This window comes from Amblyomma americanum, chromosome 2 (assembly GCF_052857255.1).
Source record: "Amblyomma americanum isolate KBUSLIRL-KWMA chromosome 2, ASM5285725v1, whole genome shotgun sequence".
Classification (NCBI taxonomy): Eukaryota; Metazoa; Arthropoda; class Arachnida; order Ixodida; family Ixodidae; genus Amblyomma; species Amblyomma americanum.
This window is the reverse complement of record NC_135498.1, coordinates 170,555,056-170,699,234: the sequence shown is the minus strand read 5'-3', so window position 1 is coordinate 170,699,234 and position 144,179 is coordinate 170,555,056. Positions and strand designations below refer to the sequence as shown.

General features: G+C 47.7%; 2 protein-coding genes across 4 annotated transcripts; one reads left to right on the top strand and one right to left on the bottom strand.

Moving 5' to 3' along the window:
* Positions 1-29,335: 29,335 nt before the first annotated feature.
* LOC144121990 (uncharacterized) lies at positions 29,336-59,244 on the bottom strand. The gene is made up of 2 exons (XM_077655471.1): positions 59,238-59,244; positions 29,336-30,089 (listed from the first exon to the last, which is right to left on the bottom strand). Exon 2 carries the CDS (start codon positions 29,984-29,986, stop codon positions 29,513-29,515), a length of 474 nt encoding a protein of 157 aa, XP_077511597.1. The 5' UTR covers positions 29,987-30,089; positions 59,238-59,244; the 3' UTR covers positions 29,336-29,512.
* LOC144121989 (meso-2,3-butanediol dehydrogenase-like) lies at positions 57,271-111,041 on the top strand. Of its 3 annotated transcripts, none has more exons than XM_077655468.1 (9): positions 57,284-57,525; positions 68,696-68,835; positions 69,459-69,551; positions 71,864-72,044; positions 82,599-82,639; positions 96,145-96,214; positions 101,642-101,678; positions 102,001-102,064; positions 110,790-111,041. In XM_077655468.1, the coding sequence occupies exons 1-9, from the start codon at positions 57,489-57,491 to the stop codon at positions 111,012-111,014; spliced, it is 888 nt and encodes a 295-aa protein (XP_077511594.1). In that variant the 5' UTR covers positions 57,284-57,488; the 3' UTR covers positions 111,015-111,041. The 3 variants fall into 3 exon arrangements, with proteins under 3 accessions (XP_077511595.1, XP_077511594.1, XP_077511596.1); XM_077655470.1 differs by having other exon boundaries at positions 57,303-57,525; positions 71,864-72,002; XM_077655469.1 differs by lacking the exon at positions 102,001-102,064 and having other exon boundaries at positions 57,271-57,525.
* Positions 111,042-144,179: the final 33,138 nt, after the last annotated feature.

Below are 144,179 nucleotides of genomic sequence, written 5' to 3'. Positions count from 1 at the left end.
GCGATTGTGGTAGTGGTGATGACGCAACAGTCAATAAAAAAATTGTCTGTGGTTTAGCTCTGGTTAACCCAAGTCGAATTGCGAAAGCTTCGTTTCCTCGGCACGTCGTCTACGCAGCGTCTCATTCCGACGCCCTCGAGAATTAAAAGCCGTCTCTTCCGCAGTTTAAGAGTCACTAAGGAAGGTGTCACTTCTTCTAGCCGCATGTGCGTTACGACGCTTCTCTAGTCTTGCGGCGCCTTCTTCTGGCGTCTCTTGAGCGCGTTGTCTCTTGCTCGCTTTGTTCTGTCGTTGCTGAGTCTCTTTCCCGCTCTCCACAACCACTACAATATGCACGCCGTTTAGCTAAACGTTGTTCCCGCTCTTCATCCGTTTCTTCCGCACGCCGCCGCTTCTTATCTGCAGCACATCGTTGCAGCTTCACCTTATACACATCATCCGACATACCGTGGAGGATTCGCTGGGACGACTGCGACGAGCCGAGTTGGGGGGGGGGGGCGCTTTTCCAAAGCTGGCATGACGTCCTCGCGAGAGCGGCGCGCAGCTGCAGCATGGAGGATTCGCTGGGACGATCGCGACGAGCCGAGTTGGGGGGGGGGGGGGGGGGGCTTTTCCAAAGCTGGCATGACGTCACGTACAGCGAGCGCCCCTCGCGACAGCGGCACGCAGCTGCAGCATGGAGGATTCGCTGGGACGATCGCGACGAGCTGAGTTGGGGGGGCCGCTTTTCCAAAGCTGGCATGATGTCACATGCAGCGAGCGCCCCTCGCGACAGCGGCGCGCAGCTGCAGCATGGAGGATTCGCTGGGACGATCGCGACGAGCCGAGTGGGGGGGGGGCGCTTTTCCAAAGCTGGCATGACGTCACGTACAGCGAGCGCCCCTCGCGACAGCGGCACGCCGCTGCAGCATGGCGGATTCGCTGGGACGATCGCGACGAGCCGAGTTGGGGGGGGGGGCGCTTTTCCAAAGCTGGCATGACGTCACGTACAGCGAGCGCCCCTCGCGACAGCGGCGCGCAGCTGCAGCATGGAGGATTCGCTGGGACGATCGCGACGAGTCGAGTTGGGGGGGCCGCTTTTCCAAAGCTGGCATGACGTCACGTACAGCGAGCGCCCCTCGCGACAGCGGCGCGCAGCTGCAGCATGGAGGATTCGTTGGGACGATCGCGACGACCCTAGTTGGGGCCCGGCTTTTCCACAGCTGGTATGACGTCACACATAGGTCACGTTAAAGGTCAATGGTGGATTCTCCGAGACGACGGCCAAGAGCGGAAACCTCGAGCAGTATTGCTTTCGCAATAAAAATAGGAGGGCGCTTAAGCTTCCCCTTTAAGATTGGAGCGCAAGAGCATGCTACAGCGCTGCCAGATAGTCCACGGAACGCCATCGCTTTGTCCGTTGGACAAATCGTCGCAGTCTCTACTGGGCCTCTGAAAACAACACAGACGCTGCTCCACACTAGCACTCCTTGATTGATGTGGTTCCATCACTCCTGTTCAGAACCGAACGACACTACACCGACGCAGAAAGGTCGCCTACGCGCGCGCCATCTGCCGAGCCAGCGGTGTGAATGGCGAAGAGGGGTCTCAGTGGGAGTTGAATTTCCCCCTTCAGGTGGCGATGAGAGGAAACACCTTGTTGTTGATGAAATCGGTGTTTCTTGATGACCCGGTGGTTCTAACTCGCAAACATTCACGTTACTGGAAGCAAGGAGAAGGTTAACTATTTATTTACAACATAAATAAAACGAGAAGAAACAAAGCAAGGAGCAAACTATTTGCATGACTAAACCGTTGATCAGACGAATTCAGCCCTCGTTCAACCCAGAGTGCTTGTTTTTAAACCCTCTGTCTCCGCCCTTAGCGGGGACAGCAACCAATAAGATTACAAGCGACTCACCTCACCAATCAGTGGTCAGGGAAAGGAAAGTAAGGTTTTCGCCAACTAATCGCAGATTGGGGAAAGAGTACTGCTTAAACATTTCGGAAAGGAGAGGTTGAAATCAAATACACAAACAGCACAAACACGACCGCCCTCTTCCACGGCACCCACGGCCCAGCCGTTACCACTTTCCTCTCTCTGTCGCACACGGGACGAACATATGCCGACGAAACGATCCCTGAAGTGTTTACAGAACACACCGCAAGAGACGAACACAGTAGTTAAGGGAATAGTGGGTTTCCGGTCACTCGGCTAATACTCAGCCGTATCTCGTGCGCCCCCGAAACCTCGTCAACCCCTTAAGAACGAACACATGTCGACAGCTGTACATCGTTAGGCTTCTTAAGGCGGGCTATGCCCGTGACGGCGTGGAGTAAACAAGGACGTCCGCCGCAAGCAGGAGAGGCCGAGACGTGGACGTTTCCCTTTATTGGCGACATCCGACCCCACTGGAGCGGCCTTCCTTGCGAACACAAGACCAACGAGTTCGCGGAAAGGTCAGCGTACTCCACAGTGGGTCACAGATGATAACGCTGCGACGGCACACCAAGCACAAAGGAAATTTACCGCAAACGTATCATACTCGCTTAATTCCGACATCTGTAATTTACATGCTCATAATTACTCATGTACGCCTCAGTACAGATCTCGAAGATAGGTTTCTAAGAAACCCGTGCATTCACTAGACGCGTCTTCACCCATGTTCAAACGTCTAGCCGTCGTCCCTAATAAAAATGGTCTACAGACAGTCTATAGACTTCCTATAGACTCTATTGGCTTGCAATAGATATTTCTTTTTGTCTATTCATAGTCTACAGGCTGTCTGTAGACAAAAGTGTGACAAAAATTAGCTGTGGTTTAGCTTTGGTTAGACCTGGTGTGAAGGGAAAGAAACCTCCGACTCTGCGTTGCTGGTTAGACGTACCGCCTGAAGTACTTCCTGCTGTTTCTTCGCACAGTACGATGCACTCTTCCGTCGTTTCTCGACGTTTGTCGCACGTTCTTCTTGTGTCTTTTTGGCATGGAGTTTTTTACAAGCCTCATTGTTTAATTTCCTAGCCTAGCTTGTTTACACTCATATTCCTTTCATATGACATCACCGCGGTAAAGCATCGCAAGTGTTCCCAGCTCACCAACCGTTGACCTTGACCTTGGAGAGATTTCGGGGTGGTACACCATCATGGTTTGACATATATGCGCCACAACGGCCTACGTGACTTTGCTCCGTGGCCTACGCGACTGCTGCACGGTTGGGCCTCTAAAGCTCTTCAAGGTCAAAAATGGAACTAGACTACCCTCTTCAAAACCTGGCATAGTGAAGCATTCGGTTCGATGACCTTGGCTTTGACTTTTACCTTCGAGAGATTTTGGGGGTGGCCCACCATATTGGTTTGGCAAATATGCGCAACCATGGCCTACGTGACTGCACCATGCCCTACGTGACTTTGCTCCACGGTTTGATCTCTAAAGCTTTTCAAGCTTTCTTGAAAACCTGCCGTAGTGAAGCTTTCGTTTCAAAATTGTATGACCATAAATATATAGATTCTCTAAAGAGTGTCTATAGGATTTGTATTGCCTATATACTGTTCTCTATTGTTTGTCTATAGACTGTTTCAAGAAGTTTTGTAAGGGGTGGGGGAGTGGAAGCATCCCCGTTTCGAACGCCAAACGCCCTGGTTGGATTCCCGGCCTAGACCCCGGTTTTTTGTTCATTGAGTGTGAGTGGATATTTGCGCAGTGAGCAAATATTTCCGACGCGCGGTGCTCGCACTAGGACGCCGACAGAATTTCGACCGAACGAGCAGTATTCGCTGTCGCGTAAAATACGCAACGTTGAAGCCGAGCTACTTGCACCGGCGCGTGGTCAGTAGTCGGGCGCCGGCTACACGGCAGTGTAGTAGAGTCCGAGTGCTATAGCAATGTCAAGGCCCGCCACCTTCGAAAATGTGCGCCACAAGAAGCGATCGCTGTCTTGAACGATGCCTACGTTGTCGGAAAGCAGCTGAAGGCCGCACAGCTGCCTCGAATTTATAACCTCAGTTGTCCTGTCGTCTTCTTTGCGCAAAAAAAACGAATGAGCAAGAGCGAGGAGGTACAGCCTTTGTGAAAAGTTTAGAGCCCAGGGTTTTTGCTTCTAAGCCATGTAGTGGGGCTCCTGTGCCTGAAACAAAATTCGCGCTGGTTGTGATATTCACCCACGATGGTTCTACCCGGCGACGGGGACTCCGTCCTAAACATCCCCCCTCCCCCCCCCCCCCTCCCCACACACACACACTATTTGCTTTCTGGTCTCCGACCGTGAAGCAGCGGTTGTCTGGCCAGAGACCTCTAGTACGCGGAATTTCGTCTCGGGCGTGAGCGGGGCCAGCCAAGGGCAGGGCGCGGGACGTTTTGGCGCGATAGTATATGTTTCGTCCCCGCCTCTGATTCGTCGGCCCGGGCCCCGGGCTGTCCGGGGACGGTGAGAGAGGGACGTTACGAGGGGAATGCGGCGGAGAGTTGTCGAGCTCGAGATCTTGGATGTGCCGATGTGCTGGCTAACCGCGCGTGTGTGTGAAGTGTCAGCCGAGGGGTGGTCGGTTCGTTGCAAAGTCTTTGGCCAGCAGGTAGCGACTCCGGGGACCCGACATCGACAGCCCGACGCCCATTTCGGACTGGACCTCGACCACCCGAAAACCTAAGCCCCCGCCAATCCCACCTTTACGAACTCTGCCCTGAATTCTGTCCTTAAAAAGTGCCTTGTATTTGTATCTTTAGAGCGTTAGCTCTTACTCGTCACGTTCCGAGATTTCGTGGGGTCTCCTACCACCCTGATATCGCAGCGCCACCTGTGACAGCAACTACACGTCACGTTTCGAGATTTCGTGGGGTCTCCTGCCAGATTGATGTATGGAAGATAGGAGCGTCCCCTTTGAAACGGGGCAGTGGTAGTGGCCACTATGCTCAGTTTTTTTCCTTATTTTTTTTTAACTCTGCTGTAAGTTAGTAATAAAATTCGCCATTTTCTTGAAAATACGGCTTCCTACACTTTAAAACTTATTTCACCTCTCTGCTTTTGTGCCACCAATCCTCCAATCGTTTTTTTCTGATTTCCACCGCAGATTTATTTACATGACTATTGTTGTCTCTAAACCCTAAGGCCTCAGGAAGAGTGACTGTGCGTGCATTGACAACGTGATGGATACAATCACATTTTAGAGAGATGTGTTCTATTTCTACAGATTTACCACACGCAACACATGTGTCATCTTCTTCGTTAAATTTCTTTTTGTAGCTGCGCGTTCTAAGACACCCTGACCTAGCTTCAAAGAGGAGGGCACTGCTTCTTGAGTTATCATAAAACGTTTCCTTCCTGATCTGCCTTTTCCAGCATCGATATAGTTCTACACTGTGCTTCTTTTTCATTGACTCTATTCAATTTTTACCTTCGACGTTTTTAACCGGTCGTTTAATGCTCTTTCTTTCTCCTTCCTCGTCTCTGGCAAATTTACTTTCCAGCTTTCTAGTTCGCTTCCTTCACTGTGTGTCAACGCTCTTTCTGTACAGGTATTTAAATACCTTAGCTGCCCACCTGTTATCGTCCAATTTCCTCAGCGTTCTTTGTGTAGTACTTTACTGACCCTGAGATCACAGCGCCCTCAGTGGCAGCATCTAGAAAACAGCACATCTCGAACTAAGACTTGTAGCGCCATCTACAATGGAATTGTCGAAGCAACCACCTGCCACTTGGCAATGATGACGTCACTGTCCATTATGGTGGATAGAGGTGGAGCTATGTGAGTATGATGTCAGGGGACGAAGTTACACACACACACACACACACACACACACACACACACACACACACACACACACACACACACACACACACATATATATATATATATATATATATATATATATATATATATATATATATATTCGCAGACAAGTTAAAGGAAATGAGGGGCCCGTTTGACAAATTTATGAAGGGAGCCAACAGTCACCGAAACCAAGGTGCATAGGGGAACGTAATTTTTTTTTTATGTGTTATGCTTATCAGTGGGATATTATAGTACTTAGATTAATAAATCGCTTAAAGAAAATTACTTATAAAGCAGCAGAAAAAACAACCATGCCACCGGTGGGATCCGAACCCACGACCTCCGAATATCGCGTCCGGTGCTCTTACCAACTGAGCTACGGCGACGGCTGTCCAATCTGCTGCTCTCGTGGGTATTTATGTTTACTGGGTGTAATCGAGCCTTGAGAGTGTTCACCAGCGCCACCCTCGACCATAGCGGCGGACGTAGCACGTCCTGTAATACCGCGAGCGTGACGTAGAACGTCATCTAACGGGGAGGGCGGAAACTGTGCGAGAGCCCTCTTATGCTACCTATGGCATCAAGACTGCCAGAACCGAGACCCTCGTTAAGCTATTCGCAGACAAGTTAAAGGAAATGAGGGGCCCGTTTGACAAATTTATGAAGGGAGCCAACAGTCACCGAAACCAAGGTGCATAGGGGAACGTAATTTTTTTTTATGTGTTATGCTTATCAGTGGGATATTATAGTACTTAGATTAATAAATCGCTTAAAGAAAATTACTTATAAAGCAGCAGAAAAAACAACCATGCCGCCGGTGGGATCCGAACCCACGACCTCCGAATATCGCGTCCGGTGCTCTTACCAACTGAGCTACGGCGACGGCTGTCCAATCTGCTGCTCTCGTGGGTATTTATGTTTACTGGGTGTAATCGAGCCTTGAGAGTGTTCACCAGCGCCACCCTCGACCATAGCGGCGGACGTAGCACGTCCTGAAATACCGCGAGCGTGACGTAGAACGTCATCTAACGGGGAGGGCGGAAACTGTGCGAGAGCCCTCTTATGCTACCTATGGCATCAAGACTGCCAGAACCGAGACCCTCGTTAAGCTATTCGCAGACAAGTTAAAGGAAATGAGGGGCCCGTTTGACAAATTTATGAAGGGAGCCAACAGTCACCGAAACCAAGGTGCATAGGGGAACGTAATTTTTTTTATGTGTTATGCTTATCAGTGGGATATTATAGTACTTAGATTAATAAATCGCTTAAAGAAAATTACTTATAAAGCGGCAGAAAAAACAACCATGCCGCCGGTGGGATCCGAACCCACGACCTCCGAATATCGCGTCCGGTGCTCTTACCAACTGAGCTACGGCGACGGCTGTCCAATCTGCTGCTCTCGTGGGTATTTATGTTTACTGGGTGTAATCGAGCCTTGAGAGTGTTCACCAGCGTTTTTTCTGCTGCTTTATAAGTAATTTTCTTTAAGCGATTTATTAATCTAAGTACTATAATATCCCACTGATAAGCATAACACATAAAAAAAAAATTACGTTCCCCTATGCACCTTGGTTTCGGTGACTGTTGGCTCCCTTCATAAATTTGTCAAACGGGCCCCTCATTTCCTTTAACTTAACTGCGAATAGCTTAACGAGGGTCTCGGTTCTGGCAGTCTTGATGCCATAGGTAGCATAAGACGGCTCTCGCACAGTTTCCGCCCTCCCCGTTAGATGACGTTCTACGTCACGCTCGCGGTATTACAGGACGTGCTACGTCCGCCGCTATGGTCGAGGGTGGCGCTGGTGAACACTCTCAAGGCTCGATTACACCCAGTAAACATAAATACCCACGAGAGCAGCAGATTGGACAGCCGTCGCCGTAGCTCAGTTGGTAAGAGCACCGGACGCGATATTCGGAGGTCGTGGGTTCGGATCCCACCGGCGGCATGGTTGTTTTTTCTGCTGCTTTATAAGTAATTTTCTTTAAGCGATTTGTTAATCTAAGTACTATAATATCCCACTGATAAGCATAACACATAAAAAAAATTACGTTCCCCTATGCACCTTGGTTTCGGTGACTGTTGGCTCCCTTCATAAATTTGTCAAACGGGCCCCTCATTTCCTTTAACTTGTCTGCGAATAGCTTAACGAGGGTCTCGGTTCTGGCAGTCTTGATGCCATAGGTAGCATAAGAGGGCTCTCGCACAGTTTCCGCCCTCCCCGTTAGATGACGTTCTACGTCACGCTCGCGGTATTACAGGACGTGCTACGTCCGCCGCTATGGTCGAGGGTGACGCTGGTGAACACTCTCAAGGCTCGATTACACCCAGTAAACATAAATACCCACGAGAGCAGCAGATTGGACAGCCGTCGCCGTAGCTCAGTTGGTAAGAGCACCGGACGCGATATTCGGAGGTCGTGGGTTCGGATCCCACCGGCGGCATGGTTGTTTTTTCTGCTGCTTTATAAGTAATTTTCTTTAAGCGATTTATTACTCTAAGTACTATGATATCCCACTGATAAGCATAACACATAAAAAAAAATTACGTTCCCCTATGCACCTTGGTTTCGGTGACTGTTGGCTCCCTTCATAAATATATATATATATATATATATATATATATATATATATATATATATATATATATATATATATATATATATATATATATATATATATATATATATAAAGTTGTATGCCGAATTTGGTAGGCAAGTAAAACCCTATGGGTTGTGGTATAAAAACAAAACCACAATTAAATAATAGGTAAACATTGTATACATGCAATTAGTACTTGAAGCGTTACCTTATCGCACCGCAAGCCGAATTCTAGGCCCACCTTGACCCCCCAAAAGAAGCAAATTTCGTTTGGGACGTATCTTGAGGGGGTGTAACTCGACAACGAGTAGACGTGCATCGTAATTTCTCTGATAGATGGCTCTAGACTTCGATTGCTCCGCTAGGCGGCGTGCGTGCACGCGTAGCCAAGCATGGTGGCAATCCACCCCTTTTGAAAGCGTATTACATTCCGTTGATGATGATAATGATGGCCTACATTCTGTTTCTCCAGACGAGCGGCGCGTTCTTCTTCGCTTTCTTTTCCAGTAAACCAAATAGCTGACGCCCACTACTTCAACGCCTTCCAGACGGTGGCGGCCGTTTTTTTCCTCATCTGTCGTATTCAACGCTGCATGTGAGAGCTAAAATTTGTTCCGTCTGTTCAGTGTCCATGCTCCGTTATTCTTGTTGACATGGTGAAAGTGCTGTTCCTGTTGGTTAATTAAATTCTTTTCACTCTTATTCCCGACTCCTGTGTCGTGCCTCCGGTCAGCGGCTGGTCAGCCGTGGACCTATCGCCGGTCAGCCACTCGGACCTGCTTAAGATCTGGCACCTGGGTGGAGTTGTTTGTCTCTTCTCCCCTAGAATTGGTAACAGACAGTGTGGAGGCCATTGGGGGCTGCTCGCGATCGCGTCCGTTCCATTCATGGAGGAGGTAGGGTCAGAAGGCTTCTTACCTGCAGGAGATTTTGTTCACTAAAAATGCATTATAAGCCACCCCGTGCGGCTCAGAAGCAAACCCGCAGAGCTCTGAACTTTTGGCACAGGGCGTACGTATAGCGACCATTGATCAGCTAAGCTATTAGGACTCCTATAGTAGGACCCCCAGGAAGGAATTCGGGAGTGCCGTAACCAGACCCCCTACCATGGATAAACTGGAACATATATTTGTAATTAAATTTTGTACGGTGGCCATGACCTGAGAGAGCAGGAGCAGAAAAAATAATTCCGCATAACTTAAATTCAAAAAGCTTAAATATTTGGGCAAGTTGATCCCACGTGATTTCACGACAACTGGCGCAGTGGAATACTACAGCGACCTAAGACGACGCACACGGACCACGAACATTTAATATTGCTACATGGCTGCCAGCTTCAATATATGTACCGAGCAGAACCCCCAACGGAAGGGCGTTACTAATTATGGTTTTCTTTAGGGCTTCTCCCTGGCCTATATTTCCTGAAGGGCGGAAGGATGGGCCAGTTGGTTGATGCTTAACTTTGTTGCACCAGCGCAGAAGACGTTTGACATCAGAAGCAGTTTTCTCTGCCTGTTGCCTTTTGCGCTGCTGCAACAATGTTAAGTACCTGGTTTAGTATACAGAGGCTGGAATTCATATTGTTGGGTTGAGAGGTGGCACTGTGTGTGCGTCGGCTTCATGTTCCTGTCGTTTTCCACGGTGCCAGTTGTTTTAACCTCGCATGCAGCAGTATTCGAGCAGATTACAAAAATTGCGACCCTGTCCCTAAGAGAAAAATGCATTGCAGAACCGGCGTGGCATATAATTCAAAAGGTCGCATATGCTGATAGCCACCCTCCTCGGCTCGCTCTGAGCCAAGGTGACCACACACGTGTTTGTGGCGACATGCGCCCGATTTTCTTCGAACTTTCCGACACGTTCGGTCGCTTTGCCGAGCATATCTTACCTTTGTATGGTGCCAGAGCAATCTGCCCTTGACGACACAGTCGGGGACATCTGACCTCCGTCGTCAAGCATGAGTATGGGTCTTGACCTTGAAGACGCTCGCTAGTGTTCAACCCTATTTACAGGGTGCAGCCGTATTGTCGCCAGGCACGTGTATGCACAGAATGAACGTGGCAAATAAGCATGAAAGGACGTTAATGACGACGATAATGATTTGTGTTCTCATATGTGGCACGACAGGCTTCGCTTCTGTGTTTCCAAGCAGTCATTACCTCCACTGGCGTAAATGTAGTTAACTGGCAGCAGCAGTTGCGGATGTTTGTACACCGACGAAGTCTAATAGGCTACATCGCCGCTGTTTCCGCCGACAGTGGCGGTAGACTGCTCTTGGCGTTTCTGTGCCTGTCGACAGTATGTGGCTCGGTCACAGAACTGCGCCACAATCTGTTGCCTTAAACTATTACTTAATGCTTCAACACGGGCAGCAGTTCCATGTCGAATTAACGCTATAGGCTAATCCCACCTGTAGCTAAAACAATCTCATCCTCTATCATGGCGTTCACGTCCAGCCATCGCATGTGATTACGGCACGTGTAAAATAGCTTTGACGTTACAGGCTTTAGCCTACCGGAGACGTATTACCGTAGACGTATACTTGTTTACCGAAGGCCAGCTGCGCTCGAGCAATCGCCCTGCCTGGCCCCGCCCATGTCACTGCGTGTGTGCAGGAGGCGCCCGGTAAAATGGTATCATCATCATCAGCCTGACTACGATCACTGCAGGACTAATGCCTCTCCCATATCTCTCCAATTAACTCTATCTTGTGCCAGCTGCGGCCACCGCGTCCCCGCAAACTTCTTAAACTCATCCGCCCACCTAACCTTCTGCCGCCCCCTGCTGCGCTTACTTTCCCTTGGAATCCACTCCGTTACCCTTAAGGACCATCGGTTATCTTGCCTTCGCAATACATGCCCTGCCCAAGCCCATTTCTTCGTCTTGATTTCGACTAGGACGTCATTAACCCATGTTTGATCCCTGACCCACTCTGTCCTCTTCCTGTCTCTTAACGTTACATCTTTTTTCTTTCCATAGCTCACTGCGTTGTCCTTACCTTGAGCTGAACCCTTTCCTTAGCCTCCACGTTTCTGCCCCAAAGGCGAGTGCCGGTAAGGTACAGATGTTTTATAGTTTCCTTTAAGGGATATTGGTAAACTGAGATTTATGATCTCAGAAAACCCGACAAATTCCCTCCACCCCATTATTATTCTTCCAGTTATTTCAATCTCATGATCCGGATCTGCGGTCACCACCTGCTGTATGTAGACAATTTTCCTAACAACTTCCAGCACCTCGCTAGTAAATTGTAAACCGGTATACGCTTACGCTAAAACGTCTCCGGCATGATAAAAACCTCTACTGACTGCGACTGCACCTGCGTAGCACCCGGCAAGCCGACACACCCATTGGCGCTCCAGACAGCTGGCAACAGCAGTTGCTGCTATTGGACATCATGCAGACTGGTGTCCAATGGCTGAGTGAATCTCAGTATTGAAGTGCTGTGCTAAGGCTGCTTCTGCCGCTCCCGCTGTGTAAGGTAGTTGCAGACTACTTAGATGGCTTCCTTGTCATTCAGCCGAAAGATAAAGATAAGCCAGCGCACATTTTCATATAATTCACGCGATGGGCGAAATGTGACTTTCCTACGAAATTAACCAGCGAAACGAATACGAATACGAATACGGTTTATTTTCATGTTTGTACAAAACATGGGGAGATGGAAGAAAAAGCTGCTGAACAGCAACTTGACAGGCTCCCACCACCCCTGTTTACATAGGCAACAGCAGCTCATACAATATACATAATACAGATCAGCACACACACACACACACACACACACCAAAAAAACACGTTTTGATGGATATTTTATACATCACTAAAATTGGTGAAAGACAATTTTGGTGAAAGTACGAAACGAAGTGTAAGTATGCATGATTGAAAATACTTCAAAGATTTGAAAGAACGGCAGTTAAACCCAAACAGAAGAATTAACAGGTACACAGAGCATACAGATCAAACCTGAGAAAAAAAAATTCCATAAAAGGTAGTGCATAGGTAGTACAATTGTAGCAATTGAGAAAGAACCCTTTCTTGTGCCAGCCGCGGCCACCTAATCCCCGCACACTTCCTAATCTATTCCGCCCACTGACCCTATCATGCCCTCTGCCACGGTTTCACTGTCGTAGAAAAATCTGTAACCTTAAGGGACCACGGGTTATCTTGCCTTCGAAATTAAATGGCCTGCAAGTGCCGATTTATTCTTAATATCGACCACGATATCATTAACTCGCGTTTGCAACTTGACCCTCTCGGCTTTCTTCCTGTCTCTTAACGTTACACCTATCATTTTCTGTTTGTAGCTCGCTGCGCTGTCAACTTGATTTCAAGCCTTTTCGTTAGCCCTTCAAGTTTCCGCTCCATAGGTGAGTCCTAGGAAGATACATTTGTTTATATTTGTTTATATCTGCCAAATGCACTCCATCCCGTTCCTATCCTCCGAGTAATTTCAGTGTAGTGGTCCGCATCTGCGGTCACTACCTGCCCCAAGTAGATGTATGGCAGAGAGTGGGTAGGTAGACGAATCATCACAATTTCCTAGTGAACAACGGAGGGGAAAGCATCAGGGTGCTTGCCGACGTTTCGACACGAGGACTTGTCTTCGGCTGGGCAAAGCGGTCATCATTGGCGGGGTTCAAGTATGGTCATCACTCCGAGGAGGAAAGCCCTGTGAGGGGAAGGAGGGCGTGAAGGGGGAAGAGTGAATCTTGTCCAAGTATGATGGCTGCAGAATCGGATTAACCGGTTGGCCTGCAATACTGCGAAAATAAAAAGTCCAGCTCAGCAGAAAGGAGTCTGGGGGTGTGGAGCGTTGAGAGCATACATGGGCTTGAAAGGCTCTGTCCAGCTGCGACAGGTGACTGTGTATGACTGGCGGCGTTGACCTGAAAATCTCACATAAAGAAATAAAGCAGTGCGGCGGAATGAAATACCGGGGTGGGGGGGGGGGGGGGGGGCAAAGTTTTTTTTTTTTGAGGGGGGGGGGGGGGGCAGCGGATTGAAGGAAATAGAGAAAATGGGGGAGACAGAGTTCAGAAAAAGCGCTAAAGGCAGGGGAATGGGGGGAGACACGCGGAAGCCGAGGATTCCCGAGGAATGATAGCAGGAGGTGCAGGTCATAAGGTAAAATTAGAAGGATAAATTGAAAGAGGAGAGAAATAAAAAGGGAGGGGGAAAAGGTTATTGAGAGGAAAAACAGTGGTCGGGTGGAGGGACAGGGTGAAATAAAGAATAAAGCGGCGTTGTGAGGTACTGGGAAATGCTGTGACCCCCTGCAAGACCTTTTTAAAGAATTACGCCAGTGCCGGAATGTATCCGAAAGATTCCAAGTTTACTCTGGGTAGGTTGATTCCTGCTTGTTGTAAGGTTTTAAATTTGCGGATTGCGAATGCCTCTCTGTATTCTCTATCCCTTGCAGATTTGAAACCTGACTGAAAAATGAACACTTTAAGCTCTTTGAAGTTGGGACCACATTGATTAAAATGTTCCGCCATTGCCTTCTGTAGGTTCCCTGCTTTGTCAGCTCGATTACCATTTAGTCTGGCGCTCATTGATTGTCTGGTTTCTCCGATATATTGTTTCTGACAAGATGAGCATTGAAGCATGTAGATAACATTAGACGACGCCCAGCTAAATCTTGTATTTATATCGAAGATGAAGTCATCAACTTCGAACGGTTATGCCAGCAACATAACCGTAGCGGTTTCAACAAGCAGGGTGCGATTTTGCGCTAGCGGCGCGGTAGTCTACGCTTAACTGTAGCAATGGGCCGCAAGTGCTCTGTTGAAAACTGCAGCAGTGGCTACGCAAGGTGAAAAGGCGATCTTATTTAATGGTCCATCCGACGAGAAGCGGTTAAAAGCCTGGGCCTAACCCATTCCTCGCAAAAGCCGCACGCTGACGCGGTTTGCAGCAAGCATTTTACGAAAAAATTCCGTCGAATTAAAAAACAAACAAACGAGCTCACAATCACTGGCATGCAAACGAGTGAGCGAACGAACGAGATAAGCAAGCGAACGAAATAAGGAAGGAGTGGTGTGTACGAAAATTTGAACAAATGCTACGATGATTTAAGGAATAAAGTAACGAGCGAACTCGGGAAAGAAAAAACAAATTGGTGTGGAAAGAGCGAACGAGTGAGCGGGCAAACTAACCAACGGGTGAACCAGCGAGCCAACGCCAAGAACAAACAAAACCAGTGATGCTTACACTAAAATTTTTCACGCTTAGCAAGCGTGAGTGTCGATGAGTTTTTGCACGCTTGTTCTAAGCGTAGTGTGTTTTCACGCTAGTAAGCGTGAGTGTCAATTGAGAAATCGCGCTTCCTAAGCATGACCCACAGGAGGAGTAACGCTAGCCAACCATGAGTGGAGGAAATGTTTTGCACGCTTGTTTTGGGCGTGGTGTGCTTTCAGCGCTCACGCTTGCCATGCCTGACTGGCGATCTCCCGAACGCTACACGCGAAATAAATGTTTTTTACTTACTCGATGAGGCACTCTCCTACTGTGTAGGCCATCAAAAAACATTTAAAAGGAAGCTGAAAGGAGGAAATTCTTGTTGTGCCGCATTTATGGGCTTGGCGGCTGCTTGTAAAATACTGATGATGACCATTAAATAGCTCGTTACAAAAAATAACTTTCTATTTTTATTTCGCGGCTATATGCAAACAAGAACACTGCGCTGGGAGAACGTAACAAAAGATAGCGAGCTTTTTAGGAAACCAGAATGTCATTTGTAGTACAAGTCGAAAGCAAAAATTAAGACATTACTTCATTAATTAGTTGGCTACTCTCCCCATTTGGCACTTAACAGCACATATCGCGTGCTTACGCACTACTCAAGACCGACAATTCGTCATTGTGTGCTATGCTGAGTGAAACGACTATGCCCTCACAACAACGCTTTTCTCGCGTATATACTGCGTGTTATTACAAGCGGGTTTCAAAACACTTAATAAGTGCCTATCTACGCTTATTCACAGCCGTCGCCTTAAAAATATTAGCATGAGTCTGAATGTTCTAAGAAAAAAGTTAACATTTTGTTTCTACTGAAACTCTAGTTTCATGACATATTCCTACATATGAACTGCGTAGCTAATGAAAGAAGTGCAAGAGAAGGTCACCTCATTTCAATATCGTTTAGAAGCTGCATTATGAAAACGCCCATTCCATAAAGTTGGCCGTTCAATAAAACATTTTGCTGGGCGAGTTGGTTCATTTTGCTCGAGGGGATGCTTGTAGCGCGACAAAGAACACAAGGGGCAGAGACGAACGGGACAAGCGCCTCCCGTTCGTCTTTGTCCCTTGTGTTCTTTGTCACGCTACAAGCATCCCCTCGAGCAAAGTTGGCCGTCTTTATGTCACGCCAGAAAATAAGCGTAGAGAGCGCTAAATTGTTTCGTTTTCTGACGAACCCAAGCTCCGTTGAAGGCAGTTCAAAAGAAATTTTCATAAATAATCTTGCGCAAGTGCGCCTAGCCAGTCCTACAACTAACCCTCTGATGTGCATTCTTACGGCGTCATCACCTATACGTTTATAAAGAAAATTAAGTAAGGAATGTGGTTAGGTTGTACATGTAAAAGCAAAGCTGAGGAGCACTATACGAACGCGAAGTAAAATGAATTTTAAATATGAGTGGAACTTTTTATTGATCATAAGTTATAACAATGCTTCCCTAGAATAACAGTCCGAGAAAAAAAATATATGACGTAGAAAATAGGCTCAAGATGCATCCTTGATGCCGTCTTAAAGGAGCCATGAAACCTGCTACGTAAGTCATGCTGAATGAAACGCGCGTACGCATATACCGTACTTTTCCACTTTGCTGGCAGATATTAATTTATAACTATTTTATGAATCTATACTTAGGTAGATCTTTTGCTCTCAATCTCAAACATGAATCAGACTTGTGCTCAAGTACACAGGTAAGATATTTCGTTTTGTTGGCACGCGCTGTTTGCTTTTCATTCCGGCCTGACTGTATTGGAGCTTCGACAACAAAATCCCGTTGATTTGTTCATCCTGCAACGAATTTACTCGCTACAAATAACGCCAGATTCTATGTCTATTTCTAAGGCACGGGGCTGAATCGTTTAAGGGCGCAATGCCTCGCAGGATTGCAACAATAAGTCGAGCCGCAAACTTCATGCTCAGCAGAAATTATGACATATACTACCACCGATTCCAAGCGAACGCTACCCAACCAACTGCAAGGAGCCGTTCCAGTTTTTCTTCACCTCTGCTCTGTTGCAGAGGTGAGGTGTTCGCTTCGTGCTCTTGTAGTCCGCTTTTACTATAGCTTATCATATGCCTTGCCGAGGACGGTACAAGCGAAGTTTAAAAACATATCGGTTCTGAATATTAAATTTCGTAGTACAGGAGAGTTCATGACATCCAAGAAAAACAAAAATATTGTCGCAAATCGTGTAAATGATTGTCCTAACAGTCGCTGTATTGAAATTCATAGTGACTGTGTTTACATCGAAATAATATGCGCTCATCGCAGGGTCTGAACAATGTTAGTCAATCAGAAAAAAAAATCGCTAATTTAGAGTTCGTTGTGACTACGTTTAGTTGTGTACCAATAAGCTTTCGTCGCGAATTTCAGGATTGGTCTTCCAGAGATAAGCTATAGTCGCAGGAGTCGGTACCAAACAAAGCACAGGCTCTTTGTTGTCACGGCATTTTTGTGGATCTGCAGTTAAATGTGCAAGTCCTAATTCACGGCTTTAACACGTCTGCTGCTCTTGAGCTGCTAAAAGAACAGCTTTTCTGCCCGTTCGTATGCTGTCATTACGAGAACTTAGCATGGCCGCCACTGTGCTGCACCTTTGCTGCCGCGACAGCTAACGCCACCGCCCGCAGCAGCACTGGCTCTACGTACCAGACCGCAAACCTATTTGTGCTGCCTCCCAACAATGTAAATATTAATGACACACGACTGCGACTTCACCCAGCAGAGTGAAATTCGTAAAGGTAACAGAATTGTATCATAAAATATAAGGTTAGGTTGTAGTGCCGCCCACAGTCACATGCGATTTCAATACAGTACTATTAGATCAATGCATCGCGCACTGTCATAAAACAAGGAAACTCCAGCCGCGTTGTGCAGCACAAACAGGCACGTTTTTAGTTTGGCCTTTACACGTCGGTTCTGTATAATGTGGCAAGTTTCAACGCGTCGTAATTTTCGCTTCAACTGTGAATTGCGGGATGCCTTATTTATCTCATTTTCGATGCTCTCCGCAGAGAACGGTGGGAGCAGGCGCCTTCTACCCCCACGCGCGAGCAGCCAGGAGGCTCAAAGAGCGCCGGTGGTACTACTTCTTTCCCGAAAATGGCGACCGACGCGAACTGCAACGCGGCCGCAAAACTTTGGCGCCAAAGAGCAAACGCTACAAACGAGCGCAAGACGCCGAGACAGGCGAAACCGGTTGGCGAACGAGACGACTCACAGCAACGGCAGCGAGAGCAACTCTCCTTTCTCTTGTCATCTCTCCCGGTCGACCACACGACCCGAGTCAAATGGCAGCTAAGAACTTGACCTGACCCTAAGGCGAAGTTCGGAGGTAAATAAGAAGATCTCCTACACGTTACTCTGGACACGGCGTTGCTCGGAAAATATTTCGAAAACATATACTGTTACCGTTGAAAAAATCTTGTGTATTTCGCCTATTTATTTTCTGTGCGCAAGCGAAGTCTGGTTTTATGTCATTTTTGTTGCTCCGCTGCGATCATGTTTCATGCATTGTACGAGACTTCTTCTCTTTGCTTTGTTCTGTAATACGTTGAATGTTTATGTGATTTGCAACATGTTCAATTTCTTTACCGCTGCACTGTACTGCACACTGTACAAGGAAGCTGAGGCCTCGTCAGGCGCTACAGGCCTTTTGCCTCCGCTTCCTCTTTTTCGTAAGGAAGAAATAACTCTTTGAGGTTTCAATATATATATATATAATATATATATATATATATATATATATATATATATATATGTGTGTGTGTGTGTGTGTGTGTGTGTGTGTGTGTTGTGTGTGTGTGTGTGTGTGTGTGTGTGTGTGTGTGTGTGTGTGTGTGTGTGTGTGTGTGTGTGTGTGTGTGTGTGTGTGGTGTGTGTGTGTGTGTGTGTGTGTGTGTGTGTGTGTGTGTGTGTGTGTGTGTGTGTGTGTGTGTGTGTGTGTGTGTGTGTGTGTGTGTGTGTGTGTGTGTGTGTGTGTGTGTGTGTGTGTGTGTGTGTGTGTGTGTGTGTGTGTGTGTGTGTGTGTGTGTGTGTGTGTGTGTGTGTGTGTGTGTGTGTGTGTGTGTGTGTGTGTGTGTGTGTGTGTGTGTTGTGTGTGTGTGTGTGTGTGTGTGTGTGTGTGTGTGTGTGTGTGTGATGAGGACACGGGAGATCGGGAGCACGGGTTTTTTCTTAGCGTGAGTTTTCCTGTCCTCGCGCATGGAATCTTGCATCACGCGTAAAATAAAGCGAGTGTGGGTTCCTGAACTCGCGTCACGCTTTTATGGACGAAAAAAAAACGCTTATTTTCAGTCACATGGAGCTCAAAACGAAGTCCATGTCGCCGAAGAGCACGTTTCACGCTTAAAACCGGTCCGTGGCAGGACTCTACGCGTGAAAATATTTAGAGTGTACTGCCTGGTTGTCAAGGCGCCATCGATAAATCTTGCAGCAGGTTCAAATAGCGCGCCTAAAGTTCATCGCCTTTACCGCCTTTAATTAAGCGCGTGCGAAGCCACTGCATCAAGTAAGTGCGGTTGATAATAAAACTATATAAAAATAATGCGGCAAAATAATGATCTTTCATAATCGGCGAGAGTTGCCGAAAAAATGGACTTCAAGAGGCGCATATTCCCCATTGAAGAGCATAGCGGACCACTACGTCTGCGCATGCGCGTCACAGTCTGAAACAACTAAAAAATCATCCACATAACGAAAAACCTTGGTAACTTGCAGTTCATGAGAGAAACTAGCAGTTTACGATCGAAATGAGCCAGCAAAAAGGTCACTGAGAACAGGGGTTATGCAGGGACCCGATGCATGTACCCTGCTTTTGCAGGTGTGGTGCCCTTCAAACTGTATGTAGGTTGATTTGACATGTAGCACCCTCTCTTGGGCGGCGCCGACAACCCGGCTAGCGCGCGCCACCCTGCGAAAAGAATAAAGACGGCACCTGGTCGTGGCTCGTGCAGCCACGGCTGGCAGTTCTGTTCTGGTGTCGGCTCGTAGCAGTGGTCTCGTTTCCTTCGCTCCTGAGGCGTTAAGCCTACATTGGTGACCAAGGACGAGTAATGACCGATCCCGCAAACATCCACGCAGCAGGATTCGCGTCCTCAGGACGTCTCGCCGCTGCAGGTTCGCCTTCCACCTTTCTGGCCCCAGATCCCGCAAGTTTGGTTCTACCAGGTTGAGGCGCAATTTTGCCTAGCCCGCATCACGTCGGAGACGACGCGCTACTACCATGTTGCCTCAAGCCTGCCTCCTGACGTTGCCGGTAAGCTCTCCGACGTTCTCTCCGCCCCCATGGGTGCTACACCATATCAGCACCTGAAAACCAAGGTGCTGGAGAGGTTTATGCCGTCGGACCGGACCCGCCTCCAGCAGCTCCTTACCGGGGAAGACCTTGGCGACCGGCGCCCCTCCCAGCTTCTGCGCCGCATGCAACAGCTTCTCGAGGAGCGCGACATCCCAACCACTCAGCGTTGCTTCGAGAGCTTTTCCTCCAACGCCTTCCCCAGATCATCCGCCTCGTCCTTGAGGCGGCCGGTGACGTCACCCTCGACCGCCTGGCTGAGCTCGCAGATAACGTTCATGAGGCCACCTCCCCGTCTGTAACTGCTGTTTTGCCGCCAAGAGACCCAGCGATTTCGCGCCTTGAGGCCGTCTCGAGGAGCTTGCCGCCTCAGTCGCCGCACTCCGCAGCCGACCTCTGGAGACCCGTCCGTCTCGTCTTGATCATCGCGCTCTTTCGGAGTCCCAGCCCTACATCTCTCTGCTGCTACCACAGGCGTTTTCGCCACCGGGCCACGAAGTGTACACCGCCCTGTTCGTGGCCGGGAAACGCCCGCCGGGATCACTAACGGCGGCGTGTGGTTCCCCCAGTCATTCAAGCCGCCTGTTCATGGTCACTGACAAGTTCTCCGGCACCCGGTTTCTTATCGACACGGGCGCGGAAATCAGCGTGGTTCCACCGACTAAGGCAGATCGTTCCAAGTCATCAGAACTGTCGCTCCGTGCTTCCAACGCCTCGTCTATACCCACGTATGGGCTACGATCTCTCACCCTCGACTTCGGCCTACGCCGCACTTTTCGATGGGTCTTCGTCATAGCAGACGTGGTTCGTCCGATCATCGGCCCAGGCTTCCTCTCCCACTTCGACTTAGACGTCAGCGTGCGGCATCGTCGTCTTACCGACGGTCTGACTCATCTCTCCATCTCGGGAGTCTCGTCCGACCTTGCCCCCATGGGCATTCGCACGCTGATACCTTCCTCTCAGTTCGAAAAAGTGTTGGCGGATTTCCCGGAGCTCACTAAGCCATGCAACCTCACTCAGGCGCCTAAACATACTGTGACACACCACATCGTCACCCGGGGTCCACCCGCAGCTGCTCGACCGCGCCGCTTGTTTGGAGACCGTCTAGCTATCGCCAAACGTGAGTTTGACCACATGCTGGAGCTCGGCATTATACGCCCGTCGTCCAGCTCGTAGGCGTCTCCACTGCATCTAGTGCCCAAGCATGATCCCGGTGACTGGCGTCCCTGCGGCGACTATCGCGGGTTGAATGCCAACACTGTCCACGACAACTATCCGCTGCCCCACATCCAGGACTTTACATCGCGCCTCGTCGGCTGCGCCATTTTTAGCAAAGTTGACCTGGTTAAGGCGTATCACCAAATTCCCATTGAACCCGCCGACATACCTAAGACCGCCATCACGACGCCCTTTGGTTTGTTTGAGTACGTCCGGATGCCTTTTGGACTACGCAATTCGGCTCAAACCTTCCAGCGGTTCATGGCTGAGGTCACGCGGGGCCTACCGAGTGTATTCGCGTACCTTGACGATGTCCTCATCGCCAGCCCTACACCTCATGATCATGAGCAAGACGTACGTGCTTTGTTCAAGCGTCTACAGCACTACGGCCTGGTTGTGAATGCCTCCAAGTGTGTTTTCGGTGATTCTGAGCTCGAGTTTTTGGGTCATCACATATCCTCAGTGGGTATCCGCCCTGCCGCTTTACCCCACACTGTGCAGAGCTACTTCGCCCGCTCACCGACCTCCCCCGGTCAACCGCTGGCCCGTCCTCCGCAATCTCTTGGTCATCAGAAGCCCAGGCCGCCTTTACTGCCGCGAAGCAAGCAGTCGCTAACGCCGTGCTTCTAGTCCATCCGCGCAACGACACCCCTACGAAATTGATGCTGGATGCCTCTAGCGTGGCCATCGGAGCCGTCTTACAGCAGTACATTAACTCTGAGTGGAGACCATTGTCTTTTTGCTCTCGGAAGCTACTTCCTGCTGAGACCCGCTACAGCGTCTTCGGTCGAGAGCTCCTAGCCATCTACTCCGCTATCCAGCACTTTCGGCATTTAGTAAAAGGATGCAAGTTTCACGTGCTAACCGATCATAAACCACTGGCATATGTGTTCCGGACCAACTCATCGAAGTACGTGTCACGTGAACTCCGTCAGCTCGCTTATATCTCGGAGTTTACTACCGACATCCGGCATGTGAAAGGTGCAGCCAACACCGCCGCTGACGCCCTCTCGTATAGTCGCGGTAGACGCTTCAATGGTCCACAGTCGACTGGGCCGCATTCTCTTCTGCCCAGCAGAATGACGATGAGCTCGCCGCTTTTCGAGCGAACCCTCTTCTCTCCGATTACGGCTTGTGCCCCATACTTGCTCGCCTGAGCCCTTGTGGTGCGATGTTTCAACGCACTTTCCTCGCCCTTTCGTTCCGGCTTCACTACGTCACCCTATCTTCCATTCTCTCCATGACATATGCCATCCAGGCATTCGGGCTACTCAGCGCCTTCTCACCCAGCGCTATTTTTGGCCCGTAATCAACGCTGATGTGCGTGCTTGGACGCGCCGGTGCCTACCCTGTCAGTCGACCAAGATCTGTCGACATACCAAGACACCTTCCCAAGCCTTTCTTACACCCTGGCCGTCGTTTCGACCATGTTCATCTCGACATCGTGGGCCCTCTACCCATCTCTCGAGGCTACCGCTATATCTTGACCATAGTCGACCGCTTCACTCGCTGGCCGGAGACAGTCCCCATTCCTGACATCAACGCAGAGACTGTTTCGCGCGCCTTCATTTCTGCGTGGGTATCTCGATTTGGTTGTCCTGGCACTGTGATAACCGACCGTGGACGCCAGTTTGAGTCCTCCCTGTTTGCTTCCCTTAATAATATTCTCGGCGCCCGGCATTGCCGTACCACTGCATATCACCCTTGTGCTAACGGCATGGTGGAACGCCTTCACCGCCAATTGAAGGCCACCCTCGCTGCCCGCCTCAATTGCGCCTCCTGGGTCGACTCCTTGCCCCTTGTGCTGCTTGGTCTAAGGGCCGTCATCCGAGAAGACTTAGAGTGCTCAGCTGCAGAGCTCGTGTATGGAAGTGCTTTGCGTCTTCCAGGCGACTTCTTTACATCCCAGCAGCTTCCAGCCCAGCCCCAGGAATTCCTCCAACGCCTGCTGGACTGCGTTAGACCTCCGGCCTACTCCCCCACGTCCGTCCCGCCACCATACCATTTTCGTACACGCCGACCTGGCCACTTCGACCCACGTTTTTGTGCGCCGCGACGCTATCCGAGCTCCACTCACACCGGCTTACGACGGACCTTTCCGCGTTCTCCGCCGCACCCCGAAAACCGCCACCATCCTCCAAAACGGCCGCGAAGAGACCGTCAGTCTAGACCGCCTTAAACCGGCTTACATGGAGACCGCCCTGGAACGACTCCCAGCGCCGCCTAGTGCTCGAGTGCCATCGCCGGCCCTCCGTCCGTTTCGACTTCCAGTCTAGGCGGGGGGCCCTGTAGCTCCCTCTCTTGGGCGGCGCCGACAACCCGGCTAGCGCGCGCTACCCTGCGAAGAGAATAAAGACTGCACCTGGTCGTGGCTCGTGCAGCCACGGCTGGCAGTTCTGTTCTGGTGTCGGCACGTAGCAGTGGTCTCGTTTCCTTCGCTCCTGAAGCGTTAAGCCTACAGACATAAAATTTTAAAAGTTCAAAAACACCCCGAACTGTAACCCCCGCAGTGTTTTGGAAAGCAATGGAGCCATATTTGTCAAAAGGATGCGCAACGCATTGAATTGAAGGTTGAGCGTATGAAGTAAAGAATAAAAGAGATATTTAATATCAATTGAGAAAGCCTGGTAGCATTTGTTAGTGTTAGTGCTAAGAAATTCTAAAACCTGGTTGGAATTGTTAACAATAAAAGGGTCGGCCACGGCTAAAAGCTTAAGCTGGCGCTGTAGAAAACGAGCAACAGAGTGCTGCCATGGTCAAGTTTAAGAGACTATGCATGGTTCTCAGTGGCACATGTACCTTATGGGTTTTTTCGCTAAAAAAGACATTTAAAAAATCTTTCTTGCTCTTATCGATCGCCTTGACAAGTTCAGATAGGTTCTACCGCTCGAAACGTTTCTTCGCTCTGGAGTTGGCATTGCTTAGAGATACCTCTGCATGTCCAGAGAGCGAAGCTTCCCTAGATTTGGATTTAAACACTGCGCTAAGCAATACAGCGAATCCGCCTTCTTTGTCACCTAGGAGAAGACGGAGCGAATGGCCGCGTTGGAAAGAAATCACGTGTCTCAGGGGTAGACCGGGTTCGGTAATCATCCAACGATTAAAAAGATCAACGCCTCCCGAGACACCGCTGGTGATCGCCTCGATCAAGTCGTGGCGCGATACCTGACGAACTAAAGAAAGTTGCTCGAGCCTTGGTTCCTTGGGCGGAACAGAAAACTTAGGGCCGAAAGAAAGGACACGGCTAACGTTGGCTGGCAAAGTTACATCATCTACTACGTTCACCTTGCATTGTAGTCCCTGCGAGTCTTGAGCAGGCCTGGACCTCAGTCTTCTCAGAACTTCTTGCCAGAGGAACTCCGTTGTTTGGTCGGCGAGGGCGTGCATGGAACGCCCGCAGCTCACGTTGATTCGAGGGAACTTAGCCCATGCTGCAGACCTGGACACTCAGGAGATCTCGGTACGGGCGTGCTGGGCGTCTCCATTCCGATCTGAGGATCTTAACGACCCGTATTCTATGACCGATGGAAGGCGGAAGCCCACCGAACAAGGCGATGACATCTTCGGGTAGCCTCTTGGCTCGAAGGGAGAAGAAAAATTGCCGATCTCGGCACATGCACTGGCACGGCATTGCGTGAAACGGTTGAGCACGGATCAGACAGAACACATCAGGAGAAAGAGCCCTTTGTACTAGAAATGAACTCGGTAAATTCGGCGACTTGGGCGCGTTGGTACATATTTTTCAGAGAAAGCAGCGCAAAAAAGACGAAGACAAAGACGAGACGACAAGGACGGGCGATGAACTTACAACAGCCTTTATTGTGAAAGAATTCCCTCTTATACATACTCTGTACAGCCGTCGCTATCGCTCACGAATGCGCAAATAGGTCAGTTTTTTTTGGGAAAGGGCGATAAAGTCGGTGCTGACACAGCCCTCCCCCACACTATATATGTGGTGATGAGCCCTCTCGATATGGTGATGAACACTTGACCACACCCACGAGCTCCCAGTCAATGGCCAAATTAGATTTCTAGATATTCGGTTCCACTTTAAAGATGATGGTGTTTTCTGGTTCCATGAACCGCGCGCCAACCACTTTTGCCGTTCAATTCCGCCCACTCAAAGCTCGTTAAAAGAACTACTGCCATGTCGTGCGTCAAGAACGCTCTCGGCAAAACATGCCCGCATCCTATATCAGAAGCGTTCAGCCGTCAAGCTCAAAGACTGCTAAGCGCTGGGTACCCTCACCACCTCCTGGTTTCAGTCACTGAAGGCCTCCTGAAAAAGATGCGCATTAAGGTACGAACGTGCGATGGCCGCGCACAGCGTAGAAAGAATTAGGGTAGCAGTGATACCTTACGTACACACACTGTCGCACAATCTGAAAAAGCTAGCCCAACGTTACGACGCGAAAGTCGTGTTCTCTGCTCCTCACAAGCTGTCCAAGCTTTGCGGGATGACTGATCCCTACGCAACCCAGCCGCGTGGCTGTGGCAAAAAACACAGGCTGCCTTTGTTGAATGTACAGAAGGCGTAGTTTACCGAATTCACTAAAGGTGTGGAAAAACGTATGTTGGGCAAACTGGGAGATGCGTGAACGAGCGGTTAAGAGAGCATGCCAGGAACGTCAAAAACGCGCGAGAGGGAAAATATTTTGAAGGTTTCCTCGCAAGGTCACTGTCTCACTTGCCAGGATTGTTGACTTGATCTTGATCACTCCTCCGTAACCAGAAAGAGCAAAGAACTCATCACAAGAGAAATCACTGAATATGAACAGATACGTATTCTGGGAGAGGCCTGTGTCAGCACCTCCTCTATCGCTCTTTCCCAAAAGAGCTGACCTATTTGCACATTCGTGAACGATAGCTACGGCTGTAAAGAATGTGTATAAGAGTGAATTCTTTCAGAATAAAAGCTGTTGTAAGTTCATTGCCCGTCCTTGTCGTCTCCTCTTTGTCGACGTCTTTTTTGCGCTGATTTTTCTGAAAAATATGCAGCAACATTGCCAACTCGCCGCATTAACCAGGGGACAAGACACAGGAGGGAAGCAAACAGGACAAGCTCTGTGAGAGAGACGTATTAACGAGGGAGACCTATTAGCAATATTAAACTTTGTTTTCTAGAAGCTGGAGGCGATACAGACCTCTGTAAATTAGGGCTCGCTATAAACTGTCCTCAAAAGGAAAGACTTCTTTACCAGTACCCGTTTTGGTTGGCTTCACCGCACAACTCATGAGCACGCGGTACCCGACAATGTGCCGCATTAGGACTCTACGACGAATGCGTGAGCCAGACCGAAGTTCATGTTGATGGCCACCTTCTCCATGGGTAATGAAAATTTCTTTGCGCTTTCGTTCTCTGCTGCTTGCTCGTGTGAAACCAGCCGGACTTCGACACCATTAAAGCACATAGCCAAACGATTTTAACCCATGAGACCATACTGCGAGATTGGAAAATAAACCAGCTAGCCTACATACACTCAGTGAACAACGGAGGAGGGGAGGGCTTGTCTTCGTCTGGGCAATGCGTTCATCATTGGCGGGGTTTAAATAGGGCCTTCCTCCGAGGAGGAAGGCCTGGCGAGAAGGATGAGGACATGAAGGGGGAAGGGTGGTAGGGCAGGGAACGCCCATGTTGGCCAAGTACGATGGTAAAAAAGGATTAACCGGTCGAATTGCAAAGCTCTGAAAATAAATACGCCAGCTCAGTAGAAAGGACAGTTGGCAGCGAGGCATTGAAAAGGGTAAAGAAATACGTCTGATTTGTGATTTGTGAGGGTTTAACGTCCCAAAGCGACTCAGGCTGTGAGGGATGCCGTAGTGGAGGGCTCCGGAAATTTCTACCACCTGGGGTTCTTTAAGGTGCACTGACATCGCACAGTACAAGAGCCTCTAGAATTTCGCCTCTATCGAAATTCGACCGCCGCGGCCGGGATCGAACCCGCGTCTTTCGGGACAACAGCCGAGTGCCATAACCACTGAGCCACCGCGGCGGCTAGAAATACATCTACTTAGCTCAAGTAGTGACCACAGATTCGGAAAACCAGAGGGAAATGACCAGAAGAATGAGGAAGAGGTGGAGCCCATCTGGCTGATTCTTTATGATCATTAGTGGCAGTTTATCCAGAGAAAGTGTATAACAGCTGTATTTCACCGGTACTCACAAATGTTGCAGAAACGTGGAGGCCAACGAAAAGGATTCAACTTAAATTAGAACAATTCAGCGAGCTATGGAAAGGGAAGTGTTAGGCGTAACGTTAAGGAACAGGAAGAGGGCACAGTGGGTCAGACAACAAAAGCGAGTTGATAAGATCGTAGTCGAAATCAAGAAAAAGTGGGCTTGGACAGGGCATCTACTGTGAAGTGATGTAAACGATGGTCGTTAAGGGTAACGGACTGGATACCAAGAGAAGACAAGCGTAGCAAAGGGCGGTAGAAAGTTACGTGGGCGCATGATAAGTAGCAAGGAATGCGGGGGATGGGGAGCTGGCTTATTTTCACACTTTCGCAGGTCGACTGGTTATTCCTCTTTAGCAGCCAGCATGCCTGGACAAGATTCAGGCTCCCTGTACTAGCACCCTTCCCTCTTCACACCCTTTTGCACCTGCTACAACCCTGCTGGCGATACGACGCTTGACCATCCGATGACCCCACAAAAAAAGAATGCCTGGCTGTGAAAGAACCAGTGGAGATTTTTTCGCGCTTGGCTCGGGGTGGGGGACTTCCTTTGACTGGTTCCCAACAAGAAGGACGCTTGGGGCGGCGACCGACGATGGACAGACGACAGGGGAATAGGGGAACGGTGTCTTCTAAGTAATTAACCGTCTCCGACAGGAGCCGGCCCCCTCAGGGCAGAGCTTGCCGCAGTTGTGGCCCGCGGCGCCGCACGAATCATATGTGTGCCCCTTGCAATACTGTTGCACCACAGTGAGAAATAGCAACGGACTTGCGATTCCTTCTCAGCAGTTCCCACGGGTGGACTCTGCAACCAGTTCCTCCGCTTGCTAAGTGCTGTGCAACTTTTCCCATCATGAAGAAATGTGGAACGTATTGTATTGGCCACCGCCTGGTGAAGGGGCGGACCTTAGGGGATTTAAGGAGTGCGCCGAGTGAGAACGAACACTGGGCCCTGGCGACAAGGATGATCCAGTCGCTCGACGCATGACTCTTGAATTTTGACTGTTTGCTTCTCGTCATATTGTAAATAAGTTTCTTCAAAGTGCCAGTAAACCAGTTTATTATCGTTTTCCCAAACTTCAAGTTCCATCTTTCCACAGCCCGAGGGCTCGGACACGCTCCCCAACGGAGCCCGGGTTCGAGGCAGCCCCTGCGTCCACAACACCTTTCACTGGGCCTTCCTACTCATCATGCAGGCCCTGTTTAAACACCGCCAGTGATGAACGCTTTGCACAGACGCAGACAGCCCTCTTGTCGAAACGCTGGTAAGCACCCCGAGGCTTTACATTCCCTTGTTCACTTTGTATGTGTGTTAAGAAACCATCAGCCTGCTCTCTCTCTACCTTGCACCCCTAGGTTACTAAAGGGCGAATATAAAGGGCGATTAGTGAATCGCGTTGTTCTCGGATAGTTGGTTCGATTCCGTCTGTGCAGGCCGCTTCAGCTGGTGACACGAATGGCGTAGAGAGGCGGAGAATGCTGCTATCCAGTCCGGCTTTCTACGAAGTTAGTGTCGCGTCGTTCAAGGCTGCCGAAACGGCTGCGACCAGGAATAAGTAGTGAAGATAACCACTGAACTAAAAGGAGTATGATTGAAACACATGAATCTGCTTGTAGACGCAACCTTCCAAGCACCATAGTCTTTGGAGTCAATGACTCGGAAGGCATCTGAACAAGCGACGCGATCTACCAGTCAAGTTAAGACAGGGCAACGAAACGGCAGTATATTTCCTGTCGACCGTATATCGCTAGTAAATTACCTTTACTTTTTTGCGGTGAAATTGAAACCATGAAATAACCCTGCATTTGTGCCAGAAAACTCGTCAAAAGTTGCGCCGTCTGCGCCAATCACTGCGCTGAATGGATGATGCTACGCGTTGGTGTTGTCAAAGCTGCACCTACAGCATCCCGAGATTCGTGTGGTGTGTGTTGCAATGGATCAAAAAGCGCAAAGTGGCGAATGTTTGTGGATAAATGAATGGTTTTAGACCTGAGCTGACTTGCGAAGCGCTCAGACGCAAATAAGCAAGGGGCCCGAGTTACGTTTTGTAAACATCGCCTTGCTGCTGTATTTATTGCTGTCGTATATTTTCCAGGTTAGTATCCTAGTAAATATCTCTGCGCTCACTGAACAGCGTTCCTGGCTACGAACCCGCTCGGCCGAAGAGAGCGCCCCCGACGCGTCGCAGAGGCAGGGCCGAGCGGAGCGGCTGCTGCGGCGTCGAGCTAGGAGCAGGTGGATCTACCAGGCGCCATCGCCAGGGATGTCTGTCCCCTGTGCTCCGTCGATGGGTAAGTCTGGCTCTAGGAACAAGAAGCGGCTCGAATTGCTGGCCTCAGCTGACGCGTTTGTTGTGGTGGTGACTTCCTTTCCTCCTGAGAAGATGACGAGAGCGATGATGAGGATGGACAGCCCGGTGATGGCCGAGGCGATGCCCATCAGGGCCAGAGCCCTGCGGCCACCGGCGGCGTCGGAGCCACTCGCCAGGGCCGCGTCGCTGCCCATCGCCGCGCCCGCCTCGGCGGCGCCGCCTTCCCCGCCACCCGCATCGGCCTGCTTGCCCTCCTCCTTGGCGCCGGCTTCCTGGTTCTCCTCGCTCGACTCCTTCTTGTCGTCGCCACCGGCGTTCTGGCCCCCGGATTCGCCCTCTTCGCCGGCGTTCTCGTCACCTTCCTCGTTGCTGCCGCCGCCCTCTTTGTTCTCCTCCTCGGACATGGCTGCGCTTCGCTCCGCGGTGGCTTCCTCTTCTTCGGTGCGAGCTGGCGCGAGTCGACGGCGGCACGTTCCTCGCGCCCAGAAACGAAAAGAGGAGGAGGTCCTTTAAGAATTTTTAATAATGGTTGTTGTTGTAGTTGTTGCCTTGGTGACATGGCACATACAACGGGGTATTGGCCAGGGTTCAGTTGGGAGACCCCATATGATAGGGTAAACTGGTGTCAAGCTAATGATTGTGCCTTGGGTGAAATTTCAGAAAAGGAAGAAACAAAATATCGGTAGAGAATATCTGATAATTAAATAATTAAATATATGAAAATATCCAAACGCTCTTTTAAATGCGGAAATTTTGGGAACAATTAGCAAGGGGATCTGTCGGTAGCTGTTATATAATTGTGGAGGTATTCGCAAACTTGATGCTATGCAAGACCCCTGGCGTTCGCGCCGAAACAGAGGAGGAGGCGAACCGACAAAGTGAGACCGAACTTTGTAATGGGAATTTCTAGGTGTGTTCTCCTCTGATGTGCACACCTCCGGCAAGAGAGTAGGAAATGCTCCAATGTCTCTACTTCACCGCAAGCCGCACAAAGTTTTGTGGGACTGAACCCGCATCTACATAAGTACAGTTTTAGACGGGAAATCCTGCAGCGCATGAGTGTCATCGCTACCTCACACTGCCGGGTTTTACACGCACGAGCCTTCCATGGGTACATGAGATGTTGGTAGTCAACAGTAGCGAGTAAGAGATCGTTGCATCTGGCGGTTATAAATTGAAAACGCTGAAATGGAATCATACGGAAAAGAACAATATTAGAGACGCTACAGTCAACAGGTGAATTTAAAGCTGATTTTGACAAAAAGTCTCCTGCTTCATTTTGTGAAATACCGCAGTGGCCTGGAATCCAAACGAAGGGCATCTCTTTCACCCATCCAGGAATAAAAAAAAAATGTAGTGAGCGTCTCAAAAAAGCGTTTCGTGTACACTCCAGCGCCAACAAAACAGAGATACAATCTGAGAGGAATAAGCATAGCATGCTTGTGTTCTTGAGTGAGCCCTCAGTCCAGGGCTCCATGTGCCGCCGCGATCAAGCACGCCCGCTAGAGCAGCGCTGCTGCTGGTCTCGCGTGTTCGAGCTGGTCGGAGCGGTCTCAAGAAGAAGGGCCTCGCTGGCCGCTGCTATCCTCTCGGCATGCTCCATAAGCCAGGCGCTGGTCGGCCGATTCCGTGCTTCACAGGACATCTTCCCAAGAGGAACCCGGGTTCGAACCCGACCGCGGCGGCGCGTTTTTATGGAGGAAAAACGCTAAGACGCCCGTGTGCACCTCTTTCTTTGTTGTTTCACTCCCTCCTTTATCCCTTCCCTTACGGCGTAGTTCAGGTGTCCAACGATATATGAGACAGATAATGCGCCATTTCCTTTCCCCCAAAAACCAATTCATATTATTATCCCAAGAGGAAGAGGTGGGGAAGGTTATGGGTGGGACGCCGCCGGTGGTGTTGTGCCGGCCCAAACGGAAATGTGCATTTAGGTCGGTGTATTTGCCAGCTCGGGCATGTGTCCGGGTAGAGGGTGCGGAGTGAGTGGGAAAACGTTTATTGAAGAGAGAGAGAGATAAAGCACTTTATTTGAACCCGTCAGCGAGTATGGGTGATCGGGTGAGACGCAGCTTCCCCTTTCACCGTCTGCCTTCCCCCTAGACGTCAGCCGGAATCAGTTGACTTCCGGCGGCGGCCTGGACTTGGCCGATTACTTGTTTCTGGACTTGTTCTTCCTGGCTATGGAGGGAGGATTTCCATGACTCTTTGTTTCCATGTAGACCATTTAGCGCTGGGCAAGCCCACAGCATGTGAGTCAGGGTCGCTATGTCTTCAGAATAGTGGCTGGAGAGCATGTGGATGGGCGCTCAATCCTTGGCTCCGGAGACTCCTGCCGACCTTCTGGCGATGGGTAAGAGCTTCCAGGTCGTCGAGGTGTGCACTGGTCTGCTTCACATCCCACACCTCCAGGGCCGCCTTACCCGGCATAGAGGGTGGGGATTTTTGGGGACATGCCCACGTGATATCTGTTAGGTTTGGGGTGTGTTAGGGATGGAAAGAACAAGTGTTTATGAGATAGGTTAGGAGACATGCGAGTCTGAAACTGACGCCATGCCACACCTTCGGCATTGGTCAGAAATATTCCGTGATGGTATTAGTGTAAACAGCCGCGCGGGTGCCCTCGGTTCCTGCTTCATCCTCCGTTTCTGTCGACTTCCACATTTGATCTCCCGCTGCCAACTCATCAACAATCATCGCAAGTAGGACTCCGACAGGACGGCCCCATGCACCCGGAGCATGTCCTTGCACCCTGGAAAGACGCGGCTTCGGGTGCGCGCGGGACAAAATCATTTTTAGTGCTTGTAAGAGACACGGGCTTGGTGGACATTCTTTGACAATCTTGTGTGTGTGTGTGTGTGTGTGTGTGTGTGTGTGTGTGTGTGTGTGTGTGTGTGTGTGTGTGTGTGTGTGGTGTGTGTGTGTGTGTGTGTGTGTGTGTGTGTGCGTGTGCGTGCGCGCGTGCGTGCGTGCGTGCGTGCGTGCGTGCGTGCGTGCGTGTGTGTGTGTGTGTGTGTGTGTGTGTGTGTGTGTGTGTGTGTGTGTGTGTGTGTGTGTGTGTGTGTGTGTGTGTGTGTGTGTGTGTGTGTGTGTGTGTGTGTGTGTGTGTGTGTGTGTGTGTGTGTGTGTGTGTGTTGTTAGTGCATGAGGGTGCTTGATTTCACCATTCACTCTTTCTTTTTCTCTTCCTCTTTTTTTCACCATCCTCATCTCTAATCTTCTCTTCTTTCACCCTCACCTGTAGTTGCATTCCAGGCCGACAACCAGGCAGACCTCTCCTGTTCCATTAAAGTCCGCCTCCTCCTCGACTGCGGCCGGAAAGCTGCTGCTCGGGCGAGCGCGTAGAAACGGTAGGCTGCCTCCACATTACTGGTATCTACTCCGATGAGGAACAAAAAAGTCTGAGACTAAAGACAGCAACCCGACGAAATAAAACTAGCCCCTAATTTCCATGAGTTCTGACTCTCATAGAAGGTGAATTATCGTTAGCTGGACGATCGCGGGGCATACAAGGTAGATGGAGAGAAGTAGCCTATATATGAGTTCATACGTATATTATATATACTCCTCTTATAGGGTCAAAATATGGCGGCTTATGGAGTGGAGCCAGCGCCTTCTTCGAAGCGTGCGGAGAACTAAATACTGACGTCAAATTAATTGATGACGTGACATCATAGCCACGTGATCTTTCGGGAGAAATAAGTCCTCGAACGTCTCGAGATTCAGTTTGACACACGAGACAGACGAATAAAGAAGACACAACAGTGCAGACTACCGGTGCTATTCTTAGTTGCCCGAGTTCGTCGTGTCTTTTTTCGTCTCTGCCTCGTGTGTCGAGCTCAACCATCAGGCCCAGCTCGCTGTCTTTATGGGAACAGTGAGCTTGCAGTCACAGGAAACGTTCAAGCAAGCACTTGCACCTAGAGATTACTCAGGAAAATATCACTAAAACAACTGAGCTTATTACAGACTGCCCTATGCACAAAACACAAATACGAAAAGCATATGACATACAGCACTCTATTCGCTTATCTGCGATAACAAGAGGGCGGTAGCACATCATCATAATTATCCTAACTAGACTCACTGCAGGGCAAAAGCCTCTCCCATGTATCTGCAATTAACCCTGTCCTTTGCCAGCTGCGGCCATCATATCCCCGAAAACTTCTTATTCTCATCCGCCCACCTAACTTTCTGCCGCCCTCTGCTACGATTGCCTTCTCTTGGAATCTGCTCCCTTACCCTTAAGGACCAGCGGTTATCATGTCTCCGCATTACATGCCCTGTCCAAGCCCATTTCTTCCTCTTGATTTCGACAAGGATGTCATTAACTCGCATTTGTTCCCTCACCAACTCTGCCCGCTTCCGGTCTCTTAACGTTACACCTATCATTTTTCTTGAAATGGCTCGCTGCGTTTCCCTTAAATTAAGCTGAACCCTTTGCGGTAGCCTTCATGTTCCTGCTCCATAGGTGAGTACCGGTAAGATTATGCTGTTGTACACTTTCCTCTTGAGGGAAATTGGTAAACTGCCACTCGTGGTCTCCGAGAACCTGCCATATGCGCTCCACCCCATCCTTATCCTTCTAGTTATCTCCCTGTCGTGATTTAGGAAGGTGAAAGCAAAGAGGAAATAATTATAATGCACTAAACGTGGACGAGAAATGGAAAGGTATCGATGTGCAAATCAAAAGCGGTAAATACTGATCGTTGCGTCACCCAGAAGAAAAGAGAAAAAGTTATCTCGTCTTAACCGGTCTCAAGTTTCGCGCAGCGGTGCCAACTCGCGGTAGATTTTGTTTTATGCTACGTTTGGGTAATGTACTTGGCTGATTCGGTCAAAATTAATCGAACGTCGGCAGCGCACGCGGTGACAGCGGAGCCAAAAATGACGGTGTCGCATGGATGGATGAACGATAGGAGCATGCCCTTTGAAACGGGGTGGTTGGAGTTGCCGCCATGCTCGTTTTTTAAAATGTTTTAATGATGTTAACGGTGTAATAAATCGGGCTATCTCAGATTCATTTACATAAAAATTGTTATTTCTGGACCATAGGTCATCAGGGAGAGTGCATGTGCATGCATCAACATCCGGATGGATACCGCCACACTCTACCATAAGATGTTCAATTGTTCCAACAGATTTACCGCGCTCTGCACATGTGCAGTCTTCTTGGTTAATTTTTTTTTGGTAGCTTCGCGTTCTAAGACACCTTAATCTATAGCTTCAAAGAGGAGCGCGCTTCCTCTTGAGTTATCATAGAACAGCTGCACTGGCAGCGCCATCTCTCGGCCCTGAAACGTTGGGGAGCGCTCTTGGTTTCCGATCTCGCGTGCTCGTCCGCTTTTGTCGTTCTGTCGTCAACAATAGCTGGAGACGAAGGCCAGCTGTTGCGAAGCCGTCCTTTTTTGGTCCGCCATCGTTGCATGCAATACGGCCTGTCAATAATTCTCACCTATTCGAAGCAAGTACCCAACCCAAGCGCGGCACAGAAAAAAAACCTACCACCAAATTTCACACCTATGAGACATTTGAGCCATAAAAAGCGAGCGGTTTGGCCGAGACAATTTTCTCTCATTTTTTCTCCTCAGCGGTGCAACACTACATATTGTAAATCGGGCTGTCGCTGTGGTATTTGCGAAATGCTACAGCTATACGTGGTACGATAGGCGCCGAAAATTCTGACCAAGGCCCACTTACACTTCCTATCGACAAAGCCAACCCCCTCCGTCCACGTTTGTGACGAAACATACCCCCGCGCCACTTAGCAGTCTTTTAAAAAAAAACACGGTGTCACAATGTTGACTGATGGGTGACGTGCTGCTCCGGTTCGTGGTCGCCTGCACACAGCGTCCCCTGCATTGCACTGCACACGGCGTTGCTCTTTTTTGCTCTGTTAACCAAGTGTTTCAGCTTAGTTTTCATGTACTTGCGTTTCTGCAACGTACACGTATATGTGTCTGTTATATGTATTCGTTATCTCGACTAGTTGGTTTGGCCTTTTCCGAGCCACTACATTTGTGCAGTGCTCGCTGGCTCACCCTCTTTACAGTGGGCGCAAGTATACAGAGCCAGGTCGAGTCCCCTGTACATGCGGCCTGTAGGGCCCTGCTGTTGTGATAGTCGTGCTGTAGAGCATAGTGAAACTCGCGCTTCGCTCAGTGACCCACATGTTTTAGACGCGAGTGCGTGGCCCTGAAGACCTGCACTACAAAAACACCTTCATCCTTCCACAACAAATATGACGCGTGCGGAGGCCAATAGCCCAAGTTTCTATTGAAACTGCCTTGTAGAAATCACGACTAAGAGGAACGTGATGAAATCGGTTGAGTGCGGCACTCTAATTATACGCCAATAAATGGACCGCGCAAAAATGATATGGAAGCGTTTCGCTTCAGTTAATGTTCAGATCTTAGATTATAAGATCATATCAAGTGTAGATTAGAATGGGATCGGGCTACCTTTGTGGGCAACACTGAAGAATACATTGCAATTCCGTATGACGTGAACGTCAGGTCAAATTGAGGCAGACGGCGGTAATTAACCGCTTGCCTCATGAATCTTTATTTTCAGTCTAATAAAAAAAGTTAATTTTATTTGGAACAAGAAGACCCATATTGGTCCTCAAGTTCTAAATAAAACTACGCGTTTGCGGCTTTTCAACACAAAATTTTCGCGGATCATATATGATGCACGATGCAGTTAGGGGTACTCTTTGCGATCATGTAGGCCTTTTCACAATTGAGCTTTTGGGCACTGCCATTGTTCCACTGGGCTTTGTCAGCAGCGTTCTGATTGGCGGATTTCACAGAGGCATCTAGTACGCATGCATGCGTGGCATAGTCCAGCGCGCACGCGCGCTCAATCAAGCTGCGAGCAATGAAAAGGTCTATAGAACTGCATTCAAATGGCCATGACCTAACTAGCATAACAATACTAAACGACAGAATGAAATTTTTTGACAGAAAAAACATCTACTTTTTATATTTCAGGTACCGTAGCCTCCAAAGATGCACGAGTATAACACTTGCGGTGCCTGTACCCCTCTTGTATTTGCTGCAATGCGCTCTCAAGGCAACACCATTATTTAAGCTGATGCAGTGTCTTGAAGCAGAGTATACCATTGCTCGTCCATGCGGAAAAGGTAATAATAGTGAGTATTGAAGGACACCGCACCGCTCGTTCGTTTCATTGGGGCAAAAGAGTAACTGGTATACACTTGTCTAAGGAGCCTTCAAACGCCGGAAGCGCCACCCACGTGGCCACGCTGTTTGTTGCCTTTACGAGTGCTCTTTCTGTAGACTTTAACAGCGCAAGTTGCTTTCTTTCATCTGGCATACCTGTCCCGCAAGATCTCGAAATAGGCTGACACAGATGGCATGCTCCCTTGCCGCACCCTGCTTTTCCTGCACGTATTTGACATTCTCTTTGTCTTCGACCGTCTCTGCCATTGTTATGCAACACCCATACACGTTGCGTCGGTGTTTTTCAGACAAATAAATTTCCGTTTAGATCCCTTTCAACACTTAATTTTACTCATGTTATCGCCTATTTTTGGCCTTTATCACCTGCTACTTTAGATGCGGCTTCATTAGTGCTCTCGCTGTTCTTTCATGCATCAACGACTAGTTTACCGTAACATGCGTACCAGTTTTTAGTGTTTCAGGAACGCATTTAGCCTCGGCGCGGCGGCTGAACAAATGTTAAGTACATTGCGCCAAAATACGTGTGCTTTCGAGAAGCTTGCAGGCAAAAGCAGCCCCTCGAGTGCACGTAACGAGTCGAAATAGACGAAACTTGTTGGGCCACAGCGCTGAGGGTAACAGGTTTTCGAAATTTAAAAAAATGACATTGATATTACTTACGGCGGCCTAGACGCCTATCAAGAGATAAGGAGACCAACAGTAATAGTTAAAGAGTTAAATGCACAGTTTTAGTTAACCAGCCTACTAGTTAACACGTTTTAGCTGAATTCTGATGCGCTCCGCCGGTGAGAATGCTAAGCCGGAAAAAAAACGCTGTTCTAAATTATAGAAGCCTATTAAAAAAAATACGGAGCACCTTAAGTAAACCATCCAGCGTAGAAAGAAGCAATGCGTTCCTAACGTTTGGATGCATACATACATGCATACATACCAAGGGTGACAAATGATCACAGTACTGGAAACGTATACAACGAACTTTAAGTGGGCGGAAGTACTCAAACTTTACGTAAAACAAGTGACGTGGATAAACCAACCAGGTCGGCCGAAAAAGAACCCTCACGTGGCCTTTCCGTACGGAGACGAAAGGGCAGAACCAATAGTTAGTTTTAGTACAGCGAGCTTTGTGTGATTCCGTGTTTAGCCGGGTAGCGGGCCCAGAGTGTGCATGCGCCGAGCGCTAACGGGGAAATTGCGTCAACGTCCGCACGCAATTTTCAGAAGTTAGCGTCGCGGCAGTTGCGGCTTTTGCGCACTAGCGTGGAAACCTGGCGGCGTCCTTCCAAGCGAGAGCTGCCTGGTTTAGCTGAATAAGTAGTCCTTGCTGTTCCCGTCGGCCCGTCTGCCGGTAACGACTGGTGTAGTTGCCTTTGGCTATGGCTTACGTTGTTTGGAAAACAAATATTAAGCTGCAATTCAGCCAAGTGTTTGTGGTAAGCTATGAATTCTGGCGCGCTCAAGCCTAACGGAGCCTCCCGCTGCGTTGCAACAGTGTGCGACTGCTGGGAGCGCAACATTAATAGGTTTCGATCTTTGTTGCAATGTTTTCGTATTCCAATAATTTAAAATATTATTAAATATGGATTAACATTTCGAGCATTTCATGCGATGAAATGAAAAATATTCTTGCACCAGCGGCGCGTCCTTGGATTTCCCTAACTAGACGGTGCCACAGTGTTTGCATTTCTTGTTTTAACAACTTTTTGGTCGTCGAGGCATTTCTGGCCGAAATAAGCGTTACTGCGTCCGTAGGCTAGCTGCAAAAACTCCGATTTGTGTTCTTTTGGAGAATTAGAGGCTGCGCCGAGAATTTTGAGAGCGCCTTCCACCTTCATGCAATGCAAATGACGTTTAACGTTATCGGAACGCTATAATAAAACTTTGAGTGTGGATAAGTGTCTTACGGCACGCGAACTTAATTTCCCTTAGGTCCGTTTACGCGCCAACGTTATACTAAAACGCTCTAATGGCAGAAACATTAGAGTGGGCACTTAAGCTCCGCCCTGATGGTATGATGCTATAGTGTTAATGAGTTAATTCCACATATGCGTTAATTCCCACATATGCGAAACAAGTCATTCTATAATCCACATTCATAGATCCCCTTGTGTCCTCATACTCCTCCTGGCGCAGTGGTGCAGTGGTTAAGCGATGCGCCACTGCCCTGCGATGGCAGTGTGACATTCCTTGTGTGCTACGAGGTACATTCCTTGTGTGTGCTACGAGGTACATTCCTTGTGTGTGCTACGAGGTTCCACGTTCGACGGCGCGGCGTAGACGGAGACCCAGATGACAGGCATCATCAATTACCCAGCAATGCTCGTTGAGAGTGACAACGAGAACGGAGGGGATTAAGCCCAACCGGACCCAACCGGACCCGCCGCCGCCGCCGCGGGGAAACAGGCTTTATCCTCCCCAATTGGCGTGGCGGTTCCAGGAGCGGCCCTCCCGGGCACATTCCAGGACAAGGGAACTGTCAGCGATCCAGAGCGCGCCTTACCTTGAGGAGCGAGTGTCAGTTGATGGATGAAGAATGGAGGCCGGTGACCCGCGGGAACTGTCAGCGGGCCAGAGCGCGCCGTACCACAGCCGACGCTATGCGCTACCGCGAAGACAACATTCTTTCCCTCGGACTCAACACGTGAGGGGGGCGAGACAATAAGTGCGGTGGTATGTTAGTGCGTCCAAGTGAAAGCCCTAGCCCCCCCTCCTTCCCCTCCGGCGTGGGCGTCCTCACCCTAGGGGGTGTGGAGAAGAGGATATAAAAATCGAGAAGCAGTACGGAAGAGGGGACGCTCAGGACGACATCGTTCGCCAAGAGGGCCTTCAGCGCCGAAGCCCGACGGCGTGCAGCTTCTGCCAGCAACCGCTCGAGCCCAACTCCGGAGCCACTCCATCGCCCCCATGAAGTCGTCGGCAAGTAAGCTCGGACGCCCCAGCCTCTGATGTATAATCTTAATCATGTGTAATTATTGAATATACCTGTTTGTTTAAACTGAGCCATACGGTGTCTCTTTGCCTCTCCGTCCCGTGTGGACCTGCGCATTATGGGGGTCATCACACTGGTGTCAGAAGTGGGGTTTCAAAAGCAAATGTCCTCTGAATGCTGTGACATTCATGACTTCAAAATTGTAATCAAAAGGGAATCACGGGACTGATTGTGGGACTTTTACCCCCATTTGAGAGGCTTGAGGCACTGGAGGGCTTGAAAAAAAAAATGTCTGTATCTGAGGGAGCTCCCACTCCACAGCCGTCGCTCGGAGCAAGCATGCTGGCATTAGGAAGCGTCATTCCGACGTTTACGGGAAATAAGACAGGGGTTCCAATCTGCGATTTCTTTTCCATGCTAGAAGAGATTGGGAAAATGGGGGGATGGTCCGATGCTCAAATGCTGGGAATGGCGAGGTGTAAGATGGCAGGAGCTGCTCATGATTTTGCATGGCGAGACGAAAAAGTAAAATCCACAAAATCATTTGCGGAATTTAAGAAGCTCGCGTTTGAGCATTTCGACACTGAACCACGTCACGTGCGGGTACAGAGGTTCCGTGACGCCGGACAGATGGTAGGGGAGGACGTGCGAACATTTGCGTCGCGGCTTCAGCGCCTAGCACGCGATACGTTAAGCAGGGAGGAGGAAGGAGACCAGCTAAGGAAGAAATACGCGGAGGATCTACTTAAAGAGGAAATGACCGCTTTGTTCGTGGCTGGTCTGCAAGACCCCGTGCGCCGGTTCGTGCTCTCGCGCAAGCCGAGCAATTTCGACCAAGCCGTGGCGGCCGCATTGGATGAGGAACGAAATGAGGCGCTAACGACAGCCGCAGCGAGAGTACGCGTCATAGAGAGAGCGGTGCTCAACCCTGAGGTTGCTCTCTTGACAGAGCGGTTAGATCGCTTAGAAAAGCTGCTATCTCAGCAGGTAGAACGCCAGGTTGAAGCGCGCGCTCAACAGCGCCCATTCGCTGGAAACCGGAGACCGCCACAAAGCTACAAGCGCGGTATGCGAGAGTTTGAAGAAATCGTATGCTTCGCTTGCCAGGGTCGCGGACACATCGCCAGGTTCTGCCAAAACGTGCGCCGTGGGGAACCACAAAGAGAAGCAGGCGAGACACGCCCTAAGCAAGCCTACAGCGGGGCTCCAGATACCGAGACAAAAAACTAGATAGTCCTCCCCAGCCTGAGGAGCGTGGGGAGGGAGCAGTGGATGATGAGGTGGTGGTAGTTTGTGTGGCCGACGAGGCATGCCCTGTTGTGCGTTGCAAGTTAAATGGTTGTTGCATGGAATTGTTGATAGATACGGGGTCAAAGGTGACATTGCTTAAGGAGAGCAGTTTTAACACGCTTCGAAGGAAGGGGGACCGCGAGGTGTTGGAAGCGTCTGGTGGTATGGCAACCAAATTTGTAGGCATAACGGGGGATCCTCTTGGCATAAGTGGACTCTACCGGTTACACTTTTCTCTCGGCGGAATTGCATTGGAGCACCCCTGCTACGTATGCTCGGACACGGTGTCTCTGCCAAACGGAGTGTCAGGTATATTAGGGCAGGATTTTTTGAGAAAAGGGAAGGTAGTAGTCTCATTCTCTGAGGAAGAGGTTAATGCGGGCGGATCAAAAGTTCCGTTTTTGAACAGGAGAGGGGCTGAGATTCGCGTTACCGATATTGACACCCGTCAAACAGTGGGATCATTGGAGAAGGTATATTCGCGGGTTGCCGTCAGGCTGATCGATGAGGCGGTCGTCCTTCCTTGGTCGGAGCACATTTTGTACGCGTTTGTGCCTTCAGATGTAGAGAGCGGCGCCGTGGGAGTGCTTGAGCCGGTCGACTCTCTCAGCAATGGCCTGAAGGCAGCCGCGTGCCTCGTGACAGTTAATGACGCCCACAGAGTGCCCCTACGGGTGGTTAACTGTAGCCAGCAGCCACTGAGCCTTCCCAAGAACAAAACATTGGCTTTCTTCACCTCTGCGATAGAGAAACGTGAGCCCACCGATACGGTACTCGCAACTGTAGAGCATGCTAGTCCTTCGGCTGCTCCAAAGGTGTCGTTCGATCTTTCTCACGTAAAATCCAGGGAGAGGGAGGCTCTGGCTGGTTTGCTGAACGACTACTCGGAGGTATTCGCCGCGTCCAACCTGGATTTGGGCTGCTGTGGCGTTATAAAGCACAGGATAGAAACCGGCACTTCATCGCCCGTTTACCAGCGTGCGTACAGGATTCCTTACTCCCAACGTGAGGAGATAGAGCGGCAGGTGCAGGACCTGATTGATCGCGGCATTGTCGAACACTCAAAGTCACCCTGGGGAGCACCAGCACTATTGGTGGAAAAGCCAGATGGCTCGTATCGATTGGTAGTGGACTACCGCAAACTAAATGCCGTAACTCGCATCGATCCATACCCCATCCCCAATATACAGGAGACGCTTTCTCAGCTGGGCTCTGCCAGGTACTTCACGGTAGTGGACATGGCGGCGGGATTCTGGCAGATAGCAATAGATCCGGCAGATGCCGAGAAAACGGCATTCAACACGCCCTCAGGGCACTATGAATGGAAAAGAATGCCGATGGGTCTGGCCAACAGCCCTGCTGTCTGGCAGAGAACCGCTGATGTTATCCTGGCAGGTCTTCTGGGGAGGCTGTGCTTCGTGTATATGGATGACATTATCATATACAGTGACAGTTTTGAGAACCATTTGCGCGATATTGAGTAGGTTTTGGTGCGACTAAGAGGAGCGGGTCTCAAGCTGAAGCCCTCTAAGTGCCAATTCCTCAAAAACGAGGTGAAATACCTCGGGCACGTCGTTTCAGCTGACGGCGTGCGACCGGACCCTGAGAAACTAAGGTGTGTCTCAGATTTTCCATCCCCGACTAGCGTCCGCCAGGTCCGGCAGTTTCTCGGCCTGATCGGTTACTACCGAAGGCACATAGAGGAGTTCGCCAAGCTCGCTAAGCCGCTCACCGCCTTAACAGCCAAAAATGTCGCCTTTCGCTGGGACGAAAACGCGGAGAATGCTTTTGGGGCCCTGAAAAGGAAGCTAATGAGTGCACCGCTGTTGCGCCACCCGGATTTTAATTTGCCCTTCGTTATGGCCACAGATGCGTCAAAGTTCGCAGTTGGTGCCGTGCTATCTCAGGTTATCGAGGGCAAAGAACATCCCGTTGCTTTTGCTAGCCGACAGCTGAGCCCCACAGAGCAAAAGTACGCAGCTACGGAAAGGGAGTGCCTCGCCGTTGTCTGGGCAGTAAAGCACTTCAGATGCTACCTTTACGGCCGCAAATTCAAGCTAGTCACAGACTGCCATCCTCTGAAATGGGTGATGAGTGTCAGGGGCCCTAGCTCGCGACTCGCTAGATGGAATCTACACCTGCAGGAATACTGCTTTGAAGTTGAGCACAAGTCAGGAAAGACACATCTGAATGCTGATGCACTCAGCCGCACAGCTGCCGTGGCAGCTATAGATGAGTTTGTCCCCGTAGTCGACCCCGCCGAATTACGCACAGAGCAGTGCAAAGATCCTGACCTGAAGCGAATAATCGAAAGCTTAGAGGGCGCACCGTCTCACCCCGAACAGCTAGGTTATTTCATTGACAAAGACGGCACCCTGTGTCGGCGCACGAGGCCAACCAGGAAAGGGAGATTAGAGAAAACCGCTTGGGAGAGAGTCGTCATACCTCGGTCGTGGACAGAAAGGGTTCTTCGCGCGTTTCACGATGCGCCATGCGCCGGTCATTTTGGCGTAGCGAAGACACGCAGGCGTGTGGAGCGTTTGTAGTTTTGGAGTGGCATGCGACAGGATGTTAGAGACTACTGTGCGAAGTGTCATTCCTGTCTCGAAAGAAAAACACCCAAGGGACGAAGACCAGCTCCAATTCAGCCGTTCTCTGAGGTTTCGGCTCCCTTCGAGTGGACAGGTATGGACATAATGGGCCCATTGCCCACGACCACTTCCGGAAACAAGTACATTTTAGTATTTGTCGATCACCTTTCAAAATACGCGGAAGCGGTAGCACTCCCAGATCAGAAGGCAGACACGGTTGCAAGAGCATTTGTCGAACAGATCGTGCTCCGACATGGACCCCCGAGGCAACTCTTGACAGATCGGGGAACGAACTTCGTGTCGCAGCTAATGAGGAGAGTTTGCGAGCTGCTTAAGATCGCTAAGAAGCAGACAACACCGTACCATCCGGCTTGCAACGGCGCGGTGGAGCGACTGAACCAAACCGTGGCCGGGTTCCTGTCGCATTTTGTTTCGCGCGACCAGCGGGACTGGGACTTGTGGCTCCCGTATGCAATGTTTGCCTACAATTCCGCAGCACAGGAGAGCACGGGCGAATCGCCATTCTTTCTTCTCTACGGCCGAGACCCGGACCAGCCTAGTGAAGTGCCAGAGGGCCCCCGTCGTGTCCCATACGCTTCACTGGACGACTATAAGGTGGAGCTAGAATCGCGCTTGCAAGTGGCGAGGGACATCGCAAAGGAGGCCTTAAAGAAAGCGGCGAAGCGCAGGAAGGAGGTGCACGATCGCAGTGCTAGAGACGCGCCGTTTAATGTGGGGGACAGCGTGTACATTGAAAACTGCCAAAGGCAGATTGGGCTAGCTCGTAAGTTCCAGACGAAGTGGAGAGGACCGTGCGAGGTTGTCGAGAAGCTTTCTCCGGTAAACTTCAGAGTCCGAGACGTGAACCGGCGCTTGATAAGGATACACGCAAATCGCCTCAAGTCGGCCCCGGTTCAGTATTCACGAAATGAGGAAAGGGAAAGCGCGGATTTTGATGGGGACAGAAGTGAAGCGGAGCGCGCAGATAGTTCGCAAGAAACGCCCTCTCCTGCATTTGTTCGGCAGGCGCCAGAGGTGACGGCCGGAATGCCACCGGATTTACTTCATGCATTGCTAGAAGAAGAAGCGCGCGAGGTTGCCGCGCAGATAACGCCAGGGGAGGCTTTTGCCACGAGCCCTCGCGAGTCCCAAAGCAGACAAAGGGTCACAGACTTACTTAGTATGACTCATGAAGGCCGATATCCGCTGCGAAATCGGAAAGCTAAGTCGGACTAATGGTGTAAACAGAGCGGAGTTGTGAACTGGTCAGAATTGTGTAATGCCGCAGCTCATAACATTGCTATATGCGTATGTGTTAAGTTATCGGAGTTAGTAGTTAAACCTTTCTGTCATTAAGTAACACCTTCACAGGAGAGCATGCGGAGCGCATGCAGAACCTGCCCTACTTCCTTTCGTTATCTATATTTTTGTCTGTGCCGTGATCGTGCTAGAAGTGGGAGCTCCTTTGTAACTGTGGTAAATTTATTTCGTCCAGTTTGGACTAGAAAGGAGAGGCTTGGGTGCTGAGTTTCATGTTTATCTGTAAAAGAAGATCAGTGCTGCCCCTGGAGACGCCAGTTATGACAGCGGAGGCATATGGTGTTGTGCAGTGGTGTTGAGTGCAGCGAAAAGTGTTTTGTCGGACGCACTGTGCGAGGCGATTCAGAAAGACAAGGGGAGCTGCAGGGACTGAAATGTTCGGAGAACATTCTTCTGAAGGGTGAGCGAGTGTGACATTCCTTGTGTGCTACGAGGTACATTCCTTGTGTGTGCTACGAGGTACATTCCTTGTGTGTGCTACGAGGTTCCACGTTCGACGGCGCGGCGTAGACGGAGACCCAGATGACAGGCATCATCAATTACCCAGCCATGCTCGTTGAGAGTGACAACCAGAACGGAGGGGTTTAAGCCCAACCGGACCCAACCGGACCCGCCGCCGCCGCCGCGGGGAAACAGGCTTTATCCTCCCCAATTGGCGTGGCGGTTCCAGGAGCGGCCCTTCCGGGCACATTCCAGGACAAGGGAACTGTCAGCGATCCAGAGCGCGCCTTACCTTGAGGAGCGAGTGTCAGTTGATGGATGAAGAATGGAGGCCGGTGACCCGCGGGAACTGTCAGCGGGCCAGAGCGCGCCGTACCACAGCCGACGCTATGCGCTACCGCGAAGACAACATTCTTTCCCTCGGACTCAACACGTGAGGGGGGCGAGACAATAAGTGCGGTGGTATGTTAGTGCGCCCAAGTGAAAGCCCTAGCCCCCCCTCCTTCCCCTCCGGCGTGGGCGTCCTCACCCTAGGGGGTGTGGAGAAGAGGATATAAAAATCGAGAAGCAGTACGGAAGAGGGGACGCTCAGGACGACATCGTTCGCCAAGAGGGCCTTCAGCGCCGAAGCCCGACGGCGTGCAGCTTCTGCCAGCAACCGCTCGAGCCCAACTCCGGAGCCACTCCATCGCCCCCATGAAGTCGTCGGCACGTAAGCTCGGACGCCCCAGCCTCTGATGTATAATCTTAATCATGTGTAATTATTGAATATACCTGTTTGTTTAAACTGAGCCATACGGTGTCTCTTTGCCTCTCCGTCCCGTGTGGACCTGCGCATTATGGGGGTCATCACAGCAGGGACTACAAGCGGTGGGCCTTGTGTAGCCCAGGTTGCTCTTCTCGAGTGACCAATCATTAATTTCACTGTCACGTACCACGATAGGCAGTTTTCTTCTCGCTATTCGCTGGGCAGGTTGTGATGACGCCTGAAGGTCACGTGACCTATGTGGCCCACCTGCCCCCTAGGTTGCTCGCTAGGCACAACCTGCCAGAGGCGTGCCCATGATTTTTTCTCACAACACTGACGCGGCGCCGACAGCGTCGATACCGCGTTTTCTGGAGAGCGGGGCCTTTAACGCTCATTAAAGATAAAGAGTTCCTGTGTAAGAAAGCTGGGAGCGCCGCACAAAGGCGCGCCATCATCCGAAAAAGCGCTCACTGGCGGCGACTCGATCTAGGCAATAGCCTCACTGCTATTGCGCCAGGCTATGAACGCATCCGCTACGGCCAAGCATTGCGGAATCGACCTCGAGGGCAGCTACCGTTTGCCACAAACCAGTGCACTCCGAGGCCTTGAAATCCGGCATGCACCGCTCTCCAATAAACATCGGCAACCACACATTCCTGTACTACCTGTCAGTTGTACAGTACAACGCCCCACAGTTGCAGACGTCTCCATCTGCCTTAGGCAGAACCCCCCCTCTCACCTCCAACTGCCACATGAAGTCACGCTGGCAAGAGGCAGACTCCGCCCGCTGCCTGCGCTCTAGAGGAATCAAAAGCGGGACATGATCACTGACTCCACTACTCTGTTCGATGTGGTATCTAACTATGCGCAGACGCGCTGGACGCGCCTGCGAAACGCCAACGCAGCTGCACAAAAAACATGCGTTCGCAAGGCCTGTAGCCCCGACTGACCGTTGCGTCAGGTAGAAATCCCCTGAGCCTTGTCCCCAAAAAATTGGAGGCGAATGCCCGCGCTTGGTAAGCATCACCCCCGCAACAAATTAAGAGGAAGCGCAGAGCCAGCAGCCGGCAGCAGATAGACACAGAAGGTAAAGCGAGCCCATCGCGCTAACGTGCCTGGAAAGCGTTGCACTCCACATCAGCTCCGTGCGAGCCCCCCGGAACAAGTAATTCAGAAGAGGCTGAAGAGGCCGGGGAACTCGAAGAGGCTGTTTCGTTATATCTCCGATGGGCGAAAACAAGCTGCAAGAAGCCGAGTGGACTTGGTAGCGTTGCTCTAGCAAGGGCACATTGAAGTTGCCGGTCATCGTAGCGCTGCTGTGCACCTCATTTGAGACCAAACTGCACATCCAAGATAACGCGACTCATAGTGCCAGACTCATACTGCACGTTTTGAAGAGCACTGCTGAGCCACGGATCAGGCTGGCAATTACGTATTCGAATGAGACAACTGCTGGTATAGGTAATATTCAGTATCAATTTAAGCCGAATATTTTTATTGGTTCATCACTATTCTATTCACAGTCGTCATAATCAGCTGCAGCAGCAGCAGCAGCCTAACTGCGTCCACGGCAGGACAAATATTTCTCCTATTGACCGCCGACCCACTCTGCTGTGCTGCTGCGGCTGCCTTATCCCCGCAAACTCCCTAATCTCCTCTGCCCACCTGACGGTGTGCCACCCCTTTGAATAATTAACGATAAAGAATGCTGGCTAGGTATTTCTTCAATTGGGCGTGTGGTTTGCGTAGTTAAGAGAATTCAAAGGATTCCACATCTATTTGCAGTGTTGATCGCTATGAGAGCACTCGTGTGCCATACAGCGTTACGAAAAATAGTTTGCAGACACATGACTGGACGGGTGTGTTGTGCAGTTTATAAACGTTCCATAAATACAGCACAGATTTCACTAGCGGAACTGCTGTTTAAAGTAGGCATCATATTTTCGTCATTTCCGCGTCGTCAGCACCCAACTGGGCAATAAAGCACTGTACAATATCGAGTTGTAAGCGAACGCGTTCGCCTGAGCTGGACATTTTAAAAGGGGGATAGTCCCACCATTACGAAAACGCAATAAAGGACTTACTAATAAAAAACTGCATTCAGCGATGCTTCCCAGAAAACGAATCTTATGCTGTGTGGTGAGACGTGAAAAGTTATCGGCCGTTATGCTTTACAGACGGTCTTTTTTAGGCATCAGCGGAGGTGTTAAATAAAACGTCCAAGAAAGAACAGAAGACCAAAAAAAGGCTAACGAGAGGGGGCACCGCCGAAATGTGAAGATTTCTCTGCACAGTGAACAGGCTGATAAAAAGTGCTCCGACAAGAATGGGGCTGTATGCCATTCCTTTCCTTCAGCCGCTCGTCATGTGCCGGGTCTCTCATTGGCCAGTAATACTCTTTAAAGGTATAAAAGTGTGAGACGCCGGACAAAGCCGCGTCGTCTAGTGAAATGGCATTACGTGTTCCATCGAATATTCATGACCAGACTTTTCGTGGAGGGTGTGCCGCATAGAGATAGAGATACCCCATGCAGACAGATATATCACCTTAATAAAGTCTGTGCAGTGTTTGCGCGCACAAAAAAGTACAAAACTCGTCTTTCGTTCTGGCCATAAACAAGGGGAATACTATGCCGTCCAGCATCGTGTCATCGCCGAACTTGCCGCATTTTCAGTCAGCGTACTTAACATTTCTATGCACCCATGTCACTTAATAATATATGTTCTGATTGTTCATTCTGCTTTTTGCTCTTAGTTGCTCAGTGCCTAATTTAATATCGTTTGGTCATGTATTATATACAAAATTTTAAAATGTATTGCCCGTCCAGATGTGTAGCACTGTTTACGTTTTTATTTTGCAACAAAAAGAAAACTGTTTCGCACCTTTGTTCTAATTTGTTGTTTCCTATCATCCTGCTTATTCTGCAACTGAATACCTCTTCGTTTCACGTGTGCACGTTCGTATTTCAACGTCATACGCTGTGTGTAACCCAAAAAGAAAAAGCAAAGAAGGGAAGAAATCCTGGATGTGACGCCGGTTTGTCACCGAGACAGGTAGATATGTCATCTTTTTTTTTAATCAGGACAAAGCGAGCAGCGCACGTTTCACCAAAGCCGTGCCCCCCCCCCCCCCCAATCTATTATCGCGATCCCTACGGCCTAACTCTACATTGAATAAGCTATAGGTGGATACAATTCACGAACGAAGCGGCTTTACACCGTCAAAGGGCTCCCTTCCAGCCAATGGTGTCGGCGGATTCTGATGACCCTGCTAGCGTGACAAAGCAGCGGAGCGGCGCGACAATGCAGGGAGAAGACTATCTCCGTTTTTTTTTTTGATACAGAAGTGTGGCCCTGTGGTAGAGCATCCGCCTCGCATTCGGGAGGTGCTGGGTTCGGTCCCCAGTGCAGCCCGGTACCCACCGGGTTTTTATTGGGTACAAGATTTCCCCCGGCCTGGTGCTCGGCTCATCTAGGGTGGGATGCTTAGTAGAAGGGTCCTGGACTGAACAGTTGCGTTGACGGATCAGACATAAGTTCCGCCCTCAGCAACCCTAAGTCCGCCTCGTGCGGTAGAAGCTCAACTTGTGGCCCTTCACGCTAGTAGGGTCATGTGAATCGGCCACCACCATTGGCTGGAAGAGGGTCCTCTGACGAAGAAAAGTCGATTCGTTCTTGAGTTGTATCCGACTATAGCACGTAGGAGCGAGAAAAAAATCTCACGACTACGAGCATTAAACGAAGTGCACGCGCAGTGCGATGTCTCGACACCAGAAGTGTTGCGTCAGATGGCGCGGCGATGCAGTTTGCTATGGTATCTGTCGGCTCCCGCGTTGCCCGACTTATTTTGCCGCCTGTTGTACGTGTTTGTGGAGGCGTTCGCCCACATTTCTTTTTCGGTCGTAGCGACACATTCGGTCCCATCGGTCGTCATCTCACCTTCGTCGTTGGCAGCAGAACGCTGTGTTACCGACACAGTCGAGCATGTGTGCTCCGTCGTCAAACCCGCGTAGGGTCGCTGATTTTGAAGACGCTTGCTGGGGTGCAGACGCCTGCGGATACAGCCCATTTGTCGCCGAGCACATGGAGGTGCAAAATGGACGTAGCAGAAGTGATGGGTGGCGGATGGCAATATCCTATGCCATTCTCTTTTCCAGCAGGAGTCGGTTCCTGCGCTTTCGCGTAATCAGGTCCCTTTACAGGCGAACTGCTGCGCCCAGGCGTGTTCCATTGCGCGCTTAAAAACTGCTGCTGTCAGCCGCTTTTGTGCCGTGCAACGTACGCGAGACCGAACTTTGACTGATTTTAAGTGCGCGTTTGGCTTAAAGCGTTCCTTACTCAAGTGAGCTGTCGATGTAGCTCCGCTCGCTGACGCGCGCCATATTTGGCTTCGACAGAACGCGAAGCTCAAGCCTATAAGCAAAGACAGATGGCGTGAAAGAATTAGCTGTGATTCAACCCGGCTGAACCCAGAAATACGAACAAAAGCCCTGCTAAGGTAAGCACCCGGCGCACGCTTTTATATAGTGAACGCCTCGTCACGTGATTTCCGGCAGTTGCGAGAGTGCCGTGGGCTCCGCAAACTCAGCTGTCGCGAGCCGCAGCGAGTCACGTGATTCGATATTTGCGAGGCGAGCGAGCACCGTCGGTAGCTGTGGCGAGGTGTGGCGAGTCACGTGGCATGACGTCAGAGCCAAGTCTCCGCCCCTCCCAGTTTGAAGGTCAAACTGGACAGCCGCATGAGCTTCAGCTTTGTATCGAAGGGGTAGAGCTTTCGCTCTAAAAACTACTATTGGACAAGTACCCAAGTGGTGGTTCGTCTAAAGAGTGCTTTCTCCTCCCGTTAGGCAGTAAATTTTGGGCGCAGAGATCAGCGCAGCCAGCTTCATCGCAGGTTATGTATATCCAGAAGGTAGCGACCTCTTTTTATTTTGCTGAAAAGGGAACAGAGCGAACGCAGGACGAAGAGAGGAACGTGCAACACACACAGCGCCTGCGTCGTGCGTTCCTCTCTTCGTGCTGTGTTCCCTTTTCAGCAATGTTATACCAACTGGCCCGCAACCACACCCTCGCAATCTTTTTATTTTGCCGCCCGCCGGCCATCTTCATTTTCACGCTTACTCTCTATTTTCGCCTTTATCTGCATTTGACATGCGTCACACGGATTGCGGTGGTTCGATATTATTTCGGAAAGAGGTAATAACTTTATCGCAAGCACAGGACACGAACTCGTTAGACATTTGGGCGAGCGATTGTGAGAACGACTAATCATAAGTGGAACAGTTTCGCGCCAAAACCTAATCGAAATCCCGGCGCAATAGATGGTGAACATTACCGTTTTCTTAATCCACTTACAAATGTGGAGACTTATTGGGGGCATTATGATAAACCCTGCTTTTTAACGCAGGCAAAGAATCTCGGCACACGACAGAGACGAGACGTAGCGTTAAAAATCAACTGAAAAAAATTGGCGATGGTTTAGCTCTGGTTAAATCTGGAGTGACGCGATAGCTGCAGCTGGCCGAGTGGAAATTGTTCACGTCATGAACCACGTGATCAGCAACGGCGCCGCGCCGCCGGCAGCTGTTCCGCACCACGTGACCAACCACGTGACAGCTTTGCGGCGCCACCACATTGAAGGCTCCAAATGCTACCGTAATGTAGCTAATCTACAAAACGTAGGTAAGCGATTTTCTCATGCTGGCATCAGATAACCGAGTGCAAAAAAAAACATATCAGAAGGAAACATGTTAATCAAATCTTCGCTTTCAACAATTCAGGGCCCTTTTATCCTGGGAGATATGGACGTTGCGCTGACGGTAATCCGCTACGTTGTGCTCAGCTATATTGAAAGCTTCGCCCGGATAGATATTCATTTGTCTTTTGCCCTTCATGTGCGTTATCACTTGCGTCTCAGTAAGCACAGACGCACACGGTGAGATAGGGCGTTTTGAACAATGAGCAGCAAGATTTGCAGGGTGAGGCGTGCTGGCGAGCTTATCTGTGCTCTCATATTGGAGTGTTCAAACACCGCCCAGTTTGGCGCGTATATCAGCAGCTGTTTCAACTCAAAGAAAGCGCATACACTGCATCCAGCAGTCATTCGACGAATTTTCCCGCCGATTTTGTGCTGCATCCTTTGACGTTCGGAGACTTAGCAGTGTACACTTTCGTCTCGCTTATACTTTTGAACTTCTTGGAAGCTCAAATTACTACCACGACTCCGAAATTATTTGTAACTTTCTTTTGCCTATGCGAGATATTGTGGACGTATCAAGCCTAGGCAGCGTTGCCAGCGCCCGAAAAGTTAAAAAAGTTTATGCAAGAAAGTTAACACTTGGAAGCCTCAGCGCATCAAAAGATGAAAAAGAAAATACGCGAAAGAAATCGTCCAATGCGCGTAAAATTATACCATTCATTTGTAACAGCTGCTACATGGGCCATAATGGCCGACGTTTGAACGTTTGATTACAAGAGTATAGATATGCTCGCCAGCACACAAGTCACCCTGCAAAACTTGCTGCTCATTGTTCAAAGTGCCCGACCTCACAGTGTGCGCTTCTGCTTAGCGACACGCAAGTGAAAGTGCACATGAAGGGCAAAAGACAAACGGATATCTTTGAAGCTTTGAAGACAGCTAAGGAGGACAGGAGCGTCAGCGCAACCGTCGATATCTCTCAGCATAAAAGAGATGTATTTCCTGAAAGCGAAACTTTGATCACCATCTTTATTCGCTATGCACTTCTTTTTGTTCATCTGTTGTTTTCTGCGTGTGTGCTGCTCCCGCATTGCTGCCCACGTATTTTGGCTGTCATATTTGACTGCCACAGAACTGCAAATAAAAACGAGCTACTAGTTAGCTCTTCTTCTGCTCGGTGTCGTGTAATAAGTCTTTGTGTCTGTGTTCAATCTGCGCCATTGTCCACCGTGAGCTAAAATGCACCACTTCGCACACTAACGTTTTTGGCTTATTGAGGGCGCTCGCAAGCACCACTGGGCAAGAGGACGCAAGGAAGAAACCAGCAGGAAAGGGGGAATGCCCCAGCTTTCTCAGTATGCAGGGGCCCTATGCAGTGATTACCCCTCGCGACCTAAACTTTGGTCTATTATCAATGCACCTGACTAATCTGTGTCCATTGACGTGGTATATGCACTGCCGTCCATTACCAATGCACCCGCGCAATCCGTTTTAGTGGCGCGGATTACAGTGTAAATATTGGTTACAAAAACGGCGCGTACCGTTATGCCAACGGCCTAGGAGTCAAAGGCGTCTCGCGAGTTTCTTGTTCCAAGCCCATGTTGTTTCGAATCTAAGTGGCAGGCTTGTGAGAAGCCTTCTCTACCCGTGTATAATACATTCTGGACTGAAGGGCTTCGATTTCAGCAACAGCTCCGGCGTCAACTATGCAGCGATTTGGGCAAGCCTTTCAAGTGAGTGTGTCCGCAATGGGAGCAAAAGCCGTGGCCTCCGCAAAAATAGTTATATCGGCCCAGGGTCGAGGTGTTGCTACGGCACCTGTCAGCAGTAATTCTTACCTCCCTTCCCCGTATGCTTACCGATAGGCTGGCTTACAACTCCCTTCTTTGCATGCGGACCTTGCTAGCCGTCCTTATCGTACTTAGGACTTCCGAGAGGTCATGCCTATTGTCACTGACTCAGACCTCAATTTCATCGTACAATTCTAAATGTCGCATGTCTGGATGGTTACATGCAAGCCAACTTTAAACAAGCATAAGTTCGTTAACTTCACATAGTTTGAAGTGAAAAACAAGAAAACTTGAAATGAAAACTTACTGGCTCGTACCCAGAGCAGAATGTGCTACTCTTAAGTGCTGCCATCAAAAGTTTGAGGCGTAACACTTTCGGGCTACTCGTGTTCGGTCTCGTACCAATGGTGTCTCGAGGAACGAACCAAACAGGCCCTGGTAATAGTTTGAAGTTGGGCAAATTAGTGAATCGTAAACGTGACAGAAAAAAGGCCGTAGAAAGTCAGGCCCGTTTTTGTTTACCCATCATAAGTGGGTTTTAATGCTTCATATCGTACATGTTTATGAGGGTTAACATGAGGTGTTTTTAGTTCCTTTCTTAGTGATTTCATTTTCTGCTGAGTTCTTGTTTACGTTATCGTGGAAGCGGCTGTAGAAACATATATGGTTTATGGGGGCTTAACGTCCCAGAGCGACTCAGGCTATGAGGGACGCCGTAGTGAAGAGCTCCGGAAATTTCGACCGCCTGGGGTTCTTTATCGTGCACTGACATCGCACAGCACACAGGCCTCTAGGATTTCGCCTCCACTGAAATGCGACCGCCGGGGCCGGGATCGCGCCCGCGTCTTTCGGGTCAGCGACCGAGCGCCATAAGCACTGAGCCTCCGCGGCGGGTTTAGAAATAGTTGGCTTCTTTGCTCATCCCTCCGCAATTGCGCTGCTCGGTACACTTTGTACTGCGTGTGCATGTCTTATTTCAAGGGTACGTAAAATGCCTCTCACGTGCGCAAAGATTTTCTTGTAAGAGCTACGCACTTCGAAATTTCCTGGTGAAGGCATGGCTTCGGAAGCCATTAATTCTTGCATCTTCGATAAATGAACGTATCTGTGATGGCCCATAAAAAATTGCGGCTCTAATCTATGCTGTGAAGCTGGTTGGACAGCGAAGCTGTAAAACGACACCCAAGTACCCATATTGAATATTCACACGCGTGGCTCTGCAAAGATCGAAACCAGAGACAAGTGAAATGTATTTATATGACCCTTTATTACTTCACAACGACATTCACGACTGCTTTATGATCAGTACGATATACACTGAGATTTTCAGTTTTAACTGTAGAAATATTCTTTGCTATGGTTAAATGAGTGCATGAACCATGAATGGTGGTTGGTTGAGTTGCATTGCTGAAACGGTGTTCCCATTTCTCACGCGCGTCTTATGACGCATCACGTGGTTTTGATGCTTGTTTTGTTTTTCTTAATGAAAATGAGTACTGAGCTATATCCTGTATGCCTGTTTTCAAAGTAGATTTAGCATTTATACATTTTTATTTGTTTTTATTTCTTTAAATATTTATTTTATATTTTAATTCTTTATGTATTTTAATTTATAATGTTATTTTCGAACTTTTTATTTCTGTTCTTTTATTTTTTTACATTACAACTGCTTTTTGGTCAGTATGAGATACTATTTCTATGCTGTTGGGTACTTTTCCACTCTAAGTAGCATTCAATTTTTAGCCTTGCGGTTTTTGCTGACGACGCGAACGGCACGAAAATTTCCTTGGACGATAGAGGTATACAGCTTCTCTGTAAAAAAATTGACCGTTGATTCACCAAATGCTTAGGCACAGCACTGTTTCCGGATGTCCTGAAGCGGACGTTGAATATTCCAATTTTACCTGTCATCCCGTGCATTACCTTACAGCTGTACAATATTTGATGAATCCCTAGCCATGTTCTTATTGTAGCGCATAGCGTATAGAGAACTTGCATGGTGATTCTTTTGTTTCATCAAAATACTGTTGCAGCCAAACCATTGTTCCTCTTAGGAAAGTTTGGAATCAGACAGAGTACTCACTGGACTGACGCTCCCTCTCAGAGGCAGGATCAGGCTTGCTTTCTAGTGCTTTGTTGCATTGGCGTATTTTCTTCTCAGATGGTTTTGATATCACCGCATTAGGACTTCGGAAATAGTTCATGGACATAGAGCATCATTGCACTGTAATACATTCAATTTTTAATACAAAAAGAACAGTCGTGACATTCATGGAGAAGCGCCTACTCCGGCTCTCGCCGTAGCATCTGCGCTGCCGCCGGTTACCCACCAGTTTTTCGAAAATGGGTGCAAACTAACCCTTGGCCTGGTTCTGGGCTTTATTTGGTGAGCGGTTGGTGAAAGCCGCTTGCGCTTAAATATATGATCAGTTTAGCTCTGGTGATAACCGAGCTACAAATGCATTTTCCTTCTCAGAAGAAACACAAATGCAAATGAACGTTCTTTTTGTAGAGTGAAGTGTTCCTACAGCTCCCTCGAAATCGACAGTTAACGCGGGTGTCTGCAGGATTTCGGTTCGGTCAGTGATCTATATCTTCGTGGTGGAACCGAGCTCCGAGGTACACAAATTATATCTACTTTTTTTTTCTGACGACTACGTCGATACCAAAAGTGGGACATTTGCAGCTACATTGTGACCCAATCAGAGACCGTATTCTGGGGAGAGCTACAGGACTGTGTTGTTTCCTGGGCACTACGCGAGGGCGTCGCCGTTGAAGCGGTCTTAATGAAGATCGTCACATCACATCACACACCCGTCGTGAAGCTCTTAAACACTAAATTAGAACTGCAGACGCTGCAGCGGAGGTTCCTGTTGACAGGTGATGTCAACGTTTATTATGTACAGTTTGACTACTGCCCGACCTAGGTTTAGCGCTTATTGTAAAAAAAATAATGATTCAACTTGAATGGCACAAGGGCCGTTTGCGAGATACGGCCATGACTATTGGGTTTGGTCAGCACAAAGAATTGATTGGGAGGCTTCTAGAAATCTAAAGCTAGCTGCTGCAAAACTGGCAAGCGGTGCATCTCGCCGCGATAGCGTGAGAGTTAAGATAAAATAAGTAAAAGATAGGCTCTGGAGCTTGTTTTTTTTTTTTTACAGTGGAAACAATGTTCGGTTACCCATAAAGGCTGTGAAAATCATGTTTTTAACAAGCTGTTAAAAAAACAACCGACCTTGAAGCATTGCACACGTTAAGAGCGCATAGGCGTTGGCTCGCTCTTTCCTACTGCGGCAAAAAATACCCCCACTTTAGGTCTTGTTAAAGGAGATAAAACGGCGTGGCTCATCTTTCCGTTAGGTTCTTTCACAGCAGTTAGTCTGCTGAGTCTGCGCACGACACACATGTTGACGCATTTCGTCCGTTAGAGGAGCAAGGGCGGCTGCTTAGGAGAGGAGAGGCATTACTCTGAACCCTTTAATCCGTTAAATGCACCTGGCTCCCCAAAACTAGCACGGCTGCCCGACAGGCTTCCAGTTCGCCGCCTGAACGAAAGGGGAAATTTTGACACGGTGTGAAGATCAAGCACACGTGGGGCGCTTTGGAGCGTGCAGCACCGATGCACACTTATGCAAAGCGCTGCAGAAACCCACAGCCCGCCTGGCCGTGATAGCGAGCAAAGCGTACGGTATCAGAGTGGCGATGTAAACGCATGCGCGCATGCCGGGAATATCATCAAAGCGAGATAAGGTAATGCACTGCAGCAAGTTTTAGCAGGGGGAGTCGGGTACGTTTTATGAGGAACCGCTGGCGTCGGCCGGCTGTGCTAGTCGCGCATTTCGCTGCGTGTCTTTGGGGGACCAAGGCGTACAAGGACTCAAGCGGGCTTGGGGCATGCCGGACCTAAAGGGAAAGGTCGCCTTGATCACAGGTAAGTGCTGCTTATAGGGACTCCAGCAAGAAGCAGGGGTGAGGGGAGATAGCTTGGTTGGTTGGAGTACCCATCCACTCCCGAGATGAGGAGTTAGGTTTCCTCCACAGGCTTACAGCGGCATCGGGACAAAATATTTCACAATCGCGGCCATCCCAAAAGGAACCCACACGCCCACAGTCTCTCGGTTCTTGAAAGGAACACGCGCCTTCGCTTTCTTCGTGCGGAAGCTGCGGATCCCAGAAAGCGTTTGGGCCGCTTACTGCAGTTGCCAATGGAACGTGCCGACGGTAACGTCTGCTAAAATGTGGCAGACTAGAGCATGTACCAAGGTAGATTTTGTGTTATCGCTGCTTGCATTGAAGCCCATACGTTAAAAACGTCGTCTTATGGTGTGGTGCCAGAGAGGGTGAGGCGAACTAAGCTGTGATGCAACTGAAAAACGAAAAAAAAAACTGTAACATCGTAAACACTTGTTTTTTTGGGGTGTAAAAATATTATTAGAACGCCTCGAGGTTCCTTATGACACGCTTGAAGTGTAAGCTGTTCGTCTTAATGTGGGAGAGGTGCATAATTAGGTCTATATACAGCTGCTTCTTTGGGATCTCTTTTCCGCACCCAAGTTTACGAGAAATGCGTTTTGACCGCATTGTGTCGATGGAGTTTATCTGACACGAAGAGACAACAGTGCAAATATTTTTATAAAACTCCACTTATTCATTGGAAACTACAACACAGACAGACTATTAATAGTGACGCAATAATAAGTGGCTGCCCTAAGCCACTAGACAAGTGTCATTTGCAGAAACTAAGCTAGATGCCTGCTGTGCCGAAGCGGCTTAAGAGAGCTGTAAATAGCGCTGCACTTTCCAAGTGAAATTACGGCTACCTTTCAGAACATATGGAGGATAGACACTTTCACCAATACAATCATGAGCGACGCAGACCATATGAATCGTGCAATAAAGCACTCTCACAAAATGTGAAAGCAAGGGGGCGTAGGGGAAAGTGAGCAAACACGAATAGCGAGTTTGCAGTCGCAGGAAACGTTCAAGCAACCACATGACTACCAAGAAAGATTTTAATAAAGCTTATGACCTCATTACAGACTGCTCGGTGCCTAACGCACAAAGAGGAATAGCACCTGAGCATCTGAGATTTTGTAAAGAGCCGTGAGATGTGACTTACAACACACTCTTCTCTGATATATATTACTAAACCAAGATAAAAGGGAAGTATCGCATCAACATAACACATACACAACTCAATGTGTACAAAATCCTTTTCAGTTGCAATTTTTAATGCTTAGTAACGTGCGCAGCGTAAACGTTCAAGCCAGCATTCACGTCGTGTTTGCAAACGATAGGGCAATAGATTTCTCCATTCCCAAAGCGTTGTTCAATATTTAGATGGATATAAATAATATGTATTCTTCAAATCACTGCCAAATGGAATTTGATCGCAGCCTTTCTTCACTACGGACGCAAATGATTCTCATGTATTATTTCACTTAGTACAGGTAACACAAAGTGCAATCCTTCTGTCCTACAGGTGCCAGGAATTTAACAGAATTCTGTACGTGGCACCTGCTTTTGGGCCAACTACACCAAGCGCTCACCCGAAAGTCACATCTGACACCTCCCAGATAGACGCTAGACACTTTTTTGGCTTGTAGATGCCATCGGCATACCACAGCGAAGCTTACACCGTACCGTTGCAGTATGATGTCAGCGGAGTAGTTCCCGCTTGCACACTTTCCTACGGAGCACTCTTCGCCTCGAAGCACAGCGTCTTCTCGAGAAGCTGCAGCGTCAGAATCGTACGACTGGCGTTTTGGCTGGTATGACAGAAAAAAGCGCGCACACTTAGACGACGAGAACGCAGCACGAGGGAAAAAATAAACCAAGCACTTGAGATAAACTCTGATAGAAGGCGAGCAGCCGCGCGCAACGAAGTCACGAGATCACAAGAAACGCCCAAGGTCGTTTTACATAAGTCGCGACGGCGGAGGTCGAATGCGGGCTAGAACCAAACACCAGAGACAGCAGTAAATCTGCGGAAACGAAGGGCCAAAATTAAGTGCGCGGACAAACACAAATAAGAGAAAAGTAATTGGTTACATATCTATAATTTATAACCGCTTAAAGCACAATTTTAATTATTCGTTTTACGAATTTTAATTGCACGCATTTGTTTGGAAAATACATCGCTTTTTTATAAAATAATATATACATGTTCGCGTTCCCTCAGATCAGCGGCCAGCGACTCTCCGTCATCCACCTTGACTATTCTGCGGCTTGCTTGCCGATAGCTGGCCGCAGCCGCCGACCATGGGCGGCCTGTCTCGTCACCTCAAGAATTCAGTGCGTGCAGCTCCTCGCCTTTTATCAGCGTTTACTTCAAGTGCTTGGTTTCTTTTTATCCTCGTGCTACATTCTCGTCGTCTAAGTGTGCGCGCTTGTTTTTTTCCTTAGCGGCCACAGTTGCAGTCGTGCGGGTTTGGCGCTGCTGCCTTCGGAAAGACGCGTTGTTTCGAGAGGAAGAGTGCACAGAACCCAAAAAACTTGTGATCCTTAGGAAAGTGTCAAAGTGAGAACAGCTCTGCTATTATCACATTGCAACGGTACGGTGTTACAGAGGGTTTGGTACCTTTGTATGCCGTTCCCACTGAGTGCCTAGGCCAGACAGAAATATCTGTCCTCAACGTGTTCCTCCACGTGCCCTAATTTCACCGGGAAGCGCCGCGCAGTAGGCACACAAGAGGCAACTAGCTCGTTCTCTGCTCGTGTGAATTTTAAACTTGTCTCGCGTGTTCGTTCATCCGCGTGTTCCAGTCCAAATATTTTTTATGTGATGCCTTGCGCTTTAAAAATAATGAATGCTTCGACGTTGATTTTGAACTTCTTGCAGTGTGACCATTCCAAATCGTGTGTGTTAATTGACTTTGGTTAAAGATATGCACTGCTGTGTCTCTTTACGTTAGTCTGCACACTCCTGGCACAACCCATTGCTCGCAAACTCCGGTGCTCCAGAACGGCTCCCGAACGAGGATGTGTAACTGTACCTCTCCGGCATAAAGACTAGCAGGTGGGCCTGTTGGTAGGTTTACACCTTCAAATTGTGGTTGTTTTTTCTTCTGCACTCTGATTACTTATCCTTAATACAATGACCTTATTATGTCCTCCTGCACATACGCACCTCCCGCATATGAGGCGGATGCTCAACCATAAACATATATAGTGAATAAACAGACCAACGTTTAAAAACAATGTCATTTGACGTTTCGGCCGTGGAACGCCGTTCCACGGCCGAAACGTCAAATTACATGGTTTTCAAACGTTGGTCTCTGTTTATTCACTACTACTGACCGTGCCAAGAAGTCTTTTTCCCTGAAGCCATAGATTTATTTTGAGTCGATGTTTCCGACAGAGCCTGTCCTTTCTCAAGACTGCAGTTACAGCGATCTTCATCTTGTTAAGGAGCTAGCATTGACACACATGTACGATATACGGACAAAACAACAAGAAAACGGATGCTGGAAAGAAGATGGCCACAAAGGAGAGAATACTAGAAGAGAGAGAGAAAACAAAATAAAAATAAAATCGAAAAACGCGCTGTCCCCCGCCGCCCACCCCGCAGCCCCGGGGAGCCGGCCAGGGAAAAGAAAAAACAAAAACAAGGAGCGGGAGGGCATAATAGCCACCCCTCAATGCAACAGAGCAGCGGCGCGTAAGGTGCACAGAAACAGACGGTGGCGGAATCGTCCAACAGATAAAAATTAAAAATGCGTGCACTCGCGTGCCCCGGCCTTATAGAGTAAACAAATAAACAGAATAAAATGCAGACAGGGCAGGAGACTTCCGTCATCTGCAACCTCTTCGGCAGCCAGAAGCAAGGCCGAATCAGCGGCGCCGTGAGCTTAACTAACCACACGTGCACTGTGGCTGAAAACACCCATACACACAATAGAAAAATGTGGACAAACATTATTTTCGGGCAAGTGTCGTGTGGGGGGTTAATGACAATGGCGGGAGCATTTAAGTGGGTAAGGTGCACAGGAACAGACGGTGGCGGAATCGTCCAACAGATAAAAATTAAAAATGCGTGCACTCGCGTGCCCCGGCCATATAGAGTGAACAAATAAACAGAATAAAATGCAAACAGGGCAGGAGACTTCTGTCATCTGGAACCTCTTCGGCAGCCAGAAACAAGGCCGAATCAGCGGCGCCGTGAGCTTAACTAAACACACGTGCACTGTGGCTGAAAACACCCATACACACAATAGAAAAATGTGGACAAACATTATTTTCGGGCAAGTGTCGTGTGGGGGGTTAATGACAATGGCGGGAGCATTTAAGTGGGTAAGGTGCAAGATAGGCGTGGGGATGAAGAAATTTGTGTGAGCTTGAAGAAGATGCCGCTGGCGAGAAACGACCGAGGCATGTCAATCTGGCACTCGTAAGGTCACCACTGGCCCTGAGAGAGGCGGATGAAGGACAATACACCTGGACTTTCATTAATGCCGTGAAGAATTGTTACAAATTTGTAAATAAAGTACGACTCGCGTTGTTTTCTTTCGCGGGTGTTGTGGAACCCAATCTGTAGGACTGTTAACTTCATTGCGTCTAATGGGTGCTTTTTCTCATTAATGTGTTTTGACAAGGGGTGGTTGGGTAGAGATAAGATATGCGCGCGGTGGTTATTAAAGTGAATTCGTAGAGGGTTGACGGTCTGTCCAATGTACTGCATACTGCACACACTGCATTCTAGGAGGTATATTACGTTGCGGGAATCACAATCACAGTTGCCATTAATTTTCCATTTGAAGCCTGAAGCTGTGCTTACTGCACAGCTTGATGTTAGTATGTGTTTGCAGACCCGGCATCTACTTTTTCCACAGGGGCCGGCACCCCGAAACTGGCTGGTTATTTGTTTTTGAGTGTATTAGAATGTTTTGAATGTTTTTCGGTCGTCTGTAGACTGCGTGAGGGGGAGCAGTGAAAATTTTGATGAGGCGCTCGCTTTGCTCGACAACGTTGAAATGTTTTCTGAGAATTTTGTTTACGTTAGGCAGGTTACTGGTGAAGGTAAGTACGTGATTTGTCCGATGATCTGTTTCCTCGCTGTATCGACGTCCCTCCAGTATTTGCTCTCGGTTAAGTTTAGATGCCCTTTCAATGGCATCGTCGAAAATGGCGGGGGGTATCGCTGCTTAATGAGGACTTCTCGAATGCGTTTGGAATTTTTTACGAAGTCCTCGTCTTGGGAACATATTCTTTTAAATCAATGTGCCTGAGAGTATGGGATGCTTGTTTTAGAGTGACGAGGATGGCAGCTTTGGAAGTGTAGGTATTGTTGGCGGTCCATCGGTTTTCTATATACAGCTGCGGTAAGTGAGCTTTCGTTTACTGCAATCCCAACATCTAGAAAGTTATTTGTGGGGTTGGAGTACGTGTATGTGAAAGATATCTTGGGGTGGACGAGGTTGAAGTTTTCAATAAAGCGTATGAGTTCTTGCTCCGTGTCAGTCCATATTAAAAAGATGTCATCCAAGTAGGGTTTGTATAGGGTGGGCTTAATGGGGCAATCTTTCAGAAATTTAGATTCAATACTATGCATGAAGATATTGGCGCAGGTGGGGCCATCCTTGCCCCCATGGCTGTGCCATTAATTTGCAAATAGTGTTGATTGTTAAATTCGAAGTTGTTATATTCGAGTACGATTTTCACCAGTATTTCTAAAACAAGTGGAGCAGGGGATTCAACCTTTCTGTTTTGTTCATACGCTTGGATCAGAGATTGGATGCCATCGGAATGAGGAATGTTTGTGTAAATAGAGACTATACCTAGTGTCCAGAAAGTCTCCTTGTGGGAGTTTGAAAGCTGCTATTGCGCGAAGGAAATAGTTTATGTCACGTATGTAGGATGCGTGTGTTGGAATATGTCTAATTAGTGTGTCAATGTAACTAGAAATTGGTTCCGTAATCGTGCCGATGCCGGTTACTATAGGGCAGCCAGGAATATTCTTTTTGTGGATTTTCGATAACATCTAGAATCGGCCTGACCACGGGTGTGGTGCGGTGAGGGCTTTAGATAACCGTAGGAATATGTCCCCATTCTTCGCAAGTTGATCCAGAGTCTCCGCTACAAAATTTTGGTATTGTGGATTTGGGTCTGCTTCAAGACGTTGATAGAAACAAATGTTAGAGAGTTGTCTCAAGCCTTCTTCAATGTATTTTTCGCTGTCCATGACAACTATACCACTTCCCTTGTCCGCTCGCTTTATTATTATGTCTGTCCTTCTGTTGAGGGCCTACAATGCATCGCGTTCGTTTTTAGACAAGTTCAGCCTCCCTGGAGTGTGGTTCTTGCAGGCGTAAATTATGTCCTTCTGGACGGCGTGGTGGTGGTTAGTAACGAAGAATTCTCTGCTATCCGCGGTAACCCGTGCCCGATCAAAAAAGCATTCCCGGAGTCGCAACATTCGTGCAAAGTTGTCTAAATCGTTTAACACCCAGAATTCGTTGTATTTCCCTGTGGTAGGGCAAAATGCAAGGCCTTGAGAGAGAGGACGGATCTTTCCTCCGTCGTTAAGGCCCTGGTTGATAGATTAATAATATGCTGGGAAGCAAAGTCGGCGCTTGGAACCGCAGGATTATTATTAGTAGGTGCCTTCATTCCAGATCGTTCTACGCGTGTTTTTTGAACTGTTGATGTTTGTGCCGTTTTTTTGGTTTTGTTGTTGGAGCTTACTGTAATTGTGAGTTAATATTTGTAGCTGCCTCCGTCCTTGATTCTTTTTCACTTGTTATTGAAGTTGACCACGCGAGGTGTCGAACTCCGTCTCGAATGAATTTTTTGCGTTTGGTCTCGCGTACCTCAGTCGCTTATTTTTTTCCTCAAAGAACATAAGCTCTGTGGCCTCCGGCGCGGTAAGGGTAATTTGTTGATGAGCGCGACTTTCTTCGATTCTCAGAGCCACCAACGCGTTCTCAAAGCAGACAATGGTAGCTACAAGAGAATTTTTTTAATTGGTTTTAATTGGTTTTTTGGGGAAAGGAAATGGCGCAGTATCTGTCTCATATATCGTTGGACACCTGAACCGCGCCGTAAGGGAAGGGATAAGGGGGGAGTGAAAGAGGAAAGGAAGAAGAAGGTGCCGTAGTGGAGGGCTCCGGAATAATTTCGACCACCTGGGGATCTTTAACGTGCACTGACATCGCACAGCACACGGGCGCCTTAGCGTTTCTCCTCCATAAAAACGCAGCCGCCGCAGTCGGGTTCGAACCCGGGAACTCCGGATCAGTAGTCGAGCGCCCTAACCACTGAGCCAAAGAGGCAGATTGTAGTATACGATTCCAATTATCCTTCTCTTCGCACAGGTCAACCATTGATGGTGTTAACGACACTTGTAAACCTTTTGGTACGATTTTCGAAGATATGGCTTTAGGCTATGAATATGTAATTCATGCTTAATTCGTTTATCCACAATTTTTCCTAATTTTAAAAATTTGGAGATATTTGAGGAAGGCTGTCGGTAGGATGAGTGAGAGAGTGTCGGCGTAGTCACGCGGCCTGAATGTCACTGCTAACGAACCCGTTGGGCCGTACCGCAGCGCTTGCGGAGATCGTAGCATGAAAGAGGGGTGGTGCTGGGAAGTTCTTTTTTCCGGCTGGATATCGTATCAACCTGGCCCTCCACAGTGGAAGGCAGCTGACGCTGCGCTGCACTAGAATGGCCTGATGCTCCACCTGGGCTTGCTGGAGTGCTGGCGCCGCTCGCTCCAGATTTCGGTGTTGTGCTGGGAGGGGGGTATACACACGGTTGGTCTTAGATGGACGTTGCTGCCGGTGGGTTCCAGCGGATAAGCCTGTTGCTGAAGTGGGTCTCTCGGCGGTGCTGTCACGTGTGGCGTCCCTGGGCGACTTCGGGATTGCGGGAACAACACTACTGTCCAATTTGCGAAGAGTTGGTGGCCGCGTTGGTGTCGGCAGTAGAACTCTACGTTGGGTCACGGTTGATCTTGCACTGCCCATCTCGGAGAAGTGCCCTGGGTTTTCTTGCGGTTTTTTGGGACGGCACCCTTGTATGACCAGTGTTTTACCCTCATCTACCTGTCGCTGCGTCTCCGCGATGGTCGGGAGCTGTGGGTCTCCGGCTGTTATGTATTCTTCCTGGTGGCTCTTGAGAACCTCTGAGTACGTGCGAGCTACTCGGGTGTGAAATTGCACGTGGAAACGGCTGTAATCACCTCTTGTCAGCAGGTAGTCTTGCCATTCTGTCAGGAAATGTCGCTGGTAGTCAAGGAGGGGGTTATAAATGTGTCATGACAAGTTTGAATGTCCACCAAAAATTGGATTAACACCATCTGCTGCGAGGACACTTGGATGGTGGATAGATCTCCAGAGAATGATTGAGGAAAAACGCATTGGTTTCTCGCCGAAAAAGTTCAACAAGCTGGCAGTTGAACCTCTCAGCCCGGCGATTGAATTTATCAACGAATCGCCAGTTACTAGATCGTCGCCGGCGGTTTGGGGCGCGGGGTAGTACCAGCGTTGCATATGTTACTTGAATTTTGGGTCGCTCTGTGCGGATGATGTTAAAGGCTTCTGCGTACCTTTCGATCGTGGTCCGGATGTCGTCGCTGCTGAGATCATTTGTACCCAAATGCAGTATCACACCGATCACACTTGGAGGCACAAAGTCCAGTAGATTCTTGAGGTCGTTGATCCTGGCTCTAGGTTGGGTAATGAAGGCCGGGGAGCACCGACTCGCAGCGTCAAAGTGGTTGAAGAGGTGTTTAGTCTGTGAATCTCAAATCACGGCCCATTTTGGCTGATGAAGAGGAAATTTCCAACAAACTGTTTTAGAAGCGTTGCTAGCAGCCATCGAAGAAATGAAGTATAGAAAGTTAAATGAATTTCGGTGCTAGAGGCAAAATGCAAAGTTGAGAAACGCTTCATTTAGCCATAGATTTATTTTGAGTCGACGTTCCTGACAAAGCCTGTCCTTTCTCAAGACTGCAGTTACAGCGATATTCTTCCTCTTAGGGAGTTGGCATTGGCACACATATACGACATATGAAGAAAACAACAAGAAAACGGATGCTGGAAAGAAGACGGGCACAAAGAAAAGAATACTAAAAAGAGAGAGAAAGAGAAAAATAAAAATAAAATAGAAAAACGCGCTGTCCCCCGCCGCCCACCCCGGAGCCGCGGGGAGCTGGCCCGGGAAAAGAAAAAAGAAGAAAAACGAGGAGCGGGAGGGGATAATGTGAGCAACGTCTGAGGCCTTCCTTCCTTCCTTCCTTCTTATAATGGCCACCCCTAGAGGCAACAGAGCGGCGGCGAGTAAGGTGCACAGGAACAGACGGTGACGGAATCGTCCAACAGATAAATGTTAAGAGATGCATGCACTCGCGTTACCCGACCATATAGAGTAAACAAATAAACAGAATAAAATGCAGACAGGGCAGGAGACTTCTGTCATCTGGAACCTGTTCGGCAGCCAGAAGCAAGGCCGAATCAGTGGCGCCGTGAGCTTAACTAAACACACGTGCACTGTGGCTGAAAACACCCAGACACACACAAAAAAAATGTCGACAAACATCCGAGTTCCGACAATCATCCCACAAACATCCGGGGGGTTAATGACAATGGCGGGAACATTTAAGCGGGTATGGTGCACAGAAACAGATGGTGGCGGAATCGTCCAACAGATAAAAAATAGAGGTGCGTGCACTCGCGTGCCCCGGCCGTGAATGGTAAACATATAAACCGAATCAAATGCAGACAGGGACAGGCTCTCTCCGAAATGTCGGCTCAAAATAAATCTATGGCTAAATGAAGCCTTTCTCAAGTTTGCATTTTGCCTCTAGCAACCAAATATATATATATATATATATATATATATATATATATATATATATATATATATATATATATATATATATATATATATATATATATATATATATATATATATATATATATATATATATATATATGAAGGGAGCCAACAGTCACCGCCAACAGCCACCGAAACCAACCAAATTACACTGGAGAATGTTTCTGTTGTTTTATTTTGCGGTTTTGATCAATTAAGAATAATTCTGTGATTTATCTGTGAGTTAAAACAATTCGTTATAAAGGAAAAGAAAACCATGCCGCCGGTGGGATCGGACTCCATGTACTCATTAATTTCGCATCCAGTGCTCTCCAAATGAGCTGCGGCAACGGCTGTCCAATCTTCTGCTTTCGGCAGTATTAATGTTTGCGTGTAGGCGAAACTTGAGCGTGTTCACTAGCATTACCCTCGTCCATAGCGGTGGACGTAGTACGTCCTGTATTACCGCGAGTGTGATGTGGGACGTCATCTAACGGTAAGGGCGGGAGCTGTGCAAGCACTCTCTATGCTACCTGTGCCTCCAAGTCTGGCAGCATACAACGGAAGGGAAATGAGGGGCTAGTTTGACATACATATGAAGGAAGCCAACAGCCACCGAAACCAAGTTGCACATCATACGGAGGTCGTGGGTTCGTGTCCTACCAGCGGCATGGTTGTTTTTTCTTCTGCTTTATAATTAATTGACCTTAAGTGACAGAGTAATGTTCGAAGCTTGTTTTTCTGTTTGGGGAGGGCCGCAACGAGTGCCGTTTCTTCATTTAGGAATGTTTTCTCGAGAGGCGTTTCAAGCTGCATTGTGCCGCCTTGTTACGACCGCGCGTTCAACCTGATTTCGACGTAGTGAGACACAGGCACGAGCTATGCGAATATGGTGGTCACGCGACGGCTTTCTGCTTGTACTACGAAGAATAGAAACGCGCGTTTGTCCAGCATTTTTGCCTTCAGAGCTCAGGGGTGTAAACATATTTAGAAAAACAACGCAGTGGTCCAGTGGTTGTGTGCATTAGTGTTAAGAGAACAATCCACGGTGGACCAGACGGACAGTACTAAGCCCCAGAACTCGTTATACCGGTTCCATCATAAAGCACACATTACTTATCCCTTCCCTTATGGCGCGGTTCAGGTGTCCAACGATGTATGAGACAGATACTGCGCCATTTCCTTTCCCCTAAAAACCAATTATTATTATTAAGCACACGTTACAAGAGGTTACTGGGCACTCCTTGTATCGCTGTCTGAAGAAAGCTGTTTGCTTCCGTGTCAGGTGCCTCGTTGGGCATCGGCAATGGCACGGCGGTGCACTTCGCCTCTCTGGGCTGCTGGCTCTCGCTGACGGCCAGGAACAAGGAGGCTCTGGAGGAAGTGGCCGCGGCTTGCGTCGAGCAGGGGCTGCCTCGAGACAAGGTATTCGGCACAATTCCTGGTTTCTTCTTTTTTACCGTCCAGAGGAAGGAAAAACTTCCTGTTTATTTTTAAGAAGTGACAGCGAGACCACGTCGACATTGGGGCAGGTTCAGTAAGAGGCGATATGAAAGAGAGTACGTGGGCGCGTAGACGCCGCAGTTCCCGATGTGCCGAAGAGTATCGGCGGCAAATGCGCATGTCCCGTAAGCATGGCAGGCTGCTCTTTCCGCGCCTGCGCCTGGTGCGCGGAGGCCACGCGCTCCTCTGTTCCCTCTCACAGTGGTTGAACTTGTAGGTTTAAGTACATTAAGTGCACCTGCACCAATGTGATGCTGCAGCATACCTACCAGACTCTACTTACCTGTGCTTGTCGCGTCCCCCGTAGCTGTAAGCAGGGCAGAACTATAGTATCAACGTGCTTCAAGTGGTGCAGTCGCAAGCACGGGCCATGCACAGCCAATCGCGGATAATGAGATAGCACAAGTGAGGGCATGTGCTGGAGCTTCCGGATGTTCCGCTAAATTGAGGTATGCTTCGCATAGCCTCAAGGCATCGTGACGGCAAGATTAAGGCCGAGAGAAGCGACCCCCTCTTTTGTTTCGGCCATCTTTTTTCATATCCAGGTGCTTGTCGTACCCGGTGACGTATCGGTTGAAGAAGACGTCGCAGCTGTGGTGGACAAGACAGTGGCGCACTTTGGAAAAATCGACGTCCTTGTGAGTTTATCGCTCTGTTTCACTACTGCTACAATTTTGTCCTCTACCACCAGGAAAGTGAAGGACAGATAAAAAGGAAAAGGATACGCCTGAAATAACTTCCTTGCGTAAAAACAGTTTTATAAGCAATTGGTTTCTCAGGCCGCCATTTCGCTCGACTATGACAACGCACGAGCCAAAGTGTTACCCTCTTTGCAGATTGTCATAAACTGGCATGTATACCAGGGAATTTTTTTAACAGTATCACAACAGCGGCAAGGAAGGCTGAAAACGGCGTGAGCGTGACCCCCGTGACCCCCGTTCGTGTGTCTTGCCCGATTTACCGCCTAGCTTTGTCACAGGCCGATACGCCTGTGTGTACGACACTCGAGTGATGCTGTTAAACAAATGGCCAGGTGTAGAGCTAACGCATTGCTTACCCTGACACGCCGGCCCAGGGTGGAGAGAGAGAGAGAACAATTTCACTCTCAATTCAAACGCTCAGTACATCTTGCACTTGGTTGACTAGGTCGAGCTGCTTTTCCATTTGCTCTGAAGACAACCAGGCACTTCAGGGAGGGGTTAAAGGGAAAGGATATAAGGCAGTGAACCACTTGAAAGGACGCGATAAAGGACGGTACTTCAGAAGGGACTGCAAGTGCTGGAAGTGAATCCGGATGGAAGTTTTTATCATCTGGGGACGGCCTTTACAAGTTGTGAACGATTGGCACCTTTGGAGTGGCCGTGTAAGAACAAGTGTTTCGCGGGTAAAAGTGTAGAGCAGATTCGATTTGTATTGCGGCCCTCTTCATAGAGCACCGAGAAGTACCAATTAGCATGAATAGCTTTTTGTAGGAGCAACACTAAGCAAATACAGAGCAGTGCTTAAGAGGACGGGGGTGGGGAGAGGTCAAAGCTTTTCACCTAACCTGCGTGGTGCATGTTTGGTCTTTCATGAACAGCCGGGTGCATGAAAAAAAAATAGACACAGGAAAGACATCCCAACGTTAAAGCCGCCGCGGTGGCTCAGTGGTTATGGCGCTCGGCTGCTGACCCGAAAGACGAGGGTTCGATCCCGACCGCGGCGGTCGAATTTCGATGGAGGTGAAATTCTAGAGTCCCGTGTTCTGTGCGATGTCAGTGCACGTTAAAGAACCCCAGGTGGTCGAAATTTCCGGAGCCCTTCGCTATGGCGCCCCTCAAAGCCTGAGTCGCTTTGGGACGTTAAACCCCAACAAACCAAATCGAACATCCCAACGTTAGCTCCATATTTACACAACGTTGTAAAAATCGTGAATTTTTGCAGTTGCAAGCATTCCTTCAGCTTTGCCATTACGTGTACTCATTCCCCTTGATGTGAACACATCGTAGGAATATTTTTCATATTTCTAGTTTTGAGGCCTGCTTCAGTGACTCAATTAGCACTTGTACGCATGCACTCCCATGTACCCTTTACTACAAACGATTAATATAGTTATAAATCGTATAATTTTCCTGCTTCTGATACTAGTGGCTCGTATCGAGCCCTTTAATATCCCGGCTACGGGTTTGCTCCCGACCGAAGACATAGCAGCAAAGACGTTATCGGGAAAGCATCGTCTGTAAAGCAAGTATTGGTTTTTGATACCAAATGTGTGGATTGTTTTCATGCTATGTTGTTTTGTTCACGCAAGAGTGCTTTGGAAACACTGCATCGAACAAGGTAACGAGGCTGCTTGACCTCAATTATTCAAGTATTCATCGACTGTAGAAAACAACGCAAGGTGAAGCGTTTCCTTTTTTGCAATAGAGAGGACAGTCTACAAAGAACTTGCGTTGGAAGCTGTAGTCAGTGCGCGCAGAATTTGTCGGAATGCGAAGGCCACGAAAGCTGAAGTCATACTCCAGTTATGCGGCCTCACCTCTGGAAACTCTTAAATAAAGATATGCTTTTTATGCAAACGAAAAATAAAGGAACTAAACTAAAATTCCAGTTAGAAATTCACTCGTGCACCTTACACCATGCCAGTAAGTGAAACGGCCAAGCAAATAATGACGATCAATAGCGCACCCAGTGCGCAGAAATATCTGAAAACTTAAGCACCCTTCAATATATGCACTAGATAGCAGTTGCCTTAACAAGCGGTATTTTTAATGTTAAATGCTACTTTTAGGCTAGTTTAAATAACCATGCAGACAACGTGTTCCAACACCCAGTGTGTGTATTGAGCGTCAGTGATAATAGTGTAGCTTCACCTCTATAATCGTGTCCCATACAAGCAAGCGTGTATGACCCTTTCCACAGCACTTAGTTGCTGGTTCACCCACTGGCGTCTCCCCTCCCTCCCCCGCAGGTGAACAACGCCGCAATCGCCATGAACGGAAGCACAGACGGGGCACCCATGGAAGATTTCGAGCGCGTATGGGCAACTAATCTTCGCGGCCCCCTCTGCATGATTCGGAGCGCGCTGCCTTACCTCCGTGAAAGCAAAGGTAGGCGTGCGAGAAACTTCGCAACTTTACGGGGACCATACGGTGCGTGAAATCGTTTAAGTTTACCTGTCTTGTGTCCTGAGAGTGACGCAAAAGAGCTTGACGATGCCTGAAGATGCTTTTGTTAGAGGAGAGTTTCTAAATCCTACGACAGAGGGTAAATGTTGTTCTCGCAGCACATAATCCCTTCAGGCGCTAAGTATTATCCAATGTATAAAAAAATCTTCAGAATCGCAGGATTCTTTAAGTAGGATGCGGGCATAGCTCAGGAAAAATTCCTATCCTCGCAGATGCTTAAGGTTCCTATTTTTGCGAAACCCTCATATCTGCACGTTGTTAGAACAGCTTTCAGGGTCTCGATTATACTTTTGTTAAGTGACTTCTGATATAAGTATACGTAAACAAATCAATGCATTTTATGCGTTTTAAGAGAACAATCAAACAAGCTTGAGTTCACCAGCATCAATAGATCGCAGCATTCTAACAGCAAATGTGTATTTTTTGCGAAAACAGAGGTTTTATAAGCTACAAAAGGGCATAAAATGAAGTACGGATGTCGCCATTGCAGGCCTATTGCAAATGCTAGGTTACACTGCCATTTACGTCATAATAATTATCACGAAGTGCTTCTTTACAAAAGTTTCCTTAGGCAGTCTATTGGCTTTTCATAGACATCTGGAGAATAAACTCCACAAAAACTTCTAAAAATCTTATAGAAGAGTGTATAGGCAGTACAAATCGTATAGACTGTCTATACACGATCTATAGATTTATGGCGATAGACTTTTAGCAGACTGTTGTCTACTGGCCGCCTAGACTACGAATAGACAAAATGAAATATTTATAGGAAGGCAAAAAGTCAGTCTGTAGACCATTATTATCAAGGATGTTCAGTGTAGACGCCACGAATTTGAATGTATTGGCAGGTGAACTTTTAGGCTGCAATTTTCTCAACAAAAGATACGTATTTTGCTGCCAAACATGAACACACCCAAAAGAACCGTAGAATCAATTTTTAATAAGTACAGAATTAGATGTATTATTATCAGCGTCCCTTAAGCCCACCTGTGCTTGCAGAACAAACAAACTAAAATGCGCACATACTAGAGCCGTGCCAAATGTACCGCGATACGTGCACGCATCTTTCTAAAAAACAAAGTCTTGGATTCATGTAGCCGGCTTGGCATGAACCGGTTGTACGGAAGATTTTAAAGTTTCACCAATGCTTTGTAGTGTCCTCGTTCGTGGATATTTCGCCTTTTATACGACGATTTGACGGTGTTCAGATCGCGTGTGCAAATAAATATACACACAGCGAATGGAGGGCATAATTGAACAAGATGAGGGAGGGAACATCCGGTGCTCTGATCAATGACTGAACAACAGGGTTCATCTTCGTCTGGAACGAACGCAATTCTTGTTGCTGAAACATCCATAAGTGGACTAAGGGTTCCTACTCACCTCTGCTTCAACTTCGTGCTGTCAAGGATTCTCAATGAGCGACCCAAACGCGGTTTCCTTTTTTTATTATGTAATGGATGAAAGCACTCACGAAAGACATTGCCAGTGTATCTTGTTACGCGGACAATAATGTGCCTTGAGGCGTCCAAGCGACTGCTCACCTTTAAGGCAAGCAGTATTCGACGAAAACATTAGTCCTCGTTTTACGTTGTTGTGGATCATTTCCCGATTTAAATATAGCAGCTGCGGCCAGGGACACTTTGTGGCCCAGAGTGCACCTTAAACACAACTTTCTCACGTATTCTGGACAGATCGATGACAGCCATAGTCATTCCGGACGTAATTACTTACTGCTCACTGAAGACCGAGAATCCCTGTCAAAAAAAAAAGAATAATAAAAAAGAGCACTAGCCCATTGCTTGAATCGTGAACGTCACTGCTGTGCTCACGGAAGTGGATTTTCAGGCAGTTTTTCGATGGCATTTTTCCTGCAGAAATTCAGTCGGACAGTGTCATTTAATCGATTCCGCGCATTCTACGGAGCGCATGAAGTGATTCAGTTTGATAATAATTTTAATTTTTTTAGAGTGAGGGCTCGCCACCACAGCTCTGAAGTCTTTGTGGGTTAAAAAATCATTTTTTCAACCGCGCATTCCCTTGACTTCGCGAACTGGTGGAATAGGCGACCAGTATAAGGGATCACCTCATAATAGTCGCTTTCTGGAGTTCCCGTTGCTTCGGGTGCTTTCTTTAATCGCCGCCAAACATCCTTTTCCTTTGATATCCTCCGGCACTAAAATAGGCAGCGGAACTGAGCCCGATAACTTCAAGGCGGTCGAGCCGCGCTTCAAAGCTGTTGCTAATGATGTTCTCGCATGATTTGTCCACGTCGCTACCCTCCCACTGCTCCGAGCCTCATAATTATACTTCTTTGACGCACCCGTGTTACAAGTCGCTACGAAACAAATAATCACATTTTAGACTCTTTAAATGCCTATCTTTGTAACCAAGCATATCAAACACATACTCACTGGACCCATATCAGAGCTAACGAAAAACGTGGAGGTGTCCATCTGAAAATATTCTTTCTATAACAATTTTGCGTGTTTGGGCTGAGGTGATCCTGGATAAGTTGTTACGTACGTCAGTGCAGTTTTGCAGTGTACATATCTGAGGTCATTTCGCCTTTACATACCAGAACTTTGTAGTGTTCACGTCGCGTCTACGAATGTTGACGCAACGCCTGAAGGGGATATAAAAGCTGGAGTTCAGCAGCTTAATAGCAGAGCTTTGTGTACGCAAGCAATGATATCTCTAATAGACCATCTTCAGTCTATAAAGGACTCAGTAAATTTTACTGCAAGTGGCATGAACTCTACGTTACTCAACGGTGAGTTTACTCGGTGCTATTACACGCTGTCACCTTCTCCGTGCAAAGAAGATGAGGCTTGCTGATAAGCTGAACAAGTGTCGACGATAAGAGGGACGGGAATTAACGTCCCGCGAAATAGACCTTGGTATCATATTTGAATATGTTTAAGACGACAAGTGCTGTAAATGTAAAAATAAACAAAACTATATTTCTGAGTGGCAAAAATTACGCTAGGGCGGAGAGACAGGGTCGCCTTGGGGAAGAGCGCTGGTTTCATGATGACGAACTGATGCACTTTCATGCGCACTGAAGTCTCAGTCCATGGCTGCTTTTCTAGTTAGCCTTAGACATCTCAGATGTGATGGGCTGTAGTATCTCCGTCACGTATGCTTATCAAGGGTGCGACCACGGGAACACCGCTGACAGGGCTTGTAGCGTCGGGAGCACTATTTCGAAATCATAGCCACTACAGCGCACGAATGCGACCCAACCAGTGCCAGCCAAGCACAGCTACGCATCTGAGTGTTAAAAAAACTGACCACTGTCATGTTGGATGTTGTTGTTGGTGGTGGTGTTCCACTACTGGTGGGATTAGCCTTACAGCCGCCTGTCGGCAGTTGCTGCGCTTGCATGTTGTATGTTCACAGGGTCTGAGTGATTGGTTTTATGAGCACTTATTTAATGGAAGCACAGTTGCATATAGCTGTAAACCTTGCTAGTTTAAAGGGGTACGGTCACAAAACTTCGAACACAAACAAACAGTATCATTTGCTTAACCGGCGTAAGGAGGTACCTTCTAGGAAGTTTACGTCACTGGCGTTGAGTGGAGCCTAAGTTAATATGATTTTGAATGTTGGCCGAAGAGCCGCTTGGCACTCTCACCTGCATCGAGTGGCGTCAAAGTGCACTTTCCCCGATTATTGGGACGTCACCGAACCCACTGGTTGTTCACAGGAACAACCAGTGCATGACGGCAAGCATTATCAAGCATACGTCATCAAGTATGTGGTAGTCCAGGTTGGCCGGGCGGCCGTGACGTCAAAAAACACTTCAGCGCTGGCTGCGGCTGAAGCTGCCAAAATGATTTGTGGGCTCGGTAGCTGTGCATCAGCGCAGGCTACTAATCCGATACTTTTCACAGTGCAGTTGTTTGCCTTCGCTGTGCAACTGCTTTTCGCCGCTCTACCGTCTGCCTCCTGTTCATCAGTTCTGACCACCGCCCCGAAGTTCCTTGAAAAAGGCCTTTTTCATGCGCCTGCCCCATCACCGTTGCTGCCCCATCGCCTACCCTCATCGCCGCCAGAGGACGTCATCTTGGACCATCAGTGGCCAGTCCGATCACCAAGAACATCATTTGATAATTCTATCAGCCATATAAAGCCCCTGCTTTCATCGCCGCCGCTCTGTGGGCTCGGTAGCTGTGAATCAGCGCAGGCTACTAATCCGATACTTTTCACAATGCAGGTTAGTAATAAGTTTTCCCTATTTGCTAAAAAAACCAGTAACTACTTTTTAATGCAGCTGCCGAGCCCTCAGTGCTGCTGTAGTATTGCTGCCGAATGTTCACGTGTTCTTCGTTTTCTTTTACTATTGTCAGGCGATGTTGAAACTAACCCAGGCCCCGACCGTTACGACAGCATACTTTCCGAGCTCCAGAAACTAACTACCGGACAAGCTACATTAATTTCAGATCTGCAGGACATTAAACACCCACTGAAAACTACCGAAACAACCTTGACCGCCTTAAACAAGCGCATGGACACTCTGAAATCGCACTACGCCACACTTTCTACTCTCCATTCTGAAATAGACGCCCTGAAAACTTTAAACACTGAACTTACCTGCAAGGTCGACAAACTGGAAGCACGTATGGACGATGCAGAAAATCGGTCTCGCCGTATCATTCTCATATTTTACAATATTCCTGACACTAACCCCACTGAAACGTAAGCAGACTCGGAAGAAACAGTCATTCGCCATTGCTCCACTCAACTAGGTTTTGCCATCAAACCCAATCTAATCGAGCGTGCTCACCGCCTCGGGCGCCGCTCTACTGATCGCACCAGGCCAATCATCGTTAAATTCACGTCATCTAAAACTAAAGAAAGCATCCTTTCCTTAGACAATAAGCTGAAAGGCACCAACTACAGTATTGGCGAAGACCCGTTCCCTTCCCGTTCGTAACGCCCGCAAACGTCTTGTAGCCTTTGCCAAGTCGGTATCCGATAAATTCTTTTTGCGCTTCAAAACATTACACATTGGTCCTAAACGCTACATATTCGATGAATCATCGCAAACAGTCAGAGGTAAAATAGCAACCATCTCAGCCCCTGTCGACAGATCGTTCTAGGCATGTACACCAAGAAGCCCTTTCATTGTCAGCAATCTTTACTAACGTGCGAAGTTTCATTTCAAAGCGCGACATTGTTTCCCATATCGTCCCTTCATCTGCCAGTAACATACTGGTCTTGACAGAAACGTGGCTTAACAGCGATATCTCCGATAGTGATGTGCTTGCTGACTTGCCCAATTTCTGTGTTTTTCGCAAAGATCGCCCAGATCGAAGGGGAGGAGGGTTACTGATTGCTACCGCTCGAGACCTATCATGCTCAGCCAATAACCTTTCATCAGATATAGAAATAATATGGGTTTTATGCCACGCTTCACCTAAATCAGTTGTGATCGGCGTTTGCTACAGGCCTCCTAACAGCCCAGATTTCTCTCGAAAACTTGGTAACGCATTGAATGAAATTAAAGCTAAACACCCTAACACATGCACACTCCTAATCGGAGACTTCAATTCTCCGAGTATCGACTGGAATAATCTAACCGCTACAGGTCATAAGGATGCTAATGAATTTCTAGACATTTGCCTTAATTTTAACCTCATTCAAACTGTGTCCGAGCCAACTCGTGTAACCGCAGACTGAGCAAATATTCTAGACCTATTATTAACGGATAACCCTGAATGCGTTCATTCTATCACGTATCTACCAGGCGTCAGCGATCATCACGTCATACATGCTGGCTTCACGATTAACCCATCCTTATGCGCAACAACTAAAAGAGCTATCCGATTATACGATAAAGGAAACTATACAGCAATAAATAATGAACTTCGCGCATTTTTGCCAGCATTTCAATCTAACTTTAATCAAAGATCCATTCATGATAACTGCTCCTTGTTTAAGAGGAAAATCAACGATTTGGGCGACAGGTTTATTCCGAACATAAATATACGAAGTAACCCTCAAAACCCATGGTTCACAAATACACTCAGACGCCTTGAAAATAAAAAGAAGCGTCTTTTCCGGTCGACCAAGTTGCTTCCTAGCCAGAACGCTTGGAACAAATATTACGCAGCCGAAAAAACTTACCTATCAAGTATTCGAGAAGCCAAACGCACTTTTTTCAACTCCGATCTGCCTAAAATGTTGTCAACTAACCCCCGTAGGTTCTGGCAAGTCATTAACCCCCAGCACACACGCACTATTTCCCTCACCGATGGTTCGGGTGAAACTGTATGCGAAACAGAATGCGCCAATATGTTCAACGCAGCCTTTTCTTCCGTGTTTACTAATGAAACAGATCCGACATTTCCTTCAAACGCCCCAGTTATTCAAGATACTATGCCTTCTCTTACATTTTCTTCAGCAGGAATTTCGTCACTAATTGAAAACATTAAACTTTCATCCCCTGCAGGAACTGACAATATCAACTCTAAAATACTAATTAATATCAAAGATATGTTCATCTCTGTTGTGCTTGTTATTCGCTTAGTCCCTCTTCACAGGTCAACTGCCCATAGGCTGGAAAATTGGGAAGGTCGTTCCAGTCTACAAATCAGGTAACAAGAACACGCCACTTAATTACCGTCCCATCTCTCTAACTAGTATTCCCTGCAAAATCATGCAACACGTCATCTATACAAATATCATGGCATTCCTTGATTCGAACAACTTTTTTCAACCTACTCAGCACGGGTTTCTCCGGGGTTATTCCTGCGAGACCCAACTTGCTACGTTCATTCACGATCTGCATGCTAACCTTGATTGTAATCTACAGACTGACATCGTATTTTTAGATTTTGCAAAAGCCATTGATAAAGTACCCCATAAACGTCTGCTGATAAAACTTTCCCAATTAAATTTTCACCCCCATATTTTGAAGTGGATTGAAGAGTTTTTAACTAATCGTTCCCAGTTTGTCTCCGTTAACAATAAGAACTTTAATTCACTCCTAGTAACGTCGGGCGTTCCACAGGGATCTGTGCTTGGCCCACTACTGTTTCTCATATACATTAATGATCTGCCTTCAAACGTAACATGTAACATACGCATGTTCGCCGACGACAATGTACTTTATCGTACTATTCTCACCACTGCTGACCAATCTTCTCTTCAAAATGATCTCAGTGCTGTTCAGGAGTGGTGTAATAAGTGGCTAATGGAACTTAACCCACGTAAATGTAATCTTTTGTCCATCAGCCGCCGCCGTAATCCTCTAATTTTCTCTTACGAAATATTAGAAGTTCCCGTACAACTAGTTCAGTCATACAAGTACCTAGGCATAACAATTTCTAGCGATCTTTCTTGGAGCTTGCATGTTACTAACATAATATCGTCAGCAAACAAGACGCTAGGTTTCCTCAGAAGAGCGTGTTGTCGGGCAAGTTGGCTTTGCATGATATGAAAGAAGTTAGCGCAAAACTTAGACAGAGACCGAGAAAAAACACACAAGACGACAGACGAGCGCCATCTTTACCATGCTCCAAAACATGTAAAGTTATTAGCTTACAAATCATTCTTCAGGTCCAAACTAGAAGTTGCATCGCCAATTTGGAATCCTCATCAAGCTTACCTCATCAATGCCCTAGAATCTGTTCAAAATCGCGCTGCTCGCTTCATTCATTCATCGTACTCTTATGACATCAGCGTTTCCTCCTTAATAACAGCATCCGGATTATCACCATTATGGCTCCGCCGTCGTATTGCGAGCCTGTCTTTATTGCACAAATTCTTCCACAGCCCTATGCACATCGCTCCTTATATTTTTCCGCATCACGCATATCTCATCGCACCAGCCATCACCTACAAGTTGCCCGTCCACGCTCAAGCACCGTCACTTTTATTAATTCCTCCTTTCCTCGTGCAGCCGAAGACTGGAACGGCCTTCCAAACAACGTTGCCATCATCACTTGCCCAAGTCTTTTCGCTGAAAATGTAAAAACTTTCCTGTTATTGTGAATATGCGCTTTTAATTGTTGCCACTCCTTATGTAACACGCCTCTCTTGGGCCTTTAAGGTAATAAAATGAAATGAAATGATAATGAAATATTAACTTTGCGCACCGGTGTTTTGAGCTCATTTTCATGATTACTACGCATATAGGCATGTTTCCAGAGAAAAAAAAATAAACGGGCACCCCAAAATCCAATATCCTGTTTAGTTACAGGTGCTCAGTGAGACAAGACTATTTTTTTTTTTTAAGGACAGCACAGTTTTCTTGTCTTCTAGGTGTGTGCAAACATATTGGACACCGAGCTCCTTAACGGGTATAACTTGGGTTTGTAAGCGTCTTCACTGGTCAAGCAAAAAATAATTCAGGGAAGGTAAATTGGATTGATGCGGGGGGCATACCACAGCATTTTTCTCTCGCTGTCCATTCTATTAAAATTCTGATTTTATTCCTCTTCTCATTCTGATATAATTCTGATTCTTTTCTTATCGCATTTCTATTCGTAATCGCTTCTTTTGTTCACTTTATTCTTGAGCATTTTAATTTTAGCTGATTCATTCTTAGTCCAGCGTCTCACTCCTCTCTCCTACAAGTGGAGTGAGACAGGGGAGAGGGGACGGGGATGGGGGTGCAGAGAAAAATCCTTAACTTCAGCTCCCACCTACCACGGCTGGCAGCAGGTGGCTTCACACGGACGCCTACGCCAGGACAGTTTTCGCCTTCATGGCCCTAGAAATGCTATCGCACTAAAAAAATGGAACATGTGCCTCTTGCATGCGGCGTTAGCGCGGCGTGAAATAAAGGCCCGGCGATTGACATTGCTCGAGGCCGTCTTTCCCTGCATCTTTTCCAGGCCGTCATGTGCTTCACCAAGCAGTGTACGCTATGTCTCGTTTTAGGTGAAGCGACCAATGTGTGCTGATGTTCCCGCGCACCCGCCGCGGTGGCTCAATGGCTTTGGCGTTTGGCTGCTGATTCCGAAGTCGCGGCTTCGTATTTCAACGAAGGCGAAATGGAAAAAGCGGTCGTGTTCTGTGCTACGTCAGCGTGCGTTAAATAATCAGGAGCTCGTTTACACGCCGTACCTAATACTCCATTTGTCGCTTCACGATGTTAAACCCTATAATTTAGAGTTTATTTATATGTGTAAAATTAACAGCCGGGAAGAGGCCAGAATGGGTCAGGGAAGAAACGCGACATAATGATATGCGCGCCGAAGCAGAGACGAGATGGGCATGGGCTGAGCATTTAATGCGAAAGCATGATTACCGACGGCCCCTTAGGGTGACGGAATGATTCCGAGCGAACGCAAGCGTAGCAGGGGACGGTATAAAGTCAGTTGGGCGGATGAGATTATGGAGCTTGACGGCGTAAGGTGGCCGCAGGTGGCACAGGACAGGATTAATTGCAGTTATTTGAGAGAGACCTTTCCCCTACTGTAGATGCAGTTAGGCTGCTAATGCTGCTGATGATGATTAATTTGTTACGTGGCTCAAGCGCCGCTGTCTCGAGGCATAATGAAGTGATCAAGGCAGCCTCTTACCAATCTACGAATCTAAGCGTAGCGGCGCGATTTGATTCCGTGTTTTATAATATTCGAGTGGACGATATTCCATACACGCATGTTTATGTTCAGTCGCGTACTGCGCATTCAAACATTATATGCAAGAATGACGAGTACATTCAGTGGTGTTGATTTGGAAAAGAGAAACCAGGCTCACACCTCCTGCCTGATAGCGCCAGTAACTGTTTTGAGTTTCCGCGCATATGAAGATTTCCCTCTCAAGTCTCCGCGCATGTTTGTTACGAAAAGAGAAAACAAAAATGAAAACGCGCAGTATTCAAGATGTGCTGAAAACGAAATGGAGTAAACGGGTCAAAGGCTTCTGCGCATTCACGTGTTGTGCAGAAAAGGCACTTAGACCATTCATCGATCAAAGTAACTTCTTTGTCCGACTGCTAGCGCTAAACGTGGGACAGTTAGCAAAGCTAAGAACGCTTCTCCTTTCCAGATACAAATTCTGTCGGTTTTCACAAGAGCGCTAATTTCGTGTCCGATCAATTTTAGGCTTTGAAATAAATTATTTTTATATATCGCACTGATTCAATGCAATCAACAGAGACCGATTAAAGAGTGCTAAATACGTGACACGATTTGGCGAACACAAAGCAGAGTTCTGGTCATGGTTGTTTCCAAACAGGAGCCTTGTTCTCAATGGTGTTAGTTATTTTCAGTGGTTTTCGATACATTTATGGCAAGTGAACTGCACAAGATGCACATCAGACCAACGCCAAATGCAGTGGGATGTGCTGGAGTACCGTCACTCGCCTGTATATTTCCACAGCAAAACAATGGCCTCCGAAACGTGGGATACTTGACGAAAAACTTTGCCAGGATCACTTTGTCATGATAATTGAGGACTTTGTCGTTATCTGACCAATGTTGTCCGTGCTATCGGTAACTCTGCACAACGTTTATACCATTCAGATCACCGTATGTGCTCAGTACCTTCTTTCTTTTGCAGGCAACATCGTGAACGTCTCAAGCATCGTTGCTCAAGCCGTGGTGAGTAAATTTCACAGAAGATCCGTTTCCCTTGTTCAGAGGCTTGCTATAGGCCACCAGATAACGTTCAAGGGCCTGTCGATGAACTATTCGACGTCTTAATGGAAGTCCAAATACCGCGGCTGTGGCTCACTGGTTATAGTGTTCGGCTGCTGACCCGAAAAACGCGAGTTCGATCCCGGCCGCGGCGGCCGCATTTCGATGGAGGCGAAATGCTAGAAGTCCCTGTACTGTGCGATGTCAGTGTACGCTAAAGAACCCCAGGTGATCAAAGTATCCGGAGTCCTCCACTACGGCGTCTCTGTCACGGATCTCCCCGGAAAATACTCGGACCGAAAGAATGGACTAGGCGACAGGTGTAACCACACAGACGCGAATTTAATACACCCTACGTGACGCACCCACTAGCACACAAAACCAACCAACAAACAAACACAAAACACAAACTCTATAAATACACACGACCCGAGAACACTGCTACTAGCGTCTACTATAGCGTTCTACGGTTAGCGGTCGGCGTTCGTGCTCACGGTTGCTAAGGTGCGGTTACGATGTTGCATGGGTCCAGTAGCCAGCGTCGAGATGGCATTCGACGAGCTCAGGCTGGCGTCATTGGCATCGTCGTTGGCTGCGTCGTACAAGCTCCAGGTCCAAGCGCCCGTGGAGCTGATGCCGGTGATGTTGGCGTTAGGGGCACCACCCGGATGGGTGGCAACAGCGCTGGAGACACCCCTGGCCGTAGCAGGTGGTAGCTTCCTCAGTTAACTCCCCGGAACGGGCTCAGTAACGATAGGATGTCCACGATGCGAAGCCGTAGAACGCGAACTCACCGGAGCCGTAGCCGGCGTCGCTCTCTTCCAGCCGAAGCGCCCCTGATCCGCCGGATCCTCCAATTCCCTATTCTTCCTCCCCCGTGCCTCACTCTCCCTCGCCCTTTTATAGCCTTGGCGTTAGTACACGTATGCCTTGTCGTCGTCTTCTCCTTCTTCTCTTCTCCGCCAATCATCTCTCTCAACCTCATCGAATGCTTCTCCACCAATCATCTCTCTCCACCTGACCGAATGCTTCTTCTTCATCTTCTTTAATCTTCGATTAATCCACGTCGTCTTCTTCACACCCCTTTCCTTCATAATTTTGTTTTAGACTCCCTATTACATGTGACAAGAGCCCCCTCTCTCAAGAGTTTTTCCATGAAAAATTGCTCACGTCATCCTCTTCAAGCCACCCAGCCAACCGACTATCTTCTGTAGTGATTCTGTACACACAACACAACACACCGCAGATGTACAGCACATACCAAAACCACACCACCAACACAGCACACCAAACTGAATTTTCAGAACACCAACACACCACTGCCGGTGTCCGCACAGAGTCCTTAATAAACTTGTTGATGTCCACAACACACTCCCCTGTATAATCACATAACACCAATAACAGCAACAACAACAACAAGAAGATCAATCCCAGAGATACATTAGCACAGCAACAACAACAAGATACATCCCAGAGATACCTAGAGCTCTTCTGTTAGCTCTACTCATGAAGTCCGCTCCAACGTTATCTCTGCCTTTAATATATTCCATCTGAAATGAGTATTCTTGCAAGGCCAAACTCCATCTCATGACTTTACTATTGTTAATTTTCGCCTTGGTTAAGTATTCAAGCGGCTGGTGATCCGTTTGAATTCCGAAATGTTGCCCATAAACATAAATGTGGAATTTCTTTACTGCCCACATTACCGCCAAACATTCCTTTTCAACAGTGGAGTAGTTGCGTTCACTAGCCGGTAATCTCTTACTTGTAAAAAATACCGGATGTAGCACGCAATTCTCTTCTTGCAAGAGTACGGCTCCTAAAGCTCGTTCTTATGCATCAGTGCGAAGCACAAACTCCATATCCAGATTCGGAGCAAGCAGAAGAGGCGCATTTGCCATATGCCATTTTAACATCATTAATGCATTTTCATGTTCAGCAGTTCAGTTCAGCTTGTTGCTTGCCCCCTTCTTAGTGAGTTAGACAAGGGGATCGGTTATGTGGGCATAATCGGGAGTAAAGTCCCTGTAGTAACCTGTTAAACCCAAGAACGACTGTACCTTCTTCGTGGTTGTCGGTGTCTGGGCCTGCTGTATTTTGTCCAAGATGTCGTCTTTCGTCGCGATGCGGCCCATCCCCAGCTTGTGTCCAAGAAAAGAAATGGCTTCAAAGCCCACCTCACATTTTGACGGTTTTATGGTCAACCTGGCTTGCTGAATTCTATCATAGGTTTCCCAGCGTAATTTTATGCTCTTCCCACGTATCTTTTGCCACAAAGATGTCATCAATATAGTGTTCTACATTTTGGAGCTCATTTAAAACCTTCCTCAACAGCTTCGTGAATATTGCAGATGCTGTCTTCAAACCAAAAGGCATGAATTTAAACTGGAATAAACCCGCCGAGCACTAAAAGGCAGTCTTCTCTTTAGACGAATCTTCCATTGCTATTTGCCATTACCCTTTAGCTAAGTCAAATGTAGAAAAAAAAACCTTTTGTGAGCCACCTTAGCGAACACCACGTCCGCTCTTGGTATGAGTTCGGCATCGGGCACTATGATGTCATTTAGCCGATGAAAATCTACACACAGTCGGTTAGTACCATCGGGTTTTTTGACAACTACGAGAGGCGCATTATATGCTGATCACGACCTCTCAATCACACCAAGCTCCAACATGTCCCACACCTCATTTCCAATTGATTCTTGAACTATTAAAGGTAGAGGGTATTGCCTCACGCTGATTGGTCTGTCTGTAGAGAGATCTAGTTGCAACATAAGACATCTGTTTTGCCTGGCAGATCCGAAAACACATCCCTTTGCTTTGGAGTAGGGCCTTTATCTGTGATCGTCTGTCTTCATTCAAATTGGGGTCCATTAGTGCCTTACCCCAACCTACCCTTTTCTTCCCACTGCACGTGGGCACCTCGGCTACTACCGAGCATGCTACATTGGGGGCGCACTGTACGGGAACTCTTGCTTCGTACTTGTTCAACATGTTTGCATGCAAAACGTTCTTGGTGTTATTTATCAATAATTCATAATCCATGTCATTTTTCTTCTGTGTCACAACGTAAGGGCCCTTCCACTGCATCAGTAACTTACTATGAACCATGGGTAGCAGGATAAAAACCCCATCACCCGGATTCAGATTCCTGTGAGTGGCGTTCTTGTTATGGTAGCCCTTATATCGTTCGCGCGTCATTTCCAGGCCTTGATGTGCAAGCCTGCATGTTCCTTCCAACTTGTCCAGAAACACAAGAACGTATGTATATGTTGTCTTGAGATCTGACGCAATCTCTTTATTGGCCCACAGCTCCTTGAGTATTGTAAGTGGACCTCTAACAGTTCTCCCATACAACATCTCGAAGAACGAGAAACCAAGCCTCGTTTGTGGTACTTCGCGGTAAGCGAAGAAAAGAGCTGGGAATAACCCAATCAGTGGGTCTCTCCTGACACATTTTCTTGATCATATTTTTGAGGGTGCCGTTGAACCGCTCTACGAGCCCATTACACATGGAATGGTAAGGCGTTGTCAGTAACTGCCTTACTGGCAAAAGGCGATTAACCTCCTTCATTAGTTCCGATGTGAAGTTCGAGCCCCGGTCGCTCAAAATTTCCCTCGGGAACCCATAACGCGAGAACATCTCCACAAGACCCCCCGCCACTTGGATACTGTCAATAGTTCTCAGTGGAATATCGTCAGGATAACGAGTGGCCACGTCAACCAGAGTAAGCACATATCCATTGCCTCTGGCGGAAACTGGAGAGATAGGCCCCACAATGTGAATAGCCACTCTTTGAAACGGTAGGTCGATGGATGGCATCTTGCATAAAGGTACGGGACCAACTCTTCCCTTCGGAACTGTGCGCTGACACACATCACATGAGCGAACAAAGCGCTTAACGTGACTCTGGACACTCGGCCTAAAGAACTCGGTGATCCAAGACACCGTTTTTTGAACCCCCTGGTGCCCGGCCATAATGGCGACATGTCCTAAGCATAGCACTGTGTCTCGCATATCTCTCGGTAACACCAGTTGTTGGACCCGCCTTCCTGAGCTAAATTTGCATTCCCTGTGCAGAAGACCGTTTACCAATTGATATTCGAATGACGTACGACTCTTCTTTTTTTTTCACTTTTTCCCCGACTCATTCGAAGCAGGATTTCAATCTCGGGTCTTCTCTTTGCCTAATTGCAATTTCGCCCGGTGTTACGCTCAGGCACATCGTAACAGGAGTAGAGAACGGACGTTGCGTTGCTCGGGCTGTCGCTTGAGCTCTTCTTTCCACTGCAGACGAGATTCTGATTGCCTCATCACCCGTGTGAGCTGTCGCGGGCCTTTCTTCCTTTTCGTCGAGCATCCTCCACTCGAGGTCACGGTCCTCGACACTACTTGCACCCATAATGCTTCCCAAGATGAGATCGCAGATGGGTTGCTCTACGCATTTTCTCACTACCTGTCCAGTATAATATGGCGTGGACACTAGAATCCTGGATTCGGAAAGGTACCTTACTGTGCTATCTACAAGAGTGACGTCCGACGCTTCCCCTGTAAGATCCTCGTCCTTCACCAGGCTTCTGCGAACCAAAACTGTCTTGGCTCCGCTGTCTTTAAGCACTAATATAAGACGGTCCTTTATTTGCCCAACCACCACCGGCATTGCTGCTTTCGATTTGGGTGTTCCACTCACCGCCTCATTTCCCAGCGGCGTTTGCTCTCCTTTAAGCTGTGTAACTTCAGGAGGTGTGACAAGTTCTCCGTTAGAGCCGACAACGCAGGCAGGTCGGTCCTGCGTTCCGTATCGGCACTCATCCAGAGTGTGACCCCTCCTCTTACAACCTTGACTCACAACCTGTGTCTTTTGGGCAACGCTACTAGTCCGACAGTCAGCTGCGCTGTGTCCTACCTTGCCACAGAGAAAACACCTTACTGGCCCCTTAGATGCACCACCATATGCTTTTGGTTTTGTCGCATCTGTCTCTGGGACCTTTTTTGTTTCCTCCCTTGCCTTACTGATAATTCTCAGCCCTTGAGCCTCGAGAAATTGGTGTGCAGTGTCGGCAAACTCCTGTAGTGAACACAACTTTCTTTCACGAATAGCGCTAGCTTTGAGCTGCAACACGCTAAAAATTGCTCTGTGACCAGCTTGTCACGCATCACTTCAAAACTCATTTCTGTGCTTGAAATATCAAGCCACCTATCAAAATAGTTGGTCAGCCTGCAGGAAAACTGCTTAGTGGTTTCAGAATCCTCAGGTTTCGCGGCGCGAAATCTCTCACAGAAACCCTCTGCCGTTAGCCTGAATCTTTGGAGGAGTGCCTTCTTGACTATATCATAGTCCATGGAATCAGCAGCAGGCATCCTTCCAAACACATTCAGCGCCTCTCCGACTACACACATGCTCAATGCCGTGGCCCATTCACTGCGCTCCCAGCCTTGCCCCAAAGCTATCCGCTTGAATCTTTGCAGATATGCGTCCAAATCATCTCTTTTGTCATCTAAAGGAGCCACCAGCTTCCTTTGGCTGGTCTAGGAGATTCTGTACCCGCTAAGGAACGCTGATGACTGTCCGTGATCTCCTCATATTGTCCCGCGACATGCGCCTGTTTCCACAAAAGAAACTCCTTCTCCCGCTCTATCCTTCCTTTCTCCTGTTCTTCTGCTCTTCTCTCTGCCTCGCGAGCTTTTTTATCCTCTCGCTCTTCTGCGTCGCGAGCTCTTTTTGCCTCCCGCTCTTTTGTTTCGCGAGCGTCTGCGCGTGCTTGCGCCCTTTCATCTCTCTGCCTTTTTCCTCTTCTTTCTCCTCGTCACAGAGAAGCATCGCCTCTTCCTTGCTTAAGCCTAACTTGAGAGCCAGCTCTAACGCTTTTGCCAAATTCATACTTTCTGTCGTCGAGAGAACGGAAAAATCCGAGACAAAGCAAAAAGAAAAAGGAAATGAATCCTGGCACAGGCTCGCCACATCTTTGTCACGGATCTCCCCGGAGAACAGTCGGACCGAAAGAATGGACTAGGCGACAGGTGTGCGCACACAGACGCACATTTAATACACCCTACGTGACACACCCACTAGCACACAAAACCAACTAACAAACGAACACAAAACACAGACTATAAATACACACGACGGGAGAAAACTGCTACTAACGTCTACTAGTAGAGTTCTAGTGTTAGCGGTCGGCGTTCGTGCTCACGGTTGGTTCGGTGCGGATGTGATGTTGCATGGTTCCAGTAGCCGGCGTCGAGATGGCGTTCGACGAGCTCAGGCTGGCATCATTGGCATCGTCGTTGGCTGCGTCGTACAAGCTCCCGGTCCAAGTGCCCGTGGAGGTGATGCCGGTGATGTTGGCGTTGGGGGCACCACCCGGATGGGTGGCAACAGCGCTGGAGACACCCCTGGCCGTAGCAGGTGGTAGCGTCCTCAGTTAACTAACTGGAACGAGCTCGGGAACGGCAGGAAGTCCACGGTGCGAAGCCGTAGAACGCGAGCTCACCGGAGCAGTAGCCGGTGTCGCTCTCTTCCGGCCGAAGCGTGCCTGACCCGCCGGAGCCTCCGCTTCTCTGTTCTCCCCCCCCCCCCACCCCCCCACCCCCCGTGCCTCGCTCTCCCTCGCCCTTTTATAGCCTTGGCGTTAGTGCCCGTATGCTTTGTCGTCGTCTTCTCTTTCTTCTCTTCTCCACTAAGCATCTTTCCGCACCTCACCGAATGCTTCTTCTTCATATTCCTTAATCTTCGGTTAATCCGCGTCGTCTTCTTCACACCTCTTTCCTTCATAATTTTATTTTAAACTCCCTATTTTATGTGACAGACCCTCACAGCCTGAGCCGCTTTGGTAACCTCAACTCCATCAACGAAACCAAACTAAAATCATTTCTATGTTGCGGTTGGCTGCAGGAATTTTCGCGGCATAGGACTGATCGGCTACGCTCTCAATGGATCATATTGTCACGAACTAGAAGACGACGAACTGTACGATGACGCGGGCGGGAGAGCTCAGTGCACGCCGTCCGCCATCGAATGAGTCTATTACCATTTCTGTTGTTCTCATTTCATCGACTTGCTGTCACGTAACAATATTTTCTTGATTTTCAATCATTTCCTAAAATTTCGCATCTAGTTATGGCTCCGACATGTGCCGGTGCGATTCTAGATTTTATCCTTTCTACGCATCCTGAACGAGCATGAGTCAATGTAAAGAACTGCGCTGAACAGTGTTTTTTTAGTTTTATACCGCAAGACAGGCTACCTATAAAAAATATTTCTATAATTATAAAATAGCACATATTACCAGTCTCGGCCGAGACTTCGATGAATTTTCTGTGCTGATTTTGAAACATTGTCATGGTTAATCTGCAGCAGGAAATTAAAAACATTTTCGTGTTGAACTGGAGAGGTTGCAGGTGGGAGTTAGAAAATAATTTTTGAAAGAAACTGCTGACAAAGGTGCACGAAGAATACAAACTAATGTCTTAGGTAACATGAAAAGATGCCTATACATCAAATCATTGCGCGGACTTGTACAAAATGCATGGACTCGGTCCGCGTCATTCTCCAAAATTCTCAAGCGGAAAATCAGGAATGGCGCAGAGAATTTTTCTTTCTTGATTTGTCAGATTTCCGGAAATCTATTCTGCAAAAAAGAGTCATCTCTCCTGGACCCACAAAGCACCTGTCTGGCTTAGCCTCCGAATCTGGACAGCATGAGGCAATTGATGTTTGCCATTCTTTCAACTCCTTTTTCTGCGGCATACTTGAAGCCGAAGAACCTGCATTTGTTCTGAAATTGTTTTCAGATTCCGTTATGGTGTCTCCTATGACCCCTGCAGTGATAAACCCTTATGGCGTATCTGTAGCAACCACGTGTTTGCCCTCGTGTTGCATTCCAGGCACCCACAGTACCACTACTTAAATTCTCATCACTACTAAACGCCACGATACAAGTGGAAAATTCTTGCCACGGTTTTTAGGCCGTGTCTTGCATTTTCAGATATCCCCGATACTGCAATTTTGCACACGCGGTGCTGTAATCAGCAGGTGATAAAAATCACCTCTAACTTTGCACATAAATTTTTAACATCAATTGCTTGTAATATTTTGGAATTTATTTCATCCTCGCATATCTTTAAATATCTTGCAAGTAACAATATCCTCTTGCCCAAACAGCGTGGATTCCAACGCAGGCGCTCCTCTTGATCTTAACATTGAAACTAGCCACTCACCGTTACAGCAATTTTCACATACTTCAACAAATCGCTGCCATCTGCATAGATTCTGCGAAGGGCAGAATCGCGTCCCCCATAAGCTGCTGATGTGCCAGGTGTTTCAGGCATATTGGGATTTAAGACCTGTTTATTTAGGTAAATATGAGTTTTTCGGGCATAGTAACACAAGGGTTGGCGGACGTCAAAAAACAGGTGAGTCATGCTATCTATTTAAACGTTTGTAAATTAAAATAGTTAACTTTCTGACGATTATAAATAGCCACCTGTTTGCAAATAGAGGTTTGTAGGCGGCTGTTAGCAATAGTAGCAGCAGTTTTTAGAATTCATAAAACACGATTACCATCGCGCTGTGGTGAAAAAATTGTGCCATTTCTCGCGCCATTCGAATATCGCGCACCTGCGTAGAGCGCACCGGGACATTCATCAAATGACGTCACTGTGTGGCGCACGTACCACGTGACATTCTGTGCCCCACCAGCTAGTTATAATAATTGGTTTTTGGGGGAAGGAAATGACGCAGTATCTGTCTCATATATCGTTGGACACCTGAACCGCGCCGTAAGGGAAGCGATAAAGGAGCAGCGAGGAGCACAGTGGCGCGTGCTGTCCAAAGATTGTCACGTGGTACCTGCGCCACGAAGTGAAGCGATTCGATGTGTGTCGCTTCGCGCTCTCCGCAAGCGCACGGTTTTTGAATGCCGCGAGGAATGGCACAATTTTTTTCACCACAGCGGCGATGGTAATCGCGTTTTATGAATTTTTAAAACTGCTGCTACTATTGCTAACAGCCGACTACAAGTCTCTATTTGCAAACAGGCGCCTGTTGATAAATGTTTTAAGGTTAGCCATTAGAATTTAGTTAAACACTTCTCTAGTTAACATGATTCGCATGTTTTTCGACGTCCTCCAACAACGGTTTTACTAATCCGCAAAAAGCGTCTCCCTACTTGAAAAACGTAATTTTTTTAATATTGGAGGTGGGCTTCCCTGAAACGCCAGCTTGTACAATTTTTATTGGTTAGAGTAGAATGACATATATTGGTAGTTTACGGGATTGAACTATACTTACGTGAGAGATACCTTTCTGTTTCTTATTGATAGCTCCTAGTAATAATTTTTTTCTTTAAAAGTTGGCTAGATCCACAGGGTTCCAGTCCTAGCAGCTACGCCATTTTTAATACGTACTAACGATACTTGGACTTATATAAATTCCACTGTTAAGTTCTTTGCTGACGATCTTGCAGTCGTACTTACGCCTGGTGGTTACTTGGGAGCTGCAATATAGCCTAAATTAAGTGGGTGTATGGTGCCTTACTTAGCAGATTGCTATTAACTCAAGCTAAACTCATGCGATTTACTAAACTTCCCGTTAAACTACATAATGAACGAAGAATTGAGAGAAGTTCTATATTCCTATCAGTACTCAGGAGATTACCTTGCACTTAATCTAACGCGGAAAGTTTATATTGCGGAAATGCTAACCAGCTCTTAAAATATACCCGTATTAATTCTTCGCACACTTTATATAGCAAACAGGGACACCAATCTTATGTTGGCTTTACTTGGTTAGTTAGATTGAGGTTATAATATGCGTCGTTCATACGGAATCTTTATCAGGCATATCTTATAAAGAAGCTGGAATCAACAAAAAACACGAATTTCCGGCTTACCTCACGGCAGTGCTCAGTTATCTACAGAATCTCTGAAATTAAAAACAAGCTTAGCCGTCGCTCAATAAAGAAAATGTCTAAAATATCCTGTCGTACCCCTGGTAGCAGGCAGTGTTGCTGTAATATTCTACACATTCTGCTTGGGACTGTTGTCGCTGTATGAGCAGTGTTCTCTCAAAACCATATTTCAGTAACGGTTCCTTGGAACTGCAAGCATATTATTTGCATATGTTTTCACAATGTTGCTGCAACACCTCACAATTGTTGTGGCAATGCTTTAAGACGCTTCTATAATCATCAAGAAACAATCCAGCAACATGACTATATAAGCACGCACACCGCATCTATTAAGACGGGGAGTAAGACGACCCATACCGGAAAACGTTACGGATAGAAGACCGGAGTACTGGAAAAAACGTGGCTGCATAATAGTAGTTTGCACGAATCATTTGACGCGAGACTCCTTCTGTCCCGGTAATCACCAACTTGCCGTTTAATCAGTAATTTGATGTCACATGATTTTATTCCGATCACGGTTTCATTTGTAGACGCGCTGTCATTGACAACTGAAAATGTCCTGGAACTTTGGGCATTATGTCCAGCAGCTTTTCCGTTGCTATAACTGATGCTTGCCCTCGATGAGTAAGCCATGAGTCTAAGTTTCGTGTTCGAGCGCCTGACAATGCCTTGTTCAGCACTGTCGTTGGTCAAAGCGACGGTTCACGCCGGACTGGGCCAACGTAACTGAGGGTAAGCAGGTGGTTAGCCGATCGAAGGGGCAGACGCCTGGCTTTATCTTTGCCTTATTTGCCCAACCCCCATTCCGCCTCCCACCCTTGCTCACATCCCTTTAAGTTCGCTCTTGCTGAGCACCTGAAAGAGGAAGTTGCAAGCTGTCCGCGCGGCTTATTCTGATGCTGCCTGCCTTCCTCGAGCTCAGCGGGCTCACACAAGAAGCAACTGCTGGTTAACGGACACAGATGGCATTGGCCACAGTAAATCAGTACCATCGTGAGAAGGCCCTTGACTATGTTCCCCTCGATAAACATTCCCCTCGATAAACATTCCCCTCAAGAATTGAGACGTATCCCCGCCCCCTTGAACCCAAAATTAATTACGTGTTACTGTATATGCTTGCCCAGATATAAATCAGCGTGTCTGTACAGCTCAACTCTAGTACAGAGTCTCGAAACAAATTACATTACTTTGCACGCTACCGCGAAGCTGTTTTAAAAAGACATAGACACATTTTGTAATGTCACATTAAGATATGCCTGTGTAACGTTGATATAGTGTGGCATATGTGACGTGGCAGTGATTTAGTGGTCTTTTGCTGCGAAATCGCTTTCTTATTATTGCAATAAAGTCGCTGCAAGTCTGGTGATATTACACAACTTTAGGAAGCATCGCAATGGGCAACATCGCAACAATATTGTAACAGATCTTTCACCGTTATACAGCGAAGGACAGCATCAATAACGTTACAGGAACGCTGTGGCAACGTCGTGTGCTACAAAGGACATTAAAATAAGCTGGTCAGGTGTGTGTCAGCGCTAGTTGGTGAACCATGCTTGACACAAGCAGGCACAAAACACACGGATGAGTGAAGACTTATCTGTAGTCGTCACTCATTCGGGCTTTTCTTTTTTCTTTTGCGCTCTTGCGGCAAACATTGAGATTTACCATTATCCATCTAACTACACGGCAGCGCTTATTACACAGATCTGCGTATATTTACAAGAAAAAATCCTAACATTAATGTCGAACCACCGTTCTCGCACACGGAAATCATCTTGCTAAATCGCGAATCTATCAAAGGAAGCAACTACTGAGATAGACGGCCACTTTTATTAACTCCTAAAAATTCACTATTAAACCTCAGGATTTTGTAACACGTAGTACAGCCTAAATATGAAATGAGCCTTTCTATCCTTGTCTTGAATGGTATGCTAATAAGTGTGTTACGCACAGCCCACACTCAGTGTTCATTCATAGATGTGTTACGTCAGCCTTTTCTATTAATTTGGCTTTTTTCAATTTATACCGGGCACAAAAATATGCGGTCGTTCTTGTACATTGTAATCGTATTTAAATTTGCTTTTCTTATGTAATTTCTTCATCTCGAACGTGTAATGCCTTCTTAGTGGTTCTTCGGGTGAATGATATTAATGAATAAATAAAAGAACGAATATGCTCATCATTATGCAGGTAAAAAGGGGCTTCAAAATTCTTAGCGCACTATGCGTTTGGAAAGAGGCTACAAAAAGTTTTCTTTTACAGAAAAAACTCTGGCTGAAGAAATGCCCTGCACGGGCATTAACGTTGGTTTTCACAGCTGCAACTGAAGCAGTGGCAGTAATAAAAATTTGCAGTTAATAGAGCTTTTATTAGAGTAAAAAAAAAGTCGCAACAAACGGTCGAGACAAGAAAGTGTGGATTGTGCACGAACAAGCTATTGAGCAACTGTCTACACTGATCACGGACAAAACAGGTATGCTGCCCCTTGTGTTGCGAATAAGCCAAGTGATGAGCTCTATATTTGAGAATCACTCGATAGATGGTGCATCAAACCCACGACATTTACAGCGCCTCCGCCTCCTTTCTACCTCCAAGTGAGCTGAATGGTGGATGAACGGAATAAAGTTTCATGTCCAACGAATAAGGTGATCTGCCCCCCCGCCCCCCCGACACACAGGTCAGGGGACGGTTGTAGCCGGCTCAGATGAAGGCTTGTAGGTCTTGGGTCCCAGCAGCCTCTTCTGCCAGTTGGACGAGCAGGAGCTGGAGCTCAGGGTCAGAGCTGCGCAGCAGGGTCTCCCAGGTGTCTCTGCTGTCTATATTGTGCGTCCTGCCGGGAGAGTACGGGTATTCCCACATTATGTGGTCGAGGGTATCTCTCGCGCCACAAAGATAGACAAGCAGTAGCGTGGAGGCGACTGCAAACTTATACGTTTCCGCACCCGCCTATGGCGAACCACATGTTCCCCGAGGCCAGGAGCGATAAACGAGCTAAATGTAGCAACATGTCTTTCCTCTTACTCCAACACCGGCGCTCATTCCATGGGATTTTCCCCGGGAGAATGAATACTATGTCCTCCGCACGGTCAGAGAATATATAACCATACACTGTGGTCCTCTGACAACTCTTTTTCTTGGGCCGCTAGTTACTTACCGCAATACCTTGGCAAGCTGACGGTTCTGCTAGACATTCAGTTCGCAGCCACAACTTCCTCATGGTAACATTGTGCAGTTGAAACAAATATGGCTAATATCGCATTTAAAGAGCTCACTGCACCGACTTCCGCCAATCAGCGAGTAACGGTCAACTCTGGCACACTTACAGCTGAGTGGGCCGAACGCGTTCTGCCTCTTCTGACATGGAGAGTCAGCGTTTTCATGTAGGACAGCGTCTAATCTGCTTTGAGATGTTTACAACGCACTTCCGCTGTGGTGTCGTGCGAAGCAGCTAGGTTTGGGACCCCGATGCGAGCTCATACAATGACGCGCTAAAACCATCGGGGTCTAAGTGCGACATCCTTTTCGCCCATGAGATTTACTCTTTCATTTGCGTGCAGATCTACAACATGGTGCCATACAGCCTGACAAAAGCCGCCCTGGACCACGTGACTCGATGTGCGGCTCTCGGTGAGTCTCCGTGCTCGGCGCTCCTTGCTTTCCTCAGTGTTCGATCTGCCGCAGCCGAGGATCATATTCAAGGTCACTGTTACTGAATGCATTCCCAAGCGCTCATACTTCCGCATGACGTTGCAAGCAAAACATAGACCGCTGTTGGACAGCCACATCAGGAATGGAAAAACTCGGGAATAATCAAGCGACAGAAACACTCAGAAACAAAACGTGCCGACGGAAAATAATTTCTGGCGGTTTAGCGTTGCTAAGCAGCAAATATTGTGCGAAATCGCAGTTTTTTGCAAGTGGGCACCACCGCGACGTACGTCAAAGCGCGAATGAGGATTCCACTGAATCAGAAAGCCAATTATGCGCGTTTTCAAGTTTTTCATTGTTAATGCCATTTTACCCAATTTACGCCGGCGGCCCATGCTCCATTGCCGCGTTCCTGCAGGAATGCTGTCAACGCCAACGCGTATTGCTCTCGTGCCTTGTTTCGGCCACAACGCTGTCCAAGTCAACGATGCAGCGCACACCTCTCTCTCACTACCGCCACATAGCTCAGAGCGCGAATATAAGTTTGACAGTGGCATCAGTTGATGAAGAAGACGATGCGCAACGCACAGCGCGACAGTGTGTTGCGGTGTAACACGAGACGTGTTCGACTGCGGTGACAGCTAAGTCACCGCATCATGAGCATCGAATAGATGAGGAACAGAAGACTTCAACACCTCAAAACAACACGAAATATGAAGCGACTGGCCATCTAGCATCCACGCCTCCAGGACGAAAACCGCCGGACCCGGGCCCCTCCGTGAGTGTTATAGAGACTGCTGTGCTTGCTGCACAGGAACACCTCGTTGCCACAGGTCAACGTCCGGATATGCCTCCTGTGGAGTCAGTCGAGGCGATACAGCCAGTGAATGCTCGCCGATCCTCCTCTGATGCTGATTCTGCTTCGTCGTTGGAGGGTAACGGTGAGACGTGTGTGGCGTCGATCTCTGGCGTGTCAGGTTCTCTGTCGGCTGTCAGTGTGGCAGCGAGTGATGTGCTCCCCTCGGGTTCGTGGGCCGAGGCCTTGGCTGTCTCAGAGGAAGACATGGACAGCACCGCACCTTTGAAACGTCCTGCAGATGCTGACGAGGTGTGTATCGATGGCGCTAACCAGAAGGCACAATGTGTAGAGGCCACGGGAAGGGTGGTGTTAAAGAGAAGGGCGATGTCTGCCCGAGAGGCCGCCAATTTGGCGGCGGGCCACCACATTCCAGGGGATGGCGTTTGTTAAGACTGGCACCAAAATGGCGAGCGTCGCAGCATATCAAGTCGCTACCCTTAACGTTAGGGGTATGCGTAATCGTAGGAGGCAACAGCAGGTACGGCATCTCTTAAAGAAATGGAGTGTGTGTGTAGCCGCTATCCAGGAAACAAAGTTGTCCTCTGATGAAGAGACAGCAGCTGCTCTTGAGCCTTTTTTGTCGGAATACAGCCTCATTGTTAGCCACGCGAGAGGCTTATCCGGAGGTTGTATGCTATTCCTGGCGAACACGCTAGAGATGACAGCCATGTCTTATTGCATAGATGACGAGGGGCGACTTATATGCTGTGATCTCACAATTTCAGGTGTACAGTGGCGGATTATTTGTGTTTATGCCCCCACAAAGCAGCGCGATAGAAGGCTTTTTTTTCTGTCATTAGTTGAACATTTGTGCACGGACCGCAAAATTATATTGTTGGGAGATTTTAATTGCGTTTGTAGGGATGAGGACCGTTCAGTGGTATGTAAGAGATACGATCATAGTGCTGCATTACTTACCGATTTGGTTTCTGAATATAGTCTTGTGGATGTGGGGCAGGAAAAAGGCGACAGTATACATTTCACTCATTTTCAGTTTTCCTCTAATGCACGCCTTGACAGGATTTACGTTTCTGTTGACGCATTAGCAAGTGTGTTTGGCTACTGGGTGCGGCCCATTTTCTTCAGTGACCACTGTATGGTGTCTCTTCAGATAGGAATGTACACTCGGCATGTACTTCACCCTCGATGGGAGTTGTGGAAGATGAATAACTGTCTGCTCTCAGACGAAATCTTTCAGCGTGCTGTACCTACTTGTTTGAAGGACGTATGGTCACGCCGTGATCTTTCCATTTTTCAAAAGTGGGACTTGTTTAAACAGGAGATCAAAAACTTGGCAATTGAGGCCTCAGCAAGAATCGCTTTCCTGAAGAGACACCACCTTCGTGAGCTTGGGCGCACCCTAACGGAGCTACATGAGCTAGAGAGGGTAAGCCCGGGTGCCTATCTCGAAGAGATTAATAACGTAAAAGCACAGCTTCAACAATTTGCGACAGACAGATATAAGGGGGCCTTGATACGATCTAGGTCCCGAAGGTTTCTTGATGAGCAACCTTCTCGTCGGGCCCTGAGTGATGAAAGAGAGAATGCTCTTGCGAAGGAAATATTGGAAATTCAGTATGGTGCTTGCATATACAGTGATGCGCCTGGTATTCTTGCTGCTTTCTTCGACTATTATCGGAAGCTGTTTGGCAGTTGCGAAGATCCAAGTCAGGGTTTCGATTACAGTTCCTTGCTCGGAAACTTCCCTCGACTTGATGATGAGAAGTGTGCTATAGTGAAGGGACCTATCACTTTGGATGAAATTCAATCAGCCATTTCTGCCCTGCAGAGCCAGAAATCTCCTGGGCCAGATGGTATTACTAGCGAATTCTATAAAACATTTTCGCCTTGCCTAGTGCCTGTTTTGATGGAAGTTTTCAAAGCATCTTATGATGTGGGTGTCCTGCCTCCCACTTTTTATTCTGGGCACACAATATTAATTCCCAAAAGCAAAGATACTAATCGGTTGAAAACTGTTGAGGGATATCGTCCAATTTCCCTTTGCAATGTTGATTACAAAATTTTTGCCAAGGTTCTTAGCAGTCGTCTGCAGCTCGTCATTATGGACTTGATAGGTCCGCATCAGGTCTGTGGTATTAGAGGCCGCAGTATTCAAACACATATCCATATTGCACGTTCAGTATTAAAGACAGTATCAGATGAGATAGGCCAAGTAGCTCTGATTCAAATTGACTTGGCTAAGGCGTTTGATAAAGTTCGGCACGATTTCTTGTTCGCGGTCTTGGAGTATGCAAATATTGGTGACGTCTTGCTCAAAGGCATAAGGCTGTGCTATAAGAACTCCTATACAAGGGTTATTGTTAATCAGGAGCTAACGAAACCAGTACCACTAGAAGCATCTGTTCGTCAAGGATGTCCACTGTCTCCATTGTTGTTTGCCCTATATCTGGAACCCCTCTGTCTCAGTATAATTAACAGCGCAGCTATCCGCGGTTTCTCTCTGGCTCAATGTGAAGTTAAAGTTTTAGCTTACGCTGATGATGTCGCCCTCTTTTGTTCTGACAAAAAGAGTGTACTAGAGGCTCTAAACTTAACTAAACAGTTCTGCGATGTATCAGGCGCGGCTCTTAATTTAGAGAAATCCAAGGGCTTTTGGTTGGGTCATTGGGGAACTAGGCCAAGCCACTTCGGTGGTATATGCTGGAACTGTAGCCCTCTTGAGTACCTAGGCGTTCCGCTGCACCAAGTTCGCAACAGTACATCCTACTTGGATTCACAAACTGTAACTCTACGGCGGCAAACACAGGCTTGGATGGGTAGGGAACTCTCAGTGTTTGCGAGGGCACAGGTCTGTAACATTTTTTTGTTTGCCAAGCTCGCGTATGTTCTTCAAGTCCTGCATTGTGCGAGGAGGAAGGTGCAAGCAATACATAGAATATTTGCAGCATTTGTTTGGCGCTCTCAATGGGAGCCGATGAGGCGTGACAACTTGTTCCTTCCCTTAGAGGGTGGTGGAGTGGGCCTTGTTCACTTGTTCGTGCATCAACTCGTTTCCCGTTTTTTCTTTTTCAAATCGGCAAACGACCCGTTTCTGGTAGCTGTGCTCATTAGGCGGCTTAGTTTTCATTTGCCTTACTTATTCGCACCGACTGTGCAGGCTCGTGAGGGGACTTTATGGGGATTTCTTAAGGAGGTTGCTGACACTTTCAATTTTCTCACTGTGCGCTTCTCTTTAGATTACCTGTATAGCCTCTCGAGAAAGCAGATGACCCAGGCTCTCACTGAGTCTTTGTTCCCTACACCATTGTATCGGCAGCCTTATCTGGGGTCTTTGGACATCAGTGTTCTAAAGCGTGTTAGGCGGATGTGCATTCAGGCAGCCGCTAAAACGTTCTTTTTCAAACTACACACAGCGACGCTGCCTGTCAAGACATTTCTTAATGACAAGGGGATGTTTGTACCCTGGAATGTGAATTGTCGTCTGTGTAACGTGCCTGAGACAATTGATCATTGCTTCATCCTGTGCCGTGATGCCATGTTCTTTTGGGACATACTACAACGAACTCTTAAGAAGGACATTGAAATTACACCATACACTATTAGATTTCTGCCTGTTGACAAAAACTCTGTTGTGCCTTATGACGTGTTTGTGTTGATGGGACTATTCAGTCTTTGGAAAAGCCGTATGATGAACAGACATGCCGAGCCACCAAGATCGTCCAAATCTGTGTTTTGGGAACAGTGTGCGTTGGTGAGGAGTGTATATGCTGCTCGCGACGAACCTCCAAGCTGGCTGCCGTGCCTAGATGCTTGTGTGTGCCTCCCTGAATTTTGATGTTTTGATGGGGATGAAGTGGTGAGTTAGGGCTATGGGGGCCTCATATTAAGCAGCCCGGTAACTTGAGACGCGACCTAGTCTGATTGAAGTTTCCTCCTTTCTACAGAAGTTCTTCCATGCAATTAAAAAAAAAACTGCGGTGACAGCTCAATGCTCTCGCGCAGCGGCTTGCGGAGCTGATCTCTTCGCTCCGCCGCTGGTTCGAATTCCAGGCATTTATTTTAATTTTTACTTTCACTTGGCACAAACCCACAAACACCGCAAAAGACTGCGACCTTAAGGACCTTAAGGCTAGAATTTAAAAGCTGTTTTAGATTAGCATCGGACTTGCACATAAGCTATAAGACGCGAGTTCAACGTACAAAGCAAGACGTTGAAATTATTCAGGTCTATTTAAACACAACAACGTGTACCTGAAGAAATTGAACGAGCAGCAAATGAAAGCTTAATCTCCGCAGAAAGAGAGCAATAAGAAATCTAAAACGTCAAGGCCGATATAGGTTGTCGACACGTCGAGGGCTCTTTACTGCCCGGCACTTTTCACAGCTCCGATCTTCTTGCTGAACTTCCTTCATATCCTTGCTTCCCACGACCGAAATTCGCATTTCCTTTCTAGTCCGTTGTTTCCGATTTATTTTGGCGCTTTTCACCGGTGATGCTTCGGTGGTACAGGTTGAGAGGACTTCTGAGGCTCAGCAAACTCTTTCACAGCGAGTCCTAATTTAGACAACCTTTTTTCCGCTTTCAGAAAACGCTCAGCACGGAGTTCGTGTGAACGCCATCAAGTAAGTTCGGCAGTTTTGGTTTCTCGCTCTGTGCACATAGTACGCATAGCACGGGCTTCTGAAGACTGCGGCATCTGACCATGGCAGAGAGCTGGTCGACAGCTGGTGAGCTGTAGTCAAGGGCAGATTGAAGATATGGACGGAAGGGAGATGGAATCCAATTGCGACTACCGACAAACTTGTTAGAGAAAACTGGGAGGACATCTTTCTCTGCAGACTATTATTATGCGGGTTCATTCCCGACCACGGTGGCCGCACTCCCATGAGCGCGAAATACAAAAGTGTCCTTTTTTTATTGTAACGGATGTAATTTTTTTCGCAGTCCCGGCCTGATCACCACGAATATACTCAGGCCTCCAGGCGTCTCTGCTGAGAAACATAAGCAGGTGCGTGCATTAGAATACCTACTAATGCGTCACCGCCCGTGTGGGAGTCAGGCAAGTATCCAAGGGGGTACCCGAGGGGGCCCGCTAGAAGGGGTTGAGCGCGATTTCGGGGAAAGGGGCAGCGTTCTTGGTACGCATTGCCCTCCTCCCCCTCCCCCGGGCTTTGCCCTATACAACTGCCTCGGACTCCTCCCGAAAAAAATACTTCTGGTGGGAATATCTGGGTTTAAGTCCTGATGTATAAGCTGCCTGGTGAGCATTAATGCGGGTCTCATTGAAGTCGTTCTCCTTAACGCAAGATGCAGAAGAATCTTATGAACAAATATTGCTTTTTTGCTTTTCCTCCCTCACCCTCACTTTCGAATCGATGACCCTCCCTCACCCGCGCCCTCATTTTGAACTGCTATCTGGCCTTCCTTCACCCTCATACTCCGAAAAATTTGCTGGCCCTCTCTCGCCCTCACATTGTCAGCCCTCCCTCACCCTCACGAAGAGTCGTTTTAAAGGTCGAGTTATTTTCTGTAGTCGGCAACGCCTGGCGGTATTACTGAGTAGCAAACATATAAGACAAACCCTCAAAGCACTATTGAACAGGCACTAGATGCTTATGTTGTTGTGCGTCTGCGTGTGTTGCTTCAGCTAATACGTGAGACAAAACCGAGGCACTTACGAGTTGAGCCACAATATATCACTCTGCCTTTACTTCTGGTTACCAATGAATGCATACATTTGCCCTGCACTTATAAAATTTCATTGTTATCTATATGCAATGTTCAAACGAGTAGTGCGTTGTTGTGTCTGTGTATAAAAACTCATGTACGCCAAGAATATCTATAAAACAATGCAGTAGCGTTTACCACGACAACTACAAAAAGTGCTAAGCGTCTCATGCCGCTTCCCGCGCACAGATGGAAGATGATGAAGTTTACGCTTTCAAACTAAAACGTGAGAGACTGTCAGTTTCACAGGCTTGAACGCGGGTACGTGACGAAGACGACATTGCAGGCACAGCTCGAGAGTTTGGAAGTTCATACAGGCAGGATTGTAACATTTCTCCCAACTGACTGTTCATCTGAAGAAAGTGTACGAACCGACCGAATTTAAAGCGGAGTGACAATCCCCCTTGGTGACGTGCTCAGCCTTACCACGCGTCTAGTGTTCTGTTCCTCTTGTCTTTTTGCGATGGGTTTTGTGGTGTTTCCTTAAAGCTCTGTAAATAATTTAGTTCTTATAAATATATTATAGTTTCAGTGCAATAATTACCATGCTTAAAAAAAGCTGTAGCGATGACATAGTTGTCTGAAGCAGCGGCCAGCGGAACTGATTTTTTAGCGCCGCCACGGGTTCGGATCCTGCTCCCCCAGCTATGAAGTTTATTTCTGTAGTGTCTTCCCCCAGTGCGATGCCCGCTTTCCGCTGCAGTGAGGCTCTTTTGCTGTCGCTTAAAAAAACAGTATTCAAGTCACTTGAAAATCAAACGGGCCTCTAAATGTGCAGCACTTGTGCTGAAAACTGGTAATCACTAACTCCCCGAGTCTGGTGCGAACGATCCCTGGGGTTGCCATTTCAGCGCTTTGCCGCTTCCACTCCGCCGAAAAGCACTTGTCGGTCTGTCTGTCCGAAGCCTGCTTCTAGCACGTTGGCCACCTTGGTCACGTGACGTGACGTCATCACAAGCTGCCCACCGGACTGAGAGCAAACTGCCCACCATGGCAGTTCAATTAATGATTACTCACGAGAGACGCCTCAAGAATGACATGGGTCTCACAAGCGCCACCGATGGCAGCAGCTGTCCTCACATGGCAGTGGCGCGTATCTTATCCGCTGCACCTCTGCGCCAGGAGCGGAATCAGGACTCCCAGAGATCTGTGAATAAAGAGAATAACCAATTCTACCGCAGTAGAAGTCTAAAATGATACAGTATCACGCAAACTTACATCATGTGATGTACCAACCAAACTAAGGCAGTTCAGGTTGAGCAAAAGCATACAGAGTGAAGATAAAAAATACAAAACCAGGGCAAATGCTGCTTACGCACGATAATTTGGGTTTAACCGGAAGCTAAACCGCCGCCCGTGATTTTTTTTGCTCGCACGTCAACGTATTACCCAAAAGCTGAGTGTCAATTCCCTGCGATGCCTGCAAGAAATTCGGTTCATAAAATCAGGCGCGCGATTACGTGGTCACACGTATCACCATGGACAGAACTAAACCAAGAGACGTTCGTGCTATTTGGAGAGCAGTACAACTTTGTTTTTAACATCTCGTACAATGCAAAGTGAGGCGGGCGATGATTCAGACCAAGGTGTTTAAGCTGCTGCTTTATTTCCATTGTAAGACTCCAATGCTTGGCTTTGGCCACCACAATGCGGCACCGCTTTCCTATGCTGCAATTCTTGCAAATATAGAAAATACAAAGAAGATAGGACTGTACTGAACTACTCGCTGTGTGAATGAACAAATTCTAAACCAACGCCGCCAATTGGTTTTGATTTGACAGTGGAATTTCGTAGAAGCATTATTTGTGCTGCAGCCAGTTCTTTGAAACCTCACTGAGTTGAAATCGGACTTCGGTCTGGGAAATAAGGCTTATAACTTGCGAATTCATCACCTTTACTAGGCATAATTTCTACATTTTTTACTCTACACTCGGTTCATCTGACAGACTAGGGGCTGATGATGAAAGTGTTGACTGTGGTACCATGGTTCCCAATGGACCGGCGGCCAACAGCACGGCCCGGCCAGTGCCCCCTTGTTAGCGCACTAAACAGGGTGCTTCACCGAAGACATCACACAATTTTTAAAAATAAACTTTTTGAATTAGAAGAGCGCCTTTTTGAGCATACCATCGTCAGCCTTGTAGTACATCTTGGCGATGGACAAAGCGTGCGGCTCGCGGCCTTTCGTGCACGCCTTGTGTATTTCTGGACTGCAGAAACTGCGTCTTCCCTGGGAACCTTCACCCTAAAAAACTAGTGCTTTAAAACGTGAGTTCATAATGGGCTGCACAGACAAAATACGTTAGCCCGAAGTACGGTTCGGGCCACCATCCTCGCCCTCAGGCAGTGCATCTTGTCCTCCCTCACCTTCACCTCATCATGCCTTCCCTCCATCGCCCTCACATCACTATGTCTTTCCTCCCTCACCCTCGTCGTCACGAATTTTCATGCGCCCATCCTCCCTCACTCTCACTTCACCGAGTGAAATACTCATGAGGTGAGGGTGAGACCTCGCCCTCGTAAGGATGCCCATCTCTGTAAGGGGGACACGGTCTCGCCAAAGGTATTTTTCGCCTATTTACGGGAGGCGTTCAGAGGCCTGGATTGGGAAGAGTTGGGGAGAAGAGTTAACGGAGAATATCTAAATAAATTGAGATTCCCTGATGACATTGCCTTGATAAGCCACTCAGGAGATGAGCTGCAAAGCACGATAAATGACTTAGACAAGCAGACCAGAACGGTACGTGTTAAGGTTAACATGCAGAAATTCAAAGTAATGTTCAAAAGTCTCTAAAAGAAACAACAGTTCACAACTAGCAGTGAGGTGCTGGAAGTTGTAAGAGAATACGCCTGTATAATTAGGGCAGGTAGTGATTGCTGATCCGGATCATGAGAGGGATATTACTGCAAGAATAAGAATGGGGTGGAGTACATATGGCAGGTTCTCTCATATCATGAATTTCAGTTTACCAATATCCCTTAAGAGGAAAGTGTACAACAGCTGTATCTTTCCGGTACTCACTTACGGGGCAGATGCGTAGAGGCTAAGGAAATGGGTTCAGTTTAGGTTAAGGACAACGGAGCGAGCTATGGAAAGGAAAATGATAGGCGTAACGTTAAGAGACTGGAAGCGGGCAGAGTGGGTGAGGGAACAAACGCGTGCTAATGATATGCTAGTCGAAATCTAGAGGACGAAATGGGCTTGGGAAGGGCATGTAATGCGAAGGCAAGATAACCGCTGGTCCTTATAAGGGTAACGGAGTGGATCCTAACAGGTGGCAAGCGTAGCAGCGGGCGGGAGAAAGTTATGTGGACGGATGAGATTAAGAAGTTTGCGGAAATACGGTGGCCGCATTTGGCATAGGACAGGGTTAACTGGATTGACAAGGGAGAGGTCTATGCCTTGCAGTGCGCGCAGTCAGGCTGATTTTGATGATGGTGGCCTCGATGGAGCCCTGAACTAACCCTCAAGTGCGGTTGGTTAGCATACTAGACGGGTAGAAGAAGCCACCGTGAGCAAGCTAAGTTCAAGAACCGTCTGCTGGGATCTTGCCGATAAAAATCGAAGCACGAATATAGCTCTCCTTTGTTTGCTAGAGCAGCTTTTTATTGCGCCTGGTTATGCATCATAGAACAGTCACGTCTGTGACGTTAGTGCGCGCGTAATTGCCACGGAAGTAAGGGTCTATATCACGGCTGCTGTAGGCTTCGAGAGCGCGCGGTAAGTGGCTACCGGGTTGGGTCACAATATGCTGGGTTTGTTCCCGCCCCTTACAAAAATTCTATTAGGCAGTAAATAGAGTGCCTATATAATGTGTTGCATGTCTTGCTCTTGAAGGCTTGTTACAGCGACAGCTGTTAAGCGCCAGTGCCTGGGTTTTGCGTCGTAGTAGTATGCTGTAGTCTGTAGTAGTCGTCAGCGTAACCATTTGCTGCGTTGGCACGGGAACCACTCGGACAGTAGTTACCGTGCCGGAGCAAGGTATGCCGTGAGCGTAGAGATGCATAACTGGTGGGTGGTTACCACAAGAACCACCAGGAGGGTGGTTACCGACGGAGGACAAGGGTGTCGGTATAGTAATGGAATCCCCAGCCGGAGACTGGTTACTTTGGATGGAGGAGAGTATGGCGAGAACGTAAGAATGCGCAATCCGGGCGGCGCTTGCAACGGAAACCACCAGGAGGGTAGCTACCTTGGAAGGACGAGGAGGATTACCATAGAAAGAAGCATTATGGCGACAGCGTAGGAATGCGTTACCAGGTGATGGCGTAACCCTTCGGAAGGTGATTACCGTGGAAAGAGGAGGGTATGGCGAGAGCGTGATAACGCGCAACAGATACGTGGTTGCCGTGGGGACCAATCGGAAGGTAGTTACCCTAGACGGAGGGTTGCTGTGGAACCACGGTACGGCTAGTGGAGGAGCGTATGGCGAGAGCGTAGGAAGGTCTACCAGGGTAACCATCCGGTACGTGGTTACCGTGTAAAGATGAGGAAGGGTGTGGCGATAGCAGAAGAATGTAGAACGGTCCTTCTGCGGCGGCTGCTGTGAAAAACGCTACCCGTGGAGAGGATCGTCGAGGGCGCTGCGCTTCTAGAGCTAGAGCGGCGGAGGGGAGAACATTGGCAGAAAATGACTGTGTGCTGAAAGCTAAAAAGAGCACCCGAGAACTACAGATGTGTGGTCGCTCTCATATTGTCTACCACAACATATCGTAAAGACTAACAACCTTCAGAGCTGCCGCTGGATCTCGCATTAGCCAGTGGTAGCTCTCCTGTCAATTTTTTCGTTATATTTATTTCTTTTTTCATTGCAGAAGCTCCATCATTGGCTCCTTTATTAGAGTCATGATTTAGGCTGTTGTGTCAGTACGCACACAAAGATATGCTACTTCGCCTATATAAACCGTATAGGTGATAACACTATCCGCTTCGTCTATCACTACATACATCTGAATGTTGCCAGCTGCCATGATGGCTCAGTGGCCATGGTGTTCGGCTGCTAACCCAAAATACGCGGGTTCGATTCCGGCCACGGCGGTCACAATTCGATGCAAGCGAAATATTAGACGCCCGTGTACTATGCGATGTCAGTGCACGTTAAACAACACCAGGTGGTCGAAAATACCCAGAACCCTCCATTACGGCGTCCCTCGCAGCCTCAGACGCTTTCGGACTTTAAGCTGCATAACCATAAAACCATCTGGTTATTGCCCATGCCTAAATTTTTACTTGTCGCCATTACGCTTCATCCGTCCTTTAGAGCTTGCTCGACAGCTTCCTTAATATAATTCATCTGTTTTACTTTTCCTCATTAGGGTTAGTATCTGAGCTACCTCATATATATATATATATATATATATATATATATATATATATATATATATATATATATATATATATATATATATATATATATATATATATATATATATATATATATATATATATATATATATATATATATATATATATGTGGGGTTCTAGGCTTTTACACTGCAGTGTTTGTATCCTTTAACCTTTATCTCGTGGAAGATGCTCGCTAGTGTCCTGCGTAGCTACCCTGTCCCTACGTCTACTGCATACTCCGTGATTACGTTGGTAACATTGCCTTTCTTTGTCTTTAATGTCGTCTTCCCCGGTGAAAGCGAAATAAATAATACGAATTAAGACCCACAAGAGGTGTATTTTCTCACCGCTAAGTGCTCGATCTACAAGCCTTCGTCGTCGCCTTTTCATCATCACCACCAGCCTGACTACGCCCTCAGCAGGACAAATGCTTCTCCCATATCTCTCCAATTAACCCTCTCCTGTGCCAGTAGTGGCCAGCCTATGCCCGCAAACTTCTTAATCTCACCCGCCCACCTAACTTTCTGCCGCCTCCTGCTACGCTTGCCTTCTCTTTGAACCCACTCCGTTACCCTTAAACACCATCGGTTACCTTGCCTTCGCATTACGTGCCCTACCCATGCCAATTCCTTCCTCTTGATTTCGATTATGATATCATAACCCGCGTTTGTTCCCTGACCAACCTTTCCTGTCTCTTAACGTTGCGCCCATCATTTTGCTTCCTATAGCTCGATGCGTTGTCCTGAACTTAAGTTGAACTCGCTTCGTTTTCTGTAGCCTCCACGTTTCTTCCCCGTAGTTGAGTACCGATTAGATACAATCGTTTTATATTTTTTTTCTTGGGGGATATTGGTACACTCCCATTCATGATCTGAGAGAACCTGCCATATGCGCTCCAACCCATTTTTATTCTTCTAATTATTTCCCTCTAATGGTTCGGATGAGCGGCCACTACCTGCCCTAAGTAGACGTGTTCCGTTGCCACTTCCAGCACCTCGCTACCAATTGTGAACTGCTGCTCTCTTGCTAGACTGTTGATCATGACTTTGGTTTTCTGCATGTTAACCTTAAGACCTGCCGTTCTGCTGTGCCTGTCAAAGTCATTGATCATGCTTTGTAGTTCATCTTTTAAGTGAATTAGCAAGGCAATGTTATCAGCGGATGGAATATTCAAGGTATTCTCAGAATAGACCTGAATAGACCTGTTCTCTGAATAGACCTCGCTTAAACAAGTGGTGAGCAGCATTAGAGATATCGTGTCTGCCTGCATGACATCCTTTTTTATTGCAATGTTGCTGTCTTTATAGAGGAGTATGGCGGCTGTTCAGCCGTTATAGATATCTTCTAGTATTTTCACATAAGGGTCGTCCACATCTTGATTCCCTAATGCCTGCATGATTGCTGAGGCTTTTTACTGAGTCAAATGCTTTCTCGTAATCTATGAATGCTATATATAGTGGTTGGCTATATTCTAAGCATTTTTCTATCACCTGATTGATAGTGTGAAAATGGTCTACGGTCGTGTATAGCCTTTACAGAATCTTGCCTGATTATCTGATTGATTCAAGTCTATGGTTGTCCCGATTTTATCAGCGATCACCTTATAAATATTTTAGGCAATTGACAGTAAGCTGTTCGGTCTCTAATTTTCAAGTCCTTGAATTCCCTTTTCTTATGAATTAAGATTATGTTAACGTATTCGGAAGATTCCGGTACGCTCGAGGTCTTAATGTACCGCTTATGCAGGCCGGCATGCTTCTCCAGCGCAATTTGCCTACTGTCCTTCAAGAGGTCTGCTGTTACCTGATCCTCACCAGCTGCTTTCCTGCTTTGCATTACTCTTAAGTCTTTCTTCACTTATGTCAAACTGCTGCGCGCTACTGCTTCTCTGACATGCATACTGATTATGTTGGTTACTGTACTGAGTTGTGTAGAACTCTTCGACTGCTTTAACTATGCGATCCATATTGGTAATCACATTGCCATGTTTTTCGCTTGGTACATACATCTGATTATGTAATCTGTGCTGTGTAGACGCCATGTGATGTGCCATGTATTGTGACATATCATGTGCCACGTATATTTGTGCTATGGTTATAAAGGAGAGAGAAGGGCAACGTAATAGTAACCTGGTACTTTTTTGTAATTCACCCGCCTCAGTGGCTCAGGGGCTTTGGCATTCAGCTGCTGACTCCAGGTAGCAGTGTCCACTCCGAACGTGGCGGCCGTATATCGAAATAGGGGAAATACAAAAACGCTTGTGTGCTGTGCTATCTCACGGCTCGTCAAAGAACCGCATCCTCCAGTCAATTCGCGACGTTAAAGCCCGACAATCCACTTCTCTGTAATTTTTCAATTGCTTATAAACGGCTGTGATTGACCACTGAAACGAGTTTCATTTCAGATCAAATAACTGTAATTGTAATCAGTAACTTGTATTCTTTAGTGTATGCGAAGCTGGTTCTATGCTCTCTCACTAGTATCCTCTAAGAGCACCTTCTGCGCACAAATGTGAGGTTTTTTGATGTCGAAAACATTCTATTGAACAGATGCAAACAACCATAAGGTAAGATTTATTAAACAGCTGAGCGGATAGCATATTCTCCAGGTGACCACATAATCTTCGTTGCCTGTCGGCGGTGTGTTCCCCGATGTGCAGTACGTGGAGCACGTCGGCAGACAAGGCCACGCCATGGGGCGCGCTGGGACCCCGGATGAGGTGGCACGCTGCATCGCTTTCCTGGCGTCCGAAGACGCCTCCTTCGTCACGGGCGTCACGATGCCCGTGGATGGCGGCCTGCTTCTCATGTCCAGCCTCTCGGGACCGGAGCCCTGGCAATTTTCAAGGACGAGCGGTGTATGCGAGTTGCACAGCGAAAAATAGAGGGGAGAGATTAGGCTGCAGATAGAACAGTATCAACGAAGTGAAAAAAGGCACTAAAAACTCCGTTAATCACAGCTGTTTTGTCTGTGTTGCTTTTCGAGGGTACGATTGCATAACAATTGTGTAAGGCCTGAACTATATCAGCCTTGGAAAAGATGCTCTGATCTTCTTGTTTACCGGAGCGTAAGAGGTGCAGACATTTTTTTCAGGTGTTTCAGTTCTGATAATTTGGGTGCAAGAGCATGAAATAAAAGACCTTTTACTGCATTGAGAACTTCTGGCGATGCTCTGCGAATGTCCAATTTGTACGAAGCTCTGAAGTTTTCGAACAATTCTTGAAACTGTTATTCGACAAGGTAAGTTGTTGGGCAAGTTGGTTCCGGTATCTGATGACTATAGTGCAGCGACCGGGATATAGAAGGAACACGGCAGGTACACAACACAGCGCTGCATTGTGTCCGCGCGTGTTCCTTTCTTGGTCCCGTTCGTCGTGCTGTAGTCTTGGAAAGTGTTGGCCTCCGTCGCTCTCATTTTCGTGCTTCTTTCTACTGATGACATCCTTACGAGTGCTGAGAGGCACTTCAAAGTTTTCTTCTTCGTGTTGAAACCCGCCTGAATCCGTCGCTCGATTTGATTGCCACCGTAAAGCATGCTCACGCTGACTACCGCCTCTTAAGAGGTTTCCCAAGAGACGGGAAACAATGTCACTTTGACCGCACTTAATAGATGGCAGCAGATCCGCTCTGCGCCTTCAGCGTCTCTCCTGCTGAAGGAGATCGTACGCAGCCTGCGCGCAGCTTGTCGCCCCAAAGTTGCTATCTTCGGTCATTAGGCCACGTGTCAAAGTGTTACCTTTGGCGCAGGAAACCTTATTGCAGGTTTCTGGTGAGAGCCGACATTTTGTCGCCAGTCCACGAGTTGCCGTGTTCGCTTGAAGCTCGGACGAGTCGAATGTAGTAAAAAAAGGTCGTGCAGAAGAATAAGCAAGAGACGGTGCGCGTAAAGCAGAGGGGAAGGCTCTTCTCAGCTGGAAGAGGCGCTACCGGAGCAAGGGCCATCGCACCCACATGGCCCTTCCTGGCAGGAGCACTGGGCCAAGGCCAAACGGAAGGCGCAAGCGGAGCCCACGGTGTGGGCGCACGAGCTCCAACTATCCTGCGAAAGACAGCAATGTCCTCAAGTGCGGGCTGGCCGAGTAAAAGCCACCGCGGAAGACGTGAGGGCCAACAAGTTCGTCACCTGCCTGCGGTGGTGCTGCTTTCATAAACTGCACAGATGAACGAGCTATATTATAAGTGACGACCACAGCGCCGTCGCAACACGGACAAGAAATTTTGGGACAAACGCAGGCGCTGACTGACATCGTTTATTGCTTTCAACTGGTTTATATAGACCCAGTCCAGTGACAACACAGGAAAACAACTCGCGTTCCCGTGGCACAACTACCTTGTTCGCCCGTAACCTTCCATCGAGTCATTTGCATGCTCATGGGCGCTTAGAAAGATCAGCTCGTTTTGCTCAGGTGTGCGGATGGTTTGCTGACACATTTTTGCAGAGAATCATGATATTGCGTTAGCTTCTACTATCACCCTTGTGGGGATGATAGTCTAATGGTCCCTTTGTGATAAGAACGCTGTGCCATATCGATACATTCGAACTTCTGCTTGTTCTCAGTGTCCCTTAAGACATTGATAACGCCGTTTCGCAGCAACGCCGAGGCTACGGGCTTAGGCTGAGGACATAGTCGTGGGCGCCCCATTCACTCACTGTGCACTTAGATCTGTGCTCTACCTTGAAGTTCTTGGTTTAGGTAATAAAGGGCAACCGCACGACTTTTTTATATTTCTGCGAGAGTTAAGGATTCAAACCTATATAGCCTGTATGTAAAGCATGCCAACGTTTTTTTTTTTACGCTAGCATTTAAAATAGTGACGTAATCGAGAATTCAGTTTATGCTTCACCTGGCTGCACTGGAGTAGTGAGAAGAAGGGCGGTGTGCCGTCATGGACGGCAAGGATTGAAATTTACGCTGCGTCATCCTCACCCTGCTCTGCGTCGTTGGATGCTGTCAGAGTTTGGCGTTGGTTTTCTCCCTTCAAAGTAAGAGTTTATGCGTTCAAGATATACCAGTGCCGACAATGACGTCACCATGCGTCCCTCACTTGGTGCTCTGTGCTGCGGAGGAGCTGGAAAGTCGCCATAATTTAACTATTTTAAGCATAATTTTAGCATCCGGTACAAACTCCGAGTTGTTTAAGAATGTTGTTAGCGATTATATAACCTAATTCTGCTGTACCCATATTGTTCTTGTATATTTTTTGTTACTACCCACTCCTCTCTGTAATGCTTCGGCCCTGAGAGTAAGTAAATGAATAAATACAAAAAAATACGTCGCCATTTCCAGTGCTAGACCAAAAGGACTTCGCATTCTTTTCCTGCAAGTTTGGTACGTCCGACTCCTTTAGGCTCGTCGAGTTATAAAACCACTGTATTTGCATTTTAAGTGATTCTTAATTGCAGACAGAAGTATTCTTGGCTGTAATTTCGGGTGCACATCGGAAGAGGTCCTCAAATCACCGGACCAGCAACGCAGTCCGACGCAACATTCTAAAAGCTCGGGACTTTACTGGTGAAAAGGTTAGAAAAGCGCATGGCGTAGACTGACACCCAGCTGTGAAAAAAAGAAAAAAAAAGGTGCAGTCGCTAACAAAGCACAATACATGTACCAGCACAACGACCGCCATCGCCACTCACGCGAAACCCTGTCAACCTCTTCGGCTCGCAGACTGCTCCCGCTAAAATGCTGCAGTGGAGTCATGCAGCTCAGCCTAGTTCTTCCAAGCAGCATGAGACCTTTCAACTTCAATAACGATATCCTCTACGGCGAAAACGTACGAGTATACATTGACATGACGAAATGCGCAGGTGGGGGTGATTTCAGTCAACGGCAAGAACGCATGGTCAAGCAGTTCGTTGACAGCAGCAGTGGAGGTAAAGGTTGACACGGCCTCTGTCATATGGCGAGATTAAACCACGTAACTTGACCTGTAGCACGTGGTAGAGCTGCAAGGTCTCGCCTACTTGCCAAAAGAATATGTTATCCAGCTTGGCCTGAGCGATAGCAGAGACATGTGGAAAGGGTAAGGGACATGGGACACTATGAGGAACATAAGAGATGAAGGGGCACTTGCGAAGAAGTTACAAATGCAGCTTTGACTTGGCCCCACAGAAGTGCAAGTAGTGGAGTTTTTTTTAAACCTACTCTGTGCTAAATAACCTGCCAGAAATGTTGTACCATGGGTAGCAGTCACGAGAACGCCATAACTGATCGCATGACACTGTTCCAGGCTTGCAGCACCTGTGAACTGCGAATCAAAATAACCAAGGCAAAACCCCGTCAACAATGGTTAAACTGGTGAGTAACAAAGGCTCAGGGGTGCAGAGCCAAACAATCCGTTTTCTTGGGCCTGCATGCGCTCGTCTTGCGGGGCCCTGGCTGTGCTTTCCAACGCGGTGACGCCTGGATCAGCGTCTTTCCCGTAGCCAGCGGGCTGCGGTCTGACCCCACGACGTATGTTCTGATTGCGCTTGGGGCTGGCGGGAAATTTGGGCCGATTTTCTATTGTCAAGAAAAACTCGTGCCGTTGCAGGAATGATGGAGCAGCATCGTTGTTAGAGAGAGTCTTTCCCAAAGCTCGAAACGGAGGTGTTGCTTTCGAAGAAATTCGCGTCTTCGTGCTGCCTGCTGTCAGGCTGTGGGCGAGAAAACCGTTGCTCGCAAGGCAAGCCGCAATGCTGGTCAAGCCGAGGCTCAGTCATGGCCAATCGAGCACTCTAATCAGCCTAACCTAGAAGCGCAACGATGGCGCACTGTGTTTCTCTCACAGTCACCCAAGATCCAAAAAGGTGAATTCAGGTGCAAGTTCTTGCTAGGTACAGGTGGGACTAGCGTTGCGCTACTCTGCTGGCGAGCGTTCCGTTGTAGCGACGCATACAGCGGAGTCGCCAAGCTTTTTGATGGTGATTTGTCATGCGGGCGCGTGTAGGCACTTTTGTTTTCTTTAGTGCAGCTTGAAGTATCCATTTTTTCGTACTTCTGTGATGCTTGCAAAGATAGCGAAGCCTCACTTTCGGAGAAACCGTAGCGCGATGGTCAAGAATTCACCTCCGCACAGTTTATCGCTCCCCGGTGCGCTTTAGTCTTCAGGGTCAGCGTGGAATGTAGAAACGCAAAGAAACAAAGAAGGTGTGAACCACTCTAACGAGGTGGCGCTCCCAAGCAGCAGTGGAAGCGACCTTCCAGTCGGCAGCAAGTTCAAATACATTTGTTGCATTTCATCCACATTCTTGAGTACGCCTATAGAAGCATTGTGTATTTATTTTTCTGTTTATTGTACACCTCCGAGTTACACAAGAAAAAATGAATACGATATAGGAAATGAATCGAAATAAAGAAAATTAGAAGGACCTCGTTGAATATCTACAAAGTTCTGCAACAAAGCTCTCTGATTATATCAGCGGGGTCCATTGTTTGCTGATGCCTTTCATCTGATCAAAATTACCAGATGACCCTGAGGCCAGTTTTGAAACTCCGGATCAAAATTAGAGTTGTGAGGTACGGCAAATTTCTCGTCGTGAGCAGACGGAGGCGCAAGAAGACATTGGTTAGCTCATTGACTTCATATTCTCCTCCACGAAAATACTTTCGGCAGGGCTCAACAGTTCTCAGTGACGCAGCTGGCATGACAGTCAGGTAATCTTCTGAAACGGAGGCCGCTGAGAGGGACATGAAATGGACATCATTCAAAGCCCTGGAAGTGCACAGCAAAATCTTGCCCTAAGAATGGCTGCGGAAGATGAATGAAAACTGACAGGCAGGTAAGGCATTTCAGGCAGGAAAACGGAGCTGAATAATAAAGAGCATTAAGAGGAGGGCCTACAGGTAGAGGGTAAGAACTGGGTATACTCTATGAGAAAATATCCGACTATGGATGTATATGCAAGGGGAAACAGTGAAATCAGAAAGGAATCACTTTACAATAATTTAGAAGGAAGCGCCCTGTCGTTTGAAGCTATATCAGGGTGCCTTAGAACGTTCAGATGCAAGCTGAAATGTACCTGTGAGGTTTATTCATGTGGAGTTTGCGGCAGGTCTGAAGAGACAATTGAGCCTATTTTTACGGGGAGGTCTTCTCAAACAATTGTGCAGCGCAGAGAGGTCATCTACGACCTGGTTGATAACACTCACGCACACTCACACACACGATTCATCGTCACTGCCATTCTTCTCGTTCGCGCGATCGGGACAATCCCTCTGTGGCCCCGGGCAGTGTCATGGACAAGACGACAAAGTGTGCAGGGGCGGGGCACGGGCCGCTCGCGCTAGGCCCCCTGTCATTAAATCGTGTCTTAGCCACAGTCATGTCGTTATCTCTTCATCGGCTTGCCGTCACGTAACAAAATTCTCCTGGAATGCCGTACTATCCATGCATATGTCAAGGCCGGCCAGTGTGTCTTCTCTAAAGTATTAGGATTCAGGGATAACGAGAGTAACGTGAGTGTTTCCATGGTAGAGGTAGTAAAAAACGGTTAGAAAATTGATTAAAATCAGTATAACCTAAAGTGAATTGTCCGTCCTACTTAGACGAAGGGTTAGCTCCATGAAAGTGATTGAGGAGATCAGTTTTAAACAAACTCTGAACCTGGTGGAGCCCGCCACCAGCCGGCTTAAAAGGGATGCTCCGTCTTGTCCTTTTCCTTCCTTCATTCCTTCCTTGGTTCCTTCCTTCCTTTTTTCCGTCCATCCGTCCTTCCGTCCGTCTGTTAGAACCTCTCAAAATACTGGACGTTTATATATGGGTGCTAAAACGCGCTTAGCATAAGGTCGTCACACAGGTGTGGGTATCGATTATTCAGCCTTAAAAGGACAGATACCCTGGTCAGTTACACACAAGAGATTGAAAGTGCAGGTTATATGGGTGCACATGTCTTTATCAATGCTTACTTTTTGTTTCCGTATTTTGATGTTATTTCATGCATCTTTTGCTATTGCATATATTATAGGACACATTTTTAATTTTTGTAGCTTGCTGTTCTAGTCTCTTCCGTAGGTTGCGTTGTTATATTTTCCGTAATTCGAGCGAAACATGATGTGTAGTTTTCCCGTGTACCAGTGTTTTTTTTTTTAAGCGATGTTTATTTCCTCAGGGCATAAAAGGGTATGGAATGAGGGATGACGAGGATGCTTAAAGAAATGAAAAAGAGCTCGCTGATCTAATGAAACGCAGTGTCAAGCTGTGCAGCAGAGTTCGTAATGGATATCTGCACGTCTTTATATATTCATTATCCCCCCCCCCCCCCGCCGTCGTAATCCCTGAAAAGGCTCTGTCTGAGGAGAATGCATAACTAATAAATAAATAAATATCCCCGCACCAAACATATACTACCAACAAAACTTCCCCCTCCCCTTCAAGCCTTCAACCACGACGCGAGAAGTAGGCCGCCATTCTGCCTCTCCTTCGACCCTTGTTTCACTTCCCCGCCACCGATGGCACTGCGAGCAGGGAAGCGAGCAATGCGTGACGGCGATCACAATGGCTCGTTTGGGCCTCTGTGTGCGCCGACGCGCCTCGTGATTCATGCGCGTCTTGCCACCACAGTTGTTTTCCGCCCGATTAGCAGCGACCGGCAGCTCTGCGCGGCAAACGGAAAAAAACAATGCAATCGGGAGAGATAAGCGATCACCGCATGAGCGCAGTGATTCGGCCCGCGTCGACATTCTGTTTCCGTTACAATTCCCGGGGCTGTTGCCGAGTGCACAGGATGCATTCTTTTACTGTAACTAGGCGCCGGACAGATACTGTGTTTAAGAAAGAAATGGGCCATCAGTTCTAAACTAACGCTTCGGAAACGTTTCCTCGAAGCGGATTTTGTGCCCGGTTCACCGCTTTAACCTGTAATGCAATGACCACTCGTCTTCTCCTGACACTTGTAGCCTTTCCGAGAAAGAACAAGGATACGCTATGGCAACGGCTGCGTGCATCCTGCAATACAAGTAGGCACACAATAGCTGCTCACAAGCGTCACACGGTGCTTCAATGTTCAGTAAATGTGTCGTCGCACAGCACATCAGACAAGTCACGGATTAAGTGGAAAGGGGTGCAGAAGCTACCCGGCACCCAAAGCTATCCCGACCAATGCTACCCCAAAACTACGCGGATTTTCCCTTCCTCTCGCCCATATTCGGCAAAAGGGCAATCTCTAGGCTCCCAGCCTAACAGCGCTTTCATTGTAGCAGCAAACATAGCATGCCTTTAAACGCACACTTCAAAGCAAACAAAGCAAAGGCACCTCTTCAGCTGCTCATATCAACGTTCCGCATTTCCGCTTCGTCCAGTGAGAAAGAAAAGGATCCCAAGTGAGGGCCTGGTTCTGCTCCGGTCCCAGACAGCAAAGTTAATTAATTTCCCTCCACTACCACGTTCTACATTTGTGTTTTCTGAGTCGGCGTTATAACTCCCAGGACTGCTTCTGCGCGAATTTTACTTAGGCCGTAAGCACGCGCGCGCACAGCTGTCGATGCTTTGTTCATGCACACAGCTTCTGGTCCTTAAGCACGTATTTAGCAGGGATCTTTCTTGGCGGAGAATTCGACAGCAACGCAAAATATACGTTCGCCGTGATCGCTTTGTTTCCCCCGAGCAGCCAGACACTGCGCTCATTGACAGCGACTCGAGATGAAGGACGGCGGGCGGAAGCGCCCGCAATTGCGTCGTCCATGAGTTGACCCAGTAGTGTTCCTGGATAACGCGGTGCAATAGGAGGAATAGGAAAGGGGCAGGAAACCTTACTGTCTGTGTGTACGGGGGGGGCGTAGGCCGTAAGCACGCGCGCGCACAGCTGTCGATGCTTTGTTCATGCACACAGCTTCTGGTCCTTAAGCACGTATTTAGCAGGGATCTTTCTTGGCGTAGAATTCGACAGCAACGCAAAATATACGTTCGCCGTGATCGCTTTGTTTCCCCCGAGCAGCCAGACACTGCGCTCATTGACAGCGACTCGAGATGAAGGACGGCGGGCGGAAGCGCCCGCAATTGCGTCGTCCATGAGTTGACCCAGTAGTGTTCCTGGATAACGCGGTGCAATAGGAGGAATAGGAAAGGGGCAGGAAACCTTACTGTCTGTGTGTACGGGGGGGAGGCTCTGCTTTAGCAAAGGTGAACCAGAATATGGCTTTTCCGCCTTTTGGGGTGACTTCTGCGGCTCTTGTAATACCAGTGTCTGCTACATAAGACAAATGAACCGTGCTGCCTGGTAAAGCGGTTAACTATTCCAATTGCTAAAAACGTCATACCGTCCGCTTACCGTCATTCATCCCGGACCAGTCAATCTAAATCAGTATACCCCTCGCCTACGCGCTTATCGTCGCATCTTTATTCCTTTTTTTCTATATACAGCGAAAGACTGGAACTATCTGTCAGAAGAAGCTGTGCACCATTTCAGTACGAACCCGCTGCGGCGGCCCATGTAATTTTCCTTCTTGGCCTGCACACCATTTGGCGAAGCATGCAGGATGGCTGCACGACACTGCGATCAAGATGTGCAGTCTGTCCGAGATTACTTCAAAGAAAACATATTTTAAGCTGCGTGAAGTGTACAAGGAGCCATGTTTTGGAGATGAAGTTATCGAGTTGATGGGAGAGTTGTGTTCCTTTAAACAGTATTGATTTTCTCACGTGAGCGAAACGCATATCTGCTCTTGATGTTTGAGAATGTAACGCAGATCATGTTTGTGATCTCTTGTAAAGTGTCGAAACAGGCAATAAAAACAAAAGCCGCGGTGGCTCAGTGGTTAGGGCGCTCGTCTACTTATCCGGGGTGCCCGGGTTCGAACCCGACTGCAGCGGCTGCGTTTCGATGGAGGCAAAACGCAAAAGATTTAATATCTGATAGAGGTCCTATTTGGACCCAAGATATTAAGCTTATTTTTTTAAATACGGTTGAGTGCTTGATGCGCTCTGGGACGGGTCGGCCCGGTACTGCACTGCCTCCGGGATCGGCCCGGGGCATACTAGCGCTAGTCTTATCTTTTTATCTTTACTCTGCAATCTTTCACTCTCCTACTTTCGGCACGTGGCAGCGGTAGTGGCTCGGCTTAAGCCAGTGGGCAAGCCCGTGCTCTTTCCTTTTCATTCTTCCTGTCGTCACCACCAGCAGCAGCAAAAGGCGCCCGTGTGCTGTGCGATGTCAGTGCACGTCAAAGATTCCCAGGTGGTCGAAATTATTCCGGAGCCCTCCACTACGGCACCTCTTTCTTCCTTTCTTCTTTCACTCCCTCATTTATTCCTTCTCTTACGGGGCAGTTCAGGTGTCCGCCGATATGTGAGACAGATACTGCGCCATTTCCTTTCGCCAAAAACCAATTTTCAATTCCAGCACGACAAACTTCAGAAAAGCAATCCGTCATCTTTTTTCTCTGAAGCCGCCCCCCCCCCCCTCATGTAAAACCCCTATTCAGGGGTACTGGAGGTATAAATAAATATTGGACCCTTATCGAGAAGCGCGTGTTTCTGGCACACGCGATGCCAAGCAATGCCCGCCAGTACACGTCTCTCCGTGGTGCACGTGTCACGTGGTCATCTGTGCCAGGCTTCAGCGACGAGTAGCGGCGAACCCCGCTGCGTGGGCGGAAGATAGAAGCTCACGCGCACCACGGAGTGACGTGGTGTGTGTTGCTTCCCACGCAACAGGAAAGCGCGCTTTTCGAAACGGGCGCGTGAGGAGAAAATCTGTTGAGCCACAGTGCAGAAGGCAATCGCGTTTTCAAAGTTCTAAACAGTGGTATGGCTATAACTTAAGGTCAGCTACAAATTTTCGATTTCAACCAAGCTCCTATATGTGATGGTTAAAAGGTTAAGTGTTGGAACTAAATTGATCAGCTTACAAGTAAGCATACCTCACCTGTTCACCGATGACCGCCAACACTGGTATTACAATGCTGCACAGCCGCCGCGATGGATCAGTTATTATGGCACTCGGCTGCTGAACAAGAGACGCGGGCTCGATCCTGGCCACGGCGGCCAAATTTCGATGGAGGCGAAACTCTAGAGGCCCGTGTACTGCGCGATGTCAGTGCACGTTAATCTTTAACGTGCACTGACATCGCACAGTAGAGATGGTCGAAATCGTCGAAATTTTCAGATGGTCGAAATTTCCGAAGCCCTTCACTATGGCGTCCCTCATAGCCTGAGTCGCTTTGGGAAATCTTTAACGTGCACCGACATCGCACACTAGAGATGGTCGAAATCGTCGAAATTTCCAGATGGTCGAAATTTCCGGAGCCCTCCACTATGGCGTCCCTCATAACCTGAGTCGCTTTGGGAAGTTAAACCTCATAAACCATAAACAATGGCGCACAAACCAGTCCTACAGCTCAAAAAGCTTATTTCTAAAAATTCTGGTTCACCTTTGCTGAAACAGCCGGCGCACTCGTGCGTATAGCTAACACGGACATTTTGGTTCTCGAGACCTGTGGCACTGACCACATACCGACTTTCTTCTTGGTCTTCGGGGCGTCCGGCCCAGCTAAACCCATGCACGTCAACTGGATGACATCTAAAACACATATGGAAGAGACGTGCAAAGGTGCCCTCACTTTACTTTGGAGCACACCATTGCAACTGTACTGAAGGCTGCTAGAGGCTACCTGGGGGCCTATTCTCGACAATTCGCCATTTTGTTCAAATTGTAACGTAGGCGTGACGTAAACATCAAGGCGATGCCAGGACACGTAAGCACAGAAAGAGATTACGAAATGTGAAGAATCACGAAAAGAAAGGATAAACACAAACGATGTCGTCTGCTACTGTTGGCGCCAAGTGCGAAAAAGAACGACGCTCCGGGAGCGTCATTATAGGCATTCAGCTGCGAGGCCGTCTTAAATAGCACTCACTGTGCACCAGCTGTAAACAGGATCAAACGGTGCGTGCACACAGACCATAGCGGCCTCGGTGAAAACACGCACATGCAGCGACTGGCGCGCACTTTAACTGGCAGAGTAATGCTTGCCCTTGGCGACTGGACCTTTCAAAGTGCCATGGTCGAAAAGCGAAAAGAGCACATTAAGTAACGTCTCGGCCGGTGGAAACGACTTTCGCTCCATGGCCCCAGCATCGCACCGTTGTATGTAAGTGGTTCTGGTGAGAAAAATGCCGATGATTTCGACAGCTTCGTGATGCGCTAAAAAATGACGCTCATCCAACAACTAGAGGCGTTTCGCAATCAGCACTGAAATAAATGCAACTCAGTTTTTTTGTAGAGTTGCTACTGCACTGACAGGGGGGTGTGATTGAACTCGTGAACAGTGTGTTCGTTTTGGCAGAGTAGATAGGGGCCTCGCACGGCCATGCTACGAAAGAAAATAATATTTGTTAAACATCACGCAGCCTGTAATGTGCATAAGATGAAATACGTGACAAAGCATGCTCTTTAAAGTTGTAACTTGTATTTTCGGCCGGTGAGAAAACAGCCTCGTGGTCTCGCCCATGTGGTTATGCTGTAACAGTCCCGTGATCTCGCCCACGTGGTATACATGCTGTCGTCTGCTACGGAGCGCCAGTGACAAGCATGGAGCCTCCGTGTGCGAGCGTGGCCAACAGTCAGCAGCGCGTTGTTTATACACCGCGTTCCAGCGCAGTGCAACATGAGGCCATGCACTGTCTTATGGAGCAGCATGCCGGTCTGGGCCGCGGGGCCAGCGACGCGATGCCGGCAGAAACACGCCAGCGCCTGTGGGTGCAGCTCGCGGCCGAGCTGAACGGGCTGGGGCCGGCAACGCGCTCGCCGGAAGGCTGGAAGTGCTTCTGGCAGCAGCGGATGAGGCAAGCGCGAACTGCACATTCGCTAGTCGACGCCAAACACAGGTGAGCTAATCTGCTTTCGGTGCATGGCCTGGCACGTTTACACTTTCACTATCACGTGTGTGCTCTTCGGTGCCTTCGAATTTTGCCCTTTCGTCCAGTTAGAAGCGCCTGTGCAAAAGCCATTGTACTGATGTGCACTTGTGCTTACCTAGTGCAACATGTGCAGACGCGCGGAACTTTGTCACACGCTCTGGCGGCTTCTAAACAAGTTCTGCAATACATGGCTTTCAGCACGAGGCCCGTTAAGAGACACACAGTTGAAAACTGGACATATGGAGTACCTTACTCTGTGTAATCCAACAGGGCAACCTAATCACTTGGCATATTAGGCTGCAAGCTTTTTGTCCTATATTTTGTCAAGGAATAGTCGGGCCTCTTGGAATGCTTATAACTCTCCCGCCTCGCTTCCGCTTTAGGTATGAGAGCCATATCTTTTATTCAAACAAAACTACAGGCGGGGGGCTGCCGAACCCGGAGGCAGTGTTAAGCCCAACTGATGCCCGCATTCTGGGAATCGTTGGCGAAAACTGCTCCATGGGGTGCAGGTCCCCGGCCGTATTCGGCATGGCACCAGCAGGTGCAGTTTCACCGGTCAGTAACTATGAAAGAATTTTCCCAGCTTGCAATAAGATATGTCAGCACCTTTCCGCAGCAAGTGGTGGCTGCTAGCAGGCAGGAGCTGAAAAATGCAAGGCAACTCTGCAAGCGCATTACATAATGACGCAAACATGCATGCTGGCCGTGCGTAAAATGACATAGCTTTTGTTCCCATATCACAATGGTATATTCGTTACATCCTCCTGAATATATGCCACAGTAAAAGATGTCTCAAAAAGAATGAAGCTGGAATCATAAATATATAAAATCTTTTTTATTCAAAATTAAATATTGCATGGCACAGCGTCGAACGCATAACCAGAAATCAATGCTTGTGTTGCCGCTGAAGTATGACTGAACTGTGAGTATTCATCTTATGCACTGGCAGGCACCCAGCCCAGCACCACAGGCGTCACAAGTCGGGGACGATCATGACTATTGCTTAGTACAAGGTTTTTCATGTACTTCAGTAGACAACAGCTTTCTAAGCATGGTGCAGGTGACAGTTGCATGCATGGTGAGACAGCTTTTATGCATTGTTACAGGAAATGTGATCATAACTATCACACTGTCAGTTGGCTAATATATCTGCTTATTTACACTGAACAAACTTGTATTTTTCAGTAAAACACCTCTCTTTTTGCAGTCATAACATTACTTTTATGCATTTATGGCCAAATTGTGTTGTATACATGGCACCACATTTCAATGTATGCTACCTGAAATGGAAAAAGGTGTACGACCCAAAAATGCTCCTGCAGTAAAGTGAGGGATAAGACAATGCAACAGAAATGTGACGCATGTTCCAAGGCAGAGGTGTCTTGTGATTTCACCACAGGAAAACACACTGAAATTACACATATGCAGAGAACGAGGACCAGCCAAGTGCGCGAGCTGCACCGCCACCAACACAAGCTGCACCGCACCAGCAAGCTGGCCTAATCAGGCGGACGCATGCGCTTCCACCTCGCCAGCAAGACCACCCAGGCAGTGTCCAACAAAGGCACAACGCGATCGCCGCCCTAATATAACAAGGGCGCCTGGCCACAACACAGGACCAGCAGCTCCGGCAGATGACGACAGACCTGGCACTCATTAGGGCCAATCTGGCAGGGGTAGAGTATTAAAGACTGTTTGTTCAGTGTTTCCCTCAGGACGGTGTTAAAGAACGCTTGTTGTCTTTTCAAAAAAAGATTGAAAGCCTGCAGGTACGCCAGGTCAACGCCGTCGAGCAGCTGGTGCAGGCCCTGCGAAACATTAACAACACACTGCAGGGCCGCAACCAGGCGCCCTGTGAGAATGGTGGCGATCCATGAGGTGAGTTCAGAGGAACAGAACAGAGCACGACCTTGGCAGTCAGAGCAGTGTAGTGAGAAAATCTATGATAGGCCGTGCAGGCTACTGTATGGAGAGGAATTTTTGGCTGCTCAGCTCTAGGACGCAAGTTAAATACCGGTCACAGCGGCCGCGTTTAGATGGAGGCAAAATTCCGAAGATACCCATGCGCTGTGCAATGTCAGTGCATGATCAGGAGCCCTAGGCGGTCAAAATTAATACAGAGACCTCTGCTACTGGGCCTCCTTCTCTTTTCCTGCTTTCATTTCCTTCTCCATCCCTTCGCCCACAGCACTGTCGAGGTGACCTCCCAGAAGTGGAATAGTTACTGTGTCTTTCCTCTCTATAAAAAAAACAAATTTCATAGCTACAAGTGTTGCAAACATAATTCATGTGATATAGGACAGGAGACAGTGCCCGAAGGATAACAATAAATGGTCTGAAGCGGAAAAAGAAAAGGAGGGAGCAGTGGCACATTAAGATCCTATATCAACCGTTGCAGTGCTCTGACATTTTGATAACATGCCGAGCATGCATGCTGATAAAGCCAGTCAGGTGACAACTCAATCTACAGTACAATGTGTAGCAGAGGTGTTGGCAATGTAGAAATGTGCCCTTAGCTTATAACCACGAACTTACGGTGACACTACTGTGCCATAGAGAGGTGGTACATGTCACCGACAGAAATAAAAAAATTTCACGTTAGCATACAAGTAAAATGTAGGCAACGCCTCAATACAGCAAGTGAGGTTTGTATAAGTGCAGCCAAAGCACTTCAATCGCTCAAAAGTGGCAATGAGAGTGTGTGGAAGCAGCGCAAAGGTGGCAAATGCAACATGGAATATGAGGGCCACTATGACTGCTTTTCATGACATTGTGTTCATCGTGTGTTCATCAAAATCACATATGCCCTTAACATCATTTCCTTCAACGAACAACTAATTATGCATGCAAGTCTTTCCGAGGCCATACTGCTCATGTAATGCCATTCGACTGTGGAGCACAGGCTGGCAACTCTTTAGAACTCTTTACATCTCTGATATAACGTGTCTTGCCCGTGACAGTGATGCGGAAACGGAATGAGATGTAAGGCTGCTCATTAAGGGTGTATAAAAACTACGATTCTCATCCGAAGCTCATCAGTCAAAGTTCCCAGCATCAAGGCTTGGGGAGTGAAACAAGTTGCAGCATGGCATAGTCGACATCTGTTGCTAGACTGTGCTGGCTTGGCGTGCAGCCAAGAAACTGGCACAGCCAGCTATTGTCATTACAATAAGGACAACATGTTCACAATACCAGGCAAAAAAGTTACAGAGCACCGTTACTAAGCGCAGCAAAATAAAGCAGTGTGCTATGCTGGTGGCTATAGCGCTTCACATGTTGCAGCTAGAAAGAGAGGTGAGTGACAGCCTTATCAGGGTGACAACAAAGCTTTGTGCGCAAAACACTAAAAAGCGACAAGGACTTGGCTTCAAGACAAACGACTTGTTGGCAAATTATTGCATTCCCCACTGGGTACAAGCTCACTTGTCATAGAAAGCAATGCGTCATAGCTAACGGTGCACCCCCTAGTTTGTCGATGCTACATTGGGTGTGTTACAAGGATTGTTTTAGGAGCGCTGCATTAATTAAACTTTGTTAACAACGTTACCGAAGGGACCGAGTCTAATATATGCCATTATGCCGACGTCCGTGTTACTCAAAGATGTATGCGCAGTTCAGGTGATGTTGACATTTCGCAAAATGATTTCAATTCTATGCCATCACACTTCGATAAACGGGAATTACGCCTGAATACAAATAAGTACTTTTATATGCGCTTCACATGAAAGAGACATTTTCTGCTGCAGTACTACATTACTGCCATTTGCCTTCGCTGTGATGATTATTTTAAGTAATTAGGCTTATATTTCTCATCCTGCCTGTCCAATTAACCCTGTCTTTTGCCGGATACGGTGCCGCAGCTGGCAAAAGACAGGGCTAATAGGAGAGACACGAGAGAGGCCTCTTCCCTGCATGGAACAAATATATAGACCACTCAACTAACATGCTATATTAACTCCTTCAAATGCAGCTTAACAACTGCTTCCCGAACCCTCAAAGAGGCGTTTTACCTTACAAATGTAAGCCTCATTTTAGAATATACACGTCCAAACAGAGACGCACATATGCACAACCGAAATAAGAAGCTATAACGCAAGCAGAACTGCAGTGCGCGTTTTGCCACTGTCTACTATAATTTCAGCTTAAACATAACTATTAAAAGTAAGCCTGGATGGCACACCCTTAGGTAATGTGGCTGTAGCTATATGAAGTAAGTAGCTATATGCATGAATAGATCAATGATTGAATGAATGAAGGCTGCAAGAAACGCTACAGATCAATGTTATACTAAGTTCGTGACTAGATAAAAGCACAACGAACATTTCTTTTCCTTTCTTGCGCAAACACTTCTCTACCGGATGAAATTGCACTCTCAGGGGTTACCGTTGGCACCTTGCATCTTGTGTACTGTGTGCACCTTGTGAACTGCAGCGATGCTGATAGCCAGAGAGGTAACATAATGCTCAAGTGGTTGCCAGTGAACGGTAGCCAAAACACAACACACACGACACAGGCTCCATACTGGGGCACTGAGGACAGGGAAAAAGTTATGTTCTTTTGCAGACGGATGGTGAATTCACAGACTGTTCTCTTGGCATGCTGCATACATACTGACACTACACGGCACAGCATACACACAAGTCCTGAAGATAGCATTAACATACAGCCCACATTTCACAGAGTGTAAAATAGGCGTGATGCAAAGGCACACACATGGCCACAGTTTGCTCCAATGGCGTACGACACCCACCTCATTTAACACTGCAATGCTGGCAAGTGCAAGGGCGGCGACGACCACTGCCACAATGTCGACTATGACAGGACATTGTGAAGTGCTGCACATGCCACTGTAAAGAACACTGTGCACAGTAGCAGCTATTCACGACACTGCACCACTATACATAACTTCACACTTGAAGCACACAGCTTGAAGCAGCACACCATAGACTGCGTTTGTACAGCACCACTGAAGCTGCATTCCTTGCGGGGCACATCCTCTTGATGAAGACAATGCAATAAGAAGTAAGCAGAATATTCATGTCTCAGAGAAGAAATACTGCGAAGACAACATTCTGTACTCACAGACACAACGAAGCATGTTGAAACAGAGCACATGCAGCGGCACGAATGTATTAAATAAATAGCTGTAACTGAGTTTTCACTTTAAACAAAAATTTAAAAATAAACAGTGCAGCATACTTGTTGCCGTATGAAACAAAGTATGCAATAATGCCAATCCTTGCTTGCAGGGTGACTGGTGCAGGCGAGATGGCTGGTGCTGCGGAGGCGGCTGCTGGCTGGATATGCAACGTGTCTACAACGAGGCTGGCGCAGAAATGTCTGCAGCAGCTGGTCACGCTTATGTCTACCTGCCTGGTATAGAGCAGAAAAGGCACCGTTGTCATCACAGGTGTCTTTGTCACCATCAGGGTCATCGTTGTCAGGGGGGGTCAAGTTGAGGCAGTCGTGAATATATGCACACATTGTGTAACACTGCACAAGCTGCAACAATCTTCGCTGCGACCTCCGGTTCGTAGTGCAGTGCGCGGTACCGTTGTAGGCACCTGAACCGGCTCTTCAGGACATCAATCGTGCGCTCGACAACAGACCTCAGTTATGAATGTGCACTGTTGAACCTGGCAGCAGGACTGCCAGGAACGTGACATCCTGGAATAGGCGTGACCAACCATGGCTGCAGCGGGTAGGCGCCATCAACTGCAGAACAATGAAGACTGACATTTTTCAAAATGCTTGTGCTAATAGCTCTACATCTGCAATTTGGGTGCATGAATTTTTCAGTTCATTATTGATTTCATCATTTATTACTTTTCTCCCCTCATTTCAAAGGCCTCTATTTATGATACAATAATTATTGCAATCATTGTTATCAGCCATGATACAGGCAATATGCCAGCCTGTAAGTTTGCTGTATACAAATGGTGACATGTACCTGTAGACATATCGGCCTTCAAGGAGAGCATCAGCTATATCTGACCTCACATTTATATCTGACCTCACATTTTCAGAGCTACAGCATAAAAAAATATTCCTTATTTTTCCACCCTCTCGGTTTACAAGTAAACGCAAATCTGCATGTTGTGATAATTATGTCGTGACATAGCTGTGATACTACTGCATATTGCATTGCTCACCATTGAAGGAACATGAACAAATATCTTATTTTTTACTCACTCGATGTGCAGGAATAAGATCTGCATCCTGTGGTGTTTATGTTATTGTGTTATGTTATTTATGTTATTGTGCATCTATGTTATAAAGACCTTGAAGGAAAGCCTCAACTCTTCCTGACCTCCGATTTCCTTAGCGATAGTAGTTTCACTAATGCAACACCTTCGTTGACACCGCTGCTGACATGTGGAAACCCTGGATTTGAGGGCTCCGTAATAATTTCGACCACCTGGGGATCTTTAGCGTGCACTGACATCGCACAGCACACGGGCGCCTTAGCGTTTTTCCGACCGCGGCGGCTGCGTTTTTATGGAGGAGCTCTCCACTACAGCACCTCTTTCTTCCTTTCTTCTTTCACTCCCTCCTTTATCTCTTCCCTTACGGCGTGGTTCAGGTGTCCAACGATATAAGAGACAGATACCGCGCCATTTTCTTTCCTCAAAAACCAATTTAAAAAAATTATTTGAAAGCAAATTTCCTCAACAATGTGTTCACCGTACATTTGCTCAACCAGCTACATTCAACTGATGTCTGAGAACTCCTGACTGGATTTAGATTTGTTCAGTGCAACTATTTCGCCCTTGTGCCAGAATTCACATACCTAGTAGATATTCCTGAGATTGGAGAAAATTGTAATTGCACAGTGCATGATACACCGGTGATGCCCGCCACACGAAGGAATCATGCACAGACCCTGGGAATGTAGCGTCAAGAGCCCTGATGTGAATATGGGCATCGCACACCTGTGAAGAAACATGACCAAATATTTATTTTTTTACCCGCCCAATTTACAAGTGTGAACAATTCTTCGTACTGTGATATTCATGATGTGGCGTAGGTGTAAATTGTGTGTTGCAATTAAAACACTTCAGCCGCCGTCTGTGTCGTTGTTAGCAGTTGTTTTTTTACCTTATGCCATAGTTTTTTTACCTTATGCCATGTAGATATGCAAACAAAAGTAGCACCGAGATGCAGTCGTCGCCATGGGCGCATTCCTGGGGGAGTTACGTACCCGTGCGGTTAATTCTGAACCCTGTACAATTGTCTGGCAGCATTCATATAGCGAATACATGGACTGTTTTTAAACTAGCAGCAGATATCGTAATCAGCAGCCACGGGACCCTGAGCAGCCTGGCAGCGCGGCTGCGCGGGCGCCGCGAAGTGAAGACAGAGACGAGTATTGGTCGGTAGGAAAAGCGAGGCATCGTGTCGCTGTAATGTGACCAGGGTCAGCTACGGGCCACCGACACAGACATCCGCCGAGCATCGGCATCGGCGTGGCAAAGCGAAATAAAACGCTGAAATCCCGTTGGCATACCCGGCATGGCGATTGAGATCGGCTGAAGTGAGCCTCTTGGTTTCAGGAGTCAGTGTCGTTCCTCGCTCGCTTGGCTTTTCTCAGCATATCGCAGTGCCGACCAAGTTTGTCCGCACATGGTTTCGAAAGGCGCTGCCATGCACAGCATGTGTACGAGAGCAGAGCAGACGACGCAGCAGGGTTGCTGCTCTTCCCTGATTGTGATGTCGCGCCACACCACGGCGCTCAGAACCCGAAACCGATATTTCTCAGTATAAATAATGCAATGAAAATTATTTACTGCACTTATATGAATTGCGCACCGTGTATCACCCGTCCTGGGGCAATACGCAACGTTTGAAACAAAGAACGCGCTAACCAAAAATTTGGTGTCGCCACCCCTTTAACTATGGACTCTAGATCAGAAAGACACGCTTCGATTTGAACGAACTACTGAGGAAACCTGAGATATGATTTGATAAGGTAAAGAAAATGTCCTCGGATTTCATAAATTTCCAGTTTCTTCAGCAAAGTGTAGTGATGACTACAATCGAATGCTTTAGAAAAGTCGACATAAATTCCTAGTATAAAGCTCTTTTTTCAAATTCGGACAAAATAAATTCTTTCTGTTCCAGCAAAGCGTGTTCTGTCGATTTTTTCTTCCTAAATTCTTATTGAGCCTCTGAAATAAGTTTGTGTATATCCAAGAACAAGCAAAGCTGATAATGGATCAACTTCTCCAAGCCTTTCGAAAATATGAGCGAGACAGAGATGGGTCGGTAATTATTCACATCATAAGGATCACCCTTTTTGAAGAGCATAGACACTTTAGCGATTTGCATTCGTTTTTTAAAGCATGCACTCGTTAGGCAAATGTTAAAAATATGGGTTAAATATGGACATAAGGCCTACAACGCATATTTCACCGCACGTGTCTGAACTCCTTCAGCGTCGCAATTTGAACTATTGTTTAAAGAAGAAAAACTGCTGTAACTTGATCCTCTGTTACAGGGCTTAGAAAAGCAGATGAATTATTTCTAACAGGCATAAAATTGTAAAAATCTTCAAGTATAACTTAATCAGAATAATAAAGTAAATACTCAATAAAGCAATCTGCAAGGGCGCGGCTAGACACTTCACAGTAATTTATTGACAACTTCTCGATTCTAGGTGAAGGTTTCGTGCGTTTAAAAACTGTGTGCAACTTTTTCCATACGAGGCCACTTTTCTTTAGGCAACTCTGGAATTCACAGTAAATGTACCTAGACCTGCTCATTTTAACCTCCTTGTTTAATTTATTCCAAACGCCTTAAATTGATTTAAGGTATCAGGATCTTTTATTTCAATAAACTTATGGAAAAGCATATTTTTTATCTTTGATTTTTCGGCGCAGTTCTGGAGTTATCGAAGACTTGCGAATTTTTCTACCTAGCTTAAAAGTTTTTATTTGAAAATGTCGCTTGTGAACCTGCAGGAACTGGTTCATAAACTTCTCGTAGTCTTCATCGGCATTTTTTATCTCCATTACCCATGTAAAATCTGACTTCAGTAGTTCAGTCCTGAAGCTGTCTAAATTTGACATAGTAATAGACTGAAAAAAAAAAACAAGGGTGGTCGGCTTTTGCATCCTTCTAAATTTTGCTTCTTTACCATAACAAATACCGGAAAATGATCGCTAAAACCACATGATATAGCTCCCGCTGTGATGTATGTATTATCAAAATTTGTCACAAAAAGGTCTAGCAGTGTTTTATTGTCTTTCGTAATTCGTGTCGGTAACGTGATTGCATTATCGCAACCGTTTGATGTAATAAACATTTTCATGTTTCTTTGTTCGTTAGTGTTTGCTAACGTATCTATATTAAAGTCACCGGCTGACGTCACAGGGTAACTGTTTGCGGAAACAAATTCGAGACACTGCCCGTAAAATCAGAAACAATTTGACACATTTCCATCTGGGGGACGGTAACAAACAGAAAACATGCTGATTTGCCCGAACTGATAATATTTCAAAATCATCAAATAGCACACAAAAAGAAGGAAACAGTTCACAGTTTACATTCGGCTTCATCAATAACGTGGCTCCACCACCACGACAATTTTTTTCGATTTAAGCAGAAGGATTGATAACATGCAAACCGAAAGTTATCCTGATCGTCTTTGCACCAAGTTTCAGTTAACATGACAGCGTCGAACAAAAAAGAAAAACTAGAGATAAAAAATCCATTTCTGCCTCCTTGTTGCAAAGTGAGCGAACGTTTAAATGAAGGCATTTTAGTGAATTTTGGTGCTGGTTCATTGCAACTGCGTTTACATCCTTTGGAACAAGGTAATTATCATTAGCCATTTCAAACTCCGTCAGCCCATTGTAAACCCATTTGTTGGACACAATAGAACATGCTATAACAGAAGGTCACGTATATTGCGCACTACGATTGCCGACTGGCCATCTGTTTTGCGCATGAAGACCTTTCCATTCCTGTGCCAGATATACCAATATGAATTTTGTTTTGCCCAGTCCTTCGTCAGTCGCAGCAGATGTCGTTTATGGCCAGTCATATTTTCCATAATGGCAATGTTGCTCTTTTCGTCCCTCAGTTTATTCCTTTTTTCGAGCCATTCATCTCTGACAGCTTGCCTGGTGTATCTAACTAATATTCCTGGGATTTTATCGGGCTTTGCAGGTAGCCGGTGAGTTGCATCGACGTCTGCGCTCGAAAGCCTTGAAACTCCAATCGTATCGGCCACAGCGTTTACTTTATCGAGCAGATTTTCAGGTGCAGCGGACTAAATTCCATGGAATTCAAGGTTCAGCGTTCTGCTCCTCCATTCAAGATCATTGACTTCATTTCGCAACGTTTCATTTCATTCTTTTTTTTGTACTGTACTCTCCAAAATTTCCAATCTCTTTCGAATATCCTCTTGTGTCTTTTTCCTGGGTAGTTATCCTTTCTAGCACTTCGTCATACTTTTCTGACATTAGCATTTATGCTTCAGTGTTTAATTATGTCGGTTTTGTATTTTTATTCCAAGGATCTAATACTTTTATCCGTTTTTGTTTGTAGTTTCTTGAATTTCTGGCTTATTTATTTCTTTCTTTTGATTACTTGCCTGTACCGCCCCCCCCCCCCTCCCGTGTAATACCCTCAAACTGAGGTCCTTTAGCGGTATTTTGTATAAATAAATTAGCTCTACAGCTGTTTCAATGCTAGCTACAGTTTCTTTAAGCGGCATCAGCTCGTCTAATTTTCAATTTATAGTAACAAGTAGGGCGTTAATGTCGGCTATCTCGTCACCAGCCTGCTTTTCACCTTGATTGTCTCCTTTTTTGCATGTGGGACATGCCCATTTCTGCTTGGCTGACTCCGATTTACTTTTGTACTGCTTTACGGTCAGCCCAGCACAGGTTCCAATATGGTACAATTGGTTACATGCAATATATGTGACAGAAATTTCATCGCGCATAAACTTGTTATTGCATGAGGAACAAAAGTCTGTCGACATCGTGCGTTACAGAAAGCAGTTTCGAGCAAAACAAACAAAAAACGATAGCAGGATACTAGGGCGGCGGCAGTGGCAGCAAGCAGCACGTTCTCATAACAGCAATCACAAGTAACGACACCAACCAGCGAAAAAGTAGAGCAGCGTTCAAGCGGGGGTCTTTCGTGCTGCTGCCGCCGAGTCCGTCAGTAAAGCTCTTTCACGGGGATCCGAACAAGGTGTACGGCAATGGCAGCGGCACTGCAGCGCCTCGGCACAAAGAACCTCAGGCGCGCCGCAGCCAAAGCCCAAGGTGCTTCGCGTCTTTCCCCTCCTCAAGGTTGTTTGTTCCTTCCTTCCTTCTTCACGCCACTTTAAACAAAAAGAAGAACCTCCGGTGAGCCGAGAGAGAAAAAAAGGAAGATACGTCCTCCTCACGAAGCTGGTGTGCCCTCCCTTAAAGATGCATCCCTTGCGTGCCCAGTCGTGGCGAATAGGCAAGGCAAATGAGCATGAAGACGCCTAATAAGCGCAGCTATGCAAAAAAGAAGTAGCTTATCGATTTAAAGCAGAAAAAAACGCGAAGCAATTTTATGCACGAACAAGCTAATAAGGCTAACTCCACCACGCTCTAGAGGAAATAATAGGTTGTCACGACGCATGGGCTCCCATCGAGAGCGCCAGACGACGGTCTCGAATATTCTGTGCATTACCTCCAACGTCTTAATCGCAAAATAGAGAACCTCCAGGACACCGGCAAGTTTTGCAAGTAAAAAAATGCTGCAGACTTGAGCCCGAGCACTGACTGACAGTTCCCTACCCATCCAATTATGGGTTCGTTGCCTCGCAGTGATTTGTGAATCCCAGTAGGCTCCACTGTTGCGATCCTAGTGCAGACGAACGCATAGGTACCGAAGAACACCACAGTCCCAGCTTACGTCAGCAAAATGACTTGGCCTCACACCCTATTGATCCAAGCAAAATCCTTTGGATTTATCTACTCGTAAATGAAGAGCCGCCTCTGGTACCTCACAAAATTGTTCAGTCAAATGTAAAGCCTCAAGTACACTCTTTACATCAGAGCAAAAAGAAGGTGACGTCATCGGCATAGGCTGAAGTTTCGCGATGATCCAGAGAGAAACCAGGGATGGCTACGCTGTAAATAATACTTAGGCGAAGGGGATCAAGACATAGCAGAAACAACAAAGGCGATAATGTACAACCTTGACGAACAGATAATTTCAGTTGTATAGAGCCCTTCGTTAACAATAAGCCTTGTACAGGATTCCTTATAGCACAGCCTTATGCCCCCGATCAGAACGTCGCCAATGATTGCATGCTCCAAGACCGCAAACACAATACAAAATTTATCAAGCACCTTCGCCATGTAAATTTGATTAAGTGCTACCTGGCCAGTCTCATCTAATGGTGTCTCTAATACCGGACGAGCAATATGGGTAAGGGTTTAGATTCTGCAGCCTTTGATACCGTAAACTTAATGCGAGCTTACCCATGAAAACTAGCTGCAGGTGGGCGTAAGAACCTTAGTAAGAAATTTCTGATCTACATTCCAGGGGGGAATAGGACGATATCATTCAACAGTTTTCATTCAGTTAGCATATGGGTTTTTGTAATTAATATAGCATGCCCGGAGAACAAAATGGAAGGCGAAAACAAGCATTATGAGATGCTTGGAAAACTTCCATCAAGACAGGTACAATGCAAGGCAAAATATTTTTCTGATAAAAATCTCTAGTTATACCATCCGGCCCAGGAGATCTTTGAACTTTCAAGTCAGAAATGCCATATTTAAATTCGTCCAGTGTGATCGGTGCTTCTACTGCAGCACGCTGCTCATCACCAAATCGAGGAAAGGGCTTGAGCAAACAACTATAATTTGATCCCCCGTTTTGGCCCTCACAACTGCCAAGGAGCTTCCGATAGTGGTCTAGAAAGCATCAAGAATACCAGGTGCATAGCTGTATGTGCATCCGCCATATTGAATTTCCTATATTTTCTTCGAGAGAGCAGTCTGCCTTTCGTCACTCAGGGCCCGACGAGATGGTTGCTCATCTAGAACCCTACGGGATCTATAGACCTTATCAAGGCCCCCTACATCTTTCGGTTGCAAACTGCTGAAGCTCTAATTTTGTGGTACTGATTTCGTAGCTAAACTAAGGTACTCCCAAGCTCACGAAGGTGATGTGTCTTCAAGAATGCGATTCTTGCTGAGGCCTCAACAGCAAAAGTTTTTGTGTCATGTTTAAATAAGCGCCGTTTTTTAAAGAACTGAGAGATCACCGCGTGACCATGTACTTGTCAGTCGAGCAAATATATACAGCACGTTGAAAGATTTTATCTGACAGCAGACAGTTATTGATCTCCCACAGCCACCATCGATGGTGGGGTATGCACCGGCTGTGCCTCCCTATCTGAAGAGACACCATGCAATGATCACTGAAGAATATGGGCCGCAGCCAGTAACCAAAAACGCTGGTTAACGTGTCTGACGAAACGTAAAATATATCAAGCCGAGCATTAGAGAAACAATTAAAGCCGTTAAAATGGGCACTATCGCTCTTTTCTTGAACAACATCCACAAGGCTGTGTTCACTAGTCAAATCGGCCAGTAAAGCCTCACTAGCGTGGTGACGCTTACATAACACTGCTAAGTCCTCATTCCTACGAAGATATTTAAAATCTCCCAACGGTATAGTTCGTGATCCGTGCACAAATGGTCAACTAATTACATATAATAAAAGAATTCTATCTCACTGCTTTAGGGGAGCATAAACACAAATGATTCACCGCTGTAAACATGAAACTGTGATGTCACAGCATCTAGGCCGCCCTGTGCTCTACGGCATGGCAGTCATGTTCAGTGTGTTGCGCAGGAATAGCATACACCCTTGGGATAAGCCTCTGTTTTCTGACACAGCTGCATCATCATGCGTCCAGTGAGCCCAGATGCAACACGTCAGCATAGCTCATAACACAGCTCTCTGCTGTATGCCCAAACGATCGGCACTGGGTGCACCAAGGCGCACGACACTGGCGCCTTGCGTCTCCAAACCGGCTACCCTGCAGACACAGCAGAGGCCTTCCTGGGATCAACAATAAAGCGCGTACTGCACAGGCCTTAAGCGTGTGAAGAGTTGTGCTTTTTTGAGCGTGAGCAAGATTCCGCGGTTAGCTGTTTCCATATGCTCCATTTCATGGCAAAGCCCCTCCATCCTCCGGTGCTCCAAGTAGTGCGGATGCCAAAGCGGCTTAGCGTTGACGTTTTTGGTGCACGGGTCAAACACCATACGCTTAGGTCCTTCCACAAGACACTGCTTTATCAATAAGCTTCTCTATCACAGGCAACCATACCAACGTGGCGCATTTGGTAGTGCCGAATGCACAGAATTCCACAGAGGTCCAAAGTCTGTGCGAGTGCGTCTAGGAAGTCATGAACGCGGTGTAGGTGACCCTTAAGGTCAGCAAGCAGTAAAAGTGTATTGAGAATGATATTACTTGTAGGAAGTCAAGAGAGTACATCTTCGTATCAGTCTTTAGCAATTCCAATCGCCAGAAAAGCTCGGCCAACTGCCGATGCTCTGCTTCAAGCAAGAAGGATTTAGAGGCACAGCTTTCGAAGCAGCCTTTCCGCGTGTTAAGCTGCCAGGCTCTCGCGCTGTGCTTTGGAAATTCTCGTCTCCATCAATTTTCATCCGTGTGCGATGCAGTCCGAACGCGACAGCATGCGGCCATTTGCACCTGCCAGCCCAGGTTCGAAAGCGTGCCCTGTTTGAATGCTTGATGGCACTTGATCAAACGCTGCATTCAACTTGAGATCTCATTTGAACAAGCATTACACTATCCCAAATGGTCCCAAATGATTTTTGACAATTGTAAAACATGACAAACAGCCTTCGCACCGTGTGTGAAACTACCAGCCTCTCGCGTTGCGGCACGGCTCTAGACAGCGCCGCTGCGCTCAGGGTGAGCCGCAAATCCCTGGCTCAAGTGCTTGTTTGCGTGAGATCACTGAGATTAGCGCCGCGAGACAATGAGCTCAAGAAACCAGAGATGATTTGCTCACGCCGAGCCCCCCGCGTTAATCTCATTGGTCACTAGTGATTTTTTATTTATTTACAATAGTGCTATCTAAAAAATAGCGGCTGTGACAGGGTGAGCTTATATCAATAAACATCAACATAAGGGCAAAACAGTTTGCAAAGAAAGAAAAGTTTGACAGGATACTATATATGAAATATTGAACATGTGATTGGAAGTACACTGTGTCCAAAAACATTCAGCGACAAGGAACAAACCTCGCATACTAAACTCAACAGATAAAATTTATCTACATCATCCACTTGCACCCACATAACGTCAAGGTCGTTTCACTCGCCTACTGAGGGAGGAATAACTGCGCATTTTAAGAACACTGTTCCTTGTTTGAATAAGAAGCAAAGTAAAAGGATTCCTGCGTCTTGTAGCGCAACCAGGAGAAAATGTGGTGTATTCATGAGTGTTTTTTTTTTAATTTACCTGTCACAGCTTTAAACAGGAAACGGAGGCGCGCAATCTTACCTGTCTGGCAATGCCCTCAAACCTGCTGTATTAATAATTTCAGCAACAGACTTATCGCCATACTGGTTAAGGATAACTCTCAACGCATTCTTTTGCACTCTTACTACTATATTTATCCGAACAGGAGCAAATTGATCCTGTATTATATTCCTTTAAATTGGTGTTTTGGGAAAGGAAATGGCGCAGTAGCTGTCACATTTCCGTGGACACCTGAACCCCGCCGTAAGGGAAGGGATAAAGAAGGGCGAGAAAGAAGATATTCAGTATGGGCTCCGTGCGCTGGTATGGTGGCGCCAGCAGCGACCACGTCGCCAGCGCCGCCTCGTGGCACTCGCCGCGTTAGCCGGACGCTCAGTCACGGCCGGTCTCTCGAAGGGAGAGCGCGCGCGCCCCCTCGAGACTGGCCGTGGTGGCCCTGTGCCGCATAGCAGACGCGCACTCACGCGATGCCATTCTAAGTCAACGCCTTCTTCTCTGCGGATTTCAACGCATTGAAAGCCTTGACGCCACCGCTGCTGCATTTCGTTTCAATTGCTTTCAGGTTGGGCTGATCACCGATTCCGAGCAACCATGATTGCGTTGCAGTCCCGACGGCACTGCAATATCTGGCAGCGCAGTTGAACTTATTGAGATTAATAAGTACCTTTACAGTTTGAGAAAAAAAGGCTCTGACCCAAATTATGATGTCAGCTATGTAATTTACATCCAATGTGGCATCGACTATGTGAATGGTCGGCTAGAAATGCGAAAAACGCAAACTTACTACACATATATATCAGATGATAGTGCTCTACATCCTGCAGGATCGACACTTCTTTACTTTGTGTATAACTCTCAGAGAAGCATAGCTCTAAGCATACAAAAAGACGATGGGTTTCTTGCTAGGTATCTTCCACAGGACTTTCATTTCAGGAATTTCATGAAGACACCAATTACATGAATTATTTTGGGCGTATTTCTCTTTTGGTAAATACTGAACTATAGAAAGGCCGCCGCGGTGGCTCAGTGGTTATGGTGCTAAGCTGCTGACCCAAATGACTCGTGTTCGATCCTGGTTGTGGCGGTCGCATTTCGGTGAAGGCAAAATTCTAGAGGACCGCGTACTGCGCGATGTCAGTGCACGTTAAAGAACTCAAAGTGGTTGCAATTATCTGGAACCTCCTACTATGGCGCCCCTTATAGTCTTCGTTGCACTGGGACGGTAAACCTAGGTAAAATCAAAAGATTAATTCCCGAAATTAAGGGTTTAGTGATGTGAAATCTAAGAAATATATATAGAGAGAAATTTGAACCACTCTCTATTTTTCTTTTTATTCGTCTAGAACAGGATTTGAGATCTCATAAATGCAACAAATAAAGACAAAATTTTAAACCACTGAAGGAAATAAAATGATGCAAATGAATACACAAAAGCTTAGGTGAAAGAATGTGAAATACGACATAAGCACTCTCAGAAGTACGACGTCGCTCCCACTGCATACACACACGCACGAAAAAAAACTAGAAACAAAATTGACACGCTGAACCACAGATGAGCATGGCAAACGAAGGCTTAAACTTCAGATGCTAGCTCCAAGAACTTCCCCGTAGACCATTTCCTGTGACTGACTGAACGCATTCCTTCGCTCTACATAAAGACATAAAGCAGCTCCTACCAATGATGTCACGTTCGAAACACCCCAGTTAATGTAAACCTTTCCCAGTACACTCTCATGAATTTAATTCCACAGTGCACTCATTTCCAGCATACCCTCTGTGCATGAGCGAGCATGCACGATGTCCAAGAAAAGCGTTTAAATATATTCGGTACCTTGACTGCAGTGTTTTTATAGCTGTTATGACATTGAGTAAACACAGCAGTAGGTAGAGCACCCACACTTATCCAAGTTTGTTTTCGCCTTCGGACGGAACACCTCACCGCTCGCCTCGCTCACTGCAAGCTGAACCAGAGAGCTGCGTTGGCTGCGTCCGCCTTTTGCCACCGCTGTTAACCAGGTGGCGCCACTCGCGCACGCCAAACTGCAGCGCACGGAGCCCTTACTGAATATCTTTAGGTTAAGTTAGGTTAGGCTAGGCAAGGTTAGGTTAGGTTAGACGAAACGAGAGACTTGTACGTTAGAAGCTCAACACCATTTGACAAATTACAAAGAGATCGCTTCAAATCATTTAGTTTTGATGTGGCGTTATTAGTTATGTGAGCAATATGACAATCCGAACACAGATCACAACCAATGTGAGGACCAATATACTTGCATTCAGAATCTAGGGAAGCTGGTTTCCATCAGCTGAGCAGTCAAAAATCAGTGGACGCTACTTATTTATGATGGTCAAATTTACAACACATTTAGCATAATTCGCCAGCGTCCGCCACGTATTACAACACTTCAATAGCCGATTGAGATCATCATTTAGCTTAACTTGATCATGTGGATTTATACCAGAATAGAGTACACAGCCGTCAGATTACAACCGGAGTTTTGTGCTACAACAATCGACAATATAGTTTGAATATAGTTTATATGAAACAAAAAATTAAGGGTCCCAGTACGGAACCATGACGGCAAGCGTTCAGAGGGAGGCTCCCTAAAAACAAAGTATTACGCTACAGCGTGAGACTCCCGTTTAGCGGAGAAACCGCGAAGTTGTTGGCGCTGTCATGTCGAGAAAATCCTGCGTATTATAGAGGTTCGCGACCTGACACAAACTGTGGAATGAAAATTATTTAAATTCAAATGAAAATTATTTAAATTCAAGTTAAATTGTAAAAATGAGGTCGCAGCATGACTCAAACATCATTATGGGATGCAAGGATGTAAAGCAAATAAATTACGCTGAAAATAAAATGGATACAATCAGCTGGGAATCGAACCCATGACCTGTGTGTTGCGGGTCAGACACGCTAGCCCTAATCATTGAGGTATGCTCGCTTGACTCGGTTGAAGGGAGACCTTGTGTGTCGTATCATATATCACGTGGTCTAGTATGCCTCCTGGTGTATACTAGTGATTGTGTGTAATGGAAAGAATTACTAATTAAGAAAGAAAGTAGGAAACACCCATTAACGCTGTCGCATCATACCGTCATAGCTTAAGTGTCCCCCTAATAGTGACACGAGGATTGGAAGTAGAAGAAGAAAGATATCGCAGCCTCTAGAAGTAGACGACGCTGAAGTGGAGGTCCGTTTCTCTCGTGCCCTCGCTTTTCTCATTTGAGGAAGAGTATTTTGCAGATTCCATTTCATCAACTGGGCTTGCCTGTGTCTTCCATGGTTGTTCTTTCCATTGGCGCTTCTTTGCTTGGACGAAGCGACAGGAGTGTGCGCTCTGCTGTGCAAAATTTTCTTCAAGAAACGCAGCGACTCCCATTCTAATTTCTTTTTCCCGCCCTCAGTCAGTACGACATTGCAACATTACTGGCATTGTGCACTATTATGCACATTAAGCAATTGTCCCGTCTTTGATCTCCAAGTTAACTGGACCCCTTTCCTTCCCTCTTCCAATCTCTCAGACTACATACTATTACCACTCCTTTTCCCGTCAAAAATTTCCTGTATCCAGTAATTAACCGCCTGTGTCTTGGCCACTCCCCCGTAGTGGGTATGTGCCAGCAACGTCTGAGGCCTTCCTCCCTACCCTCGTTCAGCCGCTGCAGTTCTTTTCAGTGTAACAACTGTTACACATCTGGTGGAGCAGTGCTGGGTACGCTTCCCGACCTGCGTACGCCTACGTGATAAAGACGGCACTCACACCGGTCCATCAGCGCCCAAGCCGCCGCCTCCGCGGTGAGACACCTGAGTTCGGGCCTCTTGACAACCCGACGAGGAAGACGCAGCCTCGACCGACGGTCCCACCGGAAATGGCCACAGACAGTAGGTTCCCGGCGCCCATCCTCTACCACACGCCGCGAACACCGCCATCTTTTCACGGCGACGTGTACGAAGATGCGGAAGACTGGCTGGACACCTTCGAGCGGGTCGCCCGCTACAACGGTTGGAGCGACGACCGTAAGCTCCATAATGTGTATTTTGCGCTCGAGGACTCCGCTAGGACATGGTACGAGAACCACGAGAGCAACCTGTCCACCTGGGAGACATTTCGCCAAAATCTCATAGCTACATTCCCCAACGCAGACCGCCGGGAGAAAGCTGAAGCTGCGCTTCGCTCCCGTAACCAGCGGACTAACGAAAGCGTCCGCATGTATGTAGAAGACATGACGCGCCTCTTCAAGCGTGCTGACCCATCCATGGCGGAGGAGACGAAGCTTCGCCACCTCATGCACGGGGTCAAGCAGGAACTTTTCGCCGGTCTTGTGCGCAGTCCACCGCGTACTGTTGCCGAATTCCTCACGGAAGCGACTACCATGGAGACGACGCTCCTGCAACGAGCCCGGCAATACAATCGGGATGTAAGCACGCATGGGCCCGCTGTTTCTTCGATGCCGCTAGGGAGTGATGCGGCCGTTTTACGGGACCTAATCAGGTCGATCGACAGGGAGGAATTACAAGCCCTCCAGCTGCCTCCCAGCGCGCCGTCTGTTACATCGCTGTCTGAAGTCGTCCGGGACGAGGTGCGCCTAGCAGCACAGCAGCAACAACTGCCTGAGATCCCAAGACAGACTGAGGTCAGACCAACCTATGCATCTGTCCTCTGCCGGGCCCAAACGCTAGGCTACGACGTGAATACCGCGACTCACGCAGCGCAGCAGTCTGGTCTTTCCCGTGTGCCTGCTCGACCAGCTTATCGGCGGCCACGGAAGTGTGAAGTGTGGCGTGCACCGGACCGGCGGCCCCTTTGCTACCACTATGGTGAGGCGGGACATCTTTACAGGGCCTGCCCGTACCGCCGAGTGGGTCTGCGTGGTTTCGCGCCCGACGACCCTTGCCCCCAGAATGGCGAACGACCATTCGAAATTGAAGCTCATCTGTCGGCCCGTCAGAGGCCTGGGACATACGGTCGCTACGATCCTAGGTCGTCATCTCCGCTGCGTTACCGTTCCCCAAGCCCTCGCCGAGACGCCGGCTACCCTGAGCGGCGTTCTCCCAGTCCACGCCGGGAAAGCTAATTCCAGCGGTCTCCGGAGGCAAGGCCGCTGCTGTCGGGAAAACTGAAGATCCTCCGCCGCCGATATACCGATACGCTGATTCCTCACCGGGGCAGGGTAGCGACAGCATCCGACGCGCTACTTCTGATTTGCGTGTGACGATTGACGGAACTGACACCATCGCTTTACTTGATACTGTGGCTGACTATTCCGTGATGAGCCACACCCTCGCCCAGGAATTGAGCAAAGTTTTGACACCATGGTTGGGCCCTAGCATTCGCACGGCTGGAGGTCACCTCATTAGCCCGGCCGGAAGGTGCACAGCCCGAGTCGGCATCCGCGGTTTCGTCTACGTGGGTGAATTCGTCGTGTTGAGCGAGTGTTCGAGAGATTTGATCCTGGGCCTCGACTTTCTACAGGCAAACGGTGCTGTGATCGATCTACACGAGGCGCGAGTCACATTTTCGACGAAGCAAGCCGTGGCGCACAGTAACACAGAAGGCCCAGGAGTCAACGCTCTGCGTATAGTCGAAGACGACGTAATGCTGCCACCACGGTCCAGTGTGCTGGTGTTAGTGAGGAACGACTCGTTTCACGTCTACGAAGGTATTGCGGACAGTCACC

Bases quoted from the DNA above. Each gene is read 5' to 3' on its own strand.
- LOC144121989 (XM_077655468.1), top strand. From the start codon at position 57,489: ATGCCGGACCTAAAGGGAAAGGTCGCCTTGATCACAG. The intron at 72,045-82,598 runs GTGCGTGAAATC...TTTCTTTTGCAG, and splicing joins AACTTTACGGGGACCATACG to GCAACATCGTGAACGTCTCA. The intron at 101,679-102,000 runs GTAAGTTCGGCA...TTTTTTTCGCAG, and splicing joins GTTCGTGTGAACGCCATCAA to TCCCGGCCTGATCACCACGA.
- LOC144121990 (XM_077655471.1), bottom strand. From the start codon at position 29,986: ATGTCCGAGGAGGAGAACAAAGAGGGCGGCGGCAGCAACGAGGAAGGT.